The following is a 144179-nucleotide window of genomic DNA, read 5'->3' as shown; positions in this document are numbered from 1 at the left end:
TTGGCAGCAGGACAGTGCGGTAATGCATATAAATCACAAATACTGTTTACAACTTTATTTTACTGCTTTATCTGACAGGCCTCTTTTATAACTTATTGGTTCACGCTATCGCACAGGACTCGTAATTAATATAGGCAGAAGAAAGGAGCTCTACACCAGTGGCGCTTAGAAGCTTTACATTTTTTGCACTCGGGTACTCTTTTGCAATCTCGCATATTGAAGTAAATATATCCAAATGTGCTGAAAAATGTCTCTAAATTTGTTTTTTCTGATAAATATTAACATGCAGAACATCCTTCGACGCAACCAACGACGAGAACTTCTGGAGTGGAATGGCTGGAGCCATGGCTTTCAGCTTTGTCCGCACTGGCTTCGATCAGATGGCAGTACAGAGGTTCATGGCGGCCAGGACTCTAAAACAAGCGAAAGGGCACGTATTTAATTCAGTTGATTTTAAGAAATGCTACCAATTGATATTGAAACTGGTAGCCACCAACGTTTTTTGTTTTCAAATTGATTTCAGAATAGCAATAGCAGGCCCTCTTTTCGTGTTCATATTCTTCTTTCTGGGAGACTGCGCGGGATTAGCCATCATATACTGGTTCAGAGACTGCGACCCTGTCCTACGAGGAAGCATAACGAGTTATGATCAGGTGAGCACCGAAATTTTGTAGGCTGCAAACTCTCATGCAAAGAAAATATTTCTCTTAAGGCTCTGGAGATTGATCCCTCTGATATATGCTGTCATCTCATACCAGGTTGACACTATTACTTTTACTTTTTATTTATTTATTTATACACAGTACCTACAGCGCCCTCACAGGGTTCCTAGCACAAGGTCCAGAATAAGGCTATGTCTTCATGTAATGACAGTATGAGAAGGCCGTGGTGTGCTTGTAAATGCACACTGGTCGAGTAATCAGGCACCACATGCACGTCTTGCACATGCGTATATGTGATTCAAAAAGAAAGTTGCTGTGAATTATTTCAGCTCTTCCATTTTGCTCAGTATTTAGTTCTCCTGAGTGCTGCTTTAGTTAATTTATCCCGCGGACTGCTGTGGACTTACATCTTTCTACCCTTACTTGTAACAGGAACAGATGCGGCACCTGAATTTTGCTTTATCCCTGTGAGCGAAGCCCAGGCATAACGTCTCTATATGTACACATCTAATAAGAACGCCTTTTGGCCCACATTGTAGCTTTCCCAGAATTATTCCATCTGACTTGTTGAATTTATGTCATCTGTATTACCCTTGCAATATTAAGCGCATCATTTTTAATTTCATTATACATTTCCCCAGTGCAGTATTCTGAAATATAATCCACTATAATGTATGCAAAATAATCACTTGTGGTCTGCCATGGCACTGTGCAGTCATGCAGCTGCACATCGCAGCACTGGCAAAATGGCACAGTTGCCTGAATCCTCCTGACTGTCATACGATCGTGTCCCTACAAAAAGGTCACAATCAGGGAAGTTCTTTTCTAAGCAGTAAATTGGCACTTGAATTATAAAAAAGACTATTTTGGCCCTTTTTTTAGCGTAATTTGGCAATGCAGACCTAACAAGTCTATAATGCAATTGTTTCTTAATGGAGCTACTGTAGTTATTAAGATTTTAGGAGGTAGGCACATATGATCACTATCCTTGACATGACATTAACGTCCGTTGTAGGTGAACACTTTCACATGGCAACAAATCACCTAAGATTTACTCCTCTGCAGCTATCCGAGCCCCGCTCTCTTAACAATCTCAAGCTTTCAATTCAGTTTCTTGAGCCCCATGAAGATTTTGCCTATTCCTGAGGACAACATAAGCGTCTATTGCGTTTCCTTCCTGTTGCAAGGCTTATCTCTACTTATGGTCACAACGTCTGTAGACAGTTTCTTTCCGTTATACGTGTATCGGTCTTCTGCTTACAGCGGCAACAGTCCCTTGTCCCTGATTATGGCTCACCCATCCCTTGTTCTCCAATCGCTCCTTTCTAGGCCTGCGGGCCTCTTGCCACTCAGTTCTCAGCCAATGCTCATGCTTGCAGTGTTTTAGAATCCACTGCATTACCCTCAGCATTACACTTGCGGCAGCGCCTACCATACTCGAAATTCTTTCAGGGACCAGAGAGGTGAAGAAAATGGGCGCAAGGAAAAAAAAATGAAAATAAAGATCGGTTACATGCTCTTCCAAGTACGAAAGCATCTAGCGAGGATCAGACAACTGCAGTTTTATTGAAGGAACGTGGGAGTATTTTTATGTAAAAACTGCCCTTTATATGTGCGAATTAACTTGTGACCTTAAGGGTACCGGAATTAAAATGGAATGTTAACATGTGTCAAAAACTACAAAACTTGGACTTGGTGTCGGAACAGCTTACTGCCCTCTGCTTAAAAGGCGTACCGTAAGGTAGTCGGTAAATAAATCAGAACTGCATTAGATTTTAGGGTGTCAAAGAGTGAGCAGGTTTATCTGAAGATTCGCCAACAATGGCTTCTATTTACAATCGGGAATACGCGTAGCTAAGACTAAATAACTCCCACGAAATTACACAGTCGTACCGAATGGCTAGCAGCAGGTATCTAGTCGACACGAGACGTTGCCCAACCACCAGTTATATGCCTGGCTTCACCAGCAGACAAACATAGCCTCATACTCACCTATAAACGCCCCCTAGTCAAGTCACTATAGCAATGAATGTAAGCTCATCAAACAACCGGCAAACCCTAACGAAATTCCATGGACAGGAGTACAAGCAATAAAGCCATGCTGTGTATTAATATCCACAACGCGGAGCCGTAGGAGGCACTTTCTCATTCATTTATTCATACTGTGAGCCTTTGCAGGCTATTACAGAATTGAAAAAAAAAAAACAAATCCACATGCAAAAGCTTTTAGCTTTCAAAATTACAATACCTATAGAATATGACACAATATACCAGAAGATGCACTGGACGCAAAAGGACAAAAATAGAGTAAACCAAAAAACGCACATGCAGAGGCAAAACTAATATATTTGTTTGTCTTTGTCCATTTATGAGTTCATGGTTTCGAAGATATTAAAGCAATCGGTGTTTGCAGCGGACTCAAAATCTATGTTCGACTCAATAACTCGGGGGAAGAAAGCTGTACTTAAAATCATCATTATGAAAACGTGGCACAGGGAATATATATAAATTGACTGTTTGTTCATAAATATTTTGACGTTATAATCTTAAAGTGGCAATGATAAAAATGAAAATGAACTTCTGCACGCGTCTATACGGGGGGACATATAGCCTTGGCGTTCAATAAGCGCTATGAGTGACCTGAGCCGAGGAGGCCGCCGGATCTCAGTGGCTCCCTGCCGCCTGATTCGTAATCCTCTATACCTTAACTGCTAAAAACAAAAGCCATTATTATCATTCATAGGCAAAAAGTTGGTAATCCTTCTGATTATAAATTCTATGTACAGAACGGATCTCAATCACATAAAACAGCGTTAAGGTATTTAAAGCTTTTAAGGCGCCCATGCAGAAAGCCAGAGAAGTTCATAGAGTGTCAGAAAGGCTGATACTATCCTTCCTGTACATTTTGCCAGTAGTTTGCACAGGATATCCAGGCACGCGGTTTGGGAGAATACGCGATAAAAGTTATTAGAGATCTCATTAGTAAACTGTGATTGGCTGCTGATGGTATCTTACGGAACACCTTAGGGTATGAAACACCCTGGGTAATCAATGACCTGAACAAGTTAAACCGAACAAACTAAATAATAATAAGCAGACAAATGAAATTTTATTTAGGCAGGGAATCAGGCAGTCGCGGCCGGGAATCACCAACGCAGTTGATTTTCGGTGACAAAGGAATGGGAGTCGTACGGGCAAGGTATTGATTCTAGATCCGGAAGACAAGATTAGGGCAATAGAAACAAAAGAAGGGTAGTGAAATGCATCTGTGAAACATTCATAGTTAATGACTTGGATGGTACGACTATCGCACAGTAGGACAGTGTGTAACGGCTTTATCTTAGAGGTGATAACCAATCTGCCCGAAAATTGCAGGGTAACGAAAATGAATCAAATGAAAAAAATTAAAAAAGTAAAAAAAAATTAAAAAAGAATTGAAATTATTTTAATAAAGGGATGAAAACTAAAGAAAGGCAAATTATAAGTGTGTGGTTAGGAACTGGGCGAAGGGCAGAGTCGGTCAAGGAAATAAATGCTAGATATTTATAGCTTTTTCAATATACTGGAGAATAAATGCGCATAGGAATGACATGACTGACATGTGATGCGATGGCAGAATAATCGGTGGCTGCTAAGGGTGACGGGCAATGTGGAAAAGAAAGTGGGTACATGAGCGGGTGGAGAAATGTTAGATGAGTGGATAAGACTACGAAGCATATGGCGGTCGTACATGACACAGCTCAAGCAGAGTAATAAATACGAAACAGGTGTTATTAGGTTTATGGTAAGAAAATTTGATAATCGTATGAAACCACTTCTCTGTGCACTATATGCGCAAACCATGCTCATGCGCATGCTTTTTCTTGGAATCCCCTTCGTTGTCCTTGGTGGCCATTACTTGTCAGTTCGTATTATGTTCATTGCTCACACCACTATTACTTTTTTAAGCGCACTTTCTCGGTTAGGTGATATGCGCATTGAATGTAGTATCTATTCTAATTCCGTTGCATGTTCTTAGAATCTATGTTGTTAGCCCTCGGCTGTAACGGGTATTTGTTCACTATACGTCCACTGCTTGTGCCAAGCTGCTACCTTGTCTTGGACTCCACAGCGCTACCATAATGAAGCATCGACTATCTTTTCTCTGCAGTATGCGATCCGTGCATACAGGTTGCTGGTCATGAATCCAGTTCATCATCATCATCATCATCATCACCATCATCATCATCGTCAGCCTGACTATACCCACTGCAGGGCAAAGGCCTCTCCCATATTTCACGAATTAAGCAGGTTCTGTGCTCGCTGCATCCACTTGACCCCTGCGAACTTAACCTCATCCGCCCACCTAACTGTCTGCCGCCCCCTGCAACGCTTTCCTTCTCTTGGAATCAAGTTTGTTACCCTAAGCGACCATCGGTTATCCTGTCTTCGCACTACATGTCCTGCCCATGCCCATTTCTTAATTTCCACTAGAATGTCGGTAACTTGAGTTATTTCTCTGACCTACTGTGCAAGCTGCCTATCTCTTAATGTTACCCCTACCATGTTTCGTTCCATAGCCCTCTGGGGTGTCCTCAGATTAAGTAGAACTCTTTTGGTTAGCCTCCACGTTTCAGCCCCATAGGTGAGTACAGGTAAGATGCAGCTGTTGTATACTTTCCTCTGGAGCGATACCGGTAAGCTGCTAGTCATAATCTGCGAGTGATTGCCAAATGCGCTCCATCCCAATCCTATTCTTATTGGTATTTTCTTTTCTGGTCGCTATTTACGATTACTACCTGTCCTAAGTAGACATATTCGCTTACTACTTCCAGTGCTTCGCTAACTAACGTAAACGGCTGTTCTTTCCCTAGGCTGTTGAACATTACCTTAGTCATCTGCATATTCATTTTCAAGCGTACCTTTCTACTTTTCTTGTCTAGGTCATCAACCATTATTTGCAGTTCATCCCCCAAGTTGCTTAGCAAGGCAATGTCATCAGCTAATCGAAGATTACTGAGGTATTCTCTATCTACCCTTATCCCTAACTGCTCCCATTCCAAGCCTCTGAATACTTTCTCAAAGCAAGCTGTGAACAGTACTGGGGAGATTGTGTCTCCTTGCCTAACACCTTTCTTTATGGGAATTTTGTTACTTTCTTTATGCAGAACTATAGTTTCTGTGCAGCCACTATATATATCTTCCAGCACTTTCTCGGCAGTCCCGTCTACCCCCTGATTTCGCAATGCCTGCATCCCCGCCGAGGTTTCAACTGAGTCAAATCCTTTTTCGTAATCAATGAATGCTATGTATAACGGCTGGTTATATTCCGAGCATTTTTCTATCACCCGATTGATGGTATGGATATGATCGATAGTAGAGTACCGTTTCCGAAAACCTGCTTGATCCTTTGCTTGATTGCAGTCTAAGGTTGTCCTGATTCTATTAGCGATTACCTTAGTAAATGCCTTATACGTAACAGAGAGTAAGCTGACTGGTCTGTAATTTTTAAGGTCCTTAAAGTCCCCTTTCTTATGAATGAGGATTATGCTTGCATTCTTCCATGGTTCCGGTACCGTCGATGACACCAGGCACTGCGTATACAGGGTGGCCAGTTTTTCTAGCACGATATCCCCCCATCCTTCAGCAAATCTGTAGTTATCTGATCCTCTCCAGCTGATATCTTCCTTTTCATAGTTTCTAATGTTTTCTTGACATCATCCTTCGTCACTGGTGGAACGTCTGACTGTTTCTCCCTACCGCCAATCTCATTACGATTCTGACTACTTTGGCTACTGTAGAGATCTGTATAGAACTCCTCGGCTACTTCGACTATCTTGTCCATGTTCGTGATGACGTTGCCAGTCTTGTCCCGTATCACATGCATCTGGGTTTTGCCTATGCCCAATTTACTCTTTACCGCTTTAAGGCTTCCCCCGTTCTTTACAGCATGCTCAATTTTCTCCATGTTATAATTCCTTATATCGGCCAGTATCCAGTTCATTAATCTGTTACTCTGTTTGCCAACTCTTCGCCTATGGTTCTTATCCTCGCATCGTGACTGTCGTCATATTTGCAGTTCACATCTGTTATACTTATCTCTAGGAACCCATTAGGTTACATGAAAAAGCGATCTTCTGACAATTATATGTGCCACATTCACTTCTTGGGCTCTTTCCTTTTCTTGGATTCTACCGCCTTCCTATTCTTACCGCCTTAGCAGTTTTACTGATAAAAACGGCGCAGGTCTCACTCAATCACTCCCCAAAAAGTTTAATCGTGCGCCCATCACTCTTACCTTGAGCACAGGTTCTGAAAGCGCACTTGGAGAAGGAGCCAATGGCGCTGCGCATATAATTTATAATAGCCTCTACAAGTTCAAAGGTTTAGAAACCTTCAAGAATATCAAGTTGGTTCTAGGAAGAATGTTCCACATGTAATGGATGTGAACCAAAGTAGCCTGGGGAACATGACAGAAGAATATTCTCTATATAATGAACCGATTCCTGTAAATGATTATTGTCCTTAAAAAAAAATGGAAACCTGATCACATACACTAAATAGTGATTAGCAATATATAGAGCTCCAGCTATACACCACCTAATTTGATATTTGTTCTTGTAACGTACTGCAGGTCCCAATCATTATTTCAAGGCTAGTATAAAGGCCCAGTAAAGCAGCAAAGGTAAATAATATTTGCAGCTTTAATGCGTTACTCGCCACGCTTTAACTGCTTCCTAGTAGAGCTTTAAAGTCGAATAGCAATTATTATTCTTGTAGCGAGGAAAGCATTGCAAGTTATTGTTTTATTTTTATCTGCAGCTTTATCATGGGAAGAAACCCAACAAAATTTAACCTCAACTGAATTATACTAAATAATATAAAACTTAAAATATATATTTACTCTACAGCTGGAATACAAATCAGCTCTTGTTCTGCAGAATAGCACATGAACATGAGTGATGCGTTTTGGTGGCCTTAAAAACAGCATAGTATTTTATGGAGGCTTGACCTTAATGTAACAAGCTACGTGAACCTAGTGATGGTCGTGCAGGGAATGTTAGCCGCAATACAAATACCAGGTTGTTTCAATCAGAAGAAGCGTTGTGATCGGCCGTACCGAAAGAGTCGTTCACTGGGAGCCAATCATTTTGACAGTTTGTCGTTGAGAGCTTGCTAGCACTTGTAGTAAAATCTAGTATATACAATTCACAATGCCTCACATGAACGACTTATCATCAACCTCCAACAGATCGTCCCGTATTATTTGACAACCAGCGTCTCTGACATCCCTGTGCTCAGAGGGATTTTCTTGGCAGGACTAGTAGGGGCCTCCACAAGGTGAGATGACTTCATTAAAAAACAGTATTTATTACAGCTCTTTATATAAAGTAGCTCTAGCAATCTAAACTCGAAACATAGAGGTAATGAAAGGTAATGAAATTAGGAAAACACCGAAGCACCCGCTCTGTGCGCCCAAAGGAACAAAACGACACACGGCAGACGCGTCAAAAAATTCAGATCCTCTTCACAATGAACAAAGACGACAAGAACACGTTTCCAGCAAATAATAACAGACAAGTACATGATTCTTTTCTGAAAAAGATCAGACTTTAGTTACAAGGAAATAAACAACTGCCAAAAACTTTCAGGACATGCAGTCGACAGGTCCCTCAAATTGATTGCGGTGCTATATATATCTTGGACTGAGAGAGCTTTGAAAACTAGCGGAAGCCGTTTCCCTGAAGCTTGCAGATTATATGTAGTTTGATTTCTTCACTGCTTTCATGTGGCTTGCTTGTCTTGCAGCTTTCTTAGAGCATTTTAAGCCTAAGAGATTTTCGATGAAATGTGTACCATTCAAAATTTCTGCTGAAATGTTCGGCTGTGACAAAAGTCATAAATTTGTTACTCCAACAACTTTATGATCTAAGACATTTCTTGGCCACTCTGCCTTGTTTCTTTGATAGTACAGGTGAATTTGGATGAGCAAAACAATATTTACCTTTAATTAAGTACTCTGCGGCTGCCGTCAAAGCTCTTGTCAATTAGACTTCGAGCTACGTAAGAAATATATGGACTGTTCTATATGAACGGCACACCAATGCCTTGCATAAATTGCAAGTGCAAACCTTGACAGATGTCTTAGTAGTGAGCTCCAGTCATCACTATGTTTCTTTAAACAGTTGTGCTAGGTAATTAGCCTTCTCTTTGAGCACTACCTCTCTGCTCAGCGTGGTGAAGCAGTGGTATAAATTATGGGTGGAGGAAAGAATCGAAACTTACGGCAAACATGAGACGTAAGTATGGAAGCAAATGAAATAAATACCATAAATCATAGCTTCGCCAGGTCAAGGCATGCTAAAACAATTTTTATGATGGCAACCATTCATTCCCAAAGTTATGCTAGAATAATGATAATAGTTGCTTATTTGAAATGCGAAGAGAATACGATATCGTGCGATGGTACATGGGGCAATAAAAGCCTTTGTTTTCGCCATGTCCACGAAGAGAAAGCACTATTTGGCGCACTCAAATACTAGAGTTACATCAGTGCTTGAAAATATTCATTTCAGTACACCGATCAAGCTTGTGCTATTTTTCACTATGACTGGTGGTAAGGCACAGGTAAGGTAACTAAAATTATTTTCTTTTTTCTTTTTGCAGCACAGTATCTTCTATTGTAAACTCCCATGCTGCGATATTTTACATCGACATTGTCACACCCTACTTCCGAATAAGCAACCGCAGAGCTGTCTTGGTTATGCGGCTACTGGGTAAATATTGAACACGTTGTCAAACACAGCAATCTTTTCCAATCAAACAAATGTGAGTTGCACTGAAATAATGCTTGTTCTCTTTGCTGCGTTGCAGTTAAAAATGCTACTTTTGATAATCTCCGGAGGGAGACGCTAGAGCGTTTAAAAAGTTATAATAAAACATGAAGAATGCTCACGGCATCAGAACTAGGAAATGAGACTTATTCTATCTTTCAAACAGGCCTACATGCCTGCGGGCTTTCGAACCATACGCACATTTATTATAAACCACTTCAGTAGCTGCGCTGTTTAAGCCCGGTATCAAGTACCTAGAAGACAATACGTAAAGCTGAATATAATTTCCTTGGTTTCTGTTGTTCATACTAGCATGCCTGTTTGGGATGGCACAGGATGCGATTGAACAAATAGACATTTGAATAGACAGTGAATTATTAAGAACATGACATTACTTAGCTGTACCTAAATGTGTTCTTGATGACAGCACTGACAAAAAATCAGACGCAAAAAATCAGAGGCAAATCAATCAATCAATCAGGCATGTCTGGCTAATTTCATTTCTTTGTTACATTTAATGACTACTGACCAGAGTGAACTCTTGTCTGTCAGTCTACCTACATCGCTAGGAAGCGACTGTCTCAAGTGGACCGTTACTACTACCGTACACAGACACAAGGGATTTGAAATGAATGGATAAGAATGCAGAAATTAAATAATAGAGCCGTGTAAGTGCAATCAAATCTGACCAAGGGCTTGCTGTAGTAATAGGCATTCCCCCTCCCTGAACAAAAAAAGCAGTAAAAATATTTGCACCACAGCAACGAAGGCAAACCCCTAACCAAGGCGTGTCTTGTTGTGGGGGATTAACAGAAGCCTACTTAAGGCAAGCTTCGTGTTGCAAAGTCTAGAATGCAGTTAGTGCAATACTAACAGTACCATACTACTGTTAGTATGGAAAAACAAATATACATTCATAAGACACCTTGCAGAGAGTGAATCTGAGTGCTCCTTGAAAACATTGCAGCCTTCGAAGAACTTCGTAGTGTTTATACTACCACTCGGAGCAGACGAAGGCACATAATTTGTAAGCCGCAGTGAGGTACGAGGCTAGCTAAAGATGGTGCCTCAACAATGTCAAAGAGCTTCGCGTATAGTAGGTGTTGTAGGTAACACTTGATGGGCAGATGAGAGCATGCCATAACAACCGCATGCAGCATTCGTCCTTAAGGACGAATGCTCGCGCACATTGGATGCTATTTATTTAGTAATATTAAGGCTAGCCTTCTCGGATCAGTCCTCAAAACGCAGGCGAGGTGTGTTGTTTTTGTCGGAACGTGGCAGAGTTTAGAAAACAGGAACCAAATAAGCGTTTAGCATGTACGCACGCTTGCTACTCTGTCGATGAAAAATCCTGTGGTAGACGAGTCGACCGTTATTAAACAAGAAAATGCTTCTCAACTATGATACTGTATTAGTTAACTGCTATTTTTCTGCTTATTTCTTCATTTATTCATAGAGCGCACGCATAAAGAAACAAGCTTTCGTTCTTCTCTAAATATCATTTCTGATACCTCGAAATTTGTCAGATCCTTCCATGCTTGGTTAATTCATTTAGCTTTGCCGTTCGAAACCAATACCACGCATGGGGGCCTTCGATAAAGTCAAGACCCACTGGGAGGCTTTTTTGCTCGAGGTCATCAGCATCTGTGACGGTAAAAATGAATGAAATACTTGATAGTGCCCCATGAAACTCGAATCTTCATATGTTATTCAATCGCCTCGCTTTGTTTTCTTCTCCTGCTTGTTCCCCAATGTTCCTCCGGCTAGGCAGCCCCTGGACAACGTTTATTTTACTCCATTTTATGTCCAGTGTGGTGTCCTTTAGTAGAATTTATGTAGGATATGCAGGGCGCGAAGAGTAAGCGTGCTGATTTTTGTACTTGGAAATGGGAGGTCAACGCTAGGCGCATTGTAAACTGGCGAGTTAAGTGCACAGTTCAAGTGCTTAGTATAATTGTTGCATGTTGTCAGCACTTTGTAATAAGAAAGTAATAACCAATTTGCAACCACCTGAGCGTAGCCATGCGGCTATAAAGGAAAGCGAGATACTTTTTTCCCACTTTTTATATACTCACACTTCTTAAGTACTTGAATCCGATTAATTGTAATGTTCGGTACTGTGCGTGTCATCTACTCGCGGTCATCACTTTAACCATTATTGTTAATTTTATATAAAAATGCCGAAAATGAAGGTCATTGCTGCTTTTTTATGCCTAATGGTAGGCCGTGTGTGCATCTGAAGAAAACAAAAGTCTGTCTCAAAACAGTTTTCAGCAGTGACAGATACGACCACCCATGTGCGTGCAGGTGAAAGCTCGCTCGTGCGTGGCGCTGCCACGCCATGCCTGCTCCCTCATGCTTCCTTCTGTGGCGCGCGTCACTACGTAGTGTTAGCGTGATGACTACAGTATTTCTCTTACCGTGCTCTTTCCACTCGTATTCCGCCTGTGACGGCGACCGCTGCTCAGATTACGCAGGATGGTGAGGTGATTAAGACATACATATTGTGGTGCATTTGTCGTCGGGTGAAATGCCTATCTGAAACTTGCCTATAAAATTAAAAGCAGATAGATAATAAATGAGAAGAAGAGTATCACAGCATCCGGAACGCTGCAAAAAAAAAAAAAGAGAGAGAAAAACTACTACTTCTCAATATTGGTGCGGACGACAGGATTTCTAGTGGCATATGAAAGTCCGTTAGTGATGCAGTACGAGGACGCGGCTTTGCGCAGACAGTAGCCGGACAGGGGCCCTGCTGCAAGAATATCTCTTTACGAAGCCGTTGTACTATTTACCTCTCCGACGGCTAGCAATAGCTGTTGCGACCTTCCTTATGGGTACCATAGAGTGATGACATAATCTGGAGGCGAACTTTCGAGAAGGGAGAATGTAAGGCTTTCGCCTTAAAACCATCTTGACCACCTGCCAATTACCGCAGGCAGGTCATAATTTTGCTCCTGTTTGTCGAACTATTAGAGTATTTTTTCGACATTCTCCTGTGATGAAAATAATGCGAAATTCGAAAGGACCGTCATATAAGTTGTGTCCCATTGCCTGCTCATTCCGCACAGAGCGAGCCGTAAAGCGGGAGACATATGTATGGTTGTCCCATCAAACACTTAATGGCAGAGCTTCATTGTGCACCCTCGTTTTCCAAACCACCGTCTATGGCGACAATGCCGGTTTTGCAACGCAGACTGGGGTTTTATACGTGTTCGCGTAAATGTATTCATACGTACCTTGTAATTTACACGAGCATGCCACAGGGGTGCTCGTCACTACCAGTGCGTTCGTCTAGATCAACGTAAATTGGTAATAAATGACTATATATATTAGTGTATTTCTTCCATTTTAAATTAAAGCCGCAACTGGGGAAAGCAGATTCATAGTATACATAACACCAATTTACCCTACACGATGAGAGGACATGACACAAGTGCTTATGTGATGCCTTCTCCTTCTGTCTTTCTGTTTAGCGCTGCTTACAGGGATTGCTAAATAATGTATTATATGTCACGCCGAGCAGCTCACATGCTTTGCCCAGAAGTTCAGTTAGGACCTGCGGCGTACCCTCACCGGCGCCATCAGAAAAATCTAAATGTAGATTTGATAATACAAGGCTGAAATATACAATTGTATGTTCTACAGAAACCTAAATTCTTGTTTCAGCATTTGCGAGCGGTACCATAATGACGATGTGTGCGGTTGCAGTTCCTTACATGGGTACAGCGGCTAGTGTACGTATCATCCCTTCATAAACGTTCTCTTGGTTTCTGTGGCTTTCCTTTTTTTGAGATTATTATGCTGAAGCCTCACTTTTCTTTCTGCAGATATTCATGTCTTTCTACACGTCAGCCGCAGGACCATTCACCGGGCTAATTCTTCTTGCAATATCGTCGCCTTGGGTCAACTCCAAGGTAGCTCTTGAAACGAACAGCATTAAGAAATAAAAGCGAAAGCGATATGCTTGTGCTTACGTACCTCTACAAACCCTCAGTCGTATCGTTGGTTAAATTGCAAAGGGTAAAGTATGCTTGAACGAAGTAAAATGAGGGTTATCTATCGTTTGCAGCCACATTGTAAGCGGGCGGGTTTTCGACAAAGACCTAGTCTGGCTTCGCACTGATCGATGGTCTAGGCATGACACTGGTGCGATCTCTGTCTTTACTAAGGTGTTTATAGTGCATTTAGCTAAATTAAATGATGAATCTGCGCAGAAAACTTGAAAACAACGATGTCCAATGCGCAAATCGAGAGTTTTGCAGCTCGATCTTGATGAGACTGCGATGTTTATGCAAGGCACGACAACGTGTAGCAGTTTTGAATGATGCATGATCGGCTGCAGCGAGAGTATAGTTATGCCGTTCCTGTGCATTAGAATAAACATGGCGAAGGTTGCTGTACAACGTGTGACAAAACAACATGCGGCACATATGTGCGTGGCGCCATCTGTGGAACGCATGAGGTGCTAGGCCCTGGAACAATGCGAAACTCGCAAATGAAGGAATTATAGGTAACATCCTGAAATGAAAAAAAAAAGCGGTGTAGGTGCTTGCGCTCCAAGGTACTGCAAAGAGTTGTCTAGCTTTTTCAAATTTGCTGCATAAGCTGAAGCTGAACGATAAGTGGAAGTTGGTATGAGGCGCTGTTCTCGTGATTGGTTCTGTTCAGAGCGCAGCTCTGGCGCCTGTTTCTACGTTTCGCGTCGCCGTCAGCGTTTTCCCTCTTAACCAGCTCCGCAGCCGGTGCAGCGCGCGCTCCTGTTGTCACTGCTCGCCGCTGCTTATACGCTCCCCACCCCCCTCTCGTGTTCTCCGGTTGCTGCACGCGCTCCTGCCGCCACCGTTCGCCGCTGCGTGTAACCTCCCCTCTCTCTGTCTCCCTCCGTGGCGCCTACAGCGCGAGTTTTCCAATTGTTGCTGGTGCTCTTGCCGACACCGTTCGGAACTGCGTATACCCCCCCCCCCCCCCCCTTCCTCCGTGGCTCCGACGGTGTTCTCCGGTGGAGAAGCGCCGGCTTGGCATCAGCGGATCACGGTGCGTGCACCCGAAGTCAAAACGCCGAGCCACGTTGGTTTCACTTGCACCAACCTGCATACAATTATAGGCGCATTTACCTGCTGACTAGTGTGAAATTACTGAAGCTCAGAATCCCCCTAAACCACGTGCTATACACCATTTTCGTGCATCGAATATTTCTTGGACTATGATATGCATTTAAGAAATATACAGATCCAAAATTGGAAACCTAAATTATGGTCTTTATGAATAAAACTAAAGAAAATCACTGACACATATTGTTATCGGGTTACAAGTGAAGGCATCGCACTAATTGAAATTCAGATTGTTATCGCGCAATCATATTAGAAAAGGAGCCCATTCAGAGCATGCAAGATGAGATCGACACAACATGAGGAGGCAGGTGTTGATATCGAGTTCCTTACTAATTCTAATACTTGAGTGTGGCAGAACATTTAGATGTATTGTACACAAAAACAGCTCTTATATGCCATAAACAGGCTGATAGTGAATATAACGTCAGCGCCGTAGTCTTTTATTCTACTCATTGCGGAATGCATAGGAACGTGGCTAATTCTTGAACAATTCTTTTTCAGGGCGTAGCATGGGGGACTCTGCTCGTATGTGGTCTTCAGCTGTGGCATGCTCTAGGTAGAAGCCTTTCGGATGTTGCTCCTGTTCCCTTGCTTCCTAAAAGTCTGGACCGCTGCCCACGTTTTGTCAATGACACTGAAGCAAATGAACCAAATATAACCATGACTGGAGCATTTCCACCAAGGTGTGTAATGGTTTGTTGCAGCTGGGTCATATTCTCTTTCAATAATGACGTAAATGATATAAACATTGAAACTCCTTCAACCGCCGATAAGATATTATAGTGACTTGCCGTCGTACAGACCACAAATCTATTTATGCGTAAATAAGGCTGCCATGCATATTATACACTGTTTTATTGCTAATAGTGCTTTAAAATAATTACGGCACGCTAAAAAAGTGAGCTTTCGCTCATGGCGTATTGTATTCTGCATTATTTTGCTTAATATATGGAGTGCGCTTCGCACATCACGAACGACCTATTATGAAATTCGAGCCAAGAACAGTAGATGTGTTTTGCGATACGCTGTGTTATTATTAGTGCCTGAGTTGAATGTCACATTAAGCATGAAGAGAATGATAACCTACTTAATGTAGATGTAATATATATGAAATCGGTAAAACATGCCGTAGAAGCACCCATAAAAATAGTATATTGTGTTCCCTCTTTAAAAATAACAGCGCTCGTCTTGTGTTCCTTTGCTGGGGTGTTAGTCTTTTGCGCTGTTTTTCCATCCAATATGTTCCACTAACTCGCCCGTTTGGCTATAGTGTTGAGCATAAAAATAGCTTTCACAATTACAGGAAAGATGCTGTTCGCGAGCTGTCGGTGCTAGCAGGCTATATTTCATTGCCTATTCTGCGAGGAAATGCAATAGCAACATGTATGATATTTTATCTCGCAATCTATTTCAAAATGTTTGATAAGTAGTGTGGCATTATATGTTTAATTCTCTTCACGTGATGTAAGTGACGCTATTCGTACATTTCGACAATAGTCTTCATAACCTGCAACATTCAGCCTTGAATACTTCAGCATCTGCCTGTACCGTGTGTGGAAATGGCATTCATAACAGTATATTTACTGAAACTCGCATGACTACAGGAAGACGCACTCCTGTGCCGCTCCAATTTATTTAGTTTTCCCCTCAAATTGTCTGGCAACCACCGCTGCTTTTTTAGCAAAATAGAGTGAAAACACTTCGCATGAGAGTTTCATACGTCTAATGAATTGCATGAACTACAGTGATGTTAAGGACATTTGTTTAGCCGACACGAGCTACACCAGTTTGGGAAATTTCCTGTATCTAAAATGAATTTTCGCTGCACTGGTGTAGCTGGTGTAGGCTAAACAAACAATTGCTCGTTGTTGCAATTTCACGCATGTTTTCAAAGTGTGCGCACCTGGCGATCATTCAGAACTTCGGACTATCACTACTAACTTGTGCTCGTTCCTATGTTTCCGCAACTCGGCTATTTAAATACGCTCTACACCTGTGAATAAATGTCAATTTTTTTGGTTCTACTGACTACGCTGCTGCTGCGCCAATATGGCGCTACTGCGTGGGCGCATGGCTTTGTTACCGATGCATTCAACCTAAAACAGTTACCCTAAAAAAACAACCAACTGGTGGTTAAGCGGAAGCATTAGCTGTGTACCGAAATCTATGAAAATGTTCGTCATTGGCGTAAAGTAATCGTCACGTTTGGCGAACTATTCCCCTCTTTAATAAACTCCATCAAGCATATTGAAGAACAGGTGCATCTTCGAGTATCTTCCACCATTACCTCCTATTTCACCGCTTCTCTTCCGCGTTCTTGTATCATCTATAAAGCGGTAAGCAATTTTTGAAGCCAAGTACAGCTCAGCCACTTAACGGTGATGTACTTCGGTAGCAAAAAAAAAAAAAAAATATTTGGCTTAGATCTTGCAGGACCTCAATTCTACAGTACAATTATCTTGGTGTCCTGTTCACGTCAGATATGCACTGGGAAGAACAAATTAATAACATTTGCTCCAAAACAGCTTATGGTTGTCATGCTTTACTAAGGGCCAGGGACTTCTTTGCTCTCCAATTTTATGCATCCTGTATTTCGCCTTTGTGCACAGTCAGTTCTCCTATTGTCTGGAAACACGGTGTGGTACATATAAAACATACCTAAATCCTGTTTCTGGCCTTCAAAAACAAGATGCTTGTATGATAACTTATTCGAATAGTAAATACCCCAGCAGGCCACTTTTTCAGCACCTTCGCATCTTACGGCTATCAATGGCATATAAACTGAAGATAGCTGAAATAGTAAACATTGTAATAAAATCTAACAACCCCCTGACCCTTAGTTTATTTAGATTACCAATGAAACAAACAAGAGCTGCAACTAACAACCTATTTAATTTACCACCTTGTTATAATATGTAGGGTCGGAGACTCCTAGAATATAGTGGAGCCCATGTGTGGAATGAAGTCCCAAATGAAGTTAAGGAAAAAATAACTTTTCGGCGTCTTTAAAACACTATCTAATTTTCACGGAACTGCCGGAATAAATTGATTGTGTGTGTTAATTTTGAATTTTTTCTGTACAATGTCTGCAGTAACATTGTACTTGTTTTTCATTTGGACCCATTACTAGCCGTATAGGCTATGGGTCCGACCAACTGTTCGTGTACAGTTTTTTAGCACAAGTAAAGAAAAAAAAAATGTCAATATTTGATCAGCTCTTCAAGGCAAAGCTGCGGCAAACGTAGCTACGCCACCCCACTTAATAATGCACGCGGGGATAGCGTGACGGTTACAGTAAGATCAGCATGCCAGGAATACCTTACAAGGAGTGTGCCGATAAAAGTTGAGTTGTATGGACATATTCTGGCTCATAACCAATAAAAACGTCGGGCACGCAGTACATCCAAGTCATGTTTTCTTCTGTTGCTTGGTATCCAAAATTGCTCAATAGTAATGCTAACGGTAAACACTGACACACATGTAGGTCACAAACGGTAATCAAAACTTCCTCTTGGCTACGACAGTTGTTTCGGTTTGCATCTGGATCCTCTAAGTCAGATTGTGGCGGAATTCGTGCTGGCATTGCAAGAGGTTCATGGAGCGTAGATGCTACCTGAAGTTTTAAAAAGACCTAGCTCTCGGCTTGGTGAGGACGTGATTTAAAGGACAGCGAGACAGCTTAGAAGACGTAGCAGTTGCGAAAATTTGGACACCGCATGCCAGGGTTTATTACCCCTACCATATATTATACTCGTTTGCCCTTATACACAGCGCTATGCGCTGATGTTATAGCTTTGAAGTTTAATTTTTTTTTGCTGATGCTTGTTCTTTTCTTTTCCTAGTGGCGCTAACTCTGTCTGTATTGGGCGGGATAGTAAGACGTACGCGATCTTACGGACGATCCAAAGCCACGCTTGCATTCATTTAGTTCGTCAGCACTAACTGCCTCGCTAGCAAAAAATGTGATGTGTCGGGAGGAAGCGTTTCACCAGTAATAAAGAAAAATAAATATTTTACGGCTGCCAGTCGGTTTTCAACTCGGAGCAGGACGAAGAGATGGGCAGCGCTGGTCTACTGCGCTTTTTCCCGAGGTGTATATGTCGCTTGCTAAACTGCCATTCTCTCACGCTGGGGCTTGCGTGCCGTCGCCTTAATCATCGTAAAGTGTAGTCAAAACCCAAAGCAATGAAATAACTGGCAATTGTGCACAGAATTCGGATTTTGATGAGCGCCTTGGTTACGAAAAGCACGTTGTTTCTGCTGAATCCTTGGAGTAAAAATGCTGCTCTGGCCGCGGTGGGAGAGGGGATGTAATATGAAAGGAACTTGCCTTTTACCTTTTGATCAATGCGAGGGAAAATTCTGATATATCAAAAATCCTGTTTTAACAAAGGTACTTGGATCTAAATTAATTTTTTATTAAATTCCTCATTAATTCATATGATTCTAAAAGACGTACGTTTTCGCATTTTGACCACAGTAATAAAATTGGTATCTCTTGATTTAACTCCGAATTATCCCCGCCAGTAGAATAGCAAACATAATCAAAGAGGCACGAAGATAATCTGTGCTACTGACCTAGCTCACTTGCGTTATACAGATTTCAGTGATTTATACCCGATTGTGAATTTTACTTTGCCTCATGAGAGGCTAGAGCAGGACGTGATAACCAAATGCGACTGGATTTCGAAACAGAATTGTGACGCGACCATAGTGCGCCTTTTCTTCTCAAAAAGAAAAAGCTTTTCTTCATGCCAGTCTCTCAGGTTATAACACGACGAAAAACCATGCTAAAGTATGTGTGGCACGTTTTAAACGGTTCACACTGTGTTGAGCCCCTGCGAAATTTGTACAAATTTTCAGGAAAAGGTTTAACGGACTACCTTCCTCAAATTTCAGAGCAAAATGACAGCGGCCTCTCCCACGGTAATCTGTAAAACTTATATTTTCCCCCTCTCTATCTCCTGTCGCATTTTACCGGCTCGAATGAATTCCCAGCATGGTATACGCTCTCAACGTCATTGCGTTCTGACGGATTGAGTTTTTTTGATGACATGTAGCGTAAATATGCACCAGCTCTTTCGTTTTGTTATTTACAAGCTAGGTTGCCAATCGTTCAGGAATCGTGTACGTAGAAGATATAGTCTGCAGTCGCGCGTTGACGCCACTCTGCCTATATCAGTGATGTCAAAGCGATCTGAGAGATACGAATTGAAATTACTCGCACACGTGGCCCTATAGTTTGTAGTAATAATTGTCATCAAACTGAAGAAAGCTTAAAAGTTGATTCTAAAAGGAATTTTCTTTTTTAATACATGTCATTGGATGCTAATTCTGTTCAGCTTTCTTCAGAAACTTGCCTTCTTCTGGAAGACTGAAAAACGTATACACATGAAAAGAGCAGGGCTTATAAAATTCTCCCACTTTCTCCTCCTTTTTTACCAGAGAAAAAAGAAAATACGGCTTTACTAATGCGCACGGTAAAATGGAGATACGTTACTGTAGTAATGTGTTCCGAAAAATGAGATTAGTGTGCAAGCAGTGATTATTTTAATTTGGAAAGGAATGTTGCGCTAAGAAATGGAGCACCAATGTTCCCGCAACTTTTCTTAGTTCCTTGCTTCTTCTGCTTCAACTGCGTCTATATTGTGAGTTCCTAGTCCTTGGACAGCCAGGATGTCTACTTTTCATTATTCGTGGCAGACATAAACGTAGCTTGAAAGTATCTAAACGGCTGGGCACTGCGTGCAATCAGCCGGCCTTCTGTAAGGGATGCGAGATTCGACTTGCACCATTTAAGCATTGCAAAACCCCGCGGCGGCAGCGGTGGTACGATGTAGGGAAAACGCGGAAACAAGTCTCGTTGGGAGAGGTCACTGGCCGCAAAAGAATTCCAGGTGGCCGCAATTAGGCTGAAACATGTATTGTAGCCCCATTAGAGCCTATGCGTCGCTTTGGGAGACTCCATAGAGCATAATAACACAATATGTAGGTTCCCAGGTGTACCCTTTTATTACGCATGGATTCGGCGGCCTAGGCAACAGGTAGTAAAACGAGCATTTCATTGAAATTAAATTGGCAGTAGACGTCCTTATTTATACTCGGCCGTTGAGCTTGCGTTATAGTTCAATGTGCACATAATATACGGCGTTAGCAAGCACTGCAGCCGCAATTACTCTGAATAGAAAACCATATGAACTCAACAAATGAACAGTATAAAAGTCGTATAAATATAGCACTTTTTCAACTCCACGCTCTAAAAAGTGAACTTCGAGGTTAGCAATCGAATCTGCGCTCGACCTAAAATCGATAACCCTATGAAGGAGCTGATACAGATTTCAGATAACCGAAACTATTTTGCTGTGCATGTACCTTCGCAGATGAATAAAAGAAAAATTTTTGAAGGACAAGGGTGAAATGTGGAAGCTGAGTCTATATGTTTCATAGGCGCAAACTTTAAAATGTGCTGGTGAACTTTACGCTATTCGCTTGCGATAAAAAATCCACAAGTTCAGCATTTCTCTGGCCCCTTTACCTGTCGCATTACTGATAGCCGGTTTGGTACTCCTGGATATTACAGAATGAAATTCAGGATGAATCTGAGAGGCAAACCAGATTGAATTGCTGGCACGTTTGTCGTACAAATCCAATAAATACGTGCACACGTTGAAAATATAAGGATAACCTTTTTCTTGGTGTACAAAGAACACCGCATGCACCGCGGTTCTGATGCATTTACATTACGTCCCTATTTCTTGTCCAGTAGTGACAGCACAAATTAATTCTCGGTGCTCACGTTTCTCATGGTACGCAGCTCGGGCGTGTTCCCGCTGTACCAGATCTCGTATTTTTGGATATCCCTGATCGGCACCGTGCTGACGATAGTCCTGGGAACCGCCCTCAGTCTTGCAACAGGTGAGCTCGGCGGCGTTCATGGTTTCGCTGCATAAATTAGGACTTTAACTTCAAACAGAAAACGCACCAGTGTATCCATAGCCGAAGAAATAATTCTAGAAAGCTGTTGCGGTACGGAGAATTATGCTTCATTGTAGCCTACCAGTGCGTGCATGCCGACTGCTCTTTTTTAGGCTACCTGCAACTTCAGAATTATTGAAGTGCTTATTCCTGATAGTAATACTTGGAAGGTTTGACAAAAATGATTTGATAAAATATTGGCTCAACGAACAACAGGAGCTTTAACACCCAGTATTATAATAGAGGAAAAAAGTTTTTATTACAAAATTTTCAGCAGATGCTCAAATCTTTAACAAGAAATCCCTGTAAGTCAAATGTTATTTTGAAAATCAATAATATTGTTACGTACTCAGTACGTTACGGGGGTGTTTATTTGTCATCTAAAGCACTGCGAGTCACCCAAGGGACGCCAGCACACACTACTGTTTCTTCTCTTTCCTCTTCCCCAAAACTTTTTCTTTCTGACGCCCCGAAGCACGTGACACTTCCCCCTCGCAGATGAAGCCCCAGGGCAAGCAGTTTAAGGAAGGTGCTGGGGATAGAACCTTTTTTAGCCTAGCCACATGCACCACCTGAGTCCAGAGTGAGCATCGGCCTCTTTCGGTGCGGCGTAAAATTACATAGTTCACGTCACTCAGGCGCTCCAAAACGACAAAAGGGCCGCTATAGCGAAACAGCAGCTTCTGGGCTAAACCACGCTTGCGCAGCGGCGTCCACAGCAACACTAAATCACCGGGCACATAAGAGACATGTGGACGCCGGTTGTCATAACGCTCCTTCGAACGTTCCTGTGAGACCAGGATGCGGAGGCGGGCAACGCGCCGAGCTTCTTCGGCTCGATAAAGTGGTGGCGATAGAAGGCTCGTTGTGGTAGGAGAAAGGAAGGATGGTATCAATACAGCTGCGGGGAACTCGAGAATACAGGAGGTAAAACGGATTGCAGCCAGTCCTCTCATGCTGTGTACGCGTATGTAATGAAAGGGAGGATGTCATCCCAGTTCTTGTGATCAGACTGCACGTACATCGCCAACATAGTGGTCAGAGTGCGGTTGGTCCGTTCAACAAGTTCATTCGATTGCGGGTGATACGGCGTTGTATGACGGTAATCTCAGCTGCATAGACGAAGGAGTTCTTCGATAACTTCAGCTGTATATTGGCGCCCACGGTAACTGATCAGAAGTCGAGGAGGGCCATGGCGCAGGACGAGAAATCGCAGAAGAAATAGGGATACTTCGTAAGCAGTGGCTGAGAGTATTGCGGCTGTTTCTGAATATCGAGCGAGATGGTCAACACATAACACTACCCACCGGTTACCGTTCGAAGATCGCGGAAAAGGACCCAATAGATCGATGCTCACCTGCTCAAAGGATGCGTTCGGAGGCGCAATAGGATGCAGCGGTCCTGGTGGACGGGAAGTAGGGAGTTTGTACTGCTGGCACTTGACACAACTAGCAACATAGCGCTGAATGGCTTGACGCATTTTGGGCCAGTAAAAGCGTTCCTGTGTGCGATGAAGGGTCCGGGCGACACCCAAGTGGCCCGACGTGGTATCGTCGTGCATCATTTCAAGAACGGGAATACGGAGGTTTTCCGGCACGACGAGAAGAAAGCGTGCACCTCCGGGGTTGAAATTCTCCTTGTAAAGCAGGCTGGCACGAACGCTGAAACGCGCATCTCTGAACCTTAAGCGCCAGAGAACAGCGGTGCAGAAGTCTGATCGTTTCGTTGTTCTGTCTAAAACAGTTGAGGGTCAGGAAACGTTGGCGAGATAGGAGTCAGGTAGTCATCAAGGTTGTCATCATCACTGCCAGTTGACGAAAGTGGAAAGCGTGACAGACAGTCAGTGTCAGCATGTTGATGGCCACTTTTGTATGCCTCAGTGAAGTTAAACTCTTGCAACCGCAATGCCCATCGAGCGAGCCGGCCGCAAGGGTCACGAAGATTTATGAGCCAACAGAGCGAATGGTGGTCAGTGACGATGGTAAAAACATTTCCATATAGGTAGGAACGAAATCGTTGCACCGCAAAAACCACTGCGAGGCACTCTTGTTCAGTAACGGTGTAGTTAGGCTCCGCCTTGCTCAACGAACGACTAGCATAAGCTATCACGTGCTGATCGGTGCCATGACGCTGCATGAGCACTGCGCCAACGCTCACGCCACTAGCATCGATGTGAACTTGGATTGGGGCAGAAGGACAGAAGGCACGTAGGATAGATCCTGATGTCAGGAGGAATTTGAAGTGGCGGAAGGCAGAGTCGCAGTCAGTAGTCCAATTGAACGGTGCATCTTTGTGCAAAAGGCACGTGAGCGGGTATGCGATGTCAGCGCATCTGGGCACAAAACAAAGAAAATAGGAACACAGTCCTAAAAAGCTCCAAAGCTGCTTCAGTGATTTCGGTGCTGTAAAGCTGGTTACAGCCACAATCTTCTGAGGATCCGGCCGAACACCATCCTTATCGACAAAGTGACCAAGAACAATTGTTTGACGTTCGCTAAAGTGGTACTTCTTAGAGTTGAAGACGAGGCCTGGTCTCTCAATGCATTCAAGAATGATTACAAGGCAGCGATTGTGTTCCTGAAAGGTCTTGCCGAAGATCACAATGTCGTCCAAATAACACAAATTCTCCACTTGAGTCCACGCAGAATGGTGTATGAATCGTTCGAACGTGGCAGACGAATTGCACAATCCAAAGGGCATTACGATAAACTCATAGAGACCATCGGGTGTCACAAATGCCGTCTTTACTTTTTCGCTTTGGTTCATCGGTAGCTGCCAGTACCCCGATCTCAAGTCTACCGAAGAGAATTATGACGCCGAATGAAGACAGTCGAATGCATCGTAAATATGTGGAAGCGGCTATACATCTTTTTTGGTGACGTCGTTAAGGCGACGATAGTCCGCACAGAAACGTCATGTGTTGTCTTTCTTTTTAACGAGAATAACTGGAGCCGTCCAAGGACTTGAAGATTCCTGGATAACGCCACATTGGAGCATGTCATGAACTTATTCGTTAGTGAGCTGACGTTCGGTCGGAGACACACGATAGGCTTCTGTCTGATCGGGACAGATTCCGGTATCAATTGAATGATGGATGCCAGAATTTGGAATTGGTGGCTGATGATCTCTGGCGAAGTCGAAAACTTGAACATGCTTGGAAAGCAGGTCAGTCGAAATTCGGCGCTCCTGTGCTCCTAAAGATGTGTTTATTATTGCCTGGATTCGGGACTCTGCAAAAGGGGATGTTTTCTCTTCAGGAGCATGGTTACATAGTTCAGTTCAGTTCAATTCAGCCGTTCAGTCGTGTCCGACTCTTCGTGACCCTATTGACCAAGTCACGCCACGCTTTCCGGTCTCTCACTATCTCCCTAACATCACATAACTTCATCTGCAGTACCTCGAATATGCCATCTAACCATCGCGTTCGCTGCCTACCCCTTCTCCGGCGACCCTCAACCTTTCCCAACATGAAATCTTTCTCCAGCGACTCCTCTCTTCTCATCAGATGACCAAAGTAGCTGAGCTTTACCTTAGAATTTGACCCTCCAATAAGCAGTCAGGGTTTATGGTCGACAATATTGACTGATTTGATCTTCTGGCAGTCCAGGGAACTCTCAAGAGTCTTCGCCGGCACCACAATTCAAACGCGTCAATTTTTCGGCGGTCAGCCTTTTTCACAGTCCAACTCTCGCATCCATACATCACAACTGGAAAGACCATAGCACGAGTTATACGGATCTTGGTCGGCAGACTAATGTCTCTGCTCTTTACTAGGCGGTCAAGGCTAACCATTGCTCTCTTTCCCAGAAACAGGCGTCTCCTAATTTCATGACTACAGTCTCCTTCCGAGGTAATCTTGGAGCCCAAGAAGAGAAAATCTGTCACAGCTTCCACTTCTTGTCCCTTGATGCTCCAGGACTTGATAGGGCAAGACGCCATGATCTTTGTCTTTTTAATGTTCAGTTTAAGCCCAAACTTCTCACTCTCTTCTTGTACGTGCATCAGAAGTCTCTTGAGTTCCGCTTCACTTTCTGCCATTAAAGTGGTATCATCCGCATATCTAAGGTTGTTGATATGTTTTCCAGTAATCTTCACTCCAGCTGAAGACTCGTCCAGACCGGCCTTCCTCATGATGCACTCTGCATATAGGTTAAATAAGCAGGGCGACAGCATGCAGCCTTGTATCACTCCTTTCTCAATCAGAAACCAATCAGTAAGACCATGCCCAGTTCTGACTGTGGCCTCTTGCCCTTCATACTGGTTCCTGAGGAGACAGATGAGGTGAATTGGAACTCCCATTTCTTGGAGAGCTTGCCACAATCTGCTGTGATCCACGCAGTCAAACGCTTTCGCATAATCAATAAAGCAGAAGTAGATGGGTTTCTGGAACTCTCTTGCTTTTCCATGATCCAGCGAAGGTTGGCAAATTGGTCTCTAGTTCCTCTGCCCTTGCAAAACCCAGCTTGCACGTCCGGAAGCTCCCGATCCACATACTGCTGCAGCCTACCTTGGAGTATTTTCAACATACCTTGCTAGCATGCGAAATAAGCGCGATCGTGTGGTAGTCGGAACAATGTTTGGCATTGCCTATCTTTGGAATGGGGATGTAAACTGACCTCCTCCAATCTTGTGGCCACTGCAGGGTTGTCCAAATCTTCTGACATAATGTATGCAGAACGTTAAGAGCGTCATGGTTGAGGTTTTGAAGCAACTCAGCTGGAATGCTATCAATTCCGCTAGCTTTGTTCTTAGCAAGGCTGGTTAAGGCCCATTCAACTTCACTTTTCAGGATGCCCGGCTCGAGATCAGTGATCACAACCGTCTTATGTTGGGTTTGCACATTCGGGTTCTTCTTGCACAGTTCTTCTGTGTATTCCTGCCACCTCTTCTTTATCTCTGCGGCTTCAGTGAGGTCATTGCCTCGTTTGTCCTTTATCACGCCCATCTTAGCACAGAAGCTTCTTTTGATATCTTTGATTGTCTTATACAGAGCTCTTGTGTTCCTTAGTTGGCTGTTGTCCTCAACTGCTTGGAACTGTATGTTCAGGAAGGCATTCTTATCTCTGCTTGCTATTTTCTGAAAATCCGCATTGAGAACCTTGTATCTTTCTCTTTCCCCTATAACTTTTGCCGTCCTCCTTTCCTCAGCTATTTGCAAAGCCTCTTCAGATAACCAGTTTGCTTTCTTGTATTTCTTTTGCTTTGGAACTACCTTAGTAGCAACTTCTTGTATTAAATTACGAACATCAGTCCACATCTCTTCGGGCTCTTTGTCTTCTAGAGTTAATTCTTGAAATCGATTCCTCACTTCCACAGGATATTCTAATGGAACTTGATCCAGATTATACCTGAAAGGCCTTCTATTTCTCTTCGTTTTCCTCAATCGAAGCTTAATCTTGGCAACAAGAAGCTGATGAGCGGTGCCACAATCGGCCCCAGGCCTTGTTTTTACTGCTTGTATAGCGCTTCTCCATCTCTGTCGGCAAATAATATAATCGATCTGATTCCTGTACAGACCGTCCGGTGAAGTCCATGTGTACAGGCGCCTCTTGTGCTGTTGAAAATAAGTATTCGCTATGGTCAGGTTGTTTTCTTAACAAAACCCTACTAGCCTCTGCCCAGCTTCACTTGGCTCACCAAGACCGAACTTACCTGTAATTCCGGATATTTCTTCACTCCCTACCTTAGCATTCCAGTCTCCTATGAGAAAAACGACGTCTGATGATGGGGTGCGGTCTAAAAGGCATTGTAGGGCCGCATAAAATCTCTCAACGTCAGCTTCTTCAGCAGTAGTGGTCGGTGCATAGACTTGGATAACTGTTATGTTGAAAGGGTGACCTTGGATCCGAAGTGAAATCATTCGGTCGTTTTTGGGGTTGTACCCTAGCACTGCTTTGCCCATTCTTCTGTTTACTATGAGAGCGACCCCATTCCTTCTCTTCGATTCGTGCCCACAATAAAAGACATAAGGGTCGCTGGAGTTTAATTCTCCCATTCTGTTCCACTTGAGCTCGCTGATACCAAAGATATCAATGTTCAATCTGTCCATTTCTCGCTTGACGATATCCAGTTTACCTTGCGTCATAGATCTTACATTCCATGTAGCTATGTGATACATCTCCTTGCAACATCGGACTTTCCGGTCGCTTCCCGACACATCCATAACTGAGCGTCCTTTTGGCTTTAGCCCAGCCGCTTCATTCGTCCTGGAGCTACTAGGAATCGCCCTTTGTTCATCCCCAGTAACATGTGGGACGCCTTCTAAGTTGGGGGGCTCATCTTCCGGCGCCATATCATTAATGGTATTGTGACTGGCCATAGGGTTTTCTTGGCAGGAAATAATGGAGTGGGTTGCCATTACCTTCTCCAGTGAATCACATTCTGTCAGAACTCTCTGCCGTGACCTGTCTATCTTGGGTGGCCCTACACAGCAGAGCTCACGACTTCATTGAGTTTCGCAAGCCCCTCCGCCACGACAAGGCAGTGATCCATGAAGGGGGGTTACATAGTGCCGCCACGTAATTCGGCACACCTTCCTTGTAATGAGAGAGCCTCATGCCACGAAGCAACACGGCTGGCTCGTCTGAATATTTTACAGTCCACAATATATTCGAGTTCTTATATGGCAGATAATGCTTGATTTCCTCGATGCGAACATTACAAATTTCTAAAGAATCCTAAACGCTGAGCTTGTTTTATCACCATATTTTGTAAGGCTATTTTAGTCCCTGTTGAGACTGAGGCAACGTTGTTTTTTTTCCAGGAGGTGGCCAAGAAACGAAGAGAAATTTACGCTTCACCAGTCCGCTGTTCGTGGATCTCTGGAGACGGTCCAGATATATGCGTGAACATTTTAAAGTGAGTGCGAGATCCCCGCAAAGCCGCTATACAAGAGTAGACAACCGATAATGAAACTGCAACAAACGCATCTCTCCTACAGAAACGGATAGCAGAGTATTGTTGTTTACCGAACAAAACTCTATGGGGAAGCAATCTTATATTGGACCCTTCGCACACTGATAACTACAATACATCATTACATAAGTATTCAGACACTGTGAGCCGTTGCATTTTCCACTCTCTGTGACTCAAAAACGCGCACTCTTGTATTCTTCAATCGCTTCATCCATATCTACAATACCGGTTCGACGCTACTCGCTTCCTTGTATCTCGCCTTCAAACAACTGGAACTCGCTGCCAGTCAGTTTCTACCTAGAACAGGTACAGAGATAATCAACACTGGCATTACACCCTTGCGCAACCTCAATAATCGGTTCCTGCTCGTGATAAGCTACCAGTCTTTCAGCTGACTTTCGGATGTCGAAGTCATCATCGTATTCATCTTCTGTAGCAACTCTCCACTACAAACCCTAATTCAGCCTCCTTCATGTTAATCAAATTGTAAATAACTCTCTAAACATTTAGCTAATAACAGTTCAGTTCAGTCAAAAAACTAATAACAATAACAAAATCTAATAACTAATAACTAAAACTAATAACTAATAACAAGCAAGCTTAAAACAAACCTTACCTAAACAGATGCTAATTTGCGACGTGTCAATTATATCCTATGAAGCAAGCTAAACAGGCATCTAACATTCATGCTGCAATTCACCCACATCGCCATAATCAAGAAGAAATAACTTAGGTAGGCTTCAGAAGCATGCTATGCAAGGTCACAACAGCAACACTGTTGCAGAACCGGTGAGAGGGTCAAGACGTGAATATACAACTGATTTGCGCTTTGAAATGTAGCACAGAACGGAGGATGGTCCCGAAGTTACCTCGTGTCTACAAAAATGGTCTCAGGGCTACAATATATCTGAAAAGCAAGTTTTCTACAACGTAGGGAAAGTAAAGCAGATAAATAAAGCTCTCAGTATTGTTACGCCGCGGATAATAGCATTATGGGGCTACTATTTTACCTCATCCGCCCACCTCACGTTCTGCTACGCTTACCTTTAGACTACCTATAAACTGGTGCGAAATGTACATCCAAAAACATATGTCAAGTCAGCATGAGCTAGGTGGGTGAATATAGAGGAATATTTTACCGTAAACGTTAACTGTCAGGTATGGTCGAATGCAAATCATGCTTAAACAAGGCATCATGCCATAGCACAGATTTCTGTACAGTAAGAACTAGTCATTACAGTGCGATAAAATTATAGCAATTTGCGAGGAAATTTAAATATACTACAAAAACCTTGAAAATCTCTTTGCTTCCTTGTGTCTGGATCAGAACCTCTATTGGAATTTATATTGCTGCTAACTGTTGTGTTCCTTCTGCAAGATTATCTTCCTTCATGATGCTGAGTTTCAGTTCAAAGCTATACAGAAGCCTTATCCTACTGAGTTAGCTGTGAGCTAGCTGTGAGCATGTGAACAAAGTATAAGAAATGTTGCGCAATCGTATCACGTTTCCTTTAGTGCACTGAAAAAAAGTTACCTAATTATTTCTAGCCACTGTTGCTTCAGGATTGTTATTTTTCTTTCTTTAAAACAGATAGACGACACTGAGATGAAGAAGGACACAAAATTGGCAGAGTGTACCCAAGAGGATGATGATGAGCGCACGACCCTCGGCACCTAACTGAACTAAACAGGACGGGGTGTCTTGGGCCTGTGCAGAAGATTTTATTTCACAGAAAACGGAGGGTAATTGTGTGGTGACTAGTATGTTTCAGTTCTGTAATGGGCACTAAGGTGGTTTTGATATACGTTTGAAACGGGTACCTTGCAAAAAGGGCTATGTGCAGATTTTATGACTTATTGTGAAGAGGGCTAAGATTCCGCCCCTGAATGACGGGATGAAATAAACGCTTGCGTATAATGCCACACCCTAGAGTAAAAATACCTAAGATTTTATTTATGTTCGTGCTTTCAAATTATTCTGCACTTAATCCTAGATGTCATGGAGTCATCATCATCCGCCTGACTATAACCACTGTAGGGCGAAGGCCTCTCCCACATTTCTCCACTTAACCCGATTCTGTGCTAGCTGCATCCACTTGACCCCTGCGAACTTCTTAACCTCATCCGCCCAGCTAACTTTCTGCCACCCCCTGCTACGCTTTCCTTCCCTTGGAATGCAGTTTGTTACCCTAAGCGACCATCGGTTATCCTCTCTTCGCACTACATGTCCTGCCCATGCCCATTTCTTCTTAATTTCCACTAGAATGTCGGTAACATGAGTTATTTTTCTGACCTACTCTGCACGATTCCTATCTCTTAATGCTACTCCTACCGGTTTTCGTTCCATAGCCCTTTGAATTGTCCTCAACTTAAGTAGAACTCTCTTGGTTAGCCTCCACGTTTCAGCCCCATAGGTGAGTACAGGCAAGATGCAACTGTTGTATAATTTCCTCTTGAGCGATACCGGTAAGCTGATAGTCATAATCTGCGAGTGCTTGCCAAATGCGCTCCATCCCAATCTCATTCTTCTTGTTATTTCCTTTTCATGGTCCGGATCTGCGGTTACTACCTGTCCTAAGTAGACATACTCGCCTACTACTTCCAGTACTTCGCTACCTAATGTAAACTGCTGTTCCTTCCCGAGGCTGTTGAACATTGCCTTTGTCTTCGGCACATTGATTTTCAAGCCTACCTTTCTACGTTCCCTGTCTAGGTCATCAATCATTATTTACAGTTCATCTCCCGAGTTGCTTAGCAAGGTAATGTCATCAGCAAATCGCAGATTACTGAGGTATTCTCCATCTACCCTTATTCCTTACTACTCCCATATGTCATGGAGTAAAAGTACGCAAAGGAGTCTAACAGAAATATTCAGTGCAATGTGAATTATATAAGTTATGCACGGCAATGGCATAAAAGAACCTCAATAGTAAAGTTTAAAGACAGGGCGTTAAAATGAGATTGACCAGGATTAAAATGAAAATGAATACGAACTTGACGCTTATCGCGTAAATTTATTGAGGGTCGTCAGTCTACCGGGCTCTTCTTATTGGAAGAAGGAACTGCGTCTTACTCTCCTGCATCATATATATCGCAACGGAACAGGTATTCGAGAGGAAATGTACCTACATAGGCCACATTATGTCTCTGCTCGCACAAATAACTATGTGTAGATGTTGGAATAGCGCGCGAAAACAAACATGTACACGAGTCTTTTTTGTGTGTTCCATCAGCGAATAGAATCGGCTCTCGCGTAAACAGATTTGCAGTGCAAATGAAGTCGTGTTCTTTTCACTCCACGCCACACCACCAACTCCACGCTGAGCACCCTAGCGCTAAGCGAGGCAATTATTGACAAAATAAATGTGTAAATAAATGTTGAAATAAATAAAATAAATACTCCTAGCCCCCTCCGAAGCATCCTTCAAACACCCGTACACCCCGTACCTTCACCAAGGTGTTACGGGGATGTACTCAACTGGGGCTGCGATGGGCAGAACGCAACGCAAATACTTCAGTAGCCTGGCTGCATCCACTCTGTCAGCGTCGGCGTGCACGTGTTCTTCGGTCGTTGTCTTTGTTGGTGAGCACATCACTTTGGTCACGCGTTTCCCGGTAACATTGTTAACAGTAATGGTGACGATGTCGATAAATTAATTATACAGAGAAAGATTCATCACTGCTTGTACACTCCTACCCCTAACGAAATGGTTCAAGTTTGCAGGCAGATATAATAATCACCCTTAGCATACTTGATATCGAGAATGGTAGTGATTAACTAGTCTAGTGGCGCAATACGCGAGAAAAATACTTCGAAGTAGCAAGTTCGTTCTAAATTGAGGGACGAAAACAGAGTTACTAAGAGTGGAAAGCGAAAGGCCAAGAATCCAGTAGCGCATTAAGACCTACGTAGGAATTTTATAAAAGTACTCAAAGCTTTGTAGATTACCTTGCGAATGTTGTCCGACGAGTCGTAATTATCTGTCTGAGATGCCACAAATGAACGACGGGATCAGCAGTGCGGCTTCCCTCTTTGCGAACAATTTGGAGCCCAAGCGGTTTGCTTTTGATCCTCATCGCACGGCTCGTATTGCATCCACTATGTCATAGGTAGCCACCTCAAATGAGCATTATTCGAGAATACTGCAGGACGCTTCATATAAGTTTTAGAGGAAGTCGATCGTGGTCTACGTTTTTTACAAAGTCTGAGGACAGCCCTCCTGATATATAAATATATAGCGCAAGCGGTGACCAAACTGTTGGTCAGCGCTTTATAATGGCGATAAGCGAGCAAAACTGCGAGAGTTTGCGCACGCGCAGAAAAATAGAACGTCGTCCTCAACGCTGTCCTGATCACAAGGACACACGCCCTGCCACAATAACTGCTCGCAAAAAAAAAAAAACGAAAACTGTCGGAAGTAGAACTCAAGTGCATTTCTTGGTGCCTGTTTCATCTTGTTCCCGTCTCACAGAGGGCTGCTCAAATCAGAAGGTTGGCATTTCAGGGAATTTTCCACGTGCTACTGTATTTCTTTCCTTTATATTTTCTTACTTTATCTCTGTTTTACCATCGCGGCCTCCAGTATTAGTAAAAAAGATAGAGAAATTATGTCGAAGCGTAGCGTCTTAATCATGCGCATGCGCACTGCTTCCCGTCGGGTTTTTTAAAAAGGTATTGTGGCAGGGATTGTGCCCTCGTCATCTGAGCAGCTTCGCAGACGGCACTCTCTCTTCGGGCGCGTGCACGAATTCTAGCCGTGTTGCACGCTTATGACCATTGCGGGGCGCTTGGTCGCAGTATATTGTTGCAGAAAAGGAAGGCTGTACATGTTGCAAACGCGCTCCTGGTGACGCAAAAGACTCGCGGTCGATGTACTTCTCTTGTCGTTGATGTTTCGGATGGGCTTTATTTTTGCATACGTACAAAGATATGTGATTCTCTATGCAAGCAAAATATAAGTAGAAGCTGCAAGAAAACGTGGTGAAGCGATGCGAAACCTACAAATAATGAAAAAGTGTCGAAGCTAAAATACACGAAGATTAAAAAAAGCCCGAAACACTCTTAATCTGAAATAATGTGAGTTTGAAATTATTAATTTATCCACTGGTATTTAGTCCTTCCGCCTACTTGAATAATAAGTAACTTGAATTAATGGTCTATTTGAATGACGAACCACTTTTTAAATATTGTTTTAAACTATAACATGGTGAAAGGGAAAGGTGTAGAGTGCCACAAAAATATGCAGACAGTGATGTATCCTGCGAGGACGCCTTAGCGTACCACTTTATTTCGCAAAATGAAAGTTACAGAAGATTTAAAATATGTCATACGAAGGTGCGCTCCATGGGACTAAATGGGCGGTGATTACAGCACTCTTATCTGGGACTGGTTAAAGCGCTGCCGAGTTCGCTCCTTCTGCTCTGTTCAAGACAAAACATCGATTTGCTTCTGGACACGAGATTCGAGTCAAAGACGTCTGAAAGCATGCTTTTACGGCACGTCGGCTGTAGTGCCAAGGCGCGCGAAAGGGGATCGTAGATCTACGATCGTCGAGCGCGTTTGTTGCTATTACCGCCGCCGATTGCTTAGTTCTTTTTCGGGCGCAAGTCAGCCCAATAAAGAGTTAATTATAGGGACGTTCAAGGCTCCTGATTCGTTGCCAATGGCATTGTCACCACTATGTGACATCTGGTGGAGGTGCTGCCTTTCGTGTTCTGGTTACTCCCTCAAGCCAAGACCACAGCCCTGTTCCTGTCGCCCCGGGGAGCCAGCCTACAGGTCACCGAGACAGAAGCCGAGAAAGAGCGAATCTGGCAGCACTTTAGTGAGGCGTGCTGAAAGCGCTCTAATCTCACTGCATGTGGGCGTACGTTTCGCGCTATGACAGAAAATCGTTTTTAAACTTTTCGGGCTTTCATTTTTGCAACATTAAAAGCGCTACGTTAAGGCTTCCTTACCACCAAAACCTTGGCCTGTCTTTTTCTGTCGCCCTTATCAACTATGTAATTCACACCTTAGAGTTTCGAGCGCTCTTAAACCAAAAAATATAATTAGGTAATGTTGCCTAATTATTGAAGTCGGCGGAATAAAAAACAATAGCAGTGGATACTTTACGCGACTCATAAGAACACTCCTTTATTTCACTCGGGACGAAAACTTAGGATTATTTTTAACTTTGGTCAATTTTACCTGGGGCACCCTAAATAGACCAACCAGTCGTTCCGAGCTGCGGAAACAATGTTTAAGATAGTGCACCTCTGAAGGACATCGCATGACCTGTTTACAGAAAATAAAATATTCATCTGGACAGTATATTCCAACGAACAGATTACATCGGATGTCGATTATAAAACACTAACAATTGAAACTAGACCAAGGGACGTCATTCAAACAACGCACTCTTAGGATACCTTGGCCCATAATAGAAGGTAGAAACAAGAGGAAACAATGTATGGTGTCAGAAGAAATAATCTGAGGATGTTTGAGATTACGGGATGGATTTGAATAGAAGGAAACCCAACAGCTCGGAAAATAAATTATCATTGAGGGCACATTCGTAGCACAGCGTAATGCGATAATAATATTAAGCACATCTGCGTTGTGGTGAAGTACACAGGCTGAGGACTGCATCCCGGATAAAGTGGCACTTTAAAAAAGTCAGTCTGGAGTGATAGATAAGCGTCGCGGACTCGCAACTATAATGTACTTAGCAAAAACGAAGCTTCGTCAAGCCTGAGCTGAAATTTGCATAAGCTAAGCACATGTGCTAGACGTCAAGCGGACTCTGATATGACGTGTATGACGCATTTATAAACGGCCCTACTTTGCACGCAGTGGGGTAACGCACTGGAAATCCGATGAGAGCAGCGCGGCGAGTCTAGTCAAGAATACGACGAGTCTCGTACTTAAGAGAACACTGAGCGATTGATGAATGAAATGTTTAGTCGAAAATACGAGCATGGAATCTCTGCTTACATCTGCACGATTTAATAGATATTGTTTCGGTACGCAGTCACGGAGACGATGACGAAGTGCTGAGCTAGTGGACACAGGCGACGCTGCAGCTAGGCTCTGGTTGTCCTGCGAGTGTGTCCTTGACGGCGAACTGTTGCGGCTACACGTAGCATCGCCTCGCAACATCTTGGTGGAGGTGCTGTTTGCGACACCAATACCACAATCTGGATCTCCGCAGTGGCGGCTAGCTTGGTGCTAGCACTATGCAGTCAGACGCAGCTACTTCGATAGCGGCACAACCGGCGCCCACTGTCGTCGTGGTGCAGCTTCGTGATCCGGGCACCTTTTGCGGCACTGATGACGTCGACATCGCAGACTGGCTCGCTATGTGCGAGCGAGTCAGTAAGAACAACCGATGGGACGCAACACTGATGCTTGCGAACGTCATTTTCTACCTGGCTGGTTCGGCACGCCTCTGGTTTTAGACGCACGAAGAAGATCTGACATCCTGGGATATGTGCAAAGAGCAGCTTCGGGATTTCTTTGGCAAGGCGATGGGACGCAAGCTCAGCGCCAATAAGGACCTGACATCACGAGCCCAATCATCGACCGAATCATATTTATCATACATACTAGATGTACAAGCTCTATACCGCCAAAGTGAACAGCGCCCTACCCGAGTATGACAAGTGGGCCAAATCTTAAAGAGAATTGATGACGACGCTTTTAATCTTCTCTTTTTCAAAGAATGTACGACGGTCGACTGCGTCTTTGAGGTATGTCGGCTGTTTGAGCAAGCTAAACATCGTCGTATTGTTTCCCGCTTCGACCGCTTTCCAAACACAGTTGCTATGTTTTCGTGCGAAGATCTGCCAACACTGCAGCAGCCGTCCCATCAGACAAACTTGACCAGGATCGTTCGCAGAGAGCTGGAGGCAATGGCCTCCGCACATTCACACCTCAGCCGGCGGTAGCTACTATAGCACTGATCCAAGCTGTCGTTCGCCAAGAATTCGCCAATGTGGGCCTTAATGTGAACGTAGGTCCCAGCTCCGGTCAGCCGTCCGCACAGCACTCTGTCCAGCCATCCGTTCCGGTGGTAGCTGCGGCGGCTCCGACTGCGCTATTCCCGACGCGATACCCCGACGCTACCGCAACCCCGAAGAATGGCGGACTTTGCACAACCGACCCATCTACTTCAATTGATCACGTGTCGGCCACATTTCTCGCCATTGCCGCAGCCGTTGGGTTCCACTACCTCGACCTCACTATTATCATGATCGCAGCACCGCCTACGGACCACACCCAAACTCTCTTCGTGATAGCTCTCTCGTGACTTTAACTCGCCATCCACACGCATGTCCAGCCACTCGCCTTCTCCCCAGACCCGCAGTTCCTGCTCGCCCCAACCTCGCCGTTCCTAGTCATCTCACTTCTCTGAACCGTTTCCGAAATACTGATCAATGCAGCTCCCGGAGGTGAAGCTGAATTGACGACCCGGCCCGAAAATTCTCTGCTGACCCTCGCTCATCACCGTAATCTTCAAGATATCTGCGTAGATGGTGTCCGTGTTACCGCCCTCATTGACACGGGTGCCCAAATTTTCGTATTCAGCTTTTCGTTTCGCCCCCGACTCAAACACGTTGTCACACCCGCCTCATCAGCCGTTCTTGTTGATAATGGAGACGTCGATTCCGTCGTGGGACTGTGCTCTGCGCGTGTAAGCATTTTTGCTCGAACTACCCCTGCCCTCTTCCCTGTAATCGAACACTGCCCTCACGATGTGATCCTCGGCATTGAATTTTTAGCGGCCCACTCTGCCCTGATTGATTATTGCAATGGCCTCCTTCGCTTAGACCTGCCATTCTGCTGAGACCACGCAGATATCAAGTCACGCATCCGCTCTATCCAGTTTGTTGGCCTACCGCCCGAAACTGTCGTATGATCCTTTGGCCCCGTTTCCTGCTATTTCGAATGGTAAATACGTCACTTGATGTCATCGCTTAGATTCAACTGAGCAATTCATGTTAATACATCTCAACAAGCAATCTGCTATGAACAAAGATGTATAACTGACTCATGTTTGGCACTCTTAACGATATCGTTTGATGTCATCTGTTCAACCGAAACGTGACATTAGCGCGACACTGACGTTCTGCAAATACCAGGGTAGAATAGTTTTTATGATAACCGTACAAAAAATCTGGGAAAGGCTTATCAGAAACAGGAAAAAAATTAGCTGTGGTTTAACTTATGATTAACCATGTAGTTAAGCGATAGCTATCTGAATGGCTAGGCTTTGGTTCGGCTTGAAAGTATAGACATGGCTTTTGCACATAGGATTTTACTCCAATGTTGTTCCTTATTTATGCCGTAGAGGGCACCTTTGAACACTAAAGTGCGATGATGGTTTGGTTTTGGTTTTGTGGGGTTTAACGTCCCAAAGCGACTAAGGCTATGAGAGACGCCGTAGTGGAGGACTCCGGAAATTTCGACCACCTGGGGTTTTTTAACGTGCACTGACATCGCACAGCACACGGACGCCACTCCGTTTCGCCTCCATCGAAACGCAGCCGCCGAGTAAAGTGCGATGAGGCGAACGCGTCTGTTGCGTGGTAGTCCGAAGCCCTCCACTATAGCAATTCTTTCTTTCTGTTTTCACTCTCGCCTTCATGATGATGCGATAGCGGAAGCTACCAGCCAACATATAAAGCCCCGCTTTGACCGAACCTCATGAACGTAGCCTAGGGATAAAGTGAATGCAAAGGTTTTGACAGGGGAATTGTGGTATCACCCTCCCATGAAAGGAGAGGTCCCGAGTTGGAAGCTTCTACCAAATGTAATGTCATTACCTACGTCCAGTTAGTGCGTCCAGTTAGTGCTCGGCCATGCCAGATCCCAGCCACCGTTTCCCTCGACTTCCTCCTCCTCTTCTTCTAGTGGTTGCTAGGCAACGGTTCAAGATCAGTGCGACCCCGACGAAAGTGCGATCACGGCAAAGAGGCGAAGCGGCTGGCGTAGTGTAGCTCTCGCTCCAAAGCAACTATGCCAATGGTCTTTTATCTTGCCTCTGCTTCTCCAACGGTGATGTCAAAATGCTCCCTGTGAAGTCGGCCCGCCAAACTGTTTCAATTGTTTGCCCGCCCCCCAAGAAAAATAGTGCCGTTTTTTGACACCTATGAGCACGAATTTTTCCTTTTTAACCCAAAAAACTTTTCTCCTGTATAGCGGGACATTTAAACATAGATATAAACAGAGTCAGCTCAGCACAGCGAACGATTTCAATGCTTGTCGAGGCGTTTGTTTTTCACAACGCTATCAGAAGTCCTATACGCCTCACACTTGCGTGTTCTTCGGGGCTAAATCTTATTTTAACAAATAGTCATAGTGCTCCCTTTTTGGACCGTATCGCAGTAGGTATCAGTGATCATTTGCCAGTTTCCTTGCGTATAGATGAACAAATCCGTACGAAGGCAAACGCACAAGCTTGGTGGCAACTTATTTCTCACGAAAGGTTAGAAAAATTTAGGAACTGCATTCAAGCTGTCGGACCTGTATCCCAAACGTCATTAGTACCTAGTTCTGCAGTATTGTAGGGGAAGTCTATTGTACCACCTTTGCCAAGCCGAGCAGTTATAGCGACCCTGGCTCTATCACCCCATCATTGCCGTGTGCCAGTCTGGCTTGTAAAACCCACACCCTGCGTTCAAGTTGTCATATGTCTCAGCATGTGTGAAATGTACGTAATTGTTCGCTACTGTCGAGAAAAGAATTTCCAATAACAGAATGCGCCAACCTGTTTCAATTCTCTAGTACCGTCCGCCTTCATTTAGTGTGCGTTGCACAGCGAAATATTTATTTTATTTATTTATTTTTATTTATCACATACTGCGGACCAAACATGGTCCAAGCAGGAGAGGCACGGTATAAAAGAAAGTACAAAAAACTGACCCTGGACAGCATTGGTATTGACAGAACACGCACAAAAAAGAAAAAAAAAGCGAACAATGAATACTTATACAAAACTAAATGGGGTGAAATCATGCATCAAAAGACCACCCTAGTTGAAAGAAACGCTGCACAAAGTCAACAACACATCGAATTACAGACAGTGTCAATTAATGATGCAGTCACTCGTCGGAAACAAGTAGTGGTGAATCATGCGGCAGTGCATTCCAATCCGAGATCGTGTGAGGAAAAAACACATCTGTGCGAGCAAAAATAGGTTCTATGTAGTGCTTGTGCTTATGACGAGACTTCCTTGACGAGTGTTTAGTTATGTATTCTTGTGGATCAATACCTAGTTTCGAAAAATATAAGCGATTAAGGAATTTAATTCGCAAATTTTCTCTGCGTTCATTCAAGCACTCCAGGTTTGCGTCATTTAACATAGCAGATGGAGAGTCTCGGCGTTTATAGCGGTTATAAATAAAACGAACGGCCAACCTTTGAAGTTTTCCTAGTTTTTCTATCTCTACCTTTGTGTGAGGGTCCCACACAATGCTCGCGTACTCCAAAGAGGGTCTCACCATGGCTTTGTACGCCTTCTTTCTCAGTGCAGCTGTTGATCTGCCTAATTTATGTTTTAATAAACCTAGTTTTTTACGAGCTGAAGAGCACACGTTATCAATGTGCGCTGTCCATTTAAGCCTGGATGTAATTGTAACCCCTAAATACTTATATTCCTCAACTTGTTTAATTATCTTGTCATCCATGCTGTAAAAGAATTCCAGCTTGTTTCTTTTATTGGTAAGGCACATGTGAACAGTTTTGTCAAAGTTAATTATCATGTCCCATTTGTGACACCATTCTGCTAGTAAATTTAGATTATCATTTAGCTCAAGTTGATCAGAAAGAGAATTTATGGTTTTAAAAATGACGCAATCATCAGCGAACAGCTTAATTGATGCCGTTGGATTCAGTGAATCGACGAGGTCATTTATGTAAATATTAAATAAGACCGGTCCCAGTACAGATCCCTGTGGCACACCCGAGTAAACGTCTAAATGTTCAGAGCACGCTCCGTTTACCTCTACATACTGCTTTCGGTTTGTCAAGTAAGATATTGCCACGTTGATTATTTCAGGAGGTATACACAGTGCTTTCATCTTTATGTTTAATTTATTATGTGACACCCTGTCAAAAGCCTTTGAAAAGTCCAGAAATATTATATCTACCTGACCGTTTTTATCTATAACTTTAGCAAATTCATTAATGGTTACAATTAACTACGTGTTAGTAGAGAAGCCCCTTCGGAAGCCATGTTACGCTTTATTTATAATACTGTGCTTATCCAAGAAAGTACTTGGATGTTTCACCAGAATATGCTCTAGCACCTTGCAAGAAATACACGTAAGTGAAATAGGCCGCTAATTACTGATTTCTAGAAGGCTACCTTTCTTAAAAACTGGGATTACACGAGCCAGAAGCCAATCGGTCGGTACTTTACCAGATTCTAGGGATTTATTGAAAATTATGAAGAGAAATCTGCCCATAAGCTCCACGTATCTTTTAAGAAATATTGCGGAAATTTTGTCCAGACCTGTTGATTTTTTCGCGTCTAGTCGTAGTAGCAGTTCAATTACACCCTACAAGGATATGAACAAAGTGCGTGATTCACTAGGTGCGGGAACACCTTCGCAACACTTGCCTGACTTTGAAAATACACTTTGAAAATGATAGTTGAATATTTGTGCTATCTCCCTGCTGTCTGTAACCATATTACCACCTACTGCTACATGCTCAATCCTCCGATGAGCCTTGTTCCCAAGGAACTGCCAGAATTTTCGGGGGCTTTCTGAAGCGAACCTGCCAAGAGTTTCAGTGAAATAGCGTTCTCGAGATTCTCGCATGTTATATTCTAGGGTTGTTTTTAGCTCTGAAACTACATCATCGTTAATTCGCTTCAATTTTCTACGGCGTTTTAGTCTGCGCTTTAACTGAAGCAGCTCTCTGGTTACCCAAGGGCTCCTTCGACCAACCTTTTTCAATCTCTCAGGAACAAATTTGTCTATACAATAGTGACAGCACGATTTAAACTTAGGCCATAATGCTTCAATGTCATCGTCATGAAACGAAAAAAGGGAATTCTCTAAATAATGCGTAATTTGGAGATCATCAGCAGCTGAGTAATTCTTGACAAAAACATGTTTCGGCTTGCAAGATCCCGAACCCCGTGGAAAACCGCAGGTAAAGTAAATGAAGCTATGGTCAGAAATACCATCGTGAACCTGTGTTGTACGATCCTGAATGCTGTTAGAACAAAGTAAAATATCTAAAATTGAGGAAGCAGCAACTGTCACTCGTGTTGGGACAAGAACTGTTTGGGTGAGGTTATATGCAAGTAGCATGTCAAGCAACACTTCAGAACTGTGGGCGTCAACTGATCCACATTTCATTTCCACCCAATTAATAGCCGGAAGGTTAAAGTCTCCAGCCACTATAATATTTTTATCATGGTATTTTTCTAAATGGTCGTAGAGCTTTAGTAAGAATTCTGGTGGGGATCCCGGTGGCCTGTAAACACCCGCAATAATGACGGTGCTGCCGCTAAATTCAACTTTCAAAATACGCTTTCGTGAGCATTGTCAACTTCTGGTAACGCAAAGGATGAAAGCCCATGTTTCACAAGGACTGCAGTACCGCCACCTTTTGTTTCGCGATCTTTTCGATAGCAGATATATGAAGGTGCAAATACGCAGTTATCCGGGATATCATCGTGAAGCCAAGTTTCTGTGATGATGGCCACGTGGGGATCATATGAGAGCAAAATACATTCAAGCTTTTCTGACTTATTGCGCACACTTTGCGCATTCAAACAAACAATTCGAAGAAGCTTCTGCGCAGGCTTCTCTTTAGCCTGAGAACGTCAATCATCTGATTTCGTACTTTTGCGAAACAAAACTTTGCTGTTCTTATCACTGTCCCATACATATACATCATCGTTTAGAAACAACTTGTCGTGAACAAGTTTCATTTTGTCATTCGGACCGCTATCAGCTAATCCGGACTGCCACAGTTGCTTTCTTATCTGTAAGGTTTCTTGAGAAAAATCGTCAGAAATTGATATGCCGGAACCCTTTAGTTTTGAACAGTTCTTAAACAGGGTTATCTTTTCATTGTGGTTGTATAGGCGAACAATCACAGGTCGTGTATGATCCTTTCGTGGCTTGCCAATTCTATGAATGCGTTCCACTGAACTTACACTGACGCTAAGCTTTTCTTCGAAAACCTGGCGAACAACTTTGAGTTCTAGATCCTGCCTATTTTCGTTCGAGCTTTCCTTAATACCAAAAACCAAACGGTTATTCCGCCGAGCACTGTCCTCAAAATCAACAAGTTTTTTTATTCTGAGCCGACAATGCTTCTTCAAGATGGTGTATCGTTTCTTCGAGTTTTTTTTATTTTAGATTCATTCGCTTTGGTTAACTCTAAGACCTCGTCTAATTTGGTAAGCTTTTTATCTAGTTCGGAAAGGGTAGCATCACGTACTCTACCAGCATCTTTTATCTCTTGAAGTTCGTCAAGGATGGCATTTAGTGACGTTGAGGCCGGGATTATTTTCCACATCGCCACAAAGCAGGAGTAACAAAACACACCAACACTCAATAGCAATCTGAGCACATCGCCGAGGGCATGACAGCATGACGAGCGCACGAGAATTTGTCCGAATAGAAGAAAACGGATTGTAAAATCTAACCTGCACAGCGATCCAGACATGGTGAAACATGATGCTCGGAAGAGTGCCGCCGTGCCCTCTGAGGCGATGCGAAGAATCCGGGCCTTTTATGGCGTATTCCGTTGACGTCACTGAGCAGTGAAGCCCATGCGGTATTCTGTTTTCTGCGATGATAAAGGTATGGCAGTCTTGTGACCAGAGCGGTTGATTCCACGTGCTGCATGAAGATCCAGGAACCCATAGCGCATGTCCTGACAAACCAGGCGAATCAGGTCGACTGAAGCTTGACGGCGGCGGCACGAAGAAAAGAACCTGCACAGCGATCCAGACATGGTGAAACATGATGCTCGGAAGAGTGCCGCCGTGCCCTCTTAATAAGCTGTATCTGAGACAGTTGCGCTTACCGAAGTGATTGAAAGGCTTCGATTTCTGACAGCTTATTTTTTGCAACTAATAAAAAAATACTCCAGTTTCTCGCGTCATTTTTTTACCAATCGCCATCTACTCAAACAAGGTATAGCATGACGTCATCATCGCTGTCATTGGCAAATAAGATTTGATATGCTTCGTTTATAGAGTAATAAATTTTTTAATCACTTTCTGCCTTGCTTTACCGAAGGAGAGCGTTCCTTAGAACTAAGCACGAACGAAAACCGCGCAGAGCAACAAAAGAAGGGAACAAGGTTTGCGATTAACGTTTTGTTACTTCTTTACTGAAGCGAAGCAGTACCACCTGCTTGAAAATGCATTGCCAAAGGAGAACTGAAGCCCCGCTTTTGTGTCAAGTCAGTCTTTCTGGAGCTAAAATATGGTAGTCGCTGAAGCAACCACCGGTTTTGCTTTCTCTTTAATTACATCATCTATCGAAACTATTTGCTGCCTGTTCGATTGATGCAGAAGGGGAATTTTAACATTCTCATTTTCTTGGTCGCGCGAAGGCTGCAGCGCTTCAGCGGCAAAACAGCCTCGCCTGGCTGGGCGTCGATGCCACCTGCTTCTAGTGATATGTAATGTTTCGTCAACGTGTTATTACGAAACTCCAGTGCGCATGCTAAACGCTTGATACACTTTCAGTACGCCGGATTTAATTATTTCGGTATATACTCCGTGCAGCACCAAACGTTAAACAAGAAAATATTCATGAGTGAGTCATAATCCACGCAGTTCATCACGGAGATTGTGAAGGTGTTCATTAGATTGCTCCTATCCACGGCGAAACTGCATCGCAAAGTTGAGTCATCATCATCATCAGCCTGACTATACCCACTGAAGGGCGAAGGCTTCTCCTATATTTCTCCAATTCACCCAGTTTTGTGCTAGCTGCATCCACTTGACCCCTTAGTTTGGTATAGACAGCTAAATCGATATTAACAGTACAAATGTTTTGACGAGAAGACGTTCCATCGCCTACACTAAATGCTTGGCTATACACGATGGCTGCTCAGATATTCCGGAACTATCGGACCATATTTTCGTTCTTCTATGCCCTGCACGACGTAGTAGAAAAACGAAAAAATCACAAAAACCACATGGGGTCAATCAAAAGCGTCGTCTGTCATCATGAGCAATGCGTGATTACTAATAAAACACGCAAGAGTTCGCCGCACAGCCTGTTGCCTGATTGGCGGCGCACTGCAATTTTTCACACAAAGGCATGCCAGGACAAATACCTTTAAATTGGTACCATAATTTCCTCATGATGCTTAATTGCTCCGGAGTCAGTCGATACCCATTAAGGCGCTACGCATCGCACCTAATGACACATCTGTCGTCGTAGCCGAAGTATACGCGCTTGAGCACGGTGATCAGCTTGTTCGACGTCAATGCCTGCGCCTCGCCTTGATAACTTGAAATGATTTTTTTTTCAAATTAGCGTTACTCTTTCTACTGTACGCATTGAGTGCTGTGAGAAGAACACGTTTGTGAAGCGGCGGAAAGGATATGCATTTTGGTGCGGGGGGATGATGGCTGGTTGCTTGCGGAGGAGAAGACAGATGCGTTCTCTATTTAAATCTGTATTTCAACCTGCAAGGGGATCAGTTCTGCTTTCTGCGTTGCTTTATTTGGGAGTAAAGACACTGAATGCTTGAGGGACTGCTTGAAAAATTTGTTAAAGAAACCACGCTACTGTGGTCAAATTTGGCGGACAATTAAAATGTTAAACTCTTCACTACAGCGATTCTTCTTCCTGCATGGAAGCCACCCTCAAGCGCGGAAAAATAACGAATTTTACCTTTTTGGTGGGTACAGCTAATACGCCTCGCTTATTTTGTTATTTTTATTTATTGACCAATTACTCAAACGTTGTTCATCGCACTAAACCTCACAACTATTGTCTTAAAGGTGGACTTACCGAACATGTTGTTCTTTTCGAATTCAGTGACTATTTAAATGCTGTAATTGAAGCTGTAATTGAAGCTATATAAATGCTGTGATAAATTGAAGATTAAGGTGTTGGCAGGTGGTGGATCTAGAGAAATATCCGGTAATTCTTGAAGAACAATTTACCGCCATCTTCACAAAAGAAACGTGCTTAGTCTTTCAGTGAAGCAATTGAAATATTGAAAGGAGTAAACAGTACCACTACTTCATGGTAGTCGATGTGAATGCTTGCAGGCAGGTGCAGTCGTTACAGGGAATCTTCAAATCTTACGCTGGAGTTTTTATTTGCTAAGTGCTAAGTAGCTTTCGATATATTCTAGAGATGAAGCGAGCATTTATTTGTCCTCTTGGTATGCAGCGCCTAAGTACCAGAGGCTTTTTTTTTTGCTGCGTGCCCAAAGTAGGTCTTCTTTATTTTTGCAAGAAAAGGCGGCTCCTTACTGCTCAATATTATGTTTTTAAACATCACAGCCTTTGCTTGCTCCTTCGAATGAACACAATTGGCGAGCAGAAATAAAGAAAGTGTCAATTATTACCTGAAAAGAACCAAAGAACTAACGTGATGGCTGAGTGCCAGAGCGATCGACTGGTGCAAGTTCAGAACATGGGTTGAATATCGTCTGGAGGGACCGCGTTTATATGGGCGAAAAATCAAAACGCCTGCGTACTCTCTTCTCTCTATATTCCCGAATCAAGCACGCCTGTTTTTAGGAAGCCTGCTCTGTCGGCTCCACAGCGGCTCCGCATCCCTTTTTAGTGGGCTCCATACTTTTGTCAAATACTTTACTTGGTCAATGGCTCCATATCTCCGAGCTATTTGTGAAACAACGCACACCTCTCATGTACAGAAGAGTTGTAACATACATTGTGTACGTTTCATCCTTATTTAAGGTGCTAACATGCTCCAGCATGTTTGTTCTGGTAGAGCGTCATCAATCCGCCCGGCTTGAGTAGAGAATCGATAATACTCTGTCCGGTGTCAGTATCATCAATGACGTAGCGTTCCGTATGTATTAAAATGAAAATGATCTGTCCTGTATATGAGCTTCATAGCAGATTGCTACTTCTGGTTTCACATCCGTACCGATAAGCAATGTCCAATTGGAGATATATACCAGAAATGGCCTGTCCATTATTAGCTTCATGTGGAACTGTTTCGTCCTAATTTAGATCTATACCGGATATGGTCGGTGCTGAAAACCTGCATTGTGGACATGACATGTCCCGAATAAGCTTCGTACGGGACTTTCCTTTCAGTTCGAGCGTTATATCGGTCGGTATAAACCTCTTTGAACTGCATACAGGACCGGCCGCCACAATATGGCATTTATACTGGATAACACAGGACCAGTAAAATATTATTTGGTGCGATAAGTGCTTTTTTACTATAGAAAGCATGATTCAAGACATGCAATTACAAAACGAACAACACTTTGAATGAAGCTTTATCATACGGCACATCTGCTTAGCGTCTGCGAGAAGCGGCATTGCGCACTTGAGAATTTAGAGAGAATTGGTTATTCATACCTAACAACGAGATACATCTTTAGCCACTCATTGAGAATAGTTGTTTAGTGTAAAGTCCTTTTCAAAATTAAAACTTTGTTAATAAAAAACTGAGAAGGCCTACACGTAAAGCCTAAAGGATACCTGCAGCAGGGCTTAAGTAACAATGGTTTTAGTTTGTTTGTAGAGTTAACACAACACTCATCAAGACCAAGCACTGTAAGAAGAGTAGCTGATCAACTTATATTTTTCCGTCATGAAAAGCGAAAGAGCAGGTATTATTAAAATGGCAAACTGATAATAAAAGCACCACCTGTGATATAACAGTGCGCCAACTGGCTGTAATATCCTCCTGAGACCCGGCTATGGGGATTTGTCCATTGTAATGAACACTAAGTATTGAGACAGTACTCATTTGCCAAGACATTCATCCTCATAAAACCCACTGTCCAATACACTGGACACCTACTGGCGCCATCTATGCAAAATTTATATAAGTAAATCGTTCAAATTCCCGTCAAAATAGGTGGTATTGATTTGAACTTCATACGTTCTTTTACTCAGGAAAGATTTCACAAAGTTGATAACGCTGGCTCCAACTCCAATGTGGATGAGAGCGTCGACAATGGCTTCATGGCTGATGGTGTCGAACTTCTTGTGTAAATCGACAGCTACGAGTATTTACGGCCTTTGCACCATCGGCGTGCTCTGTTAAGGTTGGTGCGGAGAAGATAAAGGCTGTCCTGTGATCCTAGCTGAGGGCGGAAGCCAGTGTGGAACGGGTGAATATAATTTGAGGTCTCAAGGTTATGTTTGAGTTGGTTGGTGACCATGCTTTCCATTAGCTTACAGACGGTTGAGGTTAGAGGGATTGGTCGCAAGTTGGCAAGTTGCGTGGGGTGTATTTCAGGCTTGGGAATAGGAACAACTACCGAATTTTTTCAATGTGGTGGTAGGCAGCCCGTATGCCAGTGCTGGTTGATGAGGGATACATTTTACAAACCGCACAGGTGTGCCTCAAGGCTCAGTGATTTCCCCCACCTTATTTAACGTCGTCATGGCGAAAATCGCATGGCAACTAAACAAAATCGATGGCCTATGTTTCAAATTACACGCGGACGACATCACGCTCTGGACCACGTACCATAATACGGCTTGAGAACAAACGGAGACGCTGCAACTAGCGCTAGATGCAATCGAAACCGAAACTTCGTTTTACAGGCATGCGTTCATCCCCTGGAAAACGGAATTTCTGGTCATACATCCACCACCTGGCGGCGTGGACGTCAACCTTCACTTCGGCGGTCAAAGCATCGAACAACCCCGGAAGGTCATCGCCGGATACTTGACGTTCCCATCCATCAACATGGTACTGCTAAGGATTGGATCCAAGAGCTAAATTGTGAATGGAAGCCAGCGCTGCAACTCATCAAATGGCTTGGTAGCAAGAGTGGGGAGCAGGGACGGAGTTAGCGCGTTGCTTCACCGTCACTATTCTGCTCGCTAAGTTTCGCTAAGGTGCCCTTTACTTTGGCTTGGCCGCAGCCAATTATAAGACACTTGGCTTACTTTATATCTCTGCCTTGAGGGGTATAACTGGTCTACCCGTACACACGCGCATCACGGAGCTTCACAGATTCACTCAACTTCCACCAGTGGATGCACTTATTGCCACGCATTGAGCCATTCATGAAACTCGCCTGCGAAACACTCCTTTCGGGCACCGCCTTCTTACTCGAATCTTTGACGAAGCAAACCTTCACTTGCCCATATTGGAGAGAAACATTGTTAACGGATCCAGAACGCCCACCAACCAACACCAAAGGGCCAGGAAGAGATCACCGACAAAGCCTGATAATTGATATAAAAGACCAACAAATCGGTCTCCGCATTTATACCGACGCCGCCCTATACCATGAGGATGGCACCAACATCACGTTTGCAACCACCGCCTATTACCAAGAGGGTTCACAGCTGCCCGCTACTAGCCACAGAGGTCGAAGGTACTGGTCCGCCACTGAACTCGAGTTAACGACCATCGACGAGGCCCTTCAACATTGCACCAAAGGAACAGATTGTATCATCCACATCTACACTAACAGTCAAGAGGCTATATAACTCTGCAAACCCGTTCTTACAAGACCTCAGTGCAACAGTCCATCAAACAGCGCTTCCGCTACACGCGAGAGACCTCACAAGTTTCGGTACGCATTCATTGGACACCTGGACATCACGCACAAGGAACCGGGAACAGGACGACCCACGAGGCCGCTGGCGCGTACCTAGAGGAAGACCGCCGGCACAGCCTTGGTGTGGACCTGTCCAACTCGGACCACCTCTGTTCTTTCGTCGCCCTCATCATATCGTTTTCTGTCATCACGCAGCTTAAACATGAGCGGAGGAGTTTGTTGTGGGAAGTTGGCCCCGATCTTACTCCTCCGATCCCTTTCGGCCTGACTCGACCTGCCCAAATTCTAACTCGTAAGGTGCGAACCGGTGCAGAGTACACACCGGACATCCTCAGTCAATTGCGCCGAACCACGATCAGCAGCCCCAATTGCCTGCTGACTCCGTATATCTGCAGCACTTGATCTGGACCTGGCCTGGCACGGCTATCCTCCACGCCCCCTACACATCTGCTCCCCACATTCACTTACGAAGACGGGACAGACCCCAATACGAACGCCAAGCGCAAGCTTAGTGCCCTGCTAGTCCATGTCGGAGTCTGGCGCCCTCAGCCTCACCTAACCCACTTCCTTCCGGACTAGGTCTCAGATCATAAGTCAAGGTTTATGAATGAATGAGTGAACGCCAAAACAGTTTCAGATTGCGGTATTCAGCTGACCCGCTTTTTATGGCAGCTCCTGGAGAACTAAGTACTGTGTTCCCTATTCATGCCCCCTTTTACAGCACTATTTTGATCTTACATTACAGTTAATACAAGAGAGAACGCACAGAACGCAAAATTGAAACTCTACACGCGCTCACTCGTAACGAAGCATTTTGATTGTCCATTACGTTGGCTGCTGGGACTCAATCCGGTTGTCATCGCGCTTTTGCGATAGCCTTGTTATGAACCGCATAGTAGTACTGTTGGTATTTAACTTCTTGTGGATAAAGTCGCGTCACCTCGTGGCTCAAAGAATGACCCAGGATGAAACGGAGAGTGAGAACGCAGCTTCAACTATCTACAGGAGGACCCCAAGACTGCAGGACTGCATCATGAAAACATATTTTTTCTGAAGTAGAAAAACTAAAATGCTCCGCCACGGTGTTGCAGAAAATAAAGAAAAAAAGGCGCGTAGGTGCAGTGGTAAGACGACCGGCTACTGTGCCGGAGTACTCGTTTTCGATCCCGACCGCCGGCGGCTGCGTTTCGATGGAGGCGGTCTCAGCTGCCGTAGAGGACGGACGTGTTTTCATGCACTCCGCTCTTCGCGCCCGCTCGAGGACCGTTACGCACCCCGTAGGCAGCTCTTCACCTGCCGCAGGGTTTTTGGACAGTGCTCCCGGACTGGCCGAATCCGATTTGTGTGCAGGTGGGTCATCCACCGACCACTCTAGTGGACTTTTGGATCGCCAGGTGTACGGGAACGCTAGGTTGTGTTAAGCCTAGCGTCCCCCGACGCGTCGCGGCGGCTCCACGCACGCTCGTTCAGCCACAAAGGGTGGAGTACCACGTCGACGGTGAAGATATTTCACCTTAACAGCTCTCGGAAGAGGGCTGGGAACGAGGTCTGGGACACCATGAGAAATACAGCCACATTGGACGCAGGAAATCCGCCCGCGGCCGGAACGCGGAAAGCAGAGATGCCGAGATGGACCCGTCGGAAGTCAACGTGGCCAAAGGCGAGTCCGAAATTTGCTCCGCTGGCAGCAATCCACCTCTTCGCCCTCGCAGGGCAGCCCTTCCCCGCCTTCTGGCAGACTACCACAAAGTAGTCGTAAGGCCAAGAGGCTTCGAGCTTCAGGCTTACAGCCCCCGGGCAGTCCACCAGGCAATCGCCGCATCTGTGAATCTCGACCCTATATTGGTGCTGAAGGAAGATTGTGTTCGAGTGAACCCTTACAACAACACTATCACTGTCGCCACCAAGGATCCCAACCGCATGAGAAGCTATCGCCGCTTGCAGTCCGTCAAACTGGAAGGCAAGGAATTTCCAACTATGGCATATGTTCCGTCACCCGACGAGTCGTCCAGAGGCATTATCTACGGAGCCTATCACCCGGGAGAGACGCCCGATGAAGTACTGGACGCTGTAGTAAGTCGCAACCCGGACTTGCCAATAATTTCTGCACGAAGAATTGGCAAAGCTCGTTCAGTTTTAATTGCATTCGCCGGAAAGCATGTGCCCTATGAACTTTACTACGGTTCAGCATTGTTCCACTGCTATAAATTCCGAGAACAAGTCGAAACATGCCTGAATTGCCGCACAATGGGCCATCGCTTTGACGTCTGCAGCAAGCCGCCGCAGCAGCTGTGTCATAGCTGTGGTGAACAACATCCGCCCCCGAGCCCTGGCCAGCCCCTTCAGTGCACTCCTAAGTGCATCGTGTGTGGGGGCGCTCATGCAACAGGGAGCAAGAACTGCAAGTACCGCTACGTGGATCAAGTCAAGCCCTCAGCGCCGAAGAATCCGAATTCCAAGGTCGAACAACGACGTGAGTCAAGACCAAGGCAACGTCAAAACAAGAACAGTGGACAAGGAGAGCAGTAAAGCACCCGTGATCGTTCCAGCTCATTTCCACCTCTCCGCGAAAGGTCGCAGTCCACTCCCCGAGGAAGAAGTAACAGCAAGGGACACGAAGACACCAAGCCGGATAAACAGGTGGGCTGGCGTGCCGGGGTCTCCCAGGATAAAATCCGGAAGCAGGAAAAAGGTAAAATTGACTCTCCTTTGGATGAAATTCTTCAGGCTATTCGGAACATAAATAAGCGCCTAGATGCTATGGATCAGCGGATAGCAGCCAATCAAGCCACCATTGCAAATTCACTCCCCATCAGCCTAAATTCTCAACCGGTAACCCGCGTCCTACGACCATGGACGAACAAATCATGGACACTACGGGCAGCAGCAATGCGCTCAAACGCCCTGCTACCTCTGATAGGGAACCCCAAGCAAAAAAGATGGCGGAATCCCCTTCAGACAAGGACCTCCCATCTAATCCTTTAACAATGCAAAAAGTCGATGCCAATTGTAAACGCTACGTCAAAGAGCTTGAAGATAAAGTTGAAATCATGTTTCGAAACTTTCATTCGCAAATCATGAAACGATTAGAATCCATTCTACCCCTCCACACCTCAGCCCCGGCACAGGTTACTCAACCCGCACAGGTTATTCAACCCCCCCGCCTAATATTACCAACCATTAACCAAAATGGCTCCGCGAAGCCGGGAAATTGAGGTATGGCAGTGGAACTGCAGGGGGTATCGAAATAAAAAAGCCAACACGCAGTTCCATATTCAAGCCCTGCAAAAACCTCCAGACGTTATTGCCCTACAAGAAACAAACGCAATCGTAAAATTACCAGGCTATAAGGTTTTCCAATTTCCGATTGATGAACGCAGAGGGCGACTCCCTGCCACTGCAACTCTCATTCAGAGAAATATGGTAGCGATACAACACAACATAGACGGAACAACAGTACCTCATACACTCATCGAAATCCTTCCGCAGGGTAAGGAAAACATAAGCTGCTTTGTCCTCAATGTATACAGCTCGCCCAAAGACAAAGGCACCGAGATCCCAGGTCTCTTTCAGAAGGTCGTTAGAGCAGCAGGGAGAGCTCAACTTCTAATCGTCGGTGACTTTAACGCCCAACATACCGCATGGGGATACAGAAAATGCAGTACCAAAGGAACTTAAATTTGGATTGCAGCACAAAACCTTGGCCTCTCTTTTCTCAATGACGCGCAAATTGCCACAAGAATAGGTAATAGTGTCAGTATCGATACATTTCCAGATCTCACGCTGTCTAAAAACATTGGCGATATTCGGTGGTGCAACACGGGTGTCCCACTTGGCAGGGATCATTAGATTATCTCAACCGCTTTCCAAATCCAAGCCAAGAAGCCCCCCAAAACGACCATCAAAATTACGGATTGGGACAAATTTCGCAAAATTCGGGAGCAAACCGCTTCAACCGATATCTCTAACCTGGAGAAATGGATCTCTGATCTTACCTCAGATGTAGAACATGCCACTTCATTGGCACCTGCGTCTGCAGAGCAACATACCATGGACAATAATTACTCCACATGTGGGAAGCACATGCCAGCCTTCTTAGACGCTGGAAAACACAGCGCAAAAACAGGACACTACGTGTAAAAATTGCTCACTTAGAAAGGAAGATTGAGCAGTACTCTCTTGAATTAGAAAAGCAACAGTGGGGCCAAATCTGCGATAGCATGAATGGACAGCTAGGCACCAAAAAGACGTGGCTCCTACTTAGGCATCTTCTAGACCCCAGTAACCCTAAATCGGCTCAAAAAGACCAATTGGTTCGACTTGTACACCAGTATCCGGGTACACAGGACACACTCATTAATGAACTCCAGCAACAATATGTAAACACCACAGACAATGGACCGCTGCCAGACTACATTGGGTTGGATAATGCGTACCTCGACAGGGACATCGAGGATGCAGAAGTCTGGCAAGCGCTGGGTCAACTGCGCACAGGCACCTGGAACGAACGGAATAACTAATAAGGTTCTCCGAAATCTGGTCCCTAAGTCGATCCTCGCCCTAACGGAATTCCTTAACCATCATTGGCAATCAGGCACCCTCCCACAAAGCTGGAAACATGCCAAAAAAACTTTCATACCTAAACATGGCAAAAAGCTAGCGCTAGAACATTTGAGGCCCATCTCCCTGACCTCTTGCCTGGGAAAACTATTTGAGCACATTATCCTTACTAGGCTCCAGAACTACGTTGAGGACAACGGTCTCCTCCCGGACACAATGATTGGTTTCAGGGCAAACTTATCTACCCAGGATGTTATGATTCGTCTCAAAAGGGATATAATCGACAGGGACAGAAACAAACATACCAGAGCCGTCCTGGGCCTAGACTTAAACAAGGCCTTTGACAACGTCTCACACAGAATCATCCTTGATAATCTAAGTAGTATTAATCCAGGCATCAGAACAAACAATTATATCAAATCATTTTTGTTTAAACGTACAGCCGTCATAACACTAGGAAACATAACATCCGCCCCAATAACGTTAGGAACACAAGCTACACCGCAAGGCTCGGTCCTTTCCCCATTTCTCTTCAATTTGGCACTCATCCGCCTCCCAGGTATGCTAGCCGAAATTCCAAATTTGCACCACACCTTCTATGCTGATGATATCACCCTCTGGACCAATAAAGGTAACGAGGGCGAAATCGAGGAAACTCTTCAATTGGCAGTTGACCAGGTAGAAAATTACGCCGCACAAGCAGGACTCACTTGCTCACAGTCTAAATCTGAACTCCTCGTCATTCGAGGTAAGGGGAGAGGTAGGCGAGCACATCAAGATTCTATTCCCATTACTGTTAAGGTTAACGGACAACCCATACCGGAAGTCCAGACACTGAGGGTGTTGGGCCTCTTCATCCAGAGTAATGGCAACAATGCGGAGACGATTAACAGGCTTTCTGCCACTACCCATCAGACAATCCGTCTGATTAAACGAATCGGCAACAGGAGAAGGAGCATGAAAGAGAAAGACCTGTGCAGATTAGTGCAGGCATTTGTTATCAGTCGCTTCACCTACTCAGTGCCCTACCTACAGCTTTATGCCGCAGAGAAGACCAAGCTGGAGTGCCTCATCAGACAAGCATTCAAAGCGGCACTAAGGCTTCCTCATTACACATCTACAGAAAAATTTCTTCAACTCGGCATTCACAACACACTCGAGGAACTTTGCGCGGCCAACATCACCACACAGATGGCGCGGCTGACAAAAACTAAAACAGGCAGGACCATCCTCGGCGCACTGGACGCAAATTCAGAGCCAGAAATAGATGAACCGAGAGATCTACCCACACCAATCAGGAAGCGGCTCACCATTAAGCATCTGCCCAAAAACATGCATCCTATACACCACGAGGGTAGGAGGATGGCCAGGGCCCTGGCTCTTCATAAGACTCATAAGCACCAACCGGGTGTTATCTACGTTGATGCGGCTGAGTATGCAGTTCCAAAAAGAGCATTTGCAGTGGCAGGGGTTACGGGAACACACGCTACATTCTCGGCCTCCCTGCGTGTACGCACATCCGCAATGACTGAGGAGGCAGCCATCGCTTTAGCCATTACAAATCCAGAGGCAGATATTATCATCAGCGACTCCAAGACTGCCATACACAATTTCGCCCAAGGTAGAATTGCACAATCTACTCTAAATATTCTTAATAAGATTCCCTTCCCAGATAGGGACATTGAACTGATTTGGGTACCGGCACATTCTGGCAACCCTGGAAACGAGGCGGCTCACCAGACAGCCCGAGGTTTAGTCGGCCGGGCGGCGACCACCTCCGCTCTTGGGACAGCCAAAGATAATCTTATATCATTTCATGATTTAACAAACCACTTCCGCCTTGCACGAAGGAAGTTTCCGCCCCCGTACAAGCGTCTGAGCAAAGAACACGAAATTACCTGGAGGAGACTCCAAACAAACTCCTTTCCAAACCCGGTAGTTCTCTCACATATTTTCCCCAGCCAATTTTCTCCCGACTGCACACTGTGCGATGAAAGAGCTACCCTCAACCATATACTCTGGGGATTCAAGGAGTACACCCCACCTCCAGAATTAGGAGAAATCCTGCATCCAGATGACTGGGAGACCCTGCTGCACAGCTCGGACCCGTGCATACAAGACCGGATCCTCAAGCGCGCCTACGAGGTCGCTAACAGGCTTGACCTGCTGGCAATCTAGTAGGGCAATATAACTCGGCCCGGCCCTATATAACTATCCGGCTAAATAAAGGTTTCTTCTCTCTCTCTCTCGATGGAGGCGAAACGAAATGGCGTCCGTGTGCTGTGCGATATCTGTGCACGTTAAAGATCCCCAGGTGGTCAAAATTGCCCTTCAGCCCTCCACTACGGTTCCTCTTTCTCTCTATCCACTTTCACTCCCACCTTCCTCCCTTCCCTTACGGCGCGGCGCTGTCCAGGTCTCCAGAGAAACAAGTGTGACAGATACTGCGCCTTTTCCTTCCTGTGAAGCTATATTATTATTATTGTTTGTGCACGTTACTAAAAACCCTAGGTGGTCGAAATTCATCCGGAGCCCTCGACTATGGCACCTCTTTCTTTATGCTTTCATTCTCATCTTCCGCCCTCCCCTTATGGCGCGGTTCAGGTATCCACAGAGCAAGTGTTACAGATACTAAGTAGGGTAGCACTGGACCTGAATTCCGGATTTAGCTTTCAGCTCGTATGGCGACTTCAATTTACCGAGCCTTGTCGTGTCAAGCTTTCTGGGTACACACTACATTTTGTAAGAGCTCATACCAAGGCACCCAGGCATCATTGCGCATCATGCCCTTATAACTGACGTTTGATACTTGAAATTGGCAGTTGTTAAACTGGGTGACTTTAGCGTACACCTAAACTGAAACGTGTATAAAAACATCTGTATGTTCCGGAAGGCAGAGAAGTTTGACCTTCGCCTCTTTGCGCTTAGCGCCTACAAAAATGCAGTGACAGCTCATAGCCAACAGTCCCAACATTGAGACATGCATTTTCTTCAAATGTCCCTATTTGCAGGGCGCCAGTATGACATAAGACATCTGAAATTGTTTCAAGAAGCTTATTTCCTTCATATCCACAACAGTTCAGAAAGTCTACGCTCAAGTCTCCGGCATCATACCAGCGAGCTCGAGGTCGGCAGGTAGAAAGGGTGGCGGAGAGGGGCATTGGGGAGTGTTTTCGAAGACAAAGTAGAAAGACACGGTTGTAATTATTGCCGGCCTTATCCTGGCCAGCTCCTCGGCCATAGAGAGATCAACTTAACTGCCATCAACATTTAATTGCGCTGCCAGCAGCAACGGTCTTCTGAGAGATGCTTCTAATGTCATAATTACCCACTACCTCATCACCAGCCTGCTGTTGCCTACATTGACCTGGCATTGATATCGCTCGTCGGTACCATATACTACATTTTTACTCTCCTCGTTGCTGTATCTGCATCTTCGTAGAAGCTCTCTACTGCCATATCATTTTGACTACATGTAAGAGTAATAAACCGAAGGTTTAAACCACCTATTGACCCCCTAACTATATTTGTCTCTCAGGTAAACCTCGAAACGGAATACGTGCCCGCCATTTAGTACAGTGTATGCCTAAATTGGCCTCGTAACATCAATAATCCTTATTGAGCCCGTTAATACACGCTTGTTCTTTTAAAAACACTGCTCAACTTCCCCCACAAACTAGGGTTCTTGCGTTAAACGTTTCCAAGGTCAGTGCCCAGTGGCGCCCTGTCAGGGGCGACAGATTCTTAGCACCCTTTGCTGCGTCATAGGTGTGATCACCGTTGCAGTCAGTGGCACTGGTGCTCTTATCAACTGACCTAAATCGACGGAGATTAGTTCGTAAAAGCATCGGAGGCGACATTCGGATGTCGTGGGTTCAATTGCTGTCATCAGTGCGTTGCGTTTGTTTCTCTTTTGTAATGAATTGTGGTTCTCCCTCAGTATATGAAATCACTAATTCAGATTAATAACAAAATATAAAGCTAAAAAAAACATCCCGTACACCTTTCATAACCTCTCCGTCTGTTGGCTTCTTTACTCGAAATTACAAATGCAATTTATGTTTTTTTCTCTCACAGAAGAATAAACAGCCGTGGACTGCCTAACGAGGGTCCAGCAGTATAATATTGGAGTCCTACTGTGTAATGTGAGGATGTATATTGTAATAGTCAGCCATGAGAGATTACAGCACATTCTACTACCCACCAGCGAAAGGTTTGAGGCGTGCCTCAATTCACGTGCTAGGTGGATATGAAAAGCGTTCCAAGTAGTGCAACCATTTGCAGGCAGCCCAGTATGAGAACCCCTGACTTAGGCCAAGGGAACGTTGTGAATAAAATCAGTCGCAGTGGAATATGCCCATAATGCACTGATTTCCTGAAGATCAGTCCAGTTTCCCACTGCTGTGAAAATGTTTCACTCACAACCCTCCAATTAGCCAGTGTTACACCAGCTGAAGTCGCCAGCCAAGTCCCTAACCTCGCCTTTTGACCAGGCTCCCTGTCGGACGTATATTTTGAACAAAGAGTATATCACTCAAATACTCTTTGTTGAAAATACACGCCCGCCAGAAAATCACGCCAGGAGGCGAGGTTAGGGAATTCGGCGGCGACTTCAGCTGGTGTAAGACTGGCTAATTGGGCGTTACAGACTATATGTATGATCAGACGAATTGCTCAAAAAATGGGAGGCGCTCGCTCAGATGTTGCAAGACAGTTGGTGAGGGCAATTATTCAACCGCGCCTTGTTTATAAGGCCCAATTTCAGTATTTGACCAGGCACAATGGGATCGCCTTGACGCCATCAACCGAGAGGCAATGAGGGTCATCACCTGCCTCCCTCGCATCACACCAATCGTGGCACTCTAAGAAAACGCGCAGCTAAGCAGAAAATAAGAATTGGTGCAGCATCGACGTGATGCCCGCAGACTTAAGGGCACCCTCTCTCACGCAACGTTCGCTCTGACGGCTTACGGTTCGTCACAATCACTTCTACCCCCGCCGCTGCCAGTTCTTCCTCCTTGGCGTTTTGTACAGCTGAGCGATAACAAGCCAACTGATTCAGGACTGCCTAGAACACAGGAAAGAATGCCGTCACTTCACGAGCGAATTATGGAACAAGACGCCCGCTTGCCACAGGGATCCATTATAATTTACGTCGACGCGTGCATCCAATCATGCGAAGTGACAACTGCAGTTCACTGCTCTAGCAAGTCTTCACTGAACAGGACATCAAAGTTTCAATCGCCGGAACCTCCATCTTCTTTTTGTGCGCAACTGCTTGCAGTGCAAGAGGCGATTCGCTCTGTGACCGTCATTCCCATGCCTCCCACAGCCCGTTTCGTCATACACACTTATGCCCTTCAGGTGACAAAGTCAGTTAGACTCGTTAGTGGTAGCACAGAAATCTGGCAAAACATACACAATCTAGCGGCATGCATACCACAGCCAATTCGCATTGAACAGACTCCAAGTGACCTTTTATGGGCTCAAAGTCAGGCAGATTCTACGTCCCGCCTTTCACCCGTAACCTCGACATCGCCGAACCTCATAAAATTTGACAATGCTACTCTACTTTTATCAAGAAAGGGACACCTCCGACGCCGTACCCGTGCACTTATACCTCGGTGTACGGTAAGCATCCCCCGTGGTCTAACACGTGCACAGGAAGTGGCGCTTCGGAGGATTTGAGTTGGGGTGGCCATAACACTGGCAGTGAGCAGAAAGTGGCCTCAATTTCGACGTTGGTATCCACACCTTGGATTCCCCGTCTGAAAATCCTGAAATACAGAAGCTGACATCCATCACCTGCTGTGGGACTGTCCAGCGCTCAAGCCAACGCTTATCCGGCATCTGGTGGCAGCTGGCCTCTCTCCCCATAATCTGCAGTCATACGCGGCTTGGACGCAAGAACACATCATCGCTCACTCCTCGACTTCATTGCATCAGCCAACCTTTACTCATTTATTTGATCACACCCTTCATCCTTCATAGCATTTTTGTGCCCTGAGGCAATAAACATCGCAAACAAAATATCACCGCAATCTTCAAAGCAAACTACGGGTCATCTGCTCTCTTTAGTACACTGCCTGCATAATTTCACTGCTTCTTCTTGACTCCACACAAGATAAAACGTATTAGGAAATGCAAGACTTGACACATTACATAGTCATCGCAGCCACGAAAAAGAAAGTGCGATCTATTGTACGAAGAAATAACCTTCATAAACGTAAAAAAAGAAAAAGAAAACGCAGGCAGCATACTATAATTACTATAGTTATTGCTAGAAACATTACCACTTCATTGAAATTGCTACCAACATAATATAGCTATAACATTTAGCACTTCAAGGTGAATATATTTAATTATATTGTAACGTAACGTTACACAGAAGGCGTTCTGGCACTCTGACACCGAAGGACACCAACAGCCAGTCAGGGCAGCACGAAAGCGGAGCACTGTTTCGCTTCGTCGTCTTCTCCGAATCGCCGGTTCAAATCTTCATCGCCTATGAATGGCATGTGTCATTGCCCCCCTTCTTGGCAGCATCGCCTCGGTGCTGCAAATGCTGCTTGATGCGATGAGCTGACAGATGTTATGCTAGGTTGGTGTGGGATACCACAACACAAAACGGGGCACCATCAGTCTCAAGAATAGTCAGCGGGGCGATCGTGGTAGGGTTTCATCCGGACGACGTGTACAACATCAGTGAACTTGCGTCGTCTGCGGCTTGAGGGATCTTGGGTCGCGGATTCAACTTCGTAAGTAACGTCGCTGAGGCGGCGGAGGACACGATATGGGCCGAAGTACCGGTGCAGCAATTTTTCAGACAGCCCACGATGACGAACGGGCGTCCAAATCCAGACATAGTCTCCAGGCTCGTAGGCAGCGAAGCGCCGTCCCTTGTTGTAACGGTCAGCGTCTAGTTGCTGTTGTAGGTATATGCGCTGCCTTGCCAGCTGCCGTGCTTCTTCCGCACGCTGGGTAAAACTAGCGATGTCCAGGTCAAGCTCATCTTCGTCGTCGGTGTATACGGGCAGCATTGTATCCAGTGGAGGGGTCACTCGACGGCCGAAGACAAGCTCGAAGGGTGTGAGCCGCGTCGTCTCCTGAAGTGCCGTATTATATGTGAACGTGGCATATGGGAGGATTTTATCCCAGGTCTTATGCTCTATATCCACGTACATAGACAGCATGTCAGCCAGAGTTCTGTTTAGCCTTTCCACCAAGCCATTAGTTTGTGGGTGGTATGCCGTGGCCCGTCTATGGCTAGTGTGTGTAAGGTTCAGTACAGCCTTAGTCAGGCGGGCCGTAAAAGCTGCCCCGCGATCGGTAATGATAACAGCCGGAGCGCCGTGACGCAACACAATGTCGTGGACAAAAAACTCTGCGACTTCGGCGGCAGTTCCATTTGTGAGCGACGCGGTCTCAGCATATCGGGTCAAGTAGTCCGTCGCGACAACAATCCAACGCTTTCCATTACTTGACTTCGGGAAAGGACCAAGAAGATCCATCCCCACTTGTTGGAAAGGAGTTTTCGGTGGAGCGATCGGCTGAAAAAATCCAGCTGGTTTCACGGGTGGAGTCTTTCGGCGCTGACAATCACGGCAGGTTTTTACGTAAGATCGCACTGAAGGTAATAATTTCGGCCAATAGTATTTTTCCCGAATTCTTGCAAGCGTACGACTAACTCCCAAGTGGCCGGAGGACGGTTCGTCGTGACAAGCGCTTAAGATGTCAGGCCGTAGGTGCGTAGGCACTACGAGTAGAAATGTCTCTTTGGATCTTTCAAAATTGCGCTTGTAGAGAACTCCACTTCGTAAAGCGTATGACTACAAGCCACGACGAAAAACAAGCGGTACTCTACCACCGTGTCCTTCCAGATAATCGATGAGCGGCGCCAGCTCCGGGTCCTTGCGTTGAAGGTCAGCCATATGTGATTGGGTAATGGCCCCAATAAAGGGAAAATCGTCGGCGTTTTCCACTGCAGTGGAGTCCAATGGCGCGCGTGACAAACAATCCGCATCTTGGTGTTTATGTCCCGACTTATACACAACAGTGACGTCATACTCTTGAAGACGGAGGCTCCAACGAGCTAAGCGTCCAGATGGGTCTTTAAGGCTTGCCAGCCGGCACAAGGAATGATGGTCGCTGACAATACGGAAGGGTCGTCCATACAAATATGGTCGAAACTTGCTGATGGCCCAGATTACCGCAAGGCACTCCTTCTCTGTTGTCGAATAGTTCGTCTCTGATCGTGAGAGTGTTCGGCTCGCGTAGGCGATAACCCGTTCTATTCCGCCTTGCCACTGAATGAGTATCGCGCCGAGGCCAACGTTGCTGGCATCAGTATGTACGTCGGTTGCGGCGTCTTCATCGAAATGGGCGAGTATTGGGGGTCTGTGTAGGCGGCTTCTAAGCTCCTGGAAGGCTTGTTCTTGATCGTCTCCCCACAGGAAGGGTATGTCTTCTCTGGTTAGTGCTGTCAGTGGTTCAGCTATCTTAGAAAAATCTTGGACGAAGCGTCGGTAGTATGAACAAAGACCTAGAAATCGTCGAAGTGCCTTTTTGTCGGTGGGGCGTGGAAAATTTGACACTGCGGTAGTCTTTTCGGGATCAGGGAGAACGCCCTGTGCACTGACAACATGGCCGAGAAAGCGTAGTTCCTTGAAAGCAAAGTGGCATTTCTCAGGCTTGATCGTTAGTTGCGCGCCTTTGAGTGCTTGAAGCACGATGCGCAACCGGTCCAAGTGTTGCTCGAAAGTAGGCGAGAAAATAACGACATCATCTAAGTACACCAAGCACGACTGCCACTTCAGACCTGATAAAACCGTGTCCATCATACGTTGGAACGTGGCCGGTGCAGAGCAAAGACCAAACGGAAGCACCTTAAACTCGTATAGGCCGTCGGGCGTCACAAATGCAGTCTTCTCTCGGTCTCTCTGATCCACCTCAATTTGCCAGTATCCGCTTTTGAGGTCTAATGAGGAGAAGTGCCTGGCGTCGCGTAGTCGGTCGAGGGCATCATCAATCCTGGGCAGCGGATAGACGTCCTTTTTAGTCACGTTATTTAACTTTCGGTAATCGACACAGAATCTCAAGGTGCCATCTTTCTTTTTGACAAGGACCACTGGCGATGCCCATGGGCTCGTCGAAGGCTGGATCACGTCGTCCGCAAGCATTTCATCCACTTGCATTTTAATGGCGTCACGTTCTTTAGGAGAAACCCGGTACGGGCGCTGGCATACCGGTAACGTGGTCTCATCGGTGATGATTCGGTGCTTGGCGACAGGAGTACGACCAACCTTAGAACCTGTGGCGAAGCAGTCTGCGAAATCGCTCAGAAGAGCCGAAAGAAGATTCCTCTGATCGGGCCTCAAGTCGGGGTTAATTTTAACGGTCTGCAGAGCATGACAAGGTGCGGCCTCCTCTTTAGGGTTCGCTCCGGTAGTGCATAAATGAGGCAAGGCAGTAACATCGTGAAGGACGGCAACAGCCGTGTCCTTGGCGAGATGCCGCATCTCCTTAGCAAAATTTGTCAGGAGGACAGTAGCACAACTGTTCTGGAGTTGTACGAGTCCTCGAGCAACGGCTAATTCCTTCTCGAGTAGTAGCGGAAGGTGCCCATCCGCGATGCCCTCGTAATCGTGGAATAAGTCATGCTTTACAAGAACCAACACACTAGAACGTGCCGGAACCCTCACGTCATCGTCGACTATACGCAAAACGTTCAGACCCGGATCTTCGTTTTCAATGCGCGCCACGGCTCGTTTCGTCGAAAAGGAAACACGCGCTTCTTTCAGGTCAATGACAGCGCCGTTGGTCTGCAGGAAGTCTAGACCGAGGATCAAGTCTTTCGAACACTCAGGAAGCACGATAAATTCTCCGACATACACAAAACCACGGATGCCGACCCGCGCTGTGCACTTGCCTGCAGGTTCGATCAAGTGACTTCCCGCCGTGCGAATTTTCGGGCCGGACCAATGTGTCAAAACTTTCTTCAATTCTCGGGCGAGACCACGGCTCATTACTGAATAATCGGCACCAGTGTCGAGTAACGCGGTGACATCCACTCCAACAATCGTTACACATAAATCGGAGGTAGTATGCCGGATGCTGTCGCTACCTGACACAAGCGAAATCTCGTCGGGTCGGCCTGACGATGACGGAGGATCTTCACATTTCCCGACATCAGCGACCCTGCCTCCGAAGGCCGCTGGTATTAGTTTTCCCGGCTAGGGCTGGGAGAGGAGCGGCGTCGGGAAGTATGGGGACTTGTAGAGCGGTAGCTCGTCGGGGACGTAGACCGACGCTCTTGGTAACCGGACGTTACGGGATACTGTCGCGCTGCAAGGTCGCTTGCAATCTCAGTAGGCCGTTCGTCATTCCGAGGGTGGAGTTCCTCCGAGGCGAAACCCCGCATGTTGACGCGGCGGTACGGGCACGCCCGGTAAAGGTGACTGGCTTCCCCGCAATGATAGCACAGGGGGCGACGGTCCCGGGGCCGCCATACTTGACGGGGTCGCTGGTAGATTGGCGGAGGGGAGTAGTGAGGCCCCATGCGGCTCCATGCGAGTCCCTCCATGCGAGGACCCTGCGGCTGCATTGCTGGAGCTGCGGCGTTGATACTATGATCCGGCGGGGGAGCCCTACGTAATACGGACGCCTAGGTGGGCCTCGCGTCGATCGTCTGGTGGGGAACGCGCTGCTGGGGAACGTCAGCAACTTGCTGAGCTGCCATACGCACCTCGTCCCGGACGACTTCAGCCAGTGAAGGAAAAGCTGTTGTGTTGCAAGGCATCCGGAGCGCTTGCAGTTCCTCCCGCACGACAGAACGGATGAGATTTCGTAGCGCGTCCATGTCGCTGCCGATATGCACAGGAGGTGCGTCGGACCCAATGATGTTCACGTCACGGTTGTACTGACGGGCTCGGTGTTGCAGCGTTGTCTCCATGGTCGCTTGCCTCGCTGAGAAACTCCGCCACAGTGCGCGGTGGACTGCGCACCAGTCCGGCGAAAAGTTCTTGTTTAACGCCCCGCATCAGGTGACGCAGTTTCTTATCTTCAGGCATTTGTGGGTCTGCACGCTTGAAAAGGCGTGTCATGTCCTCAAAGAACATACGCACGCTCTCGTTCGGGCGCTGATTGCGCGAGTGTAGCGCAGCTTCTGCTCGCTCCCGGCGGTCGGCGCTAGGAAAGGTGGCTTTGAAATCACGACAGAAGGCTGCCCAGGATGGGAAGGCAGCCTCATGGTTTTCAAACCATGTCCGTGCAGACTCTTCAAGGGCGAAGTACACGTTGTGGAGCTTGCGCTCATCAGTCCACCCGTTGTAACGAGCAACTCGCTCGTAGTTCTCAAGCCAGTCCTCGGCGTCCTCGAACACGTCGTCATGAAAAGAGGGGGGTGTTCGCGGCTGATGACACAGGATGTGGGTGGGAAGCCTGCTCTCAGATGTCATTGCAGCAGGTTCGACGGCCGTCTGAGGATGCGTCGTTCTGGTAGCAGCCGGAAGGGGTCCGAATTCAGGGGGCTCTCCACGTAGGCGGCGGCCGAGGCGTTGATGTACGGGGGTAAGCTCCGTATTGGCAGGATGATCCTGCAGGACTGGATCGATACCTGGCGATTCCACCACCAGATTTGTAACGTAACGTTACACAGAAGGCGTTCTGGCACTCTGACACCGAAGGACACCAACAGCCAGTCAGGGCAGCACGAAAGCGGAGCACTGTTTCGCTTCGTCGTCTTCTCCGAATCGCCGGTTCAAATCTTCGTCGCCTATGAATGGCATGTGTCAATATGTTTTTTTTTTCTTTTTTAAATGCTTGAAAGCGAGGTCAGTTGGTGGCGAGCAACGAGATTGCAATATCGTTTAAACATTTCTGTAAGGCAAATTAAATCTGGACCGAGGCAAGTTGTCTAGCTTTATGAAAATGCTGCCGGAATGATCGACTAAAATTTTTCGTGTAGATGTTTGTTGAGCCACACAGCATTCGCTGCAAATTTTGGGCCAAGCAATATGCGAACGTTATTTAGTAACTAAATTTAAAAAGCGAAAGGCTTTTTTCCTGGTCTTATTTCCCCTATGACGGCATAGATGATAATCATAGAATTAAGGGAAAGGTGGCTTGTTCTGTGTTTTCCTAAGTGTTGCAGTTATTGCGCCTAGAGTGTCACACAAAATATAGCTAAAAGTGGTGAGCGTGCCAGCAGCGGGAGTATCTACAGCATTAGCATGTGTCCACAACAATTTGCTATTAAACGCAAATATGGATACTACAGAAGCCACTGATAACGATAGATACGTGTTTTTCCCTTTTTTTGGCCAATTAAACATGTTTAGCAATTACATCTCCATAGCGCTAGTACGTTTTAACCAGTGAACGTTCCCGACAAAGCGTTACATATCGATTTCTGTCAGCGAGTACGCTAAACATCGCTGAATGATCCGTACTTGTAGAGCAATAGAACAGGAGAGTCTCGTTCATTTCCTGTTGGTTTCGCGAACGTTCAGCAGAAAAAAAAAAACGGAAATATAGGGTCCCGAGCACTATCAGATGTCGTATTGTCCTGGCCGTCATGTAGGTTTCTAGGAGGAAACAAAACAAAAGCTCTGCTCTCGAGGCCTAGTACATATTCTTGTGAAATTGAGTTTTTTTAACCTACAGCCCGCAAGCGTACCTGAATGATACCGAATATTATGTGGTATTACTTTTTCTCTGCTGAATACAGGTCTGCTGGGAGTGCTGCGGTGGTGACGCAGCTGGACCTAAATTGAGCAAAGCCTGAGCCTGGCGTCGTCCAACGAACGCTACAGTTGAGTCGCTCTTTTTTTATTGTTGAATCATAATGCCTTTCGCAACACATGCACTACTAGTGCATTTTGTTTTAGATTGCTGTTGCCACATGTGATGAACAGGAAACTGCGTAGAAGCAAGGGATGCTTTCGGTGGACCAAGCCTGTCCTTCTGTTCAAGCGCACCGTCAGTTGCCCGTATAGAGCGTTGTACACGAGTAATTTTTTTGCGGTAGAGTGCCGCTTCACCTAAATCTTCGTTCGATAGGTTTGGGTACCGCGAGAGCTTGAACTTTTGAATTGCGCTATAAGATATTTGCTGCTGGCTCGCCTAGTGCGGACATCGTTGCCTCTGGTTATTGGTTTAGTCCACATTTATTCCATAACTGACACATGAAAGCGGTTCGTTAACCTCGCAGTTGCGCCAAGAGGCTCGATTGAAAAATTGTACCGCCTAAAAAGAAGGAAAAAAAAAGAAAACCTAGATACTTTTGCCCCCAAATTCGAGTGCATCTGGGTGGTACACGTCATCTTCAGAGCATCACAGACACTTCCTGTCGTCTGCGAAGAGCATGGATGCGGCCGATGTGATCGTGTTCTCCGGGCTGACAGCTGCCGGATACATCGTTGGACTGTACTTTTCCTTCGCCCGCAGGCGAAACCAGGTACGATGGTATTGATATTATAGATAAGACAAACAGGAATAACTAGAATTAGCAGCATGTGAAAGCTTCCAGGCTATCAAGTAATTGTTTTATTATGCAGACAATCTCGGATATTTCGAACACTCAGAATATATCCTTGAAACTCCCGTGCCAAGGTGTAGGGCCGATACTTGCGTTCATCAAATTCTAATTCGATGGGGCATTCAATAGTGTGAACTGCGCGCAGTGCGCCTGCAAGGAGCATTTTTGTAATGGCGCACCCACGGTAAATTTTCGCGCCCATTGATAAGTCTGCTGGGGACCGTGGGCAGCGGCTGTTGTTGTGGCTGTAGGAAGAAAGACAAGAAAGTGCGCGTACTTGCTACTGGCTCTGTAGCTGAGCCCCCTCCGCTGCCTCTTGCAGACAGATGGGATAAAGTAGAGGAAAAAAATAAAGGAGCGAGAGAGAAAGACGTGCGCCACAAGAGCCGTGGTCCACCACCTAAGCGGTGGCGGGGGCAATGTCGGCCTACAACAGATAAAAATTTGCTGGATGGATAGCCCCCGCCGCAAGCAGTGTTGACCTACCGTGCCAACAAGGCAGGGCCAGGAACAGCCAACCTTCTCATCCGCAGCGGCTGACAACGATTTACAGCGGCAGCGGCTGGCAACGCTAACGCTGTAAAGCCACTTAGCGAGATGCGTCAAATCTGCTTTAAAGTGCAATTGGGCCTTGCATGTTTTTGAACGTGACACTGCTGTCATGCAGAGACGATAGCGTCAGGTGCTCAAGGTACTATGCGGTGAAGCCAGCCGTGCTGACCGAAGGATTGCCGCGGCTCACGCGTGGTTTCCTTTGCGGTTAAAGGGGACGAAGAAATAAGCTTCAGAGTGCGACCCTGTTTTACCTCAGTTATTATTGCGTTTGTTGTGTCCTAGTAAGAGAGTTAGACCTTTTATGATCAGCGCTCGCTTTTCTCCAGACACCGTCCGCAGCAGCTGTTATGTCAACCTTAAGCCCAAAAGCGCATGTGCCATGAGGCGCGAAATGCAACTGCATGGGGTGAGTAGCACAATCTTTGACGAACTTATTTCTGCCTAATATATTTTTGGAGGACGTGCTTCATTCCACGGTTTTTCAAATAGAGGTGCCCCAAACACACCCCCTGTTTGATGGATGGCGCGTTCGGGCGTCTATTTGGTCGAAGAGAGGAGAATCGCTTCAAGAAACGCGCCGTTAACGTGGATACACCGCATTCAAGCTTCTGGATTACAAAGGAGCTCATATTGTGGTATGTTGTGTATATCGAATTATCGATATATGGAGCTGTTTAAATATCTCCTTGGAGTTTGATATATCTCTCACCAACTGTAAATACATTGCCCCACGTGTCCCGCGTAGAACCTAAATTCGATAACAACCGAAATGTCTAAAATAAGAAGAGTAGCGCCTCAATAGAATAGATAGTGGGAAGATTACAACAAAAATTGGAGCATGAGAGAGCAAGGTAACATGTTACGAAGAATATAAGCAAAAGGTATACCTGACTGCAAATCACTCGGCATTATACACGGATATATTTTATTTCAATGGCGCCGCGTGTATACGCTGATTGGAACAGCAAAATTGTAGAGCGCACTTTGGGTGACTAAAGTACGATGAAGCCAAAATTATTATAGAGCGTCTGTCCACAGAGTACAAGTGAAGCAGTTACAGTGCCTTTCTCTTTCTATAAATCAATCAATCAGGGATTATAGCGCGGTGGATCGTTGCCCTCTACTACGGCACCTCTATTCATTCTCTTCTTTTACTCTGACATTCCTCCCTTCCTTCAAGCCGTAGTACATGTGTCCGCGCAGAATTGTGAGAGATACTGCGCTTTTACACCCTGCAAATCAATTTAAAACGCCGCAGATGCCAACTGTACTAACTCCTCCTAAACATCAGAGACTGCTTTTGTTTGCTGTGTGGTAAGACGATTTACTAAGCGGCAAATAAATGAAAGGCGCCGCACAGACGCATGGATCAGCTGCCCGGTGGGGTCAGCTTCATATATGCATGAATCTCCTGGTGACGTCATGACCTGTCGTGATGGTACAGCTCTTCGTGGTAATGTACTTGGACTTTTTCCCATTGTGCGGAGAAATCTTCGGACATCTATAACATGGTGTGGGCTTGCCCATACAACCCAGCTATTCCTCCTCCCCACAGTCCCACTTGGGAGGACTGGGAGGCGACTCTGCTCGGCTGGTATGACCTGCAGGCCCAACAGGCGTTGGTCGAGCGCGCCCGGGAAGCGGCCGACGCCACTGGGGTCCCGCACTAGGGACCCCACCTAGTATCTGTAAGGGCTGGATCTTCAAAGATCCGGCTCATGCATACCTCCATCCTTTTTAAATCATTAAAAGTTTGTCACCAACAGTATCATTTTCATTGTTAACAGGAAATTTAAAAAAAAAACGGGGCATGCCGCAGGTGTTCAAGTGTTTTTTTGGGCATCCAAGGGATGTAGTTTCTATTCCTGCTAGAGACAAGGTTTATTAACTTCTATTTAATTCTCGCTCTCGAAAGCGTGATATCTCTGCTGACAACCTGCTGCTGACAACCTTCTGTCGACAACAATTAGGCATTAAAGGCTTTTGCCTCAAAAACCAAACGTCAAACTTGCCTGAAACGTCTTCAGTATTCACTTCATCAATATGTAGGCGGAGTGAAAAATGCCTACGCTTTTGCATTTCATTATATAAATGCGTTTTATTGCCGCAAATTGTTCAGGTAAACCAAATATTCAGTACGCACGGAATTAGATAATAACCTAATTTTAAATGCAGTCGCCAAGGTGAGCTTTGAGCCCATTGCCTTATAATTTTAACATTAGTACATAGGTCACGAGCGCGCATTACCGTTATTACAGAGGTTATTTATGTACGTGTTAGTAAGTGACTAACATGTATCTTGCAGTAACAACAGTTACTACGAGATAGGAACAACTTACTACAGATGCAGTAGCTACAAAAAAAAAAAAACTGAGAAATCGGCTTGCCTGTTCTACTTTGAATTATTGCTTTTGCGACTTCTGGACAAAATAATTGCACACACTCTCAAGCGTAAAAGAGTATGTAAGAGTACAACCATGAGACCTTATTTTACAATAATTTCTTTACCTTATAGACTCAACAGCGGAATTACCCCCATAGGGAGAGAATTAGGGAGAACATATTACGCCTAAAAAAGCAAAGAAGGGCAGTCACCGATGAAATATAAAGTTATGAAATTTGCTTGCAGCAGGAAGGTGATTTTTGTTGCGCAAATAAAATACTTGTGGAGTTCCTACCCTGAAAAATAAATCTTCACGACTAATAAGTTACGTCGAAAGAACGCTTGGCAGTGACCCAGGCCATGATGTTCACAAAGCTAGTGGGACAGGCACCCTTAGCTATTCCATGTGATCTTATCAGCAGCAGACGCCGACAGAAGAAAGCGGAGGAGCATCGGCTATCCTGGAAGCCTTCTTGGGTGGACGCAGTCTACCCCCAGCTGCCCTGGCCATCTCTGTGGTGGCGTCCGTGGCAACCGCCGTGGGCGTGGTGAGCTTCGTGGGCCATTACTACGCCTACGGCTTCCACGTGGACTGGGCCCTCGCCGGCATTCCTTTGGCGGGTGTCACGGCAGCTTTTGCGTTGGTCCCACTGCTTTACAACCTGCGGGTGGCTTCCATATTCCAGGTGGGCTTTGTATAGGAACAAGCTCGTGTAATAAAGGGATGTACAGGGTCCTATGCCGTCACAGGACATGGGAACCAGATATGTTTGCTGCTGCCTAAGAGTACATGGGTGAAGACTGAAAGCTGACGTTTTGGTGTTGTTTCTTCAGTTGGTTGTTCTCATAACCAGCTTTCTAGACATTGCATTGGATTCTACTCAGTTTTGGTGGTTCAGTGGTGAACGAGCTCGAATGCTGATCCCAAGAACGCGGGTTCAATGCCGGTGGTAGCGGTTATGCTTTGACCGCTGTCAAACGCAAGATTTGGTTTAGCGTTGGGATATTTTTGCGTGGGGAAGGAGCTCGACTGCTGGTACCAAAGACGCGGGTTGAATGCCGATAGTAGCGGTTATGCTTTGAGCACGGTCAAATAGAAGATTCCCCGTCGAAAAAAACTACAGAACTGTGTCAAAAATACGACAAAATATCCTGAAGTACTGTCGTAACCACCAGATATTTCTGCAGTTGTGTACTACTTTTCCGTAGTTTTTCTGTAGTATATTTCTGTTGTGTGTTGTTCTGTACCACTTTTCTGCTGTAACTACAGAAATTTCTAATGTTACTACAGAACGTTCTGTTGTCGCAACAGGTTTCTCGTCAAAAACCGCACAGAAATTCTGTCGTAACATCAGAAAATGTTCTGTAGTTTTTTCCGACTGGGTTTGGTTACGTGTTGGGATATTTGTGCGTGGTAAAATACCTCACAAGGTCGAATCTTAAGAATAGATAGCAAATTATAAACTAAGCATTGTTTCGATGCAGCAGTATAGTGTTATGAGATAGTGTTAATAATGTTTTAACTTACATATCGGGAATCCATAAGATTCCACTTCGCAGCGCAAATTTGCTTGCAGCATATATCTACTGCTCGCACCGAACAGTAACGTCCACTACAGAAACCCAGCAAGAGTTGATTTGGAAACTATTTTCGTAAAACTAGATACTCGAGCCACCATGTTATGTGCATATTTTATAAAGGATATTAAGATATCCCGACCCGTAGTAAAATCTCCCTGTGGAAGCTGGGCTTGCGTTTGCACACAGTATTTTGAAGTTCATAGAAAAACAAAGCGGCACGTTTCTGATATAATGGGCAAAATAAAAGCATCGCGAGGGATGATTCGTTGATATATTTAGAGTCTTGGTGTCATTAGCATTTATCGGCGCTCTAGGTTGGTTTAGAAGCGATATATACTGAGAAGCAATGTTTATCACTTCTTAGGTATGCTTTACTTCGTTTAGGGTTGCTTTTCCCCGTCTTGCCATGTTTAGCTACGTTTTGCTTCGTTTACATACCACATTCTCAACGAAGGCCAAAATAAAGTCTTTAATGCAAGTCGGTCAGAGGAGGCGAGGACAAATGATATGATGGGCTACGAGTCAAAGCGTGAACAGCCGGTCCTTAGAACTTTAAGAACCAGACTTAAAATATAGCGGAGGCTTCAAAAATGGCCGAGTGGTCACACGCAGTGCCCACGAAAGCCGACCAATTTACGTCGGCATCGAATGAAAAGCGACTGGTGAGGAGTTCCTTTTTTTTTTTAGTTGTAGCTCGACGGAGGTTTCAAAGCCACTTCTGCAAAATAAAACGACGATAGTAGCAATGCATCTGCATTGCACTTTTGTTCGCTTCTGCATTACACTTGCGTTCACAACACACCTTAGAGTTGAAAACGTCCGCTTGTTCAGAATAGCTGGGTGTTCTCAATCTTATGAAAGAGAAACAAACCCCAGTAAAATATTTTTTTGTTTACCTCGCGAGCTCCTCTCGAGAAAGTTACGCGCCAGGCTATAAACAGGCCCACAAGGAAGCAGCAAAACGTACATACGCAGGACAAGCACGCACACACAACTATGGTTTATTTACAACAGGGTCACCATTAAAACAGTCCACGCGCATTCCCTGAGAAAAATAAATCTCGCAATCTCGTTGCACAGGCAGTGTATACGCGTATACGTTCCTTTATTAGTTTTATTTCATGAGTTGTCAGCGCAACTGAAGATGTGCTTACGCACTTGTCTTCTCTGCCTTCCCATTCAGAAACGCTTCTATTATTTCTCTTTCTCTTCTTTCTTTTGAACGGCCTTCGGTTGTGGCTCCTTAAAATTCTGGCGTGCGTTTGCGTTTTGCGCAATGGGGATCAAGCTTTTCAGGTTTAGTGATTTTACCAATATCATTACAGTTTTCCTTTACCTCGTGTTCAAACAGCTGACGGTCTGGCATATATACTCCTACCACACGACAAGGAAATGTTATACATGATGCCAATATAACATTTAAATACGTTTCTCGGTGTTGACTCTGTCTTTCCGATCTTCACTCATTTTATGGGAGAGGCTCATTAACTTTTTCGGAGCGATGAACACGAGGTGAACATTATATCTACTATCTACTTTCTTTAAAGCATGGGATATATTGTGTGCATACGGAATGATGACCACTTGGGTAGCTTGCCCTAAATTTTTTCCCACCTTTTTGCTGTCACTATAAGTTTGTAGATGCAGCTGAGCATGACACCGATGCTTACGGTGAAACCTCGCAAGGAAGTGAAACTGTTCCTGGCCATGATTGACGACAGAGGCACTTGGCAGAGAGGTGTTCGCACGCTTTTTAACACGGCACCTTTCACGTTTGCAACTGGATGACCCGTTTAAGATTTAGGACTTCGTAAATGTCACTGCATTCCCGAAAGAAGGCGCCCTGGTTACCTCTGTGTCTGTTGATGTTAAATATATACACTTTATTATACCGGCCGCGGCAGCCTTAACTGCTGTAGAAGAATGTATGGATCAGTTTAGAACAGTTAGGTTCGAGAACAAATCCCGTATTAGTATCTCAGGTTTCCTACAATTGCTAGAAACAAAACTTGAGTTTAATGGTTGTAAAATGGTTAAGCTATCATTCCGCACACACTAAACTAGTGCAAAAAAATCAAGCATCCAATAGTTTATAGCATTTCATTAAGAAATCATGTTTTTATTAAGGGGAGCATGTACCAACAGGACAACTTGATAGGCTAAAGGCAAATGGATACCGTGACCAGCTTTTATCTTAGTTGCGAAAAAGCACCTACAAACTTCGAGTAACAGCAAAAGGATACGGAAAACGAATTTAGGCTAAGCTACTTATGATGTCATCATTCCGTATGCACACAATGTATCCTACGCTTTAATGAAAGTGGCAAGTAGACATAACGTTCATCTCTTGTTAGCGCTCCGAAAAAGGTAATGAGTCTCTGCTACAAAATGAGTCAAGATCTGAAAGATAGAGTCAACACGTGCGAAATTGCGCACAAAGATTTTTTGATTGTGATAATGGTTGTGTGTAACATTCCCTTGTATGGGATAAGTTACATAGGCCTCACCGGCAGGTGTTTGAACACGAGGTTAAAAGAACGATGTAATGATATAGGTAAAATTACAACCCTGGAAAGCTTGCACCCCACTGCGCAAAATCCAAATCCATGCCAGAATGTCAAGGAACCAGCAACGTAGGCCGTTCAAAAGATTGAAAAAAAATGCAGCTAATTGAAACGCTTCAGATGCAGGAAGCCGAAGAAGACAAGTGTTTTAGCACACCGTCATTTATGCTGACAATTCACGAAATAAAACAAATCAAGTAGCGTAGGGGCGTAGGGATATGACACTGCACGTGTAATGCGCTTACGACAATTCTTTTATCGCAGAATGCGCGTGAAATATTTTATATGTAGCCCTGTTATGAATAAGCCATAGTTGTCAGTGCGCGCTTGCTCTGTGTACGCCAGTTTTTCTGCTTCCTTGAGTGCTCGTTATAACGCAGGGTGTAATTTTATCGGACTGTTAAACCAAATAAGCCTCATTGCTTGTTTACTTGTGACCTCGTGGTTTCAACATGTGCGGAATGCCCTTCAGAGTAGGCGGGCGTTTTCGCTTCTGTGTGTTCGCTTTTTGAACTTCATCGTCTAGTGCCTAACAGGCATAGGCTCCTACTCTCGATATCTTGCTTGCCACTGTGACCGCCTAAGTGACTATGGCTGAGAGTCGGGAAGCGAACATGGAAGGAGCATCACTGAAGGCACTTAATTGGCCAGTCAACGCCATCATGGCCGTACGAAATCATACGTACCATGTTTTATAAATAAGCCGCAGTCGAATAACGAAATCTGAACGAGCGGCCGCAAAAATAGATCTTGATGTTTTCTTTCAACTCATAGTAGCCATTTGTCCATATACCTTTTGCCAAGTCTAAATTAGAAAAAAAAAACAGTTTCGGGCTTCTTCTGCACGCAAAACCGGCATTGTGATAGGTTTTGTACCCACCGTCATGAGATGTTTGGCACGGTTAAGAAATAAAATGAAATCAAATAAATTTTATTGACCATGTTCCATCCTGACGAACGGAAAAGAAAGGCTAGAGTAAGAACAAAAAGCTACAAGCGCGGTGGCTTGACCAGGCTCCTACCCCTGTTTGCTGTTTGACATGACCGACAGACTGTCATATACATATATATATATATATATATATGCATGTAGGTACAAAACAGTATGCAACAGAATGTGCACTAGAGACAGCTAGAGACAGTTGCCATGTGTCTGAAAAAATGATCTAAGATATGCCATTTATCTATATTAACTCGTCACAATTATCATATATAATGAACCAAAACAAACGAAAGAACTATATTTTATTGAAAAATATTATCTCCCTAGTAGGTTCAAAGCGCCTGATATAATGGAGTGCACAGACGTTCACGTACTAGAAAGTGAAAAATAAACTATTAGATTGGATTACAATACATCATTAGTACAAAATCAACTGCTATCTGTGAAATGAACATAATTAAACCTATGTTTCTTTTAGAATAAAGCATTTCTGCCAGTTGTCGTTGCTACGCTGGTATATATCTATATTTTTGTAGGAAATTAAAAAAAGCAGGCATGTGATTTCGCAGCACGTGTCGACTCTGATTGTTGCAGGACGAGGGCATTGACCAGTATTCTCTTTTCCTGAATTTACAGGGTGCTTTAAATGGACTTCTTAAGGTACATAAGCTCAGGATAGCGCCTTTGTTAGTTTTGATACTGTGTACTTCATAACAAGATTAAGTTTGTGCAAGTGATGTATAAGGAGTACATAAGAAGCAAAAGTTATCTTGTATGAGCATCATATGAGGCGTTTCCCACATGAAAATTGTATGGTTTTGGCAATGACAGCTATTTCGTAAAGTTTGCTTGAGTTTTGTCCGTCCATACAAGACTATAACCAGCGCTTATACATAGCATTCATTGATTACGAAAAAGCATTTGACTCAGTTGAAACCTCGGCGGTGATGCAGGCATTGCGAAATCAGGGGGTAGACGAGCCGTACGGGAAAGTGCTGGAAGATATATATAGTGGCTGCACAGCAACCATAGTTCTGCATAAAGAAAGTAACAAAATTCCCATAAAGAGAGGTGTTAGGCAAGGAGACACAATCTCCCCAGTACTATTTACAGCTTGTTTAGAGGAAGTATTCAGAGACTTGGAATGGGAGCAGTTAGGGATTAGGGTAGATGGAGAATACCTCAGTAATCTGCGGTTTGCTGATGACATTGCCTTGCTAAGCAACTCGGGGGATGAACTGCAAATAATGATTGATGACCTAGACAGTAAAAGTAGAAAGGTAGGCTTGAAAATCAATATGCAGAAGACTAAGGTAATGTTCAACAGCCTCGGGAAGGAACAGCAGTTTACATTAGGTAGCGAAATACTGGAAGTAGTAGGCGAATATGCCTACTTAGGACAGGTAGTAACCGCAGATCCGGACCATGAAAAGGAAATAACAAGAAGAATAAGATTGGGATGGAGCGCATTTGGCAAGCACTCGCAGATCATGACTAGCAGCTTACCGGTATCGCTCAAGAGGAAAGTATACAACAGTTACATCTTGCCTGTACTCACCTGTGGGGCTGAAACGTGGAGGCAAACCAAGAGAGTTCTACTTAAGTTGAGGACAACCCAGAGGGCTATGGAACGAAAAATGGTAGGGGTAACATTAGGAGATAGAAAGCGTGCAGTGTGGGTCAGAGAAATAACTCAAGTTACCGACATTCTAGTGGAAATTAAGAAGAAGAAATGGACATGGGCAGGACATGCAGTGCGAAGAGAGGATAACCGATGGTCGCTGAGGGTAACAAACTGGATTCCAAGGAAAGGAAAGCGTAGCAGGGGGCGGCAGAAAGTTAGGTGGGCGGATGAGATTAAGAAGTTCGCAGGGGTCAAGTGGATGCAGCTAGCACAGAACCGGGTTAAGTGGAGAAATATGGGAGAGGCCTTCGCCCTGCAGTGGGTATAATCAGGCTGATGATGATGATGATGATGACAAGACTGTACTAATTAATATGAGGGGCAAAATTATATTATAAAGAATTACCTGAAATTTGTTCGGAAGCATCATTAAAACCTTGCACAACACGCCACAAGCTCTTGCTTGGTTTCCGGCCACGCCTTCCAAGTGGGCATTCCAATTTAGATGTTTACTGAAGGCCGCTGGCAATGTTTTTGCTTTGTTTAATGATTTTTATTTGTTCCTAACCTCTTATATATCGACCTCCCGATTAAAATCCTCTGTACAGGAATAAATGACATGGTTTTTGTTTGGCGACGTTAATTTGCAAACCATTTATCTGAATTCACTGAAATTGCTTTGGTACTCTAATATTTGCGAAATCCGTAAGCTCGTCAACCCTAGTTGACTGGAAAAAAGGCTTTTGTCGTTTGCATAAATATTGTAGGATGCAGGTGTGCTGGTGTTTACTATATTATTTATGTAAATATTAAAAAACATTATCCAAGATGCGGCCCTGCGGCACACCTGAAGGGACATTTAATAATCAAAGTTGACTTTCGTTAATGACGGCAAATTGCTTACGATGGTTTAATTATGATTTAAGAAATATCAGAAATGTTTATGCTCCAGCTTCTGTTTTCAATGCACAAAGCTTGAGCTTTTCCGGCATATGCTTCTCTAAAGCTTGTTTAAATTTATTTATAAAACACAGTGCTTAGCTTTAACCAATCATAGTAGCCCTTAGTTTTCCGGCGCTTCTATTTAAATACATGGTTCAATCGCGGGCCAGAGAATATGTTTGATACTTGTATTTCCCTAAAACTGTTCATATCTGCTTCCAAAGCGCTGGCTTCCTGTGCGACATCCCGGCTAAGCACATCCTTCTAACGCACCTCTTATTCCGTCCTTTCCGCCAAACAGCGCAAGCGAAAAAAATAAGGAAACATTGTTGCCTACACCGTTGACCAATATAATCGGTGTTGCTTGTAGAAGTCACTGCTGAACGAAATTGTTCACTCTTCATGCATTGGAATATTCTCGCGTAAATAAATCTACTTCCATAATAGGACAGAATAAACTCATAGAAAATTGAATAAACAAAAAGGTAAACTTAAATGGAAGGGTTGTGATTAGAATGCAACAGAACCCAACGGGGCCGCGCCTGAACTTGAAACAATACAATAATCTTGAGATAAAGGCGGCAGTACAACTTTCTTCATTAGACCTGAGCAGTTGACGAACCATGCACATGCAGTCGCTCATAATATCTCTTACAGAAAACATTACTAATAGAAATGTATGCGTGTATCTAGAGAGTCAGGAAATGACCACTGCAGTCACTTTAAAAACACCGTTAATTCTTTGGTTTAAGCCATCCTTCAGAGAGGCAGCATAAATTTGTATGTGTTATCTAGAAGTAGTTCGCCTCCCTGGACACCCAAGGGTTCTGCTGTCGGTGGCCATTCCCCCCCCCCCCTCCCCTCCACTCCTTTATCATTTATGTTGAGCTATGCGAGTTTGCCCTTTCCCACATCAGTGTTATGTCATCTAAACTCTGAGCGTCGCCAATGCGCCAACCTTGATCAGTACCCAGCCATGTCACTTGCCGATTACGAATTTTAAAAGCTCCACCCTGGTGTTGCAGTATCTAGAGAGCCAAAATTTTGTGCACAAGCATGCGGGATCGAATTTCAGCAGCGGTGTCCGCTCTTCGAGGGGAAGGAAAATTAAGGCCAGTGTGCTGTGCGATTTGAGTCCACGTTAAAAAACCACAGCTGGCCGAAATTCACGGACTCCTTTAGTACGGCATCACTCATAGCCTGAGTCTCATTTGGACATTAAACCCCATAAACCAAACAAACCTGATTTCAAGAAAGCTTGCTCGTGGTTTCCAGCTCAGTGCCAACTCCAACAACCTGGACGTCTGGTTTTGTGCAATTCGGGCTCTTAACGCAGTCTCATTGATTAAAGCGCGTAATCATTTGGGCATCTTGCAAGCTCCAAGAGTCTACAGGATTCAAAACGGTACATCTTTTTAGTACGAACTGCAAATTGATCACTCCAGAGTCACTTCTCGCGCCATACTGGAGTTACAGAACAGGTTTTACTTAAGCCATATACTCACCCAGAACAATCAACCAAAGGAAACGTAATCCCGTACCGTCGCAGTGTAATGCTACAGCTATATCATTCCACATTCTCCTTCCCGTTCATAGGAGCCGAGGATAAAAGAAAGCTGCCGTCGTGTTGTATGCAACCACGGTATGAAAAAAGAAACATACTTGGTTGGAGCATTCTGGCTGCAGCGAAATAGCTGCCACTACAACCCGGGCCAAGGTTTTGTGGCTATGGAAGCAACACTAAACAACCAAATGCACTCCCGAATCAGCGCATAAGCGCAGTGTGCGTCTTTCTTCTCACCAAAATGACTGGGGCCACTCTAGAGGCTGTTCGATGGCTGGATCGCGTCATCAAGTAGCGTTTCCTCAACTTGATCGCGTATGGCCTGGTGTTCTCGCAGCGATACATGCTAGGGGCTTTGACGTAGCGGTCGAGCGTGTTCATGCATGATGATGCGATGCTTTGCCAACGGATTTTGCCGTACCTTCGACTCTGCAGAGTGTGAATCCGATCTTGGTTGTCTCGCGGGAGAACTAGGTTGATGTCGAAATTGGGCTGCTTGGCTTTGTTGGGTGCACCGTCTTCAAGTTGGCTGGGGAAGGAATACTTGTCGGGTGTCTGCTAGCTCGTCAAAGAAAGCAATCGTCATGCCCGGTTCAGGGGCCGGTATTCTACGGTGAAGTTTGTGACAAACACTCGAGCTTGTTCATGATGGAATCGGGCGACGCCTCTGGCGACGTTTAGTCCACGCTCCAAAAGCAGCTAGGTGTTTCCTTTGACGACATCTTCAGCAGTTTTGATGTCGCTAGTAGCCAAAGAGAGGACAATGCTTGATCGGGGCGGTATACTCAATACATCGTCGAGGACGTTCAGACTGAAGTGTTGCGTCGAAGTCGTCGTGGAAGATATTGCTTTGTCCTTGGAGAGCTTAATGAGCTTTAGCGGAGGTCAATGGCAGCCTGATTCTCGCTCAAAACCTCCATACCCAAAATTACGTTGCTGCAAGGCAATGAAGCTGGTAGCGTAAATACGCGCATTCACTCTTACGCTTGCGGTGCATTGCTCGGACGGCGTAATAAGGTTGCCACCAGCGGTGCAGAATAGCGGGATATCCCAAGCGCTCTTTATTTTCCTGAGCTGAGGGACAATGGGTCTACTGATGAATGAATTTTCAGCTCCGGTGTCTACTAGGGAAGTGACTCTGCGACCGTCGGCAGCAACCTTAAGGTTGCTTGTTCACGTCCTAGTATTGCACTTTGGCTTCGGTGTTCGATCTCTGCTTCGTCTCGTGCTGAGGTTGCGTCGGTGGCACACCATCGTCACTTCGCTGGCGGCTATGTCAACTTGAACTCTGGTTGCGACCTCGTCGACGTTGTCATCTTGTGGAGCGGCGATATAATGGCTGCGTCGTCGTCAGTATTCGTCGATGACGGAGGCTCTTCGTGTTTTCGACCGTGAAGCAACCGAAGCAACCTCAACTCCAAAGGTTGCGCTATTTAGTTTCCCCTTGGGGACCTTCAGCGCACACTCTCATCGTAGTTACGGCCTGGCGACGCAAAGCTGGCCCTGTACCTGTATGGGGACCTGAGCAGATGGCTTGGTGGCTCAATCTTGCCGCTACGCAGATAGTTGTCGATTTCTGGCGGTCGTTAAGCTGGGCGTTGTCATGGAGCGTCGACTGCAAATTCGCGGTGACCGATTGGTCTGTACGAACAGTGGCGCAGAATGTGGCCGGAATCACCGCAGAGGAAGAATAATGGCCGGTTGTTAGCAGTCCTCCAGGCATAGCACTTCCTGGGGATTGGAGGTCATTGGTCGGAATGGCGGGCGGGGGCCAAGGGGCGGCTTTCAAGAACAGGGCGGTACCGTCGAGGGTCCTCTGGAAGTTAACTTCGAGGTGCAGAACGACTTACTGCAGTGGATAGTTCATGGTTGCTGCTTTTTGCACTGGAGCAGTCGAAGCCGTCGCCTGAGGAACCCTCAGTGCCTGTTTGACTTCTTCACGAACGACGTCCACGAGCTTCGCCACCTGGGGTTGTTTGGATGATGGCAGCAATCAGCGGAGCTCCTCTCGCACGATCGTCTGGATAAGATCCCAATGGCTCTGTCCGCACTCAGAAGCTCTGCTGTAGGAGCTTGCGTAGACCGGTTCGACAGGCCGTTCGTAGTGGTGCTGCCAGGTGTCCAACATCTTCTCGATGGTAGACGCTTCGACTTCAAATTCCGCCATGGTTGTTGGCGGATTCCACACAAGCCCTGCAAAAAGACTCTTTAACCCTTCGCATTAAAAACTTTCACTCTCTATCCTTCGGTCATGTTAGAGTCGGCGCGGCGAAAGAGGAGTTTCATCGCCTCAACGTATGCCAGGACAGCGTCGTTAGGGAGTTGAAGTCTTGATTGAAGGAGAGCCTTGGCTCTTTCTTTTCGGACGACACTTGCAAAGGCAGTAAAAAACTCTTTTCTGAAAATCGCCCAATCGTTCAAAGTGGCCGTATGATTTTCGAACCATATTCTGGCAGATCCTTCCAGAAAAAAGTAGACTTGCCTGAGCTTCGTTTCGTTGTTCCAGGTGTTAAAAGTTGCCACGCGTTCGAACAGGTCAAGCTATTCTGCATCCTCGTTCGGTCGTCCATAAAAACAGGGGGCTTACGGGTTAAACGAAAACAACCGGGGCTATAGGCTTTGCCATTGTCAGCGTTGATACTTTCCGAGATCGAATTGGGTCCGACATCAGACCGTGTTCGGGTTGGAGCCCTTTATGCCAGCGGCTGGCTTAAGTAGCAACAGGAATATGACTGTTGGCTTGGCTTGAAAGGGTAAACCGGGACTCGAAGAGCAGCATCTCCATTAGATATCACGTAGTGGTGACAAGGACGTAGACACGAAAAGATGACACGGGCGTGATACTACCGAAATTAACTCTGTATTGGGTTGACTTGCGCCCGCAAATAAACTATGCAAATTAGCGACGAAAGCAACAAACGTGCTCGTCGATCGTCCAACCCATAATGCCTGTCGCATACGTCCACGCGCAATTCAAATGCGGCTCAGAAACATCTACATAACGTCGCAAAGTATTACTAGCACAATCTGGAGCTTTGTAGAAACATACACGAGTGTCCGTAATCTGCGAGACAGATGTCGGCGCTTCTTGAGCGACAAAGAAACTGGTGAACGTGCCTCGCGCGACATCGAGCATTAATAAAAGAATACAGAATCGATATGCGTGACAGAATCACAGTATAAGGCCGCATGCCGGCGGCTGCTAAAAAACAACAAATATAGTTTTGAAAGTTTCGCGGCAATATTGTCACCAGTCTTTCGAACTACCAAGAGGCCTCTCTGGCTCTAACAAGCGAGGGAATGAAATATATTGTTTTATAGGCACAATGGAGCAGCTTCAAAGAATGGGAATGCCTTCCTATATACGCGGACTCCATGTAGGCGCTGTATAACACATTAGAACCTTAAATCTATTTTCTCTTTCTTCTCCCTATTTTCGGGCCGTTTATACAATGTTCGAAACGCCATTGGACAACTACAATTAGTAAATCCCTACCAGTAATCAGGAACCTGTATGAAGGGCAAGAGGCCACAGTCAGAACTGGGCATGGTCTTACTGATTGATTTCCGATCGAGAAAGGAGTGAGGCAAGGCTGCATACTGTCGCCCTACCTATTTAACCTATATGCAGAGTGCATCATGAGGAAGGCCGGTCTGGACGAGTCTTCAGCTGGAGTGAAGATTGCTGGAAAATGCATCAACAACCTTAGATATGCGGATGATACCACTTTAATGGCAGAAAGTGAAGTGGAACTCAAGAGACTTCTGATGCGCGTACAAGAAGAGAGTGAGAAGTTTGGGCTTAAACTGAACATTAAAAAGACAAAGATCATGGCTTCTTGCCCTATCAAGTCCTGGAGCATCAATGGACAAGAAGTGGAAGCTGTGACAGATTTTCTGTTCTTGGGCTCCAAGATTACCTCGGAAGGAGACTGCAGCCATGAAATTAGGAGACGCCTGCTTCTGGGAAAGAGAGCAATGGTTAGCCTTGACCGCCTAGTAAAGAGCAGAGACATTAGTCTGCCAACCAAGATCCGTATAACTCGTGCTATGGTCTTTCCAGTTGTGATGTATGGATGCGAGAGTTGGACTGTGAAAAAGGCTGACCGCCGAAGAATTGACGTGTTTGAATTGTGGTGCTGGCGAAGACTCTTGAGAGTTCCTTGGACTGCCAGAAGATCAAATCAGTCGATATTGTCGACCATAAACCCTGACTGCTCATTGGAGGGTCAAATTTTAAGGTAAAGCTCAGCTACTTTGGTCATCTGATGAGAAGAGAGGAGTTGCTGGAGAAAGATTTGATGTTGGGAAAGGTTGAGGGTCGCCGGAGAAGGGGTAGGCAGTGAACGCGATGGTTAGATGGCATCCTCGAGGCACTGCAGATGACATGGTCCATAGGGTCACGAAGAGTCGGACACGACTGAACGACTAAACTGAACTGAACCAGTAATCAGTCAACTGTCATCTGGAGCCACGCAGGCAGTGTTTTGGGAGCTCTTCTTTTATTTAGTGTTTATGGCTAGGGTGGTAGAAACGTTTGTTGCCAAATATGCAAATGGCACTTGATTGCTGTGACTGTGCCGACAGTGGCCGCGAAATTTAGCTCACTGCAGAGGCTTTTTGAAGACTCCATCATGGCACCTCTTATAATTCCTACTTCCTTTCTTCCTTCATGACATGGCTCCATTGTCGACCCAGAACTATGGCTAATACTGCGCCATTCCTTCCTTCTGAACCAGTTTACAATTTCACTAATCCACAACGGAACCGCGTTGGCCCGCTGTAGTAACGCAGTGGATAGGTGTCCACCTACTGTGTCGAATTTCCCGGGTTCAACGCCAGTGGGTGCGTTTCAATGGAGGCGAAACAGAGAGGCAGTATAAAGCCCAACCGCTTTATCTCTCTCAATTTGAACTCGCTACATATCCTCGCAGTCTCAAGATATCGCGTTTTAGGCATGCCACTTCATTCGCAAAAAACGTGCAGGCTCTAAAACAAGCTCTTTCTTCTGTCACACCGTCACCCATTTTGTACGCCTTGTAGGCAGACGGCACTGCGCCTCCATGTGGCTCAAGTCTGTTGTATTGTTCAAGCCCTCGCGCTCAATAAAGTCCTTCATTATGTCCCATATCTTTTTCTAACGCAAACCCAGGTAGACAGATTGGAATCCGCTCTGCACACGCTTTGCAAAGCGGCCCTCCAAGATCCTATACAAACTTCTACACTACGTCCCTACGACACCGGCTTATTTCTCCCTTAACGCTTCCTCCTCAATCTCCATCGTGACCGTCAATTTGCTCGCCTGTCATCTACACAGCAAGGCAGATGGATCATTTCCCATGCTCAAATCAATCACATGCCCATTGCACTTCAGGTCCCTGGGCACCCATACGTCTCCAACCTTCGTATAGCACCAATTCCTTGCAATATATCCCGAATCCTTCACCCTGCACGCGCAGGCAAGCCTAGGCTGTCCGACACTCGCCGCCCCTATACAGTCACACCCTAGAGTTAACCGACACCTCCATACTCGGATCCCTGGGTGCTGCAGCCAAGATCATACATTCCCCTCTCTTCCCTGATTCTCTCTATTCCACTAGTGGTCCACATCTAGACCCACCGGACAGTACTACCATAAAGATTATTTCGATTGGGCATGCTGTCCAGGAATTCACTCGTCTTCCCCCGACCGAATAACACGTTGCGTACAGTGATTCTCAGGCCGCCCTCCATGCCTTTCAAAAGAGAACCATACCCCCAAATATGCACGCTGACCTAGATATGGCGCATTTTGATCTGAAGCCTCGTGCAGTCACATTGAGATCGATACCTTGGCATTCAGGGATTGCTGGAAATGAGCTGTGTAATCAGCTGGCCCGCGAAACTATTAACCGGGCTACAGCAATCCTCTGGTTCTGCCCATCGTTGTGTGACGAGAGTCTTCTGATCGGGAAAGCCATAACGCAATACTACACAGAATTAGGGCAGGAGCTCGCCATTCACCCTGCCCCACACCTCCGTCTCTCTGTTTCCTAGGCTCATACCCTTCGCAAAATTCACACACACTCATTACACCAGGCATACATGGCGGGCTTCTCCTTACGAAGAAGAGAAGCTCTGCCTGGTGTGGCAGGCAAAATTCATTTTGAGCTGTTGATTTCGGCTCTAAAATAATGTGTTTTTACCACTACTACTAACTAAACTACAGTAGAACGAGCCCTAAACGCTATCACCTTATTGCTCATAACAGTTCTTGAGCGCGTAAATATCATTTCTTTCCGTTTTCTACCCCACCTTCACCCAGCCGGTGTGGTGCAGTGGTTACGGCGCTCTACTACTGTTCCCAAGGATGCGGGATTGAATACCAGCCTCGGCGGCCGCTTTCCGATGGAGGCGGAAAGCAAGGCACCCGTGTGCAGTGCGATATCAGTGAACATTATAGGGCCCCAGGTGGTTTAAATTTCCGGAGTGTTCCACTACTACGTCTCTCATAGCCTGAGTCGCTTTGGGACGTTAAACCCCACAAACCATCCAACCATTAAACAAGTCACGACTCTTGTTGAACAATATTGTAAACCTACCGGAACCAAGATGAACTGTTTTAAAAATTATGCATTTTTGCATGGCTTTTGTGACGTCGTGCCAGAACATTTTTTTGGTTGCAGTGATCTACTGTTCCAACGCAATACCTCGGTGTGCCACATGACAGCTATTGCGATACGGACGCATATTGGTCTGATGAAGTGTTAGTGCAAGGAAGAAGTCTGATGTATGGCAAGGCAGATGTCTGTCAAATTTTGCACGAGCCACTGTCTGCAACCTCTTTCTTATCTCCAAGATCTAGTGCATAATGAATGTGCTGTGTGCGACACATGGCCAACGGCGTCGTTGTCCGCTTCTCCTCTTTGTCACGTCTTTGTTGCGCACTTATATTGCTGTCCGTCAAGGTTCACCAAGTCGCAAAATCAGCCGTTCTTCTACAAAATTTTCATCGAATATTTGCGGTGTTTCTTTTCGCCTCCAGATTGAAGCGAACTAGCCAGACGAATTTGTTTCATCATATCAAAAAAGGGAGCTTTGGTTTTATTCACTTGTTTCTAAAGGCTCCCCTTCATGGATCACTGCCTTGTCGTGGCGGAGGGGCTTGCGAAACTCGATGAAGTCGTGAGCTCTGCTGTGTAGGGCCACCCAAGATAGACAGGTCACGGCAGAGAGTTATGACAAAATGTGATTCACTGGAGAAGGTAATGGAAACCCACTCCAGTATTTCCTGCCAAGAAAACCCTATGGCCAGTCACAATACCATTAATGATCTGGCGCCGGAAGATGAGCCCCCCAGGTTGGAAGGTGTCCCACATGTTACTGGGGATGAACAAAGGGCGATTCCTAGTAGCTCCAGGACGAATGAAGCGGCTAGGCTAAAGCCAAAAGGAGGCTCAGTTGTGGATGTGTCGGGAAGCGACCGGAAAGTCCGATGTTGCAAGGAGATGCATCACATAGCAACATGGAATGTAAGATCTATGACGCAAGGTAAACTGGATATCGTCAAGCGAGAAATGGACAGATTGAACATTGATATCTTGGGTATCAGCGAGCTCAAGTGGACCGGAATGGGAAAATTTAACTCCGGCAACCATTCTGTCTTTTATTGTGGGCACGAATCCAAGAGAAGGAATCGGGTCGCTCTCAAAGTAAAAAGAAGAAAGGGCAAAGCAGTGCTAGGGTACAACCCCAAAAACGACCGAATGATTTCACTTCGGATCCAAGGTCACCCATTCAACATAACAGTTATCCAAGTCTATGCACCGAAGACTACTGCTGAAGAAGCTGACGTTGAGAGATTTTATGCGGACCTACAATGCCTTTTAGACCGCACCCCATCATCAGACGTCGTTTTTCTCATAGGAGACTGGAATGCTAAGGTAGGGAGTGAAGAAATATCCGGAATTACAGGCAAGTTCGGTCTTGGTGAGCCAGATGAAGCTGGGCAGAGGCTAGTAGAGTTTTGTCAAGAAAACAACCTGACCATAGCGAATACTCATTTTCAGCAGCACAAGAGGCGCCTGTACACATGGACTTCACCGCACGGACTGTACAGGAATCAGATCAATTATATTATTTGCCGGCAGAGATGGAGAAGCGCTATACAAGCAGTAAAAACAAGGCCTGGGGCCGATTCTGGCACCGATCATCAGCTTCTTGTTGCCAAGATTAAGCTTCGATTGAGGAAAACGCAGAAAACTAGAAGGCCTTTCAGGTATAATCTGGATCAAGTTCCATTAGAATATGCTGTGGAAGTGAGGAATCGATTTCAAGAATTAGATCTAGAAGACAAAGAGCCCGAAGAGATGTGGACTGATGTTCGTGATATAATACAAGAAGTTGCTACTAAGGTAGTTCCAAAGCAAAAGAAATGCAAGAAAGCAAACTGGTTATCTGAAGAGGCTTTGCAAATAGCTGAGGAAAGGAGGATGGCACAAGTTATGGGGGAAAGAGAAAGATACATGGTTCTCAATGCGGATTTTCAGAAAATAGCAAGGAGAGATAAGAATGCCTTCCTGAACACACAGTGCCAAGCAGTTGAGGACAACAGCCAATTAAGGAACACAAGAGCTGTGTATAAGACAATCAAAGATATCAAAGGAAGCTTCGGTGCTAAGCTGGGCGTGATAAAGTACAAACGAGGCAAGGACCTCACTGAAGCCGCAGAGATAAAGAAGAGGTGGCAGGAATACACAGAAGAACTGTACAAGAAGGACCCGAATGTGCAAACCCAACATAAGATGTTTGTGATCACTGATCTCGAGCCGGGCATCCTGAAGAGTGAAGTTGAATGGGCCTTAGCCAGCCTTGCTAAGAACAAAGCTAGCGGAATTGATGGCATTCCAGCTGAGTTGCTTCAAACCCTCAACCATGACGCTGTTAACATTCTGCATACATTATGTCAGAAGATTTGGACAACCCTGCAGTGGCCACAGGATTGGAGGAGGTAAGTTTACATCCCCATTCCAAAGAAAGGCAGTGCCAAAGATTGTTCCAACTACCGCACGATCGCGCTTTTTTCGCATGCTAGCAAGGCGATGTTGAAAATCCTCCAAGGTAGGCTGCAGCAGTATGTGGATCGGGAGCTTCCGGACGTGCAAGCTGGGTTTCGCAAGGGCAGAGGAACTAGAGACCAAGTTGCCAACCTTCGCTGGATCATGAAAAAAGCAGAGAGTTCCAGAAACCCATCTACTTCTGCTTTATTGATTATGTGAAAGCGTTTGACTGCGTAGATCACAGCAGATTGTGGCAAGGGAGTTCTAATTCACCTCATCTGTCTCCTCAGGAACCTGTATGAAGGGCAAGAGGCCACAGTCAGAACTGGGCATGGTCTTACTGATTGGTTTCCGATTGAGAAAGGAGTGAGGCAAGGCTGCATACTGTCGCCCTGCCTATTTAACCTATATACAGAGTGCATCATGAGGAAGGCCGGTCTGGACGAGTCTTCAGCTGGAGTGAAGATTGCTGGAAAACGTATCAACAACCTTAGATATGCGGATGATACCACTTTAATGGCAGAAAGTGAAGCGGAACTCAAGAGACTTCTGATGCGCGTACAAGAAGAGAGTGAGAAGTTTGGGCTTAAATTGAACATTAAAAAGACAAAGATCATGGCGTCTTGCCCTATCATGTCCTGGAGCATCAAGGGACAAGAAGTGGAAGCTGTGACAGATTTTCTCTTCTTGGGCTCTAAGATTATCTCGGAAGGAGACTGCAGCCATTAAATTAGGAGACGCCTGCTTCTTGGAAAGAGAGCAATGGTTAGCCTTGACCGCCTAGTAAAGAGCAGAGACAGTAGTCCGCCAACCAAGATCCGTATAACTCGTGCTATGGTCTTTCCAGTTGTGATGTATGGATGCGAGAGTTGGACTGTGAAAAAGGCTGACCGCCGAAAAATTGACGCGTTTGAATTGTGATGCTGGCGAAGACCCCTGAGAGTTCCTTGGACTGCCAGAAGATCAAATCATTCAATATTGTCGACCATAAACCCTGACTGCTCATTGGAGGGTCAAATTCTAAAGTTAAAGCTCAGCTACTTTGGTCACCTGATGAGAAGAGAGGAGTCGCTGGAGAAAGATTTGGTGTTGGGAAAGGTTGAGGGTCGCCGGTGAAGGGGTAGGCAGCGAACGCGATGGTTAGATGGCATCCTCGAGGCACTGCAGATGAAGTTATGTGATGTTAGGAAGGTAGTGAGAGACCGGAAAGCGTGGCGTGACATGGTCATTAGGGTCACGAAGAGTCGGACACGACTGAACGACTGAACTGAACTTCTGGGGCAAGCTGAGTCGCAGTTTGATTATCTACGGGATCAACATGATCGATTTCTCCGTACGGTCATACAAGTGCGATTACGCGGACTGCTTCCAGAATTCGTTGTGACATCATATGAAATGTGTAGAACAGTGACAGGTTATCTCCGTGAAGTTGTGCTTTCTTACAGGAGGCTGAAGGTGACATTTTTGCCGTAGTATCTAAGCAATATTCTAAGAAAAAATTTGCAATGACCTCATTGACACAATGCTTCTCCTACCAAAGTACCGCTTACCCCATCGCGCTGGCCCAGAACAGGATGCGCTTAAGAATATAAACAAATGACAGTATTTCGATCTGTTAAACATTTTTTAAGCTGTATACAGACTCTTCTTTAAGACTTGACTTTATGACAAGTCTATTTTCATATCATGGATTATAAACTGTTTTATTTGCCAAACACCTGAAATCTTAGAGCATATATGCCTGTACTGCGGTGACCCAATATTTTTCTGAGACATTTTAAGTTTTTTTCGAGGGAGGGGAATATTTTTTTCAACCGCAAAATAATGAAACAGCTCCCGCTTGACTCATATGGCACACGTGTCCTGACCATAGATTCATCGAACAAAATGGCATACAATTTAATTATGGTCCTGGTCACCAGGCTTTGTCAAAACGAAAATGCAATTTGGACATGCCGAGCCGTTTTTCATCCCGTGCGCGAACACTTCATTGAAAGCGTTCTCCCTAAAACCGTGGACACATTTCGATTGAAAACTGTTGAGGGGTATTGACCGATATCCTTATGCAATGTAGATTATAAGACATTTGCGAAGGGTCTTTGTTGTCGTGTGCAGCTTGTGGCATTAGGTTTATTAGGACCACACCAAGTGTGTAGGCTCCAAGACCGTAGTATCCAAAGCCATATTCATATCAGAGGTTCCGTGGTAGAGACAGTGTCAGCTGAGGTCAATCAAGTGGACCTAATTCAAATTGATGTGGCAAAAGCGTTTGATAAGGTTCGCCATATTGTTTTATTTGCTGTATGGGAGAGCGCAAACATTGGAGATTTTTTGCTTAAAGGCATTGAACTGTTATAAATCGGTTACTACAAGACAGAAGTTAATCAAATGTTCACCAAACCAATTCAGCTTAAATCATATGTTCGACAGGGTTGTCCTCTATCGCCCTGGCTATTCTCGTTATATCTTGTGCCACTATGTCTTAGTATCTTCAAGACACAATCAGTCCGTGGCTTCTCACTATCGCAATGTGAGGCTGATTTGGGCTTGTACTGATAACATTACCAGCTTCTGCCCTGATAAAAAGAGCTTGAAAGATGTTTTTCCTGTAACGGAGCGTTTTTATTACATTTCGGGAGCGTCTATTAACCTTGATAAATAAAGCGGGCTCTGGTTAGGTCACTTGTGTAGAAGAAAAAATTTGTTTGCCTGCATCAGGTGGGACTCCGAACACTTAGAGCATTAGGGGGTTCTCTCGAATCAGTATCGCAATAGTGGGCCTCACTGGAATTCTGAAAGCTCATCAGTTAGGATACCAACTCCGGCTTGGATAAGTAGGGAGCTGTCTCTATTTACACAAGCACAAGTTTGCACTCTCCTTGATTTCGAAGATTATCTGTGTCTATGCATAAAAAGTAGAGTCTATGCATAGAATTTTTGCTACTTTTGTGTGGGGCTGCCAATCGGAGCCTATGCGTCGAGACAATTTGTTTCTCCCTCCGGAGGCTGGTGGAGCTGGTCTTCAGCACTTGTTTGCTCAGCAGCTTGTTTCAAGATTTTTCTTTTTTAACACAACAACCAATCCCTTCATCCTATTAGATGATTTAGTACCCATTTGCCTAATTTTTTGCGCCCACTGGAAATAGAAGTAAGGGTTCTTTGTGGTGTTTTCTTAAGGAATTTTCTTACACATTCCATTTCGTCAACATAAGGTGTTCCTTATAATACCTATACAGTCTATCCAGGAGACAGATGAAAAAAGTTCTGATTGTCATGTTATTTCCTGTACCGATGTATTGGCAGCCTTACCTCCCCTTTGTAGACAATAGTGTATTAAAGTGGGTGCAAATCATGTATATAAAATCAGGCGCAAAGTATTTCTGTTTTAAAATTCCCATGTCAACCATACCTGTCAAAACGTGGCTTCGTCCAACAAGGACTTTTGCGCCATGGTCAGTGGATAGTCGCCTTTGTCAGCAGTCAGACACTTTAGGTCATTGCTTTGTGCATTGCTGTGATGCATTTTTTTTTTGGGGGGGGGGGAGGATTCTTCAGCGGGCTGTCAAGAAGGACCTTAATATTGCGCCCTATACTGTAAGATTCTATGCCTACAATGGAAACTTCTGAGGTTTCATGTCACCTTCTTGTGCTCATGGTACTGTTTAGCCTGTGGAAAATCCGCATGAAAGATCCCCACGAAGAGCTACTATGTTCTGGAAGTGTCTTTTCGGGGAACAGTGTGCTATGGTGCGGGGTATATGCTGCGCAGGAGGGACCTCCTGCCTGGTTACATTTACTCAATGCATGTATATGTCTCCTGAAATTTCGATGTGCGGACCAATTCAGAGCTTGATGCTGGTGTCACTGTGTATGACAGGTTATGGGATGCGACCTGGTTAAATCAGTCTTCAAGTATTTCCATGAAATTAAAAAAAGAAAAGTTCTGTTTTTGAGAGGTGTATTGAGCGTTGCCAGATCCGCCTCAATGTGCGGCTGTTTTTGATGCTTTGGCATCACTGAAAAGATTTTAATGCCGCGATAGACAAAGTGCTGCCAGCACATTTTATGAACTGCATTTGCAGCCGACAATAAAGAAAAAAACAGTTCTGTGGCACAGTGGATTAGCACTACTCATCTCAGCAGTAAATTGTCGGCTCGAATCCCCTCAGCGTGCTTATTTCTGTCTTTTTTTACAACCCACAACATTGAAATAAATTAATAACATCTTTCCAGAGGTGTTTCCCCGTTTAGGTTGCATTATGGAATGTTTTTGATTGTTATTAACCGCAAAACCAGTTTTGAACAGAGCCAGTGGGTGATGGTATTGCAACGGTTACACTCTGCAAATACCTTCACCGTAATCATTCTCTGTCTTATGTGAGTGTATATTAACTTCAGGTTGCGTTCAGAGACACTTGTCAGCAACAATCGCAGTTTAAATTGCTGAGAGATAACTAGTGAGGAGATAAGAGTTTCAGAACCCTACCCTTGAGAAAATAGAATTATGCTGTTGTGCGGTGCCAGTGCACGTTAAAGATTCTGGTTTAAATTACTCTTGAGCCCTTCACTACGGCTACTCTTCCTCTCTTTCCACTTTCACCGCCATCGCCTCCCTCACAGCGTATTTTCGGTGTCCATAGAAAAGAAGAGGGAAGAGATATACTGCTTCTTTGTCTTCCTATGAACCCATTTTTTTTTATTTCAAACTTGACCTTAAAGCTGTTTGAAGTAACGTTGACCTTAAGGCCATTCGAAGCACATGGTGAAATTGGCTTTTGTTCGCATAGTGAAGCAACTGCTTCAGAACTATAGCTTGGCATTCGGTTCAGCAGCATTGAAACACTCCAAATTTCCCTCTCAACGTTTTCCTGTCTGCTACTGCGCGGCAAGGCGTCCTCCGAAAACAATTGTGGCAGACACTGCACCTTTCCCTTGCTGCGAACCAATTATTTTCACTTGACCTTGAAGTTGTTTGAAGGTTATCGGAAGCACAAGGTCACATTGGCTTGTCCCAGGGCAGTGAAGCTACCGCTTCAAAACCATAGGTTGACATTCAGCAGTTTTGAACCCCTCTGATGCATTTTGCTGAGTAGGAGACTAACCGCATTCATGTGTACAATTATTTGAATATTCGGAAATAAATCCCAAACTCTGGTGTTTGTTGTTTCGAATAAAACGTTATGTTATCTAGCGCCATTAAACACTGAAACATTTCAAAAACAAAAAACGACAAGAATAACTTTAGACTATACGTAGCCTTCGTACTATACTCTCGTCTGTCTGTTCAGTCACAATAGCATTTTATCGATTCCAATTACACAATTATTGAGACTCCTGGTACCTGAAGTTGAGACATGCAAGACACGTTCTTTTATTTTTTGCTTTGTGTCTTTACCTGCAGTACCTTCGCTTGCGCTTCGACAACAAGGTGGGCGTCACTGCATGCATAGTCTACTTTGTCCTCAGCGTAAGTACAACTTTTTCCTCACTTTCGCTAAAATAGGAAGGGAAACCGCGCTTGCAGAAACCGGAATATTCAAGGGCTACCAGTGAGTAATGAATAGATGTTGATGCTCTTAGGGAGATTCGTTTAGTCAGCAAATTCCTATTTCGCGATGATATTGAGCCCGCCCACATTCGTTTTTGCTAACGCTAGAAAAAGAATTTCTGTGTTTATTCATCAGTGTAATGACAATGATGAAGAAATGGTTTACACAGGCAACATTTTACATTAGAACGCAGCGATCACGCGCATCTCAACTGAGTACAATTATTCTTACGAGCCTGTGAGTCCGAACCTATGAGTGGCGCATATTTATCACAACTTGGAGGAAAAGTGTAGATAAAAAGGAAATACGGTGCTGTATAATATCCGGTTAGCTTTTCCTTTCCTTTTTTCTGCAACGGCTTTGCTGTGCGCGTCTGAAGAAAAATTGCATATTACTCACGATACTCTCCAGTCCAAAACAGGAGTTCTGCTAGTGATTCGGCTGCGCGAACGGCAGCCTCCTGGCTGCTGTGGCAATGATCTCCTTCAGCAGTGTGAACTTAAGGGTCCTCTAGGGGGTGGTTCCTAGCTCGTGTTTCGGCGGCGCGAATGGCAATCTCCTCACACATCTCAATTCTGGCATCCGCGGTGTTGAGCCTCATGCTCAGGCAGCGACAGGAGGAGCATTTCTACTTTATCTTCCTCTTCGCCTTTGAAACATGGCACATACAGACATAGGGAGATTGGCGAAGGTTTGAAGCCATTAATATTGAAATTTCCACAGGCGGTTACGAGAAAAGAAATAACGCCAAGCGAGAATTATGAAACAACAAATTGATGAACTGTGACAAAAGAGCGTTTAAAGTAACATAAGATATACAAAAATATGAAAATTGCTCGACATTGCTGAACCGAATGTGGAGCGAAAGCATTAGCTGCGGGTGACCGAGCATTCTCTTCCTCTTCTTCTTTTCGTAGATGCGCCTCTTCACAGTGTAGCTGCGGCCACACGAGGTCTCACAGGTCTCGCTTTGACGGTGGTAGTTTTGCTTTCGCAACAATATTTGATCGAAAAAGAAGCATTCGGAGAAACGTTTAAAAAGTGAGCAAATCAGCCTACCAGTTGCAATTATATAATTATGAAACATCCCATATATTCAACCATACTGAATTTTTTGACGCTCGCCCCGAGCAATAGTAACACTGGTACCGACAAGGGGAAGCCTAAGATGGACAGAGGGACTTCCAGGCTAGTGTTTCTTTGAAGTGTGAACTTCCGGTAGGAGAGGATAAAACATTCTATAGGGGCAACTTCCCCGCATTAGTTACATAAGTTCGTCTGTGTTCTCCCATATCTATCGGTCGTGTTTTCTTCTTCATGGAAGGCAGCCCTATCCAAGAACACGCTGAACCGGCGGCCCTGTCAGCTGTCCCATGAGTGATCGGCCCATACCTCGTGGCTCTTCTTTTTTAAAAGCGAGAGCTTTTACTAATCCCTACGTAGCTTCTTTGCCGCATGCGCGTGTTTGACCTTGAACCAAGGAGAAACCACATGACAGTTATGAGGTCACTCAGCCGGCGAGGAAACCGAGGTGACCGCGTGCTCATCTCTGCCGACTCATTTGGCAATCATGACGTGATGATAACCGCTGCTAGGCCGGAGCTGTGGCTCACTCTGTCTGATAGCCTCCGTTTCCTCTTAGCCGGTGCCAACGGATAGCAACAGCTCCCGACAATTTAACCGCAGCACTCGTGATGGATGATTCATGCAAGGCGCCCCGTGAACGGTCTGCAACTTGGATGTGGCGAAAACGACAGTCCGAATCCGATTATCCACTGGACGTAGCTCACCGAGATGCAGCCGCATAGAACGAAGACAGGCGGGTTGAGCTAAGTGACTCAGATTCCTCAGAAGAATATGAAGCCCGTATCGCCAGACGTTCAAGCTTCACTTGGCTTACTTAGGTTTATCGATGTTTAACCTTCCTTAATTTCTTCTGATCAATTTCCTTTCGATGGTAAGCCGCGGCTCGGGACTCTCTTTCGCTCGGTAACACCATAGATCAACGACGGCGATGCAGCTGAACCGCCTGAACGGGCGACTCAAAAAGAACAAACCATTTCATCTTGAGAGTTATCGACAGTGCCACTCTCGCCCACTCCCCTCCCCCCTCCCAGCGGACGTGGAACGTCGTCTGTTGCCCTAGCTCCCTTTTTGCCCCAACACTGTTATTACCTGTAACACAAGGCTTCCCGATTAGAACTATTGTTAGGTTGACCAACAAACAATCGTCTTCTTACTTGTTATTTTTCAATGCATTTTGCAGATTATAATTCATACGATGAACCGCGCTTATCATGGTGAGGCTATAATTTTTCATTGGGTAGTTAAAGGCTCATAAAACTTTACGATAGGAAGGTGAATCAGGTGTAAACTTCTTTCTTCTTCATAATAACTCAACTGTCTATTTGATAACACATTTCGATGCTTCGCGGCATAAAACAAGAACCCATTTTTCTATAGAACGCAGAAAATAACTTAAAAATGAATGTACACTGTTTGCCTAAGATAGCAAATGATAGGCTCCAATTTCAGCACCGCCCCTTCTAGTGTCATTCAGCTCTGTTAAATTAATCGGTCAACTCTGAAACTCTCAGTAACCATTTATTTCTTCGCCATCTAGATAAATGTATTTATTTAGATTAGCAACAGAGGAGGAAAATAAATGGAAGTGCATTCAACTTCTGCTGAAGCGCAGCGGAATCAGTGCGGGGTAAATGCAACCAGCATTTCCCTGGCGTTACCACTGAAATGTTCGCTTTGCTGATTTATTGCGGCACGTAATGCCCAAGTTCATGGAATCATTTTACTTGATAGTTTATTCATAGAGCTCTCGATCATGGCCTGTCAGGCTTGCCATTTCAGTGCTTGTCACCGTTAGACACCATCCGCAGGAAACATCCGCAGGAAAAATCCGTAACCTTCTGTTTGTTTGCAGCAAACGGTTGGTGCCGTGGGGATCTACAGTTCTGCGATCGCAATATCAACAAGTGCGTATTCTGGCCATATTGGATGGTTTGTGTTTCTTATATAAATAAAAAGATGCGAAGAAATTTTCAATATATCGTACAGATGGCGCGGCGTCTGAAATGAAATCTGCAAATAAAGACATCACGAAAGTCAGGTGATATAAATTTTTACAGCTGGGCTGAGTTGCCTTACCAATTTACCAGCAGAATATTTGTCAGCTGCATTTTTTATTTATGCATTTTAGGAATCAATAAAAGGCTATGCATGTTTTTTCTGCCTTCATTGTAGGTTAGCAAGTGCACCTAGTATGACCAGGATTTGAAATACGTATGACGCAACGCAGATCAATGAAGCTTAACTAAGGGTAAAACTTGCAGACGAATTACTACCGTTTATTTCTCACGACAACAAATAAGGGCACCAAAAATTCAAGTAGCAGTCGCGGTCAATTTGTCATTTATGAAATTGAACGAAATTCTTCCTATTAAGCAGCAATGCGCTCTCAGAGCAACAAGTATTCAGCTGCTAATCTACAAGTATTCAGCTGCTAATAGGCATTCGGAGTCGCAGCTCACATAGGGCTAGGTCTTTCATGCCTGTCCCATCTGAGCAGTTTAAAAATAATATAACGACATGATATGCAATTCTGCTGCTCTGATTACATTATTTTGGTTTCATGTATAGTGTTTCCAGTGCCTCTTGTCTACTCAAACATGGGAATCGGTCTCGCAGGAACAATATATACCGCTCTGGTAAGAAAACTCCTCAAATATTAATACATCGCGCTCAGGGCGGCCACCAAGTGAAAGCCGTAATGCAGTTTAACTATCTTAAGGGGTGATTTCAAATATAGGAAATGAATTATCTTGTTCTGGATTTTTTTTAATGTGAGCCTATAAGTTTGCAACGGAGCCAGGTGCCATATTCTTAGCAAAGACAATAAAGAGCATTCGGCCATCGTAGCGTGCGCACAGGTAAAACATCTTATCTCAGAGTTAAGAAACCACACTGAGCACGAGTCTGGTTTTAAATATATTATTTTTTGTGTCTAACTTACAACAGTGTAAGAGTTGCATATTAGGCGCTTAAAAGTAAAGGTAGAATGCGAGTGTGCATTGTTTTTTGTGTATTTCTGCTGTATTCTTCACAACATCATGATTTAGAAAACCTTCTTTTGAGACCGAATGTACTTTTACTCCTGTGGGTAACATAGAGCATGACTGACAGAAAAACAATGTCTTCAGAAACGTCAGATAATATTGAAACGCAAGAACAATGATTTCTGGGAGCACTGATAAAGTTTCAAGGTTTCATAACGTAGAACTTCTTTCTGGGCTAGTTGGTAGCTTATTGTTTTTAATTTAACGGAGCCACAAACCGCACACACACATAACCACCAGCGAAGAAAAGCGAGACTGTAGGAAAATTGTTTCATTACAACAAAAGCCAAGCTCTCATAACTGCCAAAAAATGACACAGATTTGTGCTACGCTAAAGGGGAATTAGTTGTATAGATTCCATACATTTGCAGTATCTAAGCGGAATATGAAGTTATTTGTTTCCTGCAGGACAGAAAATATTTCCCTAATCCTTCAACCTGTTGGATAATTTAAAGCGGAATTGTCACAAAATATGCACGTTTCCCATCACTACCTTTTTCAAGCTGTGCATGCTCGATATGCATAGCTAGATAATTCAGAGTGGGAACGTACAACAGGAATTTACAGGGCGTTTTTATCACCAAATTAAAAAGATCGCTTTCATGTCTATGCCTACGCCTAGGTGTGTCTTTCACACTGAGGAGAAAGACATACATTTATATTTTAAATGATTCATTCGGATCGTTATTCAACTGTACGTCCTGCGAAAGGTTCTCTGAGAGCAGCATCATTTTAACAAACGATTTCTTTTTCCCAAAGGGAGGACTTAGAGGAGTTGTTTGGGCGGACTGTGCTCAAGCATTCGTCATGTTCCTGTCACCCATCGTCATCATCGCAAAAGTTATCTACGATTCCAGTCGCGTGAGCCCGCCGCTACGACCCATTAGTGAGATCAACATTACTGACCTCGCTTTTCAGTGAGTACAATAGCACAAGTGATTTGGAGCGCTATTTTGTCCTACCTTAACTACTGTCCCATCATGGCAGTTTCTTAGAAGAGAACAACACGCCAAATAAAAGTGTCTCTTATGAGGTTTTCGGAAGTTTGAAGGAAACTTTCCTCCGTGAGCTTCCGCTCATTCCTCATACTCCCCTTTGCAGCTTCAGCTTTCTATACGCCCTTAAGCTGTACTTAATCGAACTATAAACGGTCGAACCCCGCCGGGGTGGCGCAGTGGTTACGGTGCTCGACTACTGTTCCCAAGGACGCGGGATCGAATCCCGGCCTCGGCGGCAGCTTTTCGATGGAGGCGAAAAGCAAGGCGCCCGTGTGCTGTGCGTTGTCAGTGCACGTTAAAGAACCCCAGGTGGTCGAAATTTCCGGAGTCCTCCGCTACGGCGTCTCTCATAGCCTGAGTTGCTTTGGGACGTTAAACCCCACAAACCAAACCAAACCTATAAACGGTCGAAATTCAATTCTACAATATTCAGAAAGAAGGGACAGCATGGGGATAACATGAGTTTTTTGGACAAGATAAAGTTAAATGCTTCTAAAGCAAGGCGATGAACGTTATACCCGAAATTTTGTATCAAGCGTGGCTGTATTTCCGCGTAGAAATGAGAAAGGAGTCAGCCCAATACAACATTTATTCCAGGGAAATTCAATCACCTTGATTGTGCCTAGGGCCTCGTTACTACCAAGTGCCACTTGGTGGAGGTTCTGAATGCAATGAAGAGGACCATGCCCTTGAAGACGCAGCCTGTCGAAGAGACAGAGCCCCTAATGTGCGCGTTACCTCGTGAGTCCGCTACCTCCGACGGCCGGCCAGATGAAAATGAGTAAGAATGGTTTGATTTATTCGGCCGCTTGGCAAGATTCACCTCGTCGAACGACGCTACAAAGTTAAGGCAGGTCTATTTTGCACTTCAAGGATCGTTCGAGTGCGATTTCGAAATAATACAAATTTTAGGAACGATTGAGCGCATTCAGGGCAGAGATACTGGCGCCCTTCACAAGTGCCGTTCGGAAAGAAAAAGCGGAAGTGTTTCACCAAACCCACATTCAGCTCTCGAATTTTTCAGTCCTAAATTACACTAGAGAAATTAACAGCCTGTTTTGTCGTGCAGATGCAAAAATAACTGACAAAAGAAAGTGAAATTTTCTATGCGAGGCGTCAAAGGTTCTCGTTTTGCTGTCCTCATAAGAAGCACACCCCAAAGCATTGCCGAATTCGAGAGAAACGTGTCCTGAATAGAACAGACTGTAGGCACTCGAACTCGACAATGCAACCGTTCCTCTCTTCAAGGGTTCTCTGCAAGCAACAGCTACAGGCCAGGATAACCTCCGTGAGATTATCTTGGAAGCCGTTCAAAAAACGCTACGCCGGATTCTGCCACGCAAACGTCACTTACGGGCGTCATCCATGAAGAAGTCCAGCGACCATTGGGCATTTCTCAAGCGACGGCTCCGAGACAAGAAGCAACAGCGACCAACTATGCTGCTTCAGTACGCCATGCTGCTGTCGGATGATACTCTCCAATGCACTGCTCATGCCAACGGAAAGCTCCTGAACGCCGCATCTTGACCACCGCCTGCCTAGGTAACGAATGGCACCTCACCACCAGGGAGGGTAACGCCTGGTGGACATCGAGCAATATTGCACTGTGGTGAGGTTGGACACATCCTTTGGGCGCCTACCGTACCTACGAATTGGCCTGCGCAGCTTTGCAATTGATACCTCATGGCCCTGTCAGCTGAAGAACCGCAAAAAATTGACATTAACGCAGCAGAAGGTTTGTGCCATAAAACCGTCGGTTCAGATCTCCATAGCCGTAGAGAGTTCGCTTTGCTTTGCCGTAGTAGAGCTATGATGGCAGTGTGCGAGTAAGGTATGTTAGCAACCGTAGAAGTAACTAAAGGCTGGAGCTTTGGAGGTGAGTTTGCTACGTGTTGACATAACGAAGATCCTCAGCCGACGACAACGACTGATGACTCAGCAACATTAACAGCATCGCTAAACACGGCAACAACATCGACGACTGCGCGACCAGACTCCAAGTTGACCGCACTGGCCGCCCAAGTGACCACGGTGCACCCGAGCCGTGACCTCAGCGCACGACGAATCAAAGGGAGAACACCAAAGCCAACATGCAATGCGAGTATACGAAAAAGTGACTTTAGGTTGCTACGTCTTCAAACATTTGACATATCTGTTGTCTAGAAGTCAGACCGCAAGAGTTACGGTCCAGGCTGTTTATCTCGAGCCCCCATCAGCGCTCTCACGAAAGAAGACAACAGTGGCGCCTTCTTGTTAATGGTATCCACCAGCAGTTTTGCACAACAGATGTGCTCGAATCCTGAGCTGCAAAATCAAGTGGAGAACCTAGCAGGCAAGGCCACTTCTTGTCAAGCTATCTTCAGGCGTCAGTTGTCCTTCTCATTATACATGGCATCCTCTCAAACACCTTAGCATCCAACAGGACCGCTCATTGTGTTCCCAAAATCTTCAAGGAAGAAATTCTGCTGCCGCCCCATGATGGACTACAGGAGGGCATCTCAGTTTTTCACACACATTTTACCAAATTTCAGACAACTATTATTGACTTTGGTTAACCACCAAGGCTACACGTAATGTGAAAACGTGCAGTGGATTTAAGCGACGCAAGACACCTTCTATTAGACCAGCTGGTCGACTGAAACTTATATCACCCCGATCCTGCGCTTTCAACAAATTGTGACCGATCTTCTCGCCCTTTTCATGACTTCATTAAGGGGCAACAAGTGGATCAACGGAGCCACAGATTTCAAAAATCACTGTGCCGAAGCCAAAGTCGTGCTTAATGGCACCGTGGTCGAAGTAGCCAAGTTTTTTGTTAAACCAATTTTCTTGCGGCACGGCGCCCCCGAAGTTCTACTAAGGTACTGGGGAACAGCACCGACGACGGTGCTCACCCGTCTTGACCAACGGTCATACAAGCCATTGATGTACAAGAGCTTACCATCTCCAGACCAATGGACTTACGGAGCACCTCAACAATCTTATTGCAGACACTATGGCTGCGTTGCCGACGCGGAACACAAAACCTGTGGTGCCATCCTGCCCTACGTGACCCAATGCAGTGCCCCAATCAGCCGTTGTGTTCTTGAGCTAATCCTACTGCTACACATCAATATGTATTATGCGTTGGTTTATAGGAAAGAAAAGGCACACTACCTGTCACATTTCTCTGCCGATACCTGAGACACAAGTTTGTCATGCTCTTTGAAGGTCGATTGATGGTCAAATCATCAGACACCTTCACTAGGCTAGGTAAATAAATCATCACTGCCTAAAGTGGTGAAGCTTCGCTTCCAATTATAAACAAATATAAAGGCTGAGAATAAGAGTGTATTGCTTCTTATTGTGAAAGTTGTTCGACGCCGTCCAATACAAATAGCACGCGTCCTCAATGCAGCAATGGAAAAGTTTTGCCTTTCATGTCAAAAGTAAAACTTGTTGCAAAGCTTTAGTGGAACACTTTGTCCAACACGGTGTTTATCCCCAAGGAGCTGCTCGCACGGATTTATTCCAACCGTAGCGCTCTTTAGCGTGTATCACCCGGTCGTGAATGGCACTCCCGCACGCCATGTGATCTTGATGACCAGCGATTATAATTTGTTTCACTTTTTGCAACGCCAGAGTAATAATTACCAATGCAAGAGAACTGTGCAGGGTCATCCACTTCTAGCTATAACACAGACACTGCTTTAAAAGCAACATTGCGTACGACACAGCCACATATCGATGCAGATCGGTACAAGCACACAGGGAACATGACGTGCTGCTTCACGTGGCCTGCCACTTAGCTCTATTGTGTGGCCGGGTGGAACCGAATAGCGCTTTGAAGGCGGTGAGAGCGTTACAGCTAGAAGTGAATGAGTCTCTACTCATTACAAACGTAGTTCAATTATAAGTAAACAAACTACACCTAACTCTCGGTTATGATCATATAAATTATACAGGTATCGTTACGGGTGGAATCAAGCATCGATGTCAGACGAATTTTAGAACTGTGTACACTATAAGCAGTGTTTCTGTTCGTGGTACCTTAGAATGAGATATTTCTGAACACCATGCAGGACAACTTTCGATATGACAAACGACGAGAACCTGTGGAGTGGTTTGGCTGGTGCGCTGCCTTTCAGCTTGGTCCGTACGGGTTTCGATCAGATGGCCGTACAGAGGTTTATGGCCGCGAGATCCTTACAGGAAGCAAAAGGGTAAGTTTCTTTTATTTGTCTGCATATATTTTCTACATACTGATTTCAAAATATATGCAAGCAATTTTTGATCTGTTTTTTTTTTTCAGAATTGCCATTGCTGGTCCCCTGTTCGTGCTGTTGTTTTTCTTTCTTGGGGACTGCACCGGTGCAGCGATTATATACTGGTTCCGAGACTGCGATCCTGTCCTAAGAAGAGATATCAGGAGCTATGACCAGGTGAATGTAAATGCCTAATACACGAGGTTCTTTTACAGGCTTGTGTCGGATGGAACCGAGATTGCATTTTTTAGTTCGCAAACGTATATTCAGTGTGGAAGAGTAGGATTGAAAAATTAGGTTTGAGTGTATTGTGCTGTGTGCCAGTACTGGATATTTACCGTCCTAAAGTAGAATTACAGTACATTATAAATGGCTACATGAAATCCACTGGAAGTAGGTAGTAGGAGGGACTGCACACTGCGGCCTTGAGATCCTGCAGTATTTCACCAGTACTTGCAATTATTATTCACGGGAAGAAAAATAAAGCTGGAAATTTTGTGCCGCTGCACGGAATTTTCGTTCCCTTGGAAGAGGCCATGAGCTCATACAACTGAGCATTCCGAGCCAGCCCAAGGCCTGTGCAGGAGATGAAAGAGATTGATCTGGAGTTGCAACAGAGCTTACCGCAAAAAGGACAGGTTTCATAGGTTCAGAAAACAGTAACCTATTCTTGATTGCCAGTCATACTAACTGAAAAGGCTTTACAACGTACCTAAGCACCCCAAATTATTACATCAGCAGAAGATGATATGCATCACTGGACAGGAGGCGTTTCCAGCGGAAGTCTAGCTTTGAAAGCTCGCGAGTTGTTAACAGGTTCTTTAAGTCAAAGTGTCATTACAGCTTACTTACGCCTGCCTATATACTGTGCTTTGTTTGCCCTTGTCGTTTTCTTCTGTATTATGTGCAGCTACATTGACATGTAAAGCTATCAAGCATTGTTAGATGCCCTCTCGTGGTCTTTCCAATACCTCCTATAATCCCAGGTTATGCAAGAAACATAGAGTTTATGCTTAGCGTGGTTGTCAGCAGTAAGAACCTCTATTGTGGCAGCACTTCACTCCCGAAATAATTATGCATGAGATTCCATTCCTGTTGTTTTATTAACTTGAGTCCACCATGAAGCTTCTGCGAAGATGCGACGTACACGGCATGCTACAGACGCGGTTCCTTATGCTCACAGACAACTATGTTCAGGATCGTAACTGGACTCTTCAATCCAAAGTACATCAAGATATGAATGCGTACAGTATAGTGAGGGGCCAGAGCCCCAAGTTGCTGTTGTAAAATTATATGCTGGGCAACTGTTCAACACGCCATGGAAGTGAAAATCGATTTAAGGGCATTGTATTTTTTCTTCAAGCTGCACAAATTCCCTAACACGAGAAGAAATACATTTTTATGGTTAATCTAGTTCTACAGTGAGGTGTTTAAATAAGAAGCGTATGAATGAGAACAAACTTAAAATATTTTCGACTCTCTCATTTGCAACCTCCCATCCACGGCTGTTGGTTGGTTGGTTGGTTGGTTGGTTCATAGGAAGGGAAAGGCGCAGTATCTGTCACACTTGCTCTGTGGACACCTGAACCGCGCCGTAAGGGAAGGGATGAAGGTGGGAGTGAAAGTGGATAGAGAGAAAGGGGGGCCGTAGTGGAGGGCTACGGAGTAATTTCGACCACCTGGGGATCTTTAACGTGCGCTGACATCGCACAGCACACGGACGCCACTTCGTTTCGCCTCCATCGAAACGCAGCCGCCGAGGCCGGGATTCGATCCCGGGAACTCCGTCCACGGCTGTGCTGCTTTGCCTTTTCGTCACACTCAATTGTTTAAAATATATTCCACTTTTCTGCAGATGCAAAAATCGCGCAAAATGTCGCCTAGTGTAAAACGTTTATATGTTCCTTGTAGCATAATTATTTCATTTATGATTGGTTTATTACTTTGCTTTGTCTACTGCTATGCAATCTTTATGACGCTCGCTGACGTGCAGTCTCAGTGATAACGGCATGAACCATCGGCCCTGCGGTTTACGATTTCGTTTTATTTGTGCATGATTCGTTCAATATGTATTAAAACGAGTAACACAGGCCAGTAATGACAAATTTTTCAGCAATAAATATTATGATGCAGCTAAGATATTCTCTTAGTTTGTGGCATGCTATACAAGGAAAGAGGTTATATAAATATGATTCAATTATTATCCCCCGAAAGAGTGAGGACGGGTAGTTGTGTGGTCAGCATTATCGAGTGCTGAGAGCGGCATTCACAGCAGCGATAATTACGGTACGATAACCGGGTTACTGATCTACGAGCACTTAAGGTAGGCTTAGGCTTCAGCACAGCCGTGGCAAATACAATTTGTCTATAAAAAAATCGGTCTATGAGAGCGCCGCTATTAGCTTTGCTAATAGCAGGGCTATTGGCAAAGCTTAGATTCATATTCCTTTTATCATCATAAGCAGCATTCTACATGTCTTTGTTGAAGGTTTTGAAAGCCACCAATAGCCACAATTCGTGATCACAAATTTCAACTTTGTTTGCCCTCTCCACGTGACATGACTGGTGAACTCTTAAAATTTAAATACAGAGACCTTTCGACAATCTTCGTCCTAGCCAATGCTTCACAAGGCACGCATTTACTACAAGAACATTCACTCTTCAAGGCAAGGCATAGATGAAAATGCATTTAAATTAATATATACTCTGCCTGGTTTTTTATAAAACAGTTCAAAATTCCCTAAGTATAAGATCAGAAGCAAAAATATTTTAAAGAACGAGCTTTCAGCCTTGGCGTGTATTTTTTCTCTAAGTCATCTTCCAATTCCATTGCGCATTGTGTCCACCTCTCGAAAGACGTTATATTAATCCCCTGGTGCTTATAGTGCGAGTTGAGTGTTCAAATTCATGAGCAGGGCAGTGCTACAGTAAATTTAGAAAGTGGCAAAATTGTTTCCTGAAGCCTTTCGTGGTGAAGAAAATGGTGCTTTTTGAACAAAAATAGAATTGAGAAACGAAAAACCTCGAACGGCAAATTGGCTGCCACTCTGCGCCTGTATCGACGCCAAATTTTAACTGCCTGTTTTATTACGCGTTTCTTGTCCTCGCCTTCGCTCTATCTCGGAAATGCCGACCATTCAGTTGGCAATGGCAGTCCTTTCCTATGAACCTAGTGACAGAACCAAAACAGTTTAAAATGAAAGCTTTTATGACTCCCCTCCATAGTTTCTTCGTAGTGTACGCCGTGCACACGTGCTTCAACCTTGTATCGACAAAAGACCGCATGACAACCAGTAAAAATTAATACTAAGCGCCAGCATTGCCCGAGCTAGCGCACTCGAGCATGGGTTCGAGCAAATGCTCTCATAAAATACCTTTTTCCATTCTTTTTTATTTCGCCGCAGCAGCTATGACGTCACTCAGCCTCCATGGCCGCCGAAACCAATGTTAACACGCGCTCGTCTCTACCTATTCAAGTTGCGACCACGACGTCACTCGACCGCAGCTGCGCTTGAGCCGTGACGTTCGCTCTGTCCAGCTAGCCTGCGCTGCCCCTTAGCCGGTGCCTTTCGTATCGCAACAGCTCTCGAAAATTTAAAGGGAGCAGTCGACATGAATGATCTAGGCAAGATGCCTAGTGAATGTTCTATTCTCAAGATGGCGAAATGGACAGGCTGAATCCGACCATACTGTGGACGTAGCTCGACCAGATTTTGACACATATAGACGAGGAGAGGCTGGTCGATAGAAACGTGCCGCCACTTTCGCTTTAGTTACTTAGGTTTACATGGGTCAAATCTTTGCCTAATACTTTGTACAGACAAAATGGCGTGAAATTCCAACTGGAGGCCGTTGGGAGTGCAATACCATATTTTTGGACGTGCTGTCTTCACTACGACAACTGCGCGTCTAATGCGCCCAGTATTCGTTTTGAACTCAACAACGCGAATTTGTCTCTTGCCGCAGAACATTAGAAAATGAATTTATTTAGTTTCAAAAACTGATATCGCATCGTTTTCACCATAGTAATAAACTATACTAGTCAGGAGTAACCGGCCAAGTGGGTAAAAAATAGTTAAGTAAAACTAATTGCTTGGCTAGTTGGTGGATTGCTCTTAAAAGGAAAGAATAACATCGCTAATCAGTTCAGTTCAGTCGTGTCCGACTCTTCGTGACCCTATGGACCATGTCACGCCACGCTTTCCGGTCTCTCACAATCTTCCTAACATCACATAACTTCATCTGCAGTGACTCGAGGATGCCATCTAACCATCGCGTTCGCTGCCTACCCCTACTCCGGCGACCCTCAACCTTTCCCAACATCAAATCTTGCTCCAGCGACTCCTCTCTTCTCAGCAGATGACCAAAGTAGCTGAGCTTTAACTTTAGGATTTGACTCTCCAATGAGCAGTCAGGGTTTATGGTCGACAATATCGACTGATTTGATCTTCTGGCAGTCCAAGGAATTCCAAGAGTCTTCGCCAGCACCACAATTCAAACGCGTCAATTCTTCGGCGGTCACCCTTTTTCACAGTCCAACTCTCGCATCCATACATCACAACTGGAAAGACCATAGCACGAGTTATACGGATCTTGGTTGGCAGACTAATGTCTCTGCTCTTTACTAGGCGGTCAAGGCTAACCATTGCTCTCTTTCCCAGAAGCAGGCGTCTCCTAATTTCATGGCTGCAGTCTCCTTCCGAGGTAATCTTGGAGCCCAAGAAGAGAAAATGTGTCACAGCTTCCACTTCTTGTCCATTGATGCTCCAGAACTTGATAGGGCAAGACGCCATGATCTTTGTCTTTTTAATGTTCAGTTTAAGCCCAAACTTCTCACTCTCTTCTTGTACGCGCATCAGAAGTCTCTTGAGTTCCTCTTCACTTTCTGCCATTAAAGTGGTATCATCCGCGTATCTAAGGTTGTTTATACGTTTTCGAGCAATCTTCACTCCACCTTAAGACTCGTCCAGACCGGCCGTCCTCATGATGCACTCTGCATATAGGTTAAATAGGCAGGGCGACAGTATGCAGCCTTGCCTCACTCCTTTCTCAATCGGAAACCAATCAGTAAGACCATGCCCAGTTCTGATTGTGGCCTCTTGTCCTCCATACAGGTTCCTGAGGAGACAGATGAGGTGAATTGGAACTCCCATCTCTTGGAGAGCTTGCCACAATCTGCTGTGATCTACGCAGTCAAACGCTTTCGCATAATCAATAAAGCAGAAGTAGATGGGTTTCTGGAACTCTCTTGCTTTTTCCATGATCCAGCGAAGGTTGTTAATTTGGTCTCTAGTTCCTCTGCCCTTGCGAAACCCAGCTTGCACGTCCGGAAGCTCCCAATCCACATACTGCTGCAGCCTACCTTGGAGGATTTTCAACATCACCTTGCTAGCATGCGAAATAAGCGCGATCGTGCGATAGTTGGAACAATCTTTGGCACTGCCTTTTTTTGGAATGGGGATGTAAACTGACCTCCTCCAATCCTGTGGCCACTGCAGGGTTGTCCAAATCTTCTGACATAATATACGCAGAATGTTAACAGCGTCATGGTTGAGGTTTTGAAGCAACTCAGTTGGAATGCCATCAATTCTACTAGCTTTGTTCTTAGCAAGGCTGGCTAAGGCCCATTCAACTTCGCTCTTCAGGATGCCCGGCTCGAGATCAGTGATCACAACCTTCTTATGTTGGGTTTGCACATTCGGTCCTTCTTGTACAGTTCTTCTGTATATTTCTGCCACCTCTTCTTTATCTATGAGGCTTCAGTGAGGTCCTTGCCTCGTTTTTCCTTTATCACGCCCAGCTTAGCACAGAAGCTTCCTTTGATATATTTGATTGTCTTATACAGAGCTCTTGTGTTCCTTAATTGGCTGTTGTCCTCAACTGCTTGGCACTGTGTGTTCAGGAAGGTATTCTTATCTCTCCTTGCTATTTTCTGAAAATCAGCATTGAGAATCTTGCATCTTTCTCTTTCTCCCATATCCTTTGCCATTCTCCTTTCCTCTGCTATTTGCAAAGCCTCTTCAGATAACCAGTTTGCTTTCTTGCATTTCTTTTGCTTTGGAACTACCTTAGTAGCAATTTCTTGTATTATATCCCAAACATCAGTCCACATCTCTTCGGGCTCTCTGTCTTCTAGATCTAATTCTTGAAATCGATTCCTCATTTGCACCGCGTATTCTAATGGAATTTGATCCAGATCATACCTGAAAGGCTTTCTAGTTTTCTGCGTTTTCGTCAATCGAAGCCTAATTTTGGCAGAAAGAAGCTGATGAACGGTGCCACAATCGGCCCCAGGCCTTGTTTTTACTGCTTGTATAGCGCTTCTCCACCTCTGCAGGCAAATAATATAATCGATCTGATTCCTGTACAGGCCGTCTGGTGAAGTCCATGTGTACAAGCGCCTCTCTTGCTGTTGAAAATGAGTATTCGCTATGGCCAGGTTGTTTTCTTGACAAAACTCTACTAGCCTCTGCCCAGCTTCATTTGCCTCGCCAAGACCGAACTTGCCTGTAATTCCAGATATTTCTTCACTCCCTACCTTAGCATTCCAGTCTCCTATGAGAAAAACGACGTCTGATGATGGGGTGGTGTCTAAAAGGCATTGCAGGTCCGCATAAAATCTCTCAACGTCAGCTTCTTCAGCAGTAGTCTTCGGTGCATAGACTTGGATAACTGTTATGTTGAATGGGAGACCTTGGATCCGAAGTGAAATCATTCGGTCGTTTTTGGGGTTGTACCCTAGCACTGCTTTGCCCATTCTTCTGTTTACTATGAGAGCGAGCCCATTCCTTCTCTTGGATTCGTGCCCACAATAAAAGACATAATGGTTGCCGGAGTTAAATTTTCCCATTCCGGTCCACTTGAGCTCGCTGATACCCAAGATATCAATGTTCAATCTGTCCATTTCTCGCTTGACGATATCCAGTTTACGTTGCGTCATAGATCTTACATTCCATGTTGCTATGTGATATCTCTCCTTGCAACATCGGACTTTCCGGTCGCTTCCCGACACATCCACAACTGAGCGTACTTTTGGCTTTAGCCCAGCCGTTTCATTCGTCCTAGAGGTACTAAGAATCGCCCTTTGTTCATCCCCTGTAGAATGTGGGACGCCTTCCAACCTGGGGGAGCTCATCTTCCAGCGCCATAGCATTAATGGTATTGTGACTGGCCATAGGGTTTTCTCGGCAGGAAATACTGGAGTGGGTTGCCATTACCTTCTCCAGTGAATCACATTTTGTCAGAAATCTCTGCCGTGACCTGTATATTTTGGGCGGCCCTTCACAGCAGAGCTCACGACTTCATCGGTTTCGCAAGCCCCTCCCGCACGACAAGGCAGTGATCCATAGAGACTCACAAATAGGCACAAAGGACAGGACTGTTAACTAGTGAGTTTTATTCACAGTATTTGTTTATTAAAATGTTTCGCACTAAATTACCTCCGATATGGCTATATAGCTTTTTTCTCTTTCATACTCGCTAGTTTTGTTTTCAAATGAATAATATTATCTCATATACCCGTTGTGTAAAGGTCATGCATTGCGTTGATTTTCACATCGCATTTCTATGTCGTATCCGCGTTTCTGCAGTATAGAATACCTGCATGAACAATGAGAGATTTGATTTCTACTGTACCAGCAAGTTAGGCTTTATTGACTTCAGAATAAATTGTGAGATTGCTGCACCAAAACAAAACTTAAATTACGAATTGTGCGCTCTTTTTTATTTACAGTTTAATGAACGAAATACAACACGGAAAACCTTGCGCTGGGCGCAGATGACCCTATAGCCTATGTGCTATTAAACCCAACTCAAATAAAAACATTTAATGTAGCCACAGTGAGGCGCATATTTTTGCAGTATTCCTTGTGGTGGCGAGGATAGCGCCGCCCACTAGGAGGTGATTTTACAGTAATGCGTTTTGCGTCGCACATCGTGAGGTATAAGTGAAGGAACAGCCAAAGTGTCACAACATGGAACATGGAAGAAACATCATCTTCTACAGTCCTATATTGATTACCCCATCATAACTCAGGTGGTTCCATATTACATGATGACAAGTTTGTCGGACATCCCAATGCTGAGAGGACTATTTCTTGCCGGTCTTGTTGGCGCATCTACAAGGTAAGAGAATGCACATTTACTGCCCTTGTGGCCGGCTTTAAGGTTTACAGTTTCTACGCTTCTTCATTGTAGTGGAAATTCTACACTGAAATTAGGTTATTAAGGGCTCGTTATATTAAATGCTTTCTGGCTTTGCTTTTTCTGACCTTCAAAATCCTAACAAATTTGCTTCTATGCCACAATTAACATTCTACGCGCCGTCAAATATGTAAGTACTTTGAAAGAAAAATATATGTTTTATACGTTATTCTTTACTTCTTAGGTGCCTCCATCCCTTTTGATATAAGAAAAAAGCTTAGGGGACCAGCAGAAATGAGAAATAAATGCGGTTATCGCAATACGATACATTATATGTGATTCGAGCGTACATTTTAAACAATAATAGGAATTTTAAACAAAACGTTTACGCAAATTAGTTCTGCCTCATTCTCCCGTAGTAAGGTATTATTCCCCAGAAAGAATTATTGGTCGTCAGTAATCTGTAATGTATATTTGGATTAGTTGCTCTGAGATAAAAAATACACAATGACCTAGAATTCAGCTTTTGCAGCGTATAAAACAGACTACTTGACAAATCGCTCGGCTATGCTGGATCTGTATATATTCATACCTTTTCTTCTGAAAAATTGCCTAACGAAGAGGAGAAAAAAACGCCGATTGTGGTTAACTTTAAAAAGCGATGAAGCGAATTACGAGGCAGAACTTAACATATAATGTTTTAGTCAATGATTTGCTTCTTCAGGTTAGACATTTTGCTGAATGTCAGTGAGGTTGTCGATTTAGATTATATTCACCAATTGAGTTGCGTTATAGTATAAACTTGCACGTTATTGTTCTATATGTATAAGTTATGCGTGTGTTTCATTCAGAAACGCGCGAAGGATGCTGCCATTATATTCAAGCTCTAAAGTTTTTTTTTTCTTTCGTGTACTGCTAGGGAAGAAAATTTGGGAGAGTGCGCTATTGTACATTATATTTTTTTTTTTTTGCTGCCTGTGGAACACAAGACATAGCCTTTGCTTTTGCAACATTGGAAAACGAAACGCGAAATTGTATCACGCGCAGCGACACAAAACAAAAACAAGAAAGGATGAAAATACCTTGAAGAAGGAATTTCTAACCCAGTAGCTGCTGTCTGTTTGAGTCGGCAGGATTCATATTTTTCTTAAGTAAATGTATTTGAAATAAATATCTGCAGTTCAGCAGGTGATCGGTTAAATATTTTGCTGCATTGTGCGTAACATAAATGTTCTGCTACTTTGAACTGTAGTGACCAAATATAATCTCTACAAGGAGAGCCTAGACTAAGATACCCCTCAGCGCTGATTTTCTCACGTTTTCATTGTGCCTGATTTTTTTCACCAGCTCGTTCGATCATGTGTGCACCGGGACACGCGAGCTTGGACAAGAATCATGCATTATACATCATAAAATGAGGACATACTAACTCAGCGAGGGCTGTTAGGGTCGCGCTTGAACTTGAATTTCATTAGCCTTCGAAACAAAGGGTGATTTCCTCGAAACAGTCATGGCAATATAGTGCAGCACCTCGAGGGACTAAGGAAGGTCTACCACCACCCCATTGTCAGCCGTCTAAGGAGATGCTTGTAAGATGAACGCTTCGAAAAATACAATACAAGACCGCAGGCTCATTCTACGAAAAAATAGCCACGCTCTATATGACGCTTCCAATTGTACAAACAGAGCTACACCAGAGCAGTGGGAGGCAGCGCTGCTCTGATTCGGAGACACAGTCAAGGTCTGCCTATAAAAGACAGCAAGTTGACACACCTTCTGTAATAGTGCTGGGCGGTATAATCCATTTATGATTGCTCAGGCTTTTTAGAGATCAGTAATGTTAACTCCCGGTCAATTTCTCACTACGCTATGAGCAAACACCACCGAATTGTAAGTAAACTGTTAATTTGTATGTTTGCAAGTTGAAACAGTAAACGTTCGCCCCCTCAGCGCAAGGCGAGACCACATTGTGCGCTTAAAACCTCAGATCTCTCAGAACTTGAGTGAAATCCCGTTTGAAAAACGCCAGTACTAAGGTGTGCCCACAAACCCACTTTACCTATAGCTGCGAAGTTTTATTTGACTTCTTACCGAATTAAGGTAAGTTACTTTGTTCAGTGGTCCTCTGTAGCCTAGTGGTGGCAAAAATATTCCTTGCCTCATCAACGGACCGTAAGGGGGGCACCTGCTAATGACTGGTCCACTATTGGCTACGGCTTGTGGTAGGAAGCTGGCAGGTACAGTTTACTCCGAAAGCGTAGTATGCCAGCCGCTTGCAAGTCTGAGATTTTGTTGTTTGTGGAGCAAAACAACGGCACATTTTCAAATAAAATGTACGACATTTCCGTTATTGGAATGCAGCCGCTTTTATCAGTCAAATGCTTCAGCATGAGTCAAATAGGAAGATAGTGTAAAGTTCTACACAATATACAACCAAAGTTAGCACTATAATAAGCCATTAGTTAGTTCCCCCAAGAAAATTCCTCAGCATCGGCTTTATGAGGTGCACTAAATCATCGACGGTACACTTAAACTTTATTGCTATGTGTAGCCCCCCCCCCCCCCCACCCCCCCTTAGTGTGCAAAAAGAAAACACTTTTAACTTTAATGTATACTGGCTGCATGACCACGCGCCAAATTTTCTCACTGATCTCTCTTTGACAAAGCCGAGACGTGGAGTCCAGGACGCTGTCATTGGTCGCCTAGTCTGCTTCCGCATTCCTACAGCAGGTTGTTGTTTATCAAATAACAAATGGCCCATACTCACGCAAGGAGATTGGCCAAGAATTTGGCAGGTGAGGGTGTTTCTCCGCTTTGCTGGCTTCTTTTCTTCATCAGGCAAAGCACGAAGTGCGTGTAAAGGCGTTTAATTCAAATAATACAAGCAGACTTGCTTTTCCAAGTTATAATTTCAACCTTCTTGTTAGCATAGAAACCGATTTGGATCCCCGTTATGTTTAAACTGATATCCAAAGCGCAATTTCTTGCATCTCTTATGAAAGGGTAATTTCAGAGATTGCTTTCAAGAATTTCCGTTACCATAACACCTTAAATTGGTGAATCAGGATCACACCACGAAATGAGAATCAGTGCTACAACCCATCTACTAAAGTTCACATTTACTATACGTCGTCCACCTATCCACATCAAAAATCAGTGTTCTTAATCATCATGAAATGTTAATTACTTCGCAGGTTTGGAGACGTGGAGCTACAGTTGTCTTATTGAGCAGCACATGCGACTAGGGGTCCACTTTCGATATTTACGCCACTGAAAAATCTTGATATGTCTGCGTTTATTCGGGGTAGCATGAATGCTGCCTTTTTCAGTAGCTTGTTTTGTCTATCTGGTATGACGATATGAATGTCTCAAAATAAACCTCCTTTGATTTCTTATACCACGAAATCTTGCAAATCCCCCACTAATGATGCTCCTGCTAGATTTGTGGCCTCAATTATTAACATTGCGGTCGTGCTTGAACAACGTCCTCATTGCTTATATACAGATATTACGTGACACAAATACGAGTAGAACATATTACTTGCCAGCGCGAGAAACTCACAAATATTGCAGAACAAGTGGAAAGCGAATGTAATTGAAAGCGCACATAACAGGACCAAAATAAAAATCAACTTAAGTTTGGTAGTCGTGTCCTAAACGAATTATTTGATAATAAAATACTTGTCCGTATACAAGAATACAAAATTATGCACTCATCAAGAAAATCACGCCACGTATATAAATACCACGTCAATCCTATTTTTAGCCTACAGATAATAATGAATTTTCCTTTTCTCTAGTGGAATGCACTGCACATGACACCGTACTGCTTGCTCCCGGCACTATATGTTATTGACTTTGCGTTGCGTTTGCTTTCATCTGAAAGTTGTAAATACGCGAGATTATCCCATTATATTTTGTATAAATATGGTTTATATTTATATCAGTGTGTGGGGTTTGTTAAGACCAAAGCTGTTTTTGGTCTGAGTGTTTTTCTACATTGTGTAGGTATCAGCCTCTCCTGTGTGGACAATCGTATAGGACTGAGGTGTGCGGCAAATCAATTGAATCACATCATAGCACCAAAACATTAAAAAAAGCATAATTGTGATTGCTGTGTAGAATTTACTGAATTGAAAAAAATTTCAAAAACTTATATCTTATTTTTCCCTACACGTTATGAAGTGTGCAAAGAAGGGTTGTATACGGAGCGAATATTTAAAAGCTAACATTAAGAGCGCGTCTGCTCAACACGTAATAATTAACATGACGAGCATCGCACGGATGCTGGAGTTTTGTGGAAATGCAAATATTTCATAGTAGCAAACACACGCGATACGTGTGCGAATGGGGTATGTGCATTAATCCCTCTATTCCTCTTGCAGCACTGTTTCTTCCATCGTAAACTCTCACGCAGCCATATTTTACATCGACGTCGTCTCTCCATACGTCAAGATAAGTGACAAGAGAGCACTGATCATCATGCGCCTATTAGGTAAATAGAATGTCACTGCAATCGACTTGCCATGTTTCGCGCTAAGTGTATGTCTTGTACGCGCTAAGCATGCGCCTCGAGAGAGCGAGGTATGGAATCATTTTGTGCTTCCTGATATTAAACAATTCAATTTCAAAAAATGCCGCGAATTTTTTTAATTATTGCATTGTTATAGCCCCGGAAAGGTCTATTTAAGGGAACTCGTCTATTGTCTTTGATTAGGTTTGTGACCGCATACATAGATCAAGAAAACCACGTTGTTATGGGGAAGGTATAGTTTTAATAAGTGACATCAATAGTCAAGCAAACTAATTTCTCGTCTTTAGCTAAAATACGTAAATTTGAGTCGAACTCCTGCCTTCACATATTTGTGTCTTAAAACTTCAAGGACCCCGCCGGGGTGGCGCAGTGGTTACGGCGCCCGAATATTGTTTCCAATGAAGTGGGAACAATATTGTATAATTTCTTATTACTTTTGTTGTTGTTCTTTGCTCTTTTTTGTACTCAACTATGCCCCTCTGCTTGGACCAAAGGGTCTGCAGTATGTAATAAATAAGTAAATAAATAAATAAATAAATAAATAAATAAATAAATAAATAAATAAATAAATAAATAAATAAATAAATAAATAAATAAATAAATAAATAAATAAATAAATAAATAAATAAAGCATACGACATCATTCATGCCGCAGTTCTGAACGCCATTGACATGCTCCACCTACCTTTGAGAGTACTCAGGTTTGTCGCATCATTTTTGGGCGGAAAACATTTGCAATACGCCTCAGTGGTGACGCAGTTTGTTGATTCTTTTCCTTACGTGGCGTGCCCCATGGATCAGTATTGTCACCGACATTGTTTAATATTGGTTTCATCCCACTTGCATGGAACTTAGATGACATTTCTCAAAGCAAGTTTCTGCTATATGCTGATGACATCACGGTATGGAGCACTTACCAAGAACAGCTTACTCAAGAGGCTGCCCTTCAATCAGCTTTAGATATTACTTCTAATTACGCTTCTTCCATTGGCCTTCAGCTTTCTGCGTGTACAACTACATACACGTGTGTCTCTAACCCCTGGGGACGCGGTAAACGTACTGCTAATCCAATTGATCTCTGTCTATCAGGCACCCCTCTACAGGAAAGTCTGAGCGCAAAAATTTTAGGCTTAACGATTCACCAGTCAGGATCAGCGACTGCTTGGCTTTCCCAGGCAAAAAAGCAAGCTGTTAAGATTATGGGTTTGATTAGAAGAATTGCTCCTAAAATCGGTGGCGCTGGCTCATCTGTTGCACGCCAGTTGGTGAGTGCGGTGGTGCAGCCACGTATTGTTTATGAAGTCCAGTTCGAACATCTTTCAAGAGTACAATGGGATTGTTTTGAATCCGTGAACTGAAAAGTTATGAGAACCACTACATGCTTTCTACGAATCACCCCGGTCGGGGCATCACACGAGAATGCGCAGCTCAAGACCACGGATGATCTAGTACAGCAGCACCGTGATGCGCGCAGACTTAAAGCCGCCTTATTACATTCCATGCAAGCACTGAGGGCGTAGGCAACTTCACACATTATTCTTCAGCCACCTGCGCCAGTTCTCCCTCCCTGGAATTTTGTACAGTTACGTGACAGCAAGCCAACAGATAACCGCAGACCAACGTCTGTCAACTCGGCATCATCCCTTTGCCAGAGATATGAAGAACAAGACGCTCACCTGCCTCAAGGATAAATTGTAGTGTACGTGGATGCAAGCATACAAGACTGTTAAGCAAAAACAGTTATCTACTTTCCGTGGAGACCTAGCCTGGATCAGACCTCTACGCTTAAATTTTATGAACAACCTGCATCTTTTTGTGCTGAGCTCGTGGCAGTTCAGGAGGCGCTCTGCTTCGCGGCCACCATTACTATGCTTCCTACGGCCCAAGTTATCATTCGCACTGACTCACTTCAAGCGGGACGTTTGCTCCGACGGGTCAGCCGTTGCCCAAAATATGTCAGGACATTTACCAGCTTGAGGCGCGCATCCCGCAGTCAGTACTTTTTGAGTGCGTCCCACGGGACATTCTGCCTTCCAGAGTTAAGCAGACTTAGCGACGCGCCTCGTGACCCAAGATTCATCATTACCACGGCTCCTTGATATATACGATACTACCCTTCTTTTATCAAGAAAGTAACACCTCCGGCGCCGCACACGTGCTCTTATCCCTCCGTGTGCAGTATCGCTCCCCCGCGATCTCACCCGTGCAGAGGAGGTTGCGCTTCGGAAGATCCGAGTCGGGGCTGCCCTGACACTAGCTGTCACTCGGACGTTGTCGAACTTCCGATACTTATATCCCCGCCCAGGGTGTCCGATATGTAAAGACAAAAATGTTGAAGCCGGCATTTACCATTTACTGTCGGTCTGCCTAGCTCTGAAACCAACACGAATCCGGCAGTTGACGATAGCTGGCCTTTCAGCAAGCAATCCTGCCTCATACCTGGCTTGGAAGCAGGGACTACATTATCGCTTACTCTTGGACTTCATAATATCAGCCAACCTCTTTCCATTCACTACCATTAGCTCATTCTTCATGTCATACCTTACTGATGCCCTGAGGCAAATAATGGCAATAAAAAACTGGTCAGTTTTTCTTCTTTCTCACAAACAGCAATATCTAAACAAACGTTGCTTGTCAGAACCATCGCTCATTTACTTATTTATTCAATACCACCAGCAAACGTTTGGCCGCTAAGGCTGGAGTGGTTACAAAGCAAAAAAAAAAAGTTCTGTTTGTTACAAATTTCTGTCCTATTATGGCGACAAAAGCAGCGAAATACAAAATATCAACAAAAATATGCAGTGAAGGATTAAAACTCCGCCATTAGTTAGCAACACATCAATTCAGCACTTATTAGCAAACTGGCACATTAAAAAAAAACATATACACAGCAATCACAAGTAAGCAACAACGGCTGCGAAAACGGATTTAAAGGATTGGGACGTTGACAGGTTCACCTCCTTATTTGGCAGCCTGTTTCACTTAAAAACGGCCCTCAGGAAAAAGGAAGCCTTGTGGGAGTTTTTTCGACATTGGGATATCAAAATCGCCTTGCAGTGTTTTGTTCAAGTAGATAGTGCAGTATTACAGTGCACGTAAGTCTGGAAACCTAGTTTTATTTGTTTCGTTTAACAGTTTAATTTCATTTTTAGGCGGGGCAATTTTCGCCGTGATTCTAGTACGCAAATACCGGACCGTTTTTAGAGGTCTCATGCTGAAAACTGTCTACCATAACGACTTTAAATAAAATGAAACGCTATTTTATTCATTTCTACGCGGTTAGTTTCTGCTTAAGGCTCTGGGTCCCAAAACTGCATCTACGTACTTAAATGGCATACGAGAGATCCCTATAGAACTAATTTGGTTTTGCGGTTGCCATGTTTCCAGCGGTATCTGAATAAAATCGCTTCTGAATAGAAGCAAAATCATTTCTTTTCAGAAGTTAGAAGAAATGTCGCACACGATTATTCCGTGGTGCCATTTGTATTCTAACTTCTGAAAAGAAAAAAAAAACATGCTATGGGACATTCATGAGCTAGTCTTTTATTCTAGGAAAAGGCGTTTTGGCGCGAAAAAACAAAACTACGCTTGTTTCGGTCGATAATATGAAAATGAGCTGATGAGAACAGAGTCCCAAAAATAATAAATTCGTGGCGCTAACATTTTCGACTAGCATTTATGTGAACTCAGGTTTCTCGCTACGTCTATTTCTACTCCAGTTGCTTGAGCTTGCTAGACAGGTACCTTTAGAACCGTACTACATGCCTTCTTTAAACTAGGAAATGGTGGCCGCAATAATAAGAGAACATGTGGCGTTTCAGCGTTTTGCAGCGGAACCATAATGACGCTGTTTGCAATTGCGGTGCCATACCTTGGAACGGCTGCTCGGGTGAGTGAAGTAGTTTTGAAAAGTTTGTTCTGTGCATTCTTCGCATTTTCATTAATCCAATTTTGTATTCACTATTTTCCGTCCTTAGCTTTTCATGTCATTTTACTCATCTGCTTCGGGCCCGTTCGCCGGTCTTTTTCTTCTTGCCTTGTCATCTCCGTGGGTCAACGTAAAGGTAAGGATTACGTTCAATGCATCCAGAAATATTAGTCACTAACGACAGAGGGTTTGCGACAAATGCGCTTCATGCAGGTGAATGTAAAGTTGCGACCGAAATTACGTATAAATGCAGGTAAAACATATCTCAGGCCACTCACCTATGCGACTGTGTCCTCTTCAGAAACACTGCACGACTTTCGGAGTGTGCACAATAACACGATCATCTCAACAAAACTTATTTTTATTGCTATGATAAAGTCATAGCTAGGCTAAAAATGAGGTTACTTGAAGTACGTTTTCATTGCACTTTAATTTAACGAGTGCTCTGTTAATATGATGTACTACTCTGTAAACATACAGTCGTAAACCAGAAGAAATGACTAGGTTAGTGACGACGTCAACAAGCAAGTTTGTTTTTAAATAAGTCCTGCGCTACACAGAATCTAGCTGGAGAACAAAAAAAGTATTGCATAGAACTGCTAGCATAGAGAATGATTTAGTCACTTTTAAAAAGCATCGACACTTATCAAACCAGTTAACAATTTTCTCCCGATATTTATCTGGTTTTTCACATTGTTCTGTTCTAGTCCCTCAGCTTTTAGCAGAATGCTCAGCAAATAAATAGCATGGCAAGTAATGAAAAACCGCAGAGCTTTTGTTGTCAGTATAGGTTTTGATATAAAGGAGATTCGTACGTGCAGAAGAAAAAAACGCCTATTGAATATTCTTATTGTAGATCGTAGCAGATTGCTTTACTTGAGAAATTCCCTCAGAATATAAGACAGAAATAGTGAAGATTCCCTTCTGAACGTGCATTTGGTTTTACCATGCTTTCTAGGTGCACTTAGTTTTTGAAACAGTGTGCGTCGGGAGACTGGCTGTGTACCAACACTGGAAGAATGCACATTCCAAAACTACTGCTCTCACCTGCAGGGTATCGCATGTGCGACTCTCCTGGTGTGCACGCTACAGATGTGGCACGTGATAGGGAGGATATCTTCGGACTTCTACCTACCTCCCTTCCTCCCTAAAACTTTGGACCGCTGCCCTTTGAACGCGAGCGTTTCAAACGGCACTGAGGAATCTGCAAATTATGCGGACGAGACGGAAACAGGAAGGTCAGTTTTCTGCAGACAGTCTAACACACTGGCGGAACAGTGGCTATGAATTTTTTTTAGTCCCTCGGTGCAGACATTTCGTCAAAAAAGTTATCTACATAAGAGTGAAATCAAATTATTTACTGTTCGGTTTCGCATTCCTAGTGAAGTTTCAAGACGCGCATTCGTGACAATACGTGAAGCTTTTATGGTTGAAAGCACAACAGAGCCAAGCATGTCCTCTGCAAACAATAAAAGGATAACATCGCGGCTGCTGGGGAAAGGGATGAGGGGGGGGGTTCCGTTCGCAGTTTGTAGTTGCCCATGATCTTCAGCAATGTGTCAGGCGGTTAACAAGCGTAAATGACCTTAGGGCGTCCTGAAGCGTGCTTGGTAGTTGGTGCTTATGGGCATTCTGCGTTGTTTCTAAAGAGTGCTCGTAAATATGGCTAGCATTTTATTGGTTAGCAGTAGCTCTAAATTGTGGAATGATGATTAGAACTCACGCAGCATGCCACATATTAGTGATACGGTGTGCCTGCCCTAATGAGCATGGATGTTGCAGATGCAAGCGAATTTCGGGTGGGAGTGTCAGGGAGAGAGAGAAAGCGATTTTCGTTTCAGCACGATGGAGACTTAGATGGGTGAACGATTGAAGATCTGCTGGATCTAGTTCTCATCACAATAGCACCCGCCCCTCCCCCCATCTGATAGAAACAGCGAATTGAATTGCCTTAGAGAGGAAGAATCGCTCAGCGACTTGAATAAAACCTACACTGATATCGAGGCCATCCCTGGTGGTATTACCAAAGGAAACTTTTTGCGTTGGTCTTCCTTACGTTATTCGCTTGAACTTCAATATTACAGCTGCTTTAATTTAAGCTAGTTCTTAGCTATACTCTCCTTGTGATCTAGTGCTAGGAGCAGGGAATCTACTTCAGCTCAAAAGCTGGAGCGCGGAAATACCTAATTAGGGATGCCGGGGTGCTTAATATGTGCTCCACTTTTCTTTTTTCACCACATAGTATAAAACATACACGTGTCATAAATGACATCAAATTTCATTTCATTGAACGTAATTGCATTTCACTAAAGAATGCATCAGGTCCCGCAGATTCTTTTTTGACTTCACGATCATGGCAAGATAAAAAAATATGCAGTTTTCTTCTTGAGCTCATTGTATCAACTTTGATTGTGGCGTCTACCAATAAAATATTCTGGCAGAATGGTTCAACGGGTACAAAGTCAATCTGCAATAATAAGTAAAGAACACAACCGCGGTAGCTTGCTTTCGATGTAGGCGAAACGCGAACCACAAAAAAAACATATCCTCTTTTAACAACGCATTTTACGAAAATCCGAATTCTAATGATAGGGGACTGCTCTAAAGTAGAATATAAATGAGAATTCTAATCCAAACTTTTGAAACTGAACTTTGTTAGCTTATTATCCCGCTGGCAATGATTGCTTAAATGTTTTAGCGCACAACATTTCTAAAGGGGGAAGCTAAACCACTCATCAGTAGACTCCCTCATTTGTAGATTGTTATGTTGGTGGAGTGCTTGCATGGTTTTTGCTGTTTATTCTTTTTTTTTGCGCAAACGTTGCGCGAAAAGATGAATAGTTCACCCAAAAATATTGCATTTATGGGAATCAGTATATGTCCTCCGACCACCTTTAAAACGTATGTAAGCAGATTATTTTATTTGAAACAGTTCAACATACAAAAACATTGTCTGGTGATTGACAATAATAATGAGTACTTACCAATGTTTGAGGGGGAGCCTCAGATTGCAAGCCGAGCCAGCGTTTTGACAAGAAAAAAAGGGGGACTTGTTTTCGACTGGGCCAGAAGAAAGCAAGTCACCTTGTTGTAACATTGTCTCGGCTTGCACACTGAGGCTCTCCCACTACTCTTCTTCAGTGCTCGTTCATGGGGTGACTGAGAAGTCATGCAAAAATAAAACAATTTTCACAAGGACTCAAAAAAACATGCGATTTATCTGTTCTGTATGCATCATGAGTCTGGATATAAACAGCTGCAATTCGCGTAAATTTTCTGTTCCTCGGTTTGCCCTGTGAAAGGAACGAAATCGACATGACTACAATATAAAATTCAGGAAAGAAGTTTTGATGCAATGAAATTGGCGTGGGTACCAAAAGAAGAAAAACATTCTAACGACCACGGCTTCAATTTGATCAGGTTCACGTGCATTTGTGGCAACCAAAGGGTATACATTTCATTTCATTTACTGATTCCTTAAGGGCCCGAAGGCATTACATAAGGCGGGACATATATAGTATCGGAAATGTCGGAAACAATGAAAACAAAGCACACAGTGAGAAGTAACTACCAAGTGAAACACACGTGAGAACTATATGGTATTGATGTAAGATTATAGCAAAGGATTATACTGCGCTATAACATATATAAGATTAAAATAAGAAAAACTAATTGTACAAAAATAGTTGATATCTAAGTGAAATGAGCTTTTGTTTTTCGCGGAATGTTTTACGATGAATGCATGAAGCGATGTGCTTAGGCAGCGAATTCCATAGTACTATTGCGTTAGGGAAGAATGAACTGTTATAAGAAGACATGTGACCGCTTATACGTGCCATCGGTTTATCATGGCTGAGGGGGGAGGACGTTCTTAGCGCGGCAGTTATCAAGTAGTGGCGTGTTATTGTATTATGATAAAATGTGTGAAACAAACATAGGCGAGAAATGACATGGTGTGATTCGAGTGTTGGGAGACGAAGGTACTCCTTGAGGGAGGTGACACTTGATTTCGTGAGTAACATGAAGTGATGAACTGTGAATGGTATGATACCAAGATGCGCAGGGTACACATCCCGAGGCATCCCAGGCTACAAAAAGCTTTAGTTGAGGACGCCATTAATGTAGTCTATTTGAGCACCTTCAAAAGACACTGACATTATACAATATATACGCGGCTTTGCGTTTTAGCTTCACTGAGATGTAGCTGCGTGGCCTAATTTAGCCCCGGTTAGTCAAGAAGAGACTCACACTTTATTAAGGGCTAAGAAAATCACTGAAAAGTACTAAAAAGCACTGGAGCAAAGCAAAACGCAAAAAGGTCATTGAAAGTCATATTTAGCACTGGTAGCACACGCAAAAATTCTGCAGCAAAAACGTTAATCTTGTTATTCACTTTTAAATTTCAGTTTCTACTCCATTGGCCACAGCCTCAGCTATGTTTGTAAAGAATTTACTGGTAGACAATTTGTTCACTCAAAACAATTAATCATGTTTCCTTTCCTCCTCTTGCACCAAGCGCAGCTCAGCCGTATTTCCACTGTACCGGATCTCCTTCTATTGGATGTCCTTCATTGGTGCCATACTGACGATCGTGCTGGGAACCGGTATAAGTCTTGCTACAGGTGAGTTCGCAGCCTTTAATGCTCGCACAGCATACATGATGATTTTTTTTTTGATGCACTACAGAAACATGTTCGACATATATATGAAAAGCCTACGGAAAAACAAAAACAGTAAGAAGAAGCGCTGAACAATGGTAAATGGGATACGGCTCAGTTCGCAGGTCCCATTTATCCTTGTTCAGTGCTTCTTCATGCCGTGTAATCCATCTTCTTCCTCTCGTTATACCTGGATCCTCAAAAACAGTAAGAGGCATTGAGGCTTCAAAAACAGGTTCTTGTTCGTAAAATCCTTGGAGCTTTTATAAAAATACTTGTCATTCGACTGCGTCGACTTCAAAAATTGTTTATGTTATCGCTGTATCAAGAATGCATTTTTCTTCAACCCCAATCAGCCGCCACGTCTGCAATAATTCAGAAAGACGTTTACTTGCATTCTTCGCATTTAGTTCATGGTACTCATAACTTGCGTCAGGCGTTGGCTAGCGCATGGATCCTTTCGCGGTCACTTAGGAACTTGGGTTTGTTTTAGATCAGCCTATGTGTACAACCTGTCTTCGCAGGATAATCGAATACGTGTAGCGAGTGTGAGTTCCATCAAATTTACTTTCGCGATCTAAGTTTAAAACAATTGTGCGGATGCTTCTGAAATTCTTCACACTTCAAATTAGAATCTTCGTTGCTCTATGAGCTAAAATTGCCAGCTTAAAAGTAAACACTCATATAATACCGACATCCGGAACACACCAGAGACGGCATCAATAATAAACGTTTCTTGTTCTCGAATGTATTCAGACAAGAGCAGCTACTTCAGCATGCCGCAAATTAAATTTATGCATCGACTCGAAACTTTTCTCTGAACAGGACATTGTTTAGACTATGGTTGCAGTACTTCACTTGTGCCTTCCGTAGCGATTGCGTGCCCACCAACTAAACTGAGCCTGCATCCTTATTAACAATCAGCAATGCTGATTAAAGATCGTTTGTTTTGAGCGTCTCAATTAGCTATACTTTTCTTTTCGGTCAATAATATCGTGTCGGTATTGCAGGTGGGGGTCAAAACATGCGCCGAAATTTCCGTTTCACAAGTCCTCTGTTTTTGTCTTTGTGGAAGAAGTTAACCCTGATTCGCAATGATCTAAAGGTAAGTTGTTCTTCCCACCAGCTTTTGCCATAGAAATTACGGATTTAGTACAAAACTATGTTGCACAGAGCAAAATGAGTAAATATTGTATGGTTGCCCTCAAAGTATTTACAGTTTCGGATGTGTTTCCACTATCAGCACAGGCGTGTTTTTCGCATACGGCTTGGCTACCACTAACAGACCTAGCATATACGAAGCCTGGAGCAGATCAGCATTTCAAAAAAGGTAGAAAATAAAACAGCGGAATAGAGTAACTTTAGCCAAACAAAACTTTGCAAGCACGGCGAGCACGCGCAAGATATCCCAGTTATCTGCGGCAGAAATGAAATCCAAGCTTGTCGTTCTTCAAAACCTTAAAGAACAGTGCGCTGTATTGGTTCACCTGAGATCTCTTAATATGTGGCTTTCTCAGGAAGCGTCATCTAATAGACACTGTGAGATGTTCTTTGTTGACATGACAATTAAGTCCACAATGAACTGGTCTTTTCAATGAACTTTAAATCGGTAGATTTAGTCCGACTAGACTTATAGGGTAGACTCAAGTGATAAAAATTTCACCAGAAATACAAAAAGAACAGAGAAATTTAACGGAAGCGAAGTATCCGAGGCGCAGCCTATTCCGGAATAGTAAGAGCTGCCATTAGTGATGTAAGAATGTCATTTAAAAATGCCATTTCTGCACCTTATTTTCACTGCCATTGCAATATGAGTAAAACTGCGCTAGGACGTAGGCAACGATGTGAATTAAAAAAAAAAAAAGAAGTATATTTATGATGAGAAGGGCCAGATACAAACACAACCGCTGAGCATTTCTGAGTGTTCCCTGGGTATGCAGCAAGCTCAAAAACAAAAACCCTCATAAGAGTTTATATTTGGTTACGGTTACAAGACTCCGGAGAAGCAGTTATGCCTTTAAAGTTAATTCTTTGAATCGATTATTATGCCATGTTCTGGACGTGACAAAAATGGCAGAGCTCTTCACTTTTTTCGTGTCCAGTAGGCGCTCATGCTGAGGCGCGGATTAGTGCTGGCCATCATCTTGTGATGTGCGTTGGGTAAGGGATTCATGGTTTTGTTTTTGCGGAGTGGAAATTTCAATACGCGTATATACTTTTGGTTGTTTTGTGGTTAACGGAATAACTCCTGAGAACAGCTCTGGCTATGACGGATACTGCTGTGGAAGACCAAAGATACAGTTGGCCACCTAGCTGTGGTTGCTTAATGCACTGACAACGAACAGTAGATGGTTGCCTTGCGTTTAAGATTTGTTGAAAATTAGCAAAGTTCTGCCACATGCATTAACTAAAAACCACTTAGTTGGCTAACTAAAGAAAACATTTCTAGCGAAAACACATGCAGCAGTTTTCTGGAGGAAAGAGTTTTCCAAGAAGAGTATTCAGCCAACTGCTGATAGTTATAGCCGGCTTCTATGCGGCCTATAATCCAGCAGTACGCGCTCGGATTGCTTCCCGTTCCAAAACCAGTGGTAACAATTCACAAGTGCTGAAATTGTAATTTCCGGAATAGAGTAGAAATGTCGGCAACTTCGTTGAGTGGTAGGGCTCAAAAAATACAGCGAAAACGTAAGCAGGCGGAGAGTAGAAAATACACGACAGGCGCTAACCAGCAATTCACGTTTATTAAAAAAAGACACCCGTCTAGGGCAGTATTAAAACGACAAAAACGAGCGCAAGCACAAATTTTCACTTAAAACCCATTCATAAAAACCATAACAGCAACAACAGGTTATTTTGAAACCAATGTTTTGGAGATAGAAGTTCCAATTTCTTCCCACTTATAACATTCAAAATCTAGCCCAATTCAAGTCGCACTTCTTTAACGCTTTTCTTTCTTCTCTGTTTTCTCTTCTGTCTGCACAAGGCAGCGGAAATGGCACAGCTACAGAGCCAGTAGCAGTTCCATGCATTTTCTTTTCATTCTTCCTTCAGTCACAACAAGAACAAGTGGGACAGACACTGCCCCTTTCTCTTCCTGTGAACCAAATATTTTATGCGAGAGCTACATTGACCGCAATGTCGCAAATGTTTTGTTGTTGCGACTGAAGGAAAAGAAAATGCACAGGCCTGCTACTGGCTCTGTAGCTGTGCCACTTCTGCTGCCCCGTGCAGACAGAAGAGAAAATAGAGAAGAAAGAAAAGGAAGAGGGAAAGAAAGACAAGCGCTGCAGCAACAGCCGTCGTCCACCACCGAAGCGGTGAAGGGTACAATGATGGTCTACTACAGATAAAAATTCGGTGCAGGCTAGCCCCGTCGCAGGCGGCGGTGACCTGCCTGTCCCAGCCCCATCAGGGTGGGAGGGGAGCTGAGCCACCTGCGCTGCCTCGTGCGGATAAAAGAGAAGGGGAGGAAGGGTGGCTGATGCTGGTTCTGATGGGGCTGGGACAGGTAGGTCAACGCCGCTTGTGGTGGAGGCTAGCCTGCCACCGAATGTTTATCTGTTGTAGGCCGTCACTGCACCCGCCACCGCTTCGGTGGTGGACATTGGCTGTTGCGGCGTGCATCTTTCTCTCCCTTTTTCCCTCAGCGCTTCTCCCTCCCTGCGCTTTACTAACTGCGCCACGCTCCGAATTTTTTTCTTCTTGATTCCCTGGCTTTAGCACACGACATATCACAATGGAAAATCCCATCAAAACGTAGAACAAAAAACCATAAGGCAATGTACATGAATGAATATCATGATCAGCTAGTGTTAGACTGGCCTCGTCGCTTTAAAACTCCCGAAGCGGCAACAAAGGCTTTACCCTTGAGAGCCATTCGGAAGGTTCTGCAGCCACTTTTTGAATGGCAATAAACCGCTTCGTACTCTCTCGAAAATAAAGTCGAGCAGGTCTGGCATCCCTGTCACGGTGACAACCTGCCATTCTGGAGCGCGATATACAGTGGAGGTCCATAAGCATAATTACCTAAAATGGAACCCTATCCTTGATGTGTCGGAGCGCCCGCAGCGTGGCCTTAAGTTTCATTGGCCACGCGCCTGCCACGGCCAAAGTACCTGCGCATTGAGAGTTCTGAGGAAGGCCGAGGCAAATACGGAGCGCCTTGCGATGCTCGACCTCCAGGGCGGCGGCCCGCTATTAAATCGGTTGCGACATCATCGCCACTCGCGCATAGGAGCGGCGCTGCTTGAGTACGAGCAGCTCACCAATGAAACGCCTCCCTACGACCTCTTCTCGCCCTGGCCCGCTGCTAAGGAGGTTCAGCGAGAGATTGTCGGCATTGCGGGGAAACGAACCACGCCGCTCTGTGCAGTGCAGCAGCTGACCGGAGCCGTCATCGACGAGGATCTCCAACACCGTCTGATCGTTTTACACCGACGGCTTCGTGGCCAGAGATAGTTGCTCGGTAGCAGCGGCGGCTACTATCCCCGCCCTGCAACTGCACAGGCAGCTGCATTTGTCATTCCTGGGTTCCTGCACCATGGCGGAGCTGTTGGGCCTACGCCTAGGCCTGGATCTACTGCTTGAACTGACTCCGCCGCCACCCATGTATGCCGTGCTATCTAAATCCCGCGCTGCCCTCAGCCGCCTTCATACCACCGGCCGGGGAACTCCGCTGCTGTGTCAGATTCGGGCGTGTCTCGAGCGCTTGGCGGAGCGCGGCTGCTCTATACGGCCACAGTAGATCCCCGCGAACTGCGGCGTAGAGGGCAACGAACGTGCTGACGAGCTCGCGACCGCAGCACATAAACTCCCTCCTAGCGACGAGCAACTTGCTTTAGAGGACGTGCGTGCGGTAATCGACGATCACCTCCGGACGCAGCACCCCGACCCACGCATCGCATGAGGTGAGCGCAGTCACGGTGTCAGCGGCTGCACGCTAACTCGGCTGCAACGCGCATTTATCCTTCGTGCACGCACTGAATTTGTGTGGCCTGGGGAAAGACGGATGATCCGCAGACTTGCCATCAGTGACATGTGTGACGTCTGTGGCGCGGTAGAAACTCTCTAACATCTACTGCACTGCGCCGCGGTAGCCGAACCACGACGTGAGTTACTGGCGGCTTACAGAGCGCATGGGGTAATCCCGCACAGCGTAGCTGTGCTCCTGTGGCCGCCGGGCAGTGCGCGCGTCCGCGAGCAAACACACGTGAGCCTGTGCGAATATACCTAACAGGAAGGCTTGATGACCTGCATATTTTACCTCGCCAGATACTGCACGCTGTGACCGAACGCTCCTCGTGTGCTATTTGGGATGATAACGGCTGATCGCCGCACGACGGCCGTCAATATTTTTTACAGTGTGCAAGTGCGTGCGTAGTGAACAGTTGCCTGGACGCAGATATATTGTGGAGGAGGAGGAAAAACATTTTTTTAAACCCAATAACTAGGCACTGGTGATTAGGCGGTCGTGTCCATTTCAGGCGACCTCCTCAGTCCAGGTTGCCGGCAGCTGCTGCTATCCCGCGCACCCGCTCGATCAGCCGTTGTTGATCTTGCAGGTGTGAACTAGCCAGAGCAGTTTCCCAAGAGGAGACGGTGGGGTGGGGAATGGGCGGGAAGCCTTGCGGCTTTGGACACGCCCATATGGAATGGTGTAGTGTTGGTTTGGTGCTGGCGCATGATTGGCAGATCGAAGGGTACCGCGAGGGAAAGAAAAGGTGTTTGTGGTAGGGCTTCCGGAATGTGTGCATTTGAAGTTGTCGCCAGGTAGAGGCATCTGTTCTGGAGAGGGATTTGTGCGGTGCGGGACGTGTTCTTCGTTGTTGCCTGTAGTATTCGAGGGTAAGTGTGTACGTGAGTTCTTCTGTGGTGGTTGACAGCTGAGAGCTTGATGATGGCCTCAGAGCATTTTCCTCTCTGGTTTGCGTATTAGCTGGCAATCCGCCGTCTTCAGTCTTCCCTCCTGGTGCCCGGCAAGTTAGTTCGCGGGCGAGTGCATGGGCGCGCTCGTTGCCAGAAAGAAATGCGTGACCTGGAGCCCAAAGTATTCGAATAAGCGGCGTGTGCGTCTTTTCTTTGCACTGACGAAGGATTTGGTGGGTTTTGGGAGACAGCAGACCGATTGAGAAGGCTCGGCATGCTGCATCTGAGTCTTTGACAACAGTGCAGGTTTTTAAGTGTTTGTGCAATGGATGAGATGTATCGGATGGCGAGGGCTATGGCTGTCTCTTCCGTCGTTCTGATCGAGGTCGTGAGAATGGAGCCTGTTACTTGTACTTGACCGTCATCGTTCGTTACGGCCAGGCTTGCGGCAGGTTTGCCGGGGTAGCATGTTGCGTCGGTGTATAATACGAATTCATTATTTCTTAATGTACGTTGAAGTGCCCATACTCGGGCATGCCGTCGGCCCGCGTTAAGGTCTGGATGCATGTTTTTTGGGATTGGGGCTACTTGGATCTTTGCTCTCATTAAGGGGTTCATGGGCTCCGGATCTGGTGGTAAGGAGGTGCTGGGGGCTGGATACCCGAGTCTCGCGAGTAGGGCACGTCCTGTGCGTGTGTTTTGTAATATAGTTACTTATCCTACCCACTGTGCTTCAACTAATTCTTCCACCGTATTGTGGATGCCTAAGTGAAAAAGGCGGTGAGTGGCCGCGTTGGGAGGGACACCCAGTGCCGTCTTTACCTCCGACCAGAGTACCACGTTAGGTTTTTCTAGTTCGGCCCGATTAAGGTGGTGGTACGAGAGGTGGTACGTGAGGCGACTGATGATGACCGCCTGAACTATGCGCAGCGTGTCCCTCTCCTTAAGACCTCTTCGTCGGTTGGAAACCCGTCTTATCATGTGGGTGATTTGAGACATTTTTTTACGTAGAAGATGTACTGTGCGTGCGGCTCTACCATTAGATTGGAGGTGTAGCCCCAGCACCCGAAGCCTCTCCACTTATGGTATTGGCGCACCTTTAAGGAAAAGATCGATCTCTGGAGGCTGTTTTCCCCTTCCGTGGCTGTTCTTGCTTATAATCAAGAGTTCGGACTTTTCCGCTGCGCAGATTAGCCCGCCAGCGGCGGCGTACGTCTGGGCCACGTCGATGGCTTCCTGAAGCGCGTCTTGCACATCGCCGTCAGAGCCCTCCGTGACCCATATTGTGATATCATTCGCGTAGAGAGCATGACGACCCCGGGGGATGTTGTCTAGCAGAGGTGGCAGTTTTGCCATCGCCACATTGAAAAGAGTCGGAGAGAGGACCGGGGCTTGTGGCGTCCCTCGGCCTGTAAGAGCGATATTGTCGGAGCGCAGTACGCCTAGTCCTATGGTGGCCGTGCGGTCCGTCAGAAATGTTCTGATGTAGTTGTATATCCTATTCCCACAATGGGACGATGCCAGGTTGTCAAGGATGAGGTAATGTGCAGCGTTATCGAAAGCGCCTTTTAAGTGGAGCGCGAGTGTCGCCCTCGTTTGAAGCTTGCTAGGATGGCCCATTACTTCCTCCTCCAGTTGTAGCTTGACGTCTTGTATGGATAAATTTGGTCGGAAATGAAACAGCGTGTCCAGGAAGAATCTTCGTGCTTCGAGGTGGGGGGTAGAGCCGGAATAATACAATGTGTTCGAATAGTTTTCCGATACACGAGGTGAGCGAGATTGGCCGAAGAGTTGCTAGTGAGAGTTGTTTGCCAGGTTTGGGAATGAGCGTAATTTCGGCGTGCTTCCACTCTTGAGGGAGGGCTCCCGTCGTCCAGGCTTTATTGTAGAACGACGTCAGCTGGGAGATTGACTGGTTGTCCAGGTTTTTAAGCACCTTGTATTGGATGCCATCCCTACCCGGCGCCGTATTCTTCGTAACATTTTGTAGACTTGCTCGGACTTCGGCCTCTGTTATGTCAGCGTCGAGTGGCCTGTTCTCGTCCTCGTAGGGGTAGTCCTTGTACTGATGTAGCGCTGTTCTAGTTGCGAGAGGACAGCGTCGTCGTCACACTGTTCCTTGCGCAGGAGCGTACGTATCGCCTTGCTCGTCTCGGATTTGGATTGTTTGAGGTCGAGTAAAGCGCGGAGCAGCGACCACGTGCGAGCCATGCCGAGAGTGCCTTGGAGATGGTCGCAAAAGCGATGACAGTTGTTATTTGTCAGCTCGGCAGCATAGTTCTCTGCTTCGGCAGTGATTTGGGCTATTCTTAGCTTCAGCTTCCTATTGTGTTTTTGCCGTTTCTACTCTTGACGATCCCACTGCGAGCCTCCCACAGGTGGAGCAGGAGGCTGTCTACGCCAGGTGCAGTTGTAGTGGCTGAGACTGTAGGCCCGCCCGATGTGCCGAGTGCTCAGTGACCTAAGACATTTGCGGGTGGGCCTCAAGCAAACTACTGTATACTGTACCATAGTATATATATTTTTTTGGTTTTACATACCTTTTTCTTTCTCCTTATCGTTCAACTCTTCGATTTCCTCTACATTTTTCTCACTATCCTTTTATTTCCGTCGCCCCAGTTCAGGTGCTTCAGATATCAGATAGCAGATACCGGGGCTGGCAAACATCTTTTCCTTCCTTTTGTATATACAATCAATGACCACCACCACAGATCACTTGACAGATAATACGCCTTTGTTATCCTACAAACGAATTATAAAACGCCGGTGAACTTTGATGCTTTCAATAAAATGCCGGTTGTGTTCGACAAGGGGCGCATGATGTACCATCATGACAGGTCATGACGTCACCAGGTGATTCACGCATATACGACGTCACTTCGCAACAGGGTCTGTCAGGCTTTGTACTTTTCGTGTCCCTAGCTCCCGCAGACTTTGGGCATTCCCTAAGTATATGGTCGAGGGTCCCTCTCGCTTCGCAGGCTTTACATTTATCATTTGTGCTCTACTCTATCTGGGTGTGAAACAACCAGACAAAGTTTGGGAAGTTTCCAGCTTGTAACCCCTGCCAGGCTATGTCCTCTTTATTATTCAAGCAATAGGATCCGTTGGCGGCACAAGACGTATGCCTAATCTATAATTTTCGGTGATTTCTTGATAGGTTTCCAAACGTTCGTCAATCTTCTGGTAGTCAGGCGGTTCCGCGTTTACCAGGAAGAATAGATCTCGGGCTAAATCATGGGCCACTTCGTTGCCGGAAATGGACGTGTGAGTGGTGACCCAAATTAGGATGGTTTTGCGATCGATTTTAGCTGCAGCTGACAGTCGTGGAGAATCCAGCCCTATTCCTCAGGCCTGCGTGTCAGGAGCGGGGAATAGTGGGTCTCCTAAATCGGTGGAAAATAAAGTTTTAATCAATCAATCAACGCATTTACGAAGCTGATCCCGCCGGGTGTCTGTTCCAGGTATCCGTGCGACTCCTTTCATTTGGTGCTTCCTCGAACACCGCACCACACAGCACACAGAAGCGGAGCCAGGTGTTGGACAGTTTACAGTTCGGAAATAGGCGTCTAGGAGGCGTTACTCCAGCAAGCATTAGCGGCGTTTGAAATTGATTTACAGGGTAGAAAAGGCGCAATATCTGTTGCAATTATCCGCGGACACATGTACCATGCCGTAAAGGAAGGTACATGTTCTCTATCCTATACCTCATCTCTATCTGCCTCTATTGAGGGAGATGGAGGGGCAGTAGTAGAGGGCTGCAATCCACCGTGCTATAATGGCTTTCACCTCATCCCACTTTACGGGTAAATAGTGTCCTCAAGAATTTTTTAATGCATTTATAACATGTCGTGCGGTGTGTTTTTGGAATGTACCATGTAATGCAAACTGTTCCTTATTTTGAAAACTTTGCCAGTATTTATTCGACCAAATTATTATCCGAAGAAGATGTAAAATCATGCTTGCTTGCAATTAGCGGCCAGATGGATTCATTTGAAAGTGCACTGTGATAAGATGGTTTTCGATTTTGCGTAAATTTAGTTGCCGTAATGTAAAAATATTCCAAATTTTCATAGGGTCCGGTATCTGCGGGAGTTGAGTGGACAAACAGCAATGAATTGCGTACCTCGCCGAGATATATATTTTAATGCAGAGTTAGTTGCCTAAATCAAGGTTTCTTTTTCTAGTGCAATGCTTTCAATATGAGTGGTGCTTCTTGTTTTGAAAAAAAAAAAAAAGGTTGTCCACTTACTTCGATTCATAATTGGTTTTATTCTGTAAACGACAGCACATGACTTAACTAAAGGCCAGGGGTCGTTGTTTTCATTTTCAATTCTTCTACACTTCTTCGAGGTGCTCGTCGATTTGGCGGGTGACATGTAGTTTACAAAGACATTGAGACGAAGGACAACGCCCTTGAAGTAACAAGATGAAATCTAAGTTTATATGGCACAAACACAAGGCACGGAAAACTTATTTACAAAAGACAGAGAGCCGATTAAACTGTACAAAAGAGACTGAACGAAAACTAAGCGCAACTCCACGAGTTGGCACGCTAAATGCAACATTGGCCCCTAGCTCTTCTTCTAAGCAGGGGCCTGCCTGCTACCGCAATGGCCGCTTCCTCAAAGAACCGAACCACCGATGACCGCGCGGCGCGCTCTCAAACAACCGCCGTCGAATGCTCGATATGCGGAGTAGGATCGGAAATAGCTTAGCACTACCCAAACGTATGCTCGCCTCTTCCGGCTTGCTAGAAAGACCTGGAATTTGCTAGAAGCCATGGTGAGCCTGTGCAGCTTCTTCATTTGCACGAGGTGAGGAGGACGAGGCCCATTGCGGTTGAATGTATGCGTGAGTCAGCGTGCCTTTTTGCCCATGTCGATGGGGCGAGGATGCGCAGCATTTTTGCCCGGATCTCGGTGGCCCGTCTGAAAACTCCTAGGTCCTTCAACCTGCGCCGTTTTCTCCGGCGTTCGCGCCGAAATGTTTCGAAATTGACTACCGCGGGCTTAGCATTAATCACAGGATAAAGTGAACTTATATAGAATACAATTGTCTCAGCAATTTTAATAGAGCAGACTGTATCACGTCTTTTTAACAGGTGGTGGATCTAAACATCAAGGACGGCGGAAAAAGGGCGGCAAGCATCGAAGTGGAAGGGGACGAGCTGACTGTTCTCAGTGGTCAGCGGTCAACGTTATTAACAGCGACGGCCATCTGAGAGCACCACTGAAAGCTGTGCGATGTGCAGCCGATCAACGAGAACACACAAGTTTCACAGAATGCGCAATTTTGTCGCAGAAAAGAATCCGCGAATGCTGCATTTCGGATATAACTTTTACTTATACTTTTTAGAACATCTTAACATTCCTTAAAGAGCAGCAATCATTCATGTAACTACATTTTTTTGGTGTTAACATGCATTTCTTTCCTTTACCATCTACTCTTTAAAAATCGTGTACACTCCTGTGGCTAATAAATAAAACAATACAGCGCATTGTACAATTGTATGCCTCTTCCTAGAATAGCTATCAAAGCTGAACACGTTGAATCATTAGAACCCACAGTTTGCACAGAAGCGGCATTTTATTAAGAAGCAAGATTTTCTGGTTCCGATGAAAATATGAGATCACGCAAATCAGATGCTTGCGTGATGCGATCAGAAGAAATCAAAAGCTCGCATCGCAGGCGCTGACCAGGAAGTAAAACATACCGCTGTGCCAAAGATGATGCTGGTGGTGCCACCGCGTTTGTCTTGTGAGAGTGCTACCGTAGAGATTCGGCGAAGGACTTGACGTGAGCCGAGTGTATTGCAGGTGGTTTGAAGGAATTTGGCAACTGCTTTTTCAATAATGATTACCAAAACTTTGTTTGGTCAAAAGTTCACAGTCACCCTCTTCCCCATTATTCTTCAGCTGATATGGCGGTGGACCGTGCATCTCCCTAGCATTCTTCCTTCGGCATGGGATGATACGAACGGCACACGCAACATCGGTTGACGGTGGCAGCGAAGATGCCGCTTTCATAGCACAGAACTATTCAGAAGAGATAAAATTTGAAGAACTGGTTCCGAAATTACAATTTGTCAAACTGAAAGCACAAACAGTGCATTATGTAATTGTATTTGGCTTAAAGACGCTGCCTTTCAGGCATAAAGCCGAGCGGTTATTATTAAACTGAAAGCATGAACAGTGCATTATGTAATTGTGTTTGGCTCAAAGACGCTGCTTTTCTGGCATAGAGCCGAGCTGTTATTATTAAACTGAAAGCACGAACAGTGCATTATGTAATTGTATTTAGTTTAAAGACGCTGCCTTTCTGGCATAGAGCCGAGCTGTATCGGAAATTGAGATGTTAAAGTCTGCTACTGCACGCTTGACAGCTTGCACTATTCGCAAACCCTCGAAGTGTACTTCGAGATGTTTTGTTGTCCGGGCTTGGCGAAGCTTTTCATAGCGAACAAAAAAGGCAGCGACAAGTACAAGTCCCGCCTTGGTTGCATGCATAAAGCTGCAGCATGTCGTGTTGTCATCTTCATTTAAAATATGAGAGTAAGTAAAACAGATTGAGAATATTTTAGGGTCAGTTTTTAAATAGCTTGTCCCTTAGAAAATAGCGGATATCCATGCGACCATCTCGTTTGTACGCCTCCTTTGAGCCAAAAAAAGCATGCGATCAATGAAACTCATGCACAATGTACACGATAGCGGTACATGTCTATAATATGCTGAGTGATAATATTATCGCTTAAATAAGAAACGACAGAAAAAAGTAGAAGTTTCAAAATCCTTTACTGTGCAATGTAAATTTGCATTTAGATGACCTAGAATTTACTGGATGCCTTCGATGTTTCTTTCAGGTGAAGGGTTCAAACTTCATGGGATGATAGAAACCTCGTGTTCGCTAAGTGTGCACTTTAATGCCTTCCACAGACACGTTCGGGACTTTTCGAAGTGGCCTGGTTTGAAACTGCATTAGCAAGGGGTTCTATTGGCATCGCTCACAGAATATGAGAGAACATGCTCCAATTGAACCTTGAGAACATGACAATGCCATCTGGTCTCGACTCTACACAACCCGCTGACCAATCATTCGCCTGACGATGTTCATGAGCGAAAGACAAAAGATCGCCGGCGCGCTAGGGCACTTCGGGCTTATAAATGCCTTACCATGTCATTTCCGCCACCCACTTGAATCCGGCATGCCCTTAATATTTAGAACCTGCGATGCTCCAAACTGCGTTGCAATGACCCCGGTATGTTTCACATACCAACCTCTTAAAGGCATGCTTTTCATGTTTCGAGGCTGCGAGGGTATAAATGTTAGATGCCGTTGCCACCGCATAGTTTTTCTCGCCTTGAAGTTACTAATGCCCGGACTCTGTAAACCTGTCATAGGCATGCTCTTAATTTGTCAAGGCTGCAAGCCCCTTCACGGGGAATGCTGTCGGGCAATATTATTCGACATGAACGTGCTCACGCTTTCACGTTAAAATGAGGGCCATCAGAACACGGCGATTAAGCGATTCCTGTTGAATGCTTAATGAACAGTACAAGCGATGAATTGCAAACATTCGACGGCAAGAGTAGGTTTTAGATTCCAAGGAAACTATAAAAAGTATACTACCTGCTAAACGTTTGCAGGGTCAAATACCCATAGATCGTTTCTCAAGATTTGCGCAGCCCAATCAATAGTGAGGGCAACCTGGACCAATCAAAATGATAGGATGGGACTGCGCTCCTACTCTCCTATGCCAGCGTCTCCAGCACGAGCTTGTGAACGCAATTATCCAACATACTCTATCCTGATTAGCTCAGGCCGACTTTGTTTTGTAACAGTGCGAGCAGATTTTGAAACGAAGTATCGAGAAGGCGGAGTTGTAGTGGCGCGACGACTGGTCACAGAAGCAGTATGATACGTTGGCAGCATAGCCACAGTAAAACAGGAAGAGGGAGCAAAATATCTACACAAATAGTTTTAAATTGTCTATTCGACAGCTGCGACCAAACAAGGTTAAATACAAAATACCTTGCTTTGTGCATTATCAATAAGGTTTCCTAGAATCCCTGCGCGAAATTTGTAGCTTGCATTAGCAGCGCGGGTTTGCCGTTCTTGTCACGATGCCCGCACAACAAGTAACAGAGCAGTTCCTTAATTTTGCCGTCTGGCTGTCTGTGCTGGTTTATGTGGAAATTGTAGGAAGTTTTGTATTTAGTTTTGTTATTATTGATACCTCAAATGCCCATGTTGGGTACTATATGAGTAGTGGAATGTTACAGCGTGTCGATTTTTTTTTCAATCAATTACTACAAGTGAACTGCATTACTGCGGTAAACGACGTCGGCAGGGAATTGTTTGTGAGGAAAGAAAGCGTTACTATGCGGGGTAGTAAATGAGGATGGCGGGTAAACGATTTTGTCGTGATTGATGCGATACTAAACGCGGTGAGCTGCTAAGAAATCCGAAATTCCAAGCAGTGAGTGATAAAAGTTATGAAAAAGATATAGTTTGGCAAATTGGCACATTTACGGTGTAAAACAGTGGATGGAGAAATAAATGTTCATTTTAAAAAAAGAACAAAAAAATAAATTTTGTCGAAAGATTTCGACCAAAATGATGAGTAAGAAAAATTACACTGATGAAAAATTACACTGGGGGTGCGTATTCCAGCTTGGACCGAACGAGTGCTAAATAAGGAGTCAACGTTGCAGCGAGAGGGGTTAGTCGGAGGCAACGGCGCAAGAAACGAAGCTTGATATTAGCGTCATTAGTAATGTTATAACTTGGAGGGAGGGGGGATTTTCCAAGAAAAGAAGTGGGAAAGTGAACTAGTCATATCAAGGCATCTATAGACGTTTATTGCAAACATGAGGGAACGGCATATATAATATATTGTCGAGGGATATGAATGCTTGTTGTGAAAAATTCTTTGATGGCCTAGAAGAGAATAGCAGAAAAGCAGCTTGACAATCAATATGTAGAAGACTAAGGTAACGTTCATCAGTCTCGGGAAGAAATAGCAGTTCAAAATAAGTAGCGAAGCACTGGAAGAGGTAGCTGAATACGTCTACTAAGGACAGGTATTAACCACAGATGTGGAGAATGAAAAAGAAGTAACTATGAGAATAAGAATGGGATGAAGTGCATTTGGCAAGTATTCGCAGATTATGAGTAGCAGCTTACCGGTATCGCCCAAGAGAAAAGTATACGACAGTTGCATCTTACTTGTACTCAGATATTGGGTTGAGACGTGGAGGCTAACGAAATATGTTCTACTTAAATCGAGGAAAACGCAGAGGGCTATGGAACGAAAACTTGTAGCTGTAACTTTAAGAGATAGGAAGTTCGCAGAATGAGTCAGGGATATAACTCGGGTAATGACATTATAGTGAAAATTAATAAGAAAAAATTGGCATGGTCAGAGGTCATTGAGTGCGTAGAAAGGACAACCAATGGTCGTTAACGGTAACAAATTGGATTCCAATGGAAGGAATGCATTGCGCAGGGCGGATGAGGTTAAGAAGTCCAAAGGGGCCAAGTGGATGCAGCTAGCCCAGGACTTGGTCAATTGAAGGAATAGGAGAGAGACCTTATCTCTGTAGTGGGCATTGTCCGGCTGATGATGATGGTGATGTGATATAAAATTAGGATGCATTGTTTAGGTTTAAGACATCAACCATTTTTCGCCAAATGATTCACTACAGTAGCGTCACTATCGGAGTGCGGGGCTGCAGCTGGGGAGGAGAGAAGGGCTGTGGTGTCCGTGGTGAAAGGGCAACAAATTATGTGTGAAATTGTTAATATACATAGTTTCCGTAAAAACAACTACGTAAAAACATTCCGTAAGAACAACTCCGACCTCCCAAAACTAGAATGAGTTATGGTTGCCAACTGAATATAAAACATATGCCCATTTCAAATCAAGTGCAACCGGCTTCAATGGTAATGCCTCCAAGAAGACATGTACAATCAGTCTGATCAAAAATTACAGAATGCCATCAGTTTTCTCATGCTTATATCCATTATTGTGTTTGTGGATAATCATGATTACTTCTGTACCTTTATATATATTGCTCTTCTAATCTATGCATTCCTTTAAGTGCGACCACCGAAACCTAGAGCGAATTATGAACAAGACACTGATAATCAAATATCTACCTTTCTTAACTGAAGTTTGAGAATAAATAGACTTCACTGTCTTATCTCCAACGAAACACTTAGATCTACTTTGAATAAAAGGTGTATAATTTTATTTGCTCATGGTTTTACCAATAACTTTTATGAAGATGTTCTTCCCTGTTTCTGTATCTTATAGCATATTGACGTTATGTCCAGTAGCTTGTAACAACTATATTTATAATAATGTTAGGACTCCATTTTCTATATTACTGATGCGTCTTTTGTGGATGCTTTCATTTTTTTACTTTGTTGCAAGGGCGTGATTAGAGGGATTCGGGGGGCGCTGACCGCACCGTGTGTGGAACTCAGAGGGGAGGCATATGCGTGCAGCTGGCGAGACGAAGGAGGCGCCGGTGCGTCCGGGTCCAAATGGTAACAATACCCCGTGCAGAGGTGAAAATGTGTGGGATGCCTGCCGCTTTCCAATCATTACACTCCATCTACAAAAAAAAGACAGAAAGAGAAATAAGTAGGCATGGATGTTTAACAATTCTTGGTGCTTTGTAAGGCGTAGTTAAGGGAAAACATACGCAAGGTTATTTGCGCACTGCTATTATGTGGGTCTGATTGCTTTCCCTCTAAAAAATAGAAGTTCATTTTTGAAATAAAAAAACGAAGCTCAGTTCATTACGAAATGTAGCCTGACTACTACTGCAGTCAACCAGCTCAGAATGGCCGATTCACGACTAACATGTAACCCCTCTCCTGCTTGGGCAGCGCTGCTGTCTGCAGTATTTGGAAATAAATAAATAAATAAATATATTCTGTCGGTAAAGCATCAGTACGAGTTTGTAATCCTTCGGTCTGAATGTGGCATAAAATGCGCACCATGCTGGTCGAATGCAGTTGTAAGAAGCGAAATATAGACAATTCAACATAAAGGATTTCACATGCACATTTCATACTTTGTAGCCAGTGAAAGACTCACTAATTGATTGAAATCACTTGAATAGGCAGTGGGACTTCTGTCCTAGGCACTGCACTGCGTAAAAGAAATCCACGAAACCACTCCTGCAAGGGCGAGAAATAACATCAAGACTTTTGCAGATGCACCCGTATAACGGTAGATGAAACATCTGCTTCTATGTCTCGCACGTGAACCGCAGTGTTAGTACGCAAATAAATGCTAATGACCGCGTCTCGAATGCCAAGAAATGAGGAAGCAAATAATGTAGCGCAATCCTATCCCAGAATTCCTACCTACGATTTCTTACTCTACTTAATTTTCCTCTCGGCCTAAAATCACCTGTTTCCGATATCCTGCTCCCAAATTTAATTCCACAGTATGGCTAATCAATCCTGCTACATACATTGCCGCATCGCAGTGAATATTATGCACGCTTAAAAATTTGCTCTTTACGTATAATAAAGTAAGAGTTAATTTCCACGCGAACTGCGGCACGGCTCCACTGCGCAAGACAAAATATGTAATTCTGCAATGAACACCACACACTAAACACAGAGCCTGGCGCTGTTGGGCTGAAACCTTTTGCACCGTGGATATCCGACGCCCGGGAACTGGACAACTTTTTCATAGGCATCCACATGTGGAATTCGAGCAGTGAGGGCGTCCGCTCGACCGGATGTCGGCATTCGACACTCTGGGATCATATCTTAGGATGGTTCCGGTTTGGCAATCTCGAGAACTGAGAAGGTATCCCATAACAGCTACCCACACCGAGCCGTCCAGGACATAGGCCATCGCAGTCCGGTTTTTGGTACACCAGCCGCTTCTTGATATTTGAATGCATGCAGCGAGACACATGCTTATTTGTAATGTGCGGCCGAATCAATTATACATTTGTCCCTTTCGGAAGTTTAATCCTAGTCTTGTGATGCGGTAATTTAGGGCCTAGAATAACTGTTTGTTTCATAACTTCAATCCTATACTCGCGCTCAAGATGTTGATTGCCTACTAGCGTTTTTAGTTCTCAATGTCCTTTTCTGCATACTCTTGCGAGTATGATCACGTTCCAACATTGTTTGGTTCAGTCTTCGCTTAATATTTGTAATTGCTATTTTAAATGATCGTTATGCTGAGATTGTGAAACCAGTGAAAACACGATGAGCCACAAGACGGCACGCCTACCTGTCATGTTTTTTGCTGGTTCCATTTTGCTAGTTGGCATCATGTTATAATCCTGTGCGGCATCTGTCACTTCACTTCTTTTTAGTTATATGTGTGTGCATCGGTCCAAGTTCTAGACCTACAAAGTTTGCATTTTTTGCGGTTTACATGTGCCTGTTTATTGTTATGGCTCGTTTTGGAAATTCATTTGTCGAAAAGCACTATTTCATGGATTTTTATTGCCTCAATGAATCAGCGAGGAGACCTGGTCCCTGCATTGAAAAAATATATCTATTTTTTATTTGAATTTATGTTCAATGTTCTCAAGACCCGGCTGCATTACAAAGAAGAGGAACTATTCTACATAGGGGATGGCAGTGATGAATCCAAGCAGGTGCACGGTTCAATTTTGTTGCAGTTCTAGGAACGAATCAATTCGAATAGAGCGTGGTTTTGCAGTGCGGGGTCACCACCTAGAAGCTGTGAACAATGCTTGTGATTAATGCAGCACGATTCCAAATTGAAAGACTTCAGTTGTTTTGCCTCTCTTCCCAAATGCGCCTTTATTAAGAAAAAGGAAATGCTCATGTTCCTTTTTCTCAGTATGTTGTTTCGGAATAAGCATAAAGTTCTGTTCTTTAATTGAGATTATTGAAGAATTATCAGCCGTAGGGTACATTCGTTACTTTGACGTCATGAAAAAATTGCCCCCAATATCTCAAGATCGTGGGGTACGCAAAACGAAGTACGCCTCGTCAAAGTGAGCCAAAGGAAAAAGCAAGTGTTGGTTTAACAGCTGAGACGGGGGGTCGTTGCCATGAGCTGGGGCACCGCACCTGGGATTGATGATACTAATGACGCCGCTGGCCTCTGCCCTGTACTAATGAATCCGCTCAGGTAGCAGCTGGCATTTGTTCAGACTATCTTTATGCGACCGTTAGTTCTTAGTGGCTTCGGCAGCGCAGTCGTCATTGGTTTTTTCATAGTGCTTTCGCAATACTCAACATTTCTACGAAGAAAGTAATCACGCCTTAGCATGCACCTTAAAGTGTCTATAGGGTTGTAAAAGAAGTGTAAACGTTTTATGAGAAGCATTACACTCTCTGAAAAATTGCTGAGAAAACTAAGAGTAGCTCGAACTTCAGGCTAAATTCCTGCGAAGAGTGTGGTTTAACTACATTGAAGCTTAAACAGATTGATTTAGATCATTCTTATTCGATGTAGCTTATCGCTTGCTGCTGCCGCAGTGATCAGTGTGATTCATGCTTTACACGCGCGCGCGCGCGCGCGTGTGTGTGTGTGTGTGTGTGTGTGTGTGTGTGTGTGTGTGTGTGTGTGTGTGTGTGTGTGTGTGCGCGTGCTATCGTCAGGCGTGATAGTGCGGTCAATATGACG

At 44.7% G+C, this 144179-nt stretch overlaps 2 protein-coding genes across 2 annotated transcripts in view; both read left to right on the top strand.

The window, feature by feature from the left end:
• Positions 1-30160, top strand: part of LOC146174263 (sodium-coupled monocarboxylate transporter 1-like) — a 67760-nt gene extending 37600 nt beyond the window's left edge. The window contains exons 7-16 of the mRNA XM_084585362.1: positions 290-430; positions 524-653; positions 7894-7982; positions 9309-9418; positions 13148-13215; positions 13309-13395; positions 15094-15275; positions 21407-21507; positions 28331-28425; positions 30074-30160. Coding sequence (XP_084441488.1) covers positions 290-430; positions 524-653; positions 7894-7982; positions 9309-9418; positions 13148-13215; positions 13309-13395; positions 15094-15275; positions 21407-21507; positions 28331-28425; positions 30074-30160 — 1090 coding nt within the window. The remainder of the gene's footprint in view (positions 1-289; positions 431-523; positions 654-7893; positions 7983-9308; positions 9419-13147; positions 13216-13308; positions 13396-15093; positions 15276-21406; positions 21508-28330; positions 28426-30073) is intronic.
• A 36868-nt stretch (positions 30161-67028) lies between these two features.
• On the top strand, positions 67029-136053 carry LOC146174262 (sodium-coupled monocarboxylate transporter 1-like). Its single transcript, XM_084584001.1, has 16 exons — positions 67029-67208; positions 70653-70913; positions 93885-93950; positions 96971-97022; positions 97687-97754; positions 98922-99079; positions 103222-103362; positions 103452-103581; positions 111440-111528; positions 115932-116041; positions 119902-119969; positions 120058-120144; positions 121062-121246; positions 124530-124630; positions 125677-125771; positions 135639-136053. Exons 1-16 carry the CDS (start codon positions 67116-67118, stop codon positions 135756-135758), a joined length of 1824 nt encoding a protein of 607 aa, XP_084440127.1. The 5' UTR covers positions 67029-67115; the 3' UTR covers positions 135759-136053.
• Positions 136054-144179: the final 8126 nt, after the last annotated feature.

The sequence above is a fragment of the Amblyomma maculatum genome, chromosome 11 (assembly GCF_055883805.1).
Source record: "Amblyomma maculatum isolate TAMU_Amacu chromosome 11, ASM5588380v1, whole genome shotgun sequence".
Lineage (NCBI taxonomy): Eukaryota > Metazoa > Arthropoda > Arachnida > Ixodida > Ixodidae > Amblyomma > Amblyomma maculatum.
This window is presented reverse-complemented; position numbering and strand designations above follow the sequence as displayed.

What these genes read in the sequence shown, in the direction of transcription:
- LOC146174262 (XM_084584001.1), top strand. Translation starts at nt 67,116, where the DNA reads ATGGATGCGGCCGATGTGATCGTGTTCTCCGGGCTGACAGCTGCCGGA. An exon ending in TCCTTACAGGAAGCAAAAGG is followed by an intron (nt 103,363 to 103,451) that starts GTAAGTTTCTTT and finishes TTTTTTTTTCAG; the next exon opens with AATTGCCATTGCTGGTCCCC. An exon ending in CTTGTTGGCGCATCTACAAG is followed by an intron (nt 111,529 to 115,931) that starts GTAAGAGAATGC and finishes TTCCTCTTGCAG; the next exon opens with CACTGTTTCTTCCATCGTAA.